This window comes from Bos indicus, chromosome 14 (genome assembly GCF_029378745.1).
Source record: "Bos indicus isolate NIAB-ARS_2022 breed Sahiwal x Tharparkar chromosome 14, NIAB-ARS_B.indTharparkar_mat_pri_1.0, whole genome shotgun sequence".
In the NCBI taxonomy this organism is placed as follows: Eukaryota; Metazoa; Chordata; class Mammalia; order Artiodactyla; family Bovidae; genus Bos; species Bos indicus.
Genome location: NC_091773.1, coordinates 74,174,298 through 74,318,476, shown reverse-complemented (window position 1 = coordinate 74,318,476; position 144,179 = coordinate 74,174,298). Strand labels below are relative to the sequence as shown.

Below are 144,179 nucleotides of genomic sequence, written 5' to 3'. Positions count from 1 at the left end.
CAAATTATTTCGCTCAGATAGTGCTCAGGGTATTCAGGCCAGATTCTTACTCTCAGCGATGCAGCCCGCGCCGCGCCTCCCTGCCCAGCCCCCGCTTGCCAATGGCAGATGCAGGCGTCTGCGCTGCTTCTCCGCTGGAGGAGTTACCGTAGGGCTCGCAATCTGCGAGTTTTAATTGTTTATTTATTTTTTCTCCCTGTTATGTTGTCCTCTGTGCTTCCAAAGCTCGGCACGGATTCGGCAGTGAGAAGGTTTCCTGGTGTTTGGAAACTTCTCTCTTTTTAAGACTCCCTTCCCTGGACGGAACTCCGTCCCTCCCTCTTTTGTCTCTTTTATTGTCTTTAATATTTTTTCCTACCTCCTTTCGAGGAGTTGGGTTGCTTTTCTGGGTGCCTGATGTCCTCTGCCAGCATTCAGAAGTTGTTTTGTGGAATTTACTCGACGTTTAAATGCTCTTTTGATGAATTTGTGGGGCAGAAAGTGTTTTCCCCGTCCTACTCCTCCGCCATCTTGGCGCCTTCCCCCTAACTTATCTAATTCAGTCATCCCACTGAGGAGAACCAGAGTAATTGGAAGAAAAACTTTAATATATACATTGTGTGTTAGTTGCTCAGGCGTGTCCGACTCTTGGCGTCCCATGGACTGTAGCCTAGGGAAGATAAAATTTTTAAAAATATTTTTAAATTATTGAACCAAAGGAGAAGGAATTTCAAAGAAGCCCTGTAGTTTAGGTTGGATATACATATCCCCCCTCCCAGGGAAAACATAGATGGCCAACAGGTACATGAAAAGATGCTCAACTTTACTAATCATCAGGAAAATGCAAATCAAAATCACAGTGGGATAGCGCCTCATACCTGTCAGAATGGCTGTCGTAGAGAGAGCAAACCAGTAATTGTCAGAAGCAAGGAGGTAGGAGAATGAGTGAAATATGCGAGAGAGATTATGCTGTGCGTGCTCAGTCCTCAGTCGTGTCCGATCCTTGGCAACTCCATGGACTGTAGCCCACCAGGCTCCTTTGTCCACGGGGTTCTCTAGAATACTGGAGAATAGTATTCTGGAATACTGGAATGGGTAGCCTATCCCGTCTGCAGGGGATCTTCCCCACCCAAGAATTGAACCGGAGTCTTCTGTATCGCAGGCGGAATTTTTACCAGCTGAGCTACAAGGGAAGTCCGTGAAAGAGATTAAGAGGTACAAATTTACAGTTTCAAAATAAATGAGTTACAAGTATGACATATACCATGTGGGGAATATAGTTAAAGATAATGTAATATCTTTATTTTGGGGGGCTCCAAAATCAGTGCAGATGGTGCCTGCAGCCATGAAATTTAAAGACGCTTGCTTCTTTGAAGAAAAGCTATGTCCAACCTGCTGCTGCTGCTGCTAAGTCACTTCAGTTGTGTCCGACTCTGTGTGACCCCATAGACGGCAGCCAACCAGGCTTCCCAGGCCCTGGGATTCTCCAGGCAAGAACACTGGAGCGGGTTGCCATTTCCTTCTCCAATGCATGAAAGTGAAAAGTGAAAGTAAAGTCGTTCAGTCATATCCCACCCTCAGCGACCCCATGGACCACAGCCTTCCAGGCTCATCCATCCATGGGATTTTCCAGGCAGGAGTACTGGAGTGGGGTGCCATTGCCTTCTCCATGACCGACCTAGACAGTATATTAAAAAGCAGAGACATTACTTTGCCAACAAAAGTCCATCTAGTCAAAGCTTTGGTTTTTCCAGTAGTCATGAATGGATATGAGAGTTGGACTATAAGGAAAGCTGAGCACTGAAGAATTGATGCTTTTGAACTGTGGTGTTGGACTCTTGAGAGTCCCTTGAACTTCAAGGAGATCCAAAGGAAATCAGTCCTGAATATTCACTGAAAGGACTGATGCTGAAGCTGAAGCTCCAATACTTTGGCTACCTGATGGAAAGGACGGACTCATTTGAAAAGACCCTGATGCTGGGAAAGATTGAGGGCAGGAGGAGAAGGGGACGACAGAGGATGAGATGGTTAGACAGCACTACTGACTCGATGGACATGTTTGTTATGTCAAAGTTGTTAAGAAAGTAAATCTGAAGAGTTATCATCACAAGGAAAAAGTATTTTTCAGTATAGTGAAAATACATTTTGGATGCTTTTTTTTCTTTTTTAATTGAAGTATAATTTATTTGCAATAGTTTCTGGTACACAGCCAAGTTATACATATATATATATATATGTATGTATGTATGTATGTATGTGCTAAGTCACTTCAGCTGTGTCTGACTCTTCACCACCCTATGGACTGTATGCAGCCTGTCAGGCTCCTCTGTTCATGGGATTCTCCAGGCAAGAATACAGGAATGGATTGCCATTTATTTCCTCCTCCAGGGGATCTTCCCAACCCAGGGATCAGATCCATATCACTTTTGCCTCCTGCTGGGGAAGGCAGGTTCTGTACCTCTAGCACCACCTGGGGAGTAAGTTCTCCTCCAGGGGACCCTGTTTCTCTTTTGCATATATACATTCACTGAGTATAACATTCTCTAGGTCCATCTATATGGCTACAAATGCCCATATTTCATTCTTTTTATGGCTAAGCAGTATTTCATTGTGAATATATATCACTCATCTTAATCCAGTTGTTTTTCATGGACACTTGGGTTTTTTCCACATCTTGACTATTGTAAGCAATGCTGCTACAGACATTGGGATGCATGCATCTCTTTCAATTATAGTTTTTATCATCTCCTGGTATATACATACCCAGGTGTGGAATTGCTGAATCATATGGTAGCTCTATTTTTAGTTTTTCAAAGGGTATCCATACTGTCTTCTGTAGTGGCTGCAAGAATTTACATTCCCAGCAACAATGTAAGAGTGTTTCCTTTTCTCCACGCCCTCTCCAACATTTATTATTTGTAAGGGGCTTCCCTAGTAGCTCAGTTGGTAAAGAATCTGCCTGCAATGCAGGAGACCTGGGTTCGACCCCTGGGTTGGGATGATCCCCTGGAGTAGGGAAAGGCTACTCACTCCAGTATTCTGGCCTGGAGAATTAGAGTCTGGCATGACTGAATGACTTTCACTTTCACTTTTCAAGGCATTTTTAAAAATTTTATCTATTTTTGGCTGTGCTGTGTCTTTGTTGCTGCACACAGGGTTTCTCCAGTTGTGGCGAGCTATTCTCTAGTTGCAATGCACAGGCTTCTCATTACAGTGGCTGCTCTTGTTGCAGAGCACGGATGGCCTCAGTGCACACAGGCTTCACTAGTGGTGGCGTATGGGCTCAGCTGCGGCTTGCAGGCTCCAGAGTGTAGGCTCAGCAGCTGAGGAGCACGAGCTTAGTTGCCTGCCAACATGTGGGATCTTCCCAGGCCAGGGATTGAACCAGTGTCCCCTGCACTGGAAGGCAGATTTGTTACCACAGGACCACCAGGGAAGTCCAATTTCCAGACATCTTTGATGATAGATATTCTGACCTGTGCGAGGTGTTACCTCATTTGATTCTTATTTGCTTTTCTCTAATAATTAGTGATATTGAGCATCTTTTCATATGCCTGTTGGCCATTTGTCTGTATCCTTTGGAGAAATTTCTAGTTAAATCTTCAGCCTACTTTTTGGTTTTTGGTTTTATGTTTGTTTGTTTGTTTTCTTTTCTATATTGAGTTGTGTGAGCTGTTTGTATGTTTTGGATATTAACTTCTTTCCAGTCACATCATTTGAAAATATTTTCCCCCATTCTGTAGGTTATCTTTTCAATTTCCTTCACTGTGCAAAAGCTTTTATGTTTGAATGTCTCATCTGTTTATTTTTTATTTTATTTTTTACGCTGAAAGAGGGATAAAAGAAAATATTGCTATGATTTATGTCAGAGAACAGCTCGCCTATGTTCTCTTCTAGTTTTATGTTGTCAGGCCTTATATTTTGGAGAAGGCAATGGCAACCCACTCCAGTGTCCTTCCCTGGAGAATCCCAAGGATGGGGGAGCCTGGTGGGCTGCCATCTATGGGGTTGCACAGAGTCGGACACGACTGAAGCGACTTAGCAGCAGAAGCAGCCTTATATTTAGGTCGCTAAACCATTTTGAGTTTATTGTATACTGTGTGAGCAAGTGTTATAATTTGATTGAATTATATGTAACTGTCCAACTTCCCCAACACCATTCAGTGAAGAGACTCTTTTTTCTGCATCATATGTTCTTGCCTCTTTTGACTTCTTTGTTGCAGATAAATCGACTGTAGATATGCGGGTTTCCTTCTGTTCTCTATTCTGTTCCATTGATCTGTATGTCTGTTTCTGTGGCATTAACACACTGTTTTGGTTATTGAAGCTTTGTACTATAGTCTGAAGTCTTGAAGGATTATGCCTCCACCTTTGGTCTTTTTCATTGGGATTGCTTTGGAAATTTTTTTCTTTCATTTTTTATCTATATGAGATGACGAATGTTCACTAAACTTGAGATAAACATTTCATGATATATATAAGGCAAATCATTACATTTGTTTGTTAGACATCTCTATGTCTTCTTTGGAGAAATGTCTGTTAAGGTCTTTTTCCCACTTTTTGATTGGGTTGTTTGTTTTCCTGGTATTGAGTTGTATGAGCTGCTTGTATATCTTGGAAATTAATCCTTTGTCAGTTGTTTAATTTGCTATTATTTTTTCCCATTCTAAGGGTTGTCTTTTCACCTTGCTTATAGTTTCCTTGGCTGTTCAAAAGCTTTTAAGTTTAATCAGGTCCCACTTTTTTACTTTTGTTTTTATTTCCATTACTCCAGGAGGTGTATCATAGAAGGATCTTGCTTTGATTTGTGTCCTCAAGTATTCTGCCTATGTTTTCCTCTAAGAGTTTTATGGTTTCTAGTTTTACATTTAGGTCTTTAATCCATTTTGAGTTTATTTTGTGCATGGTGTTAGGAAGTGTTCTAATTTCATTCTTTTACATGTAGCTGTCCAGTTTTCCCAGCACCATTTATTGAAGAGGCTGTCTTTGCCCTATTGTATATTCTTGCCTCCTTTGTCAAAAATAAGGTACTCATAGGAACATGGGTTTATTTCTTGGCTTTCTACCTTGTTCCATTGGTCTATATTTCTGTTTCTGTGCCAGAACCATACTGTCTTGATGACTGTAGCTTTGTAGTATAATCTGAAGTCAGGAAGTTTGATTCCTCCAGCTCCATTCTTCTTTCTCAAGATGCTTTGGCTATTCAGGGTCTTTTGTGTTTCCATATGAATTGTGAAATATTTTGTTCTAGTTCTGTGAAAAATGCCATTGGTAATTTGGTAGGGATCACATTGAATCTGTAGATTGCATTCAGTAGTATAGTCATTTTAACAATATTGATTCTTCCAACCCAGGAACATGGAATATCTCTCCATCTGTTTATGTCATCTTTGATTTCTTTCATTAGTGTCTTTATAATTTTTCTCTGTACAGTTCTTTCATCTCCTTAGATAAATTTATTCCTAGATATTTAATTATTTTTGTTGCAGTGATGAATGGGATTGATTCCTTAATTTCTCTTTCTGATTTTTCAATGTTAGTATGTAGAAATGCAAGTGATTTCTGTGTATTTATTTTGTATAAATAACCAACTTTGCTGATTTCACTGATTAGTTCTATTATTAGAGCTAATAATTATCTTTTTCAAATTTTGCCAATGGCCATTTTTGAAGAATCCCTTTTTAGAGGCAGAGATAAATATTTTCCTTTTCCTATTCTTTAATTCTTCCTTGTCTATTTTTTCCTTTTCTTTTACCCTCAACCTACAGTTCCTATTATTATATTTTTTTAAAGTTACTTCTTTCCAGAGGGTGAAAGGAGAGACACCACTGGCATTATTTAATAGTCTTTGCACATTTTGAGGGAATTAGTGCATTATGAAAAGCAAACTTTATTCTAAACTAACAACTGTGACATCAGTTAAGTTAATGTGATAATAACCAATGTGCCACACTTGTTTTCATTCAAATTAGAAGCTTGTTGCATAAGTGATTAGCTGAACACTAATTGGATTTGGTTAGGAGTCAAGCCTCATTTTATTCATTAGTATTTATGGACTATAGACAGTGGGCCTGCCTCAGCACTAAGCAATTAGCATAGTAAAATAAATACCACCTGGGCCCTCTTTTCAAGGGAATCAAAATCTATTGGCAAAGTTTGATCTGCAAGTAGATAATTACCATGCAATGCAGAAAGACAAAGTCTAGTAGAAACCTCTACTTGCTAAAATTCCTCCAACATAAGATATAACTGCTGTCACAGTCCTTCCCCCAAGGAAACCATTTCTCCTTCCCTAATTCTCTCTCAGAAAATGGCACGACATCCACCTAGTTGTAGATAATAGACACCTGAGGGCTACTTTTGGCAGTTCTTCCTATCCTCCTGACCACTAGGACCAGGCACACCACCAAGGTCTGTCTATCCTAGTACCAACATGAAATTAGTTTAATTCCCTGCATCTCTACTTCTACCACCTTAGTCTAAGCATCCATAATGTCTTCCTTAAACTCCATCAGTAACTCTCAAATTGTCTTCATACTTCCAATTGTTCAATAAATTCCTATCACTACATACAGAGAAATAACTTTTAAAACAATTCTCATCTATATTTCTTTGGTCCTAAAACCCCTCAGTGTCTTCTGTTGCTCTGGAGATGCAAAGAGGACCTAGGTTTAGAGGCACATCTCAAGTACAATAAATAGTATATGACATATGGAATGACAACAAGAGAGTTTGAGAAGTTTCCTACATTAGCCTGAGATACTGGATTAATAGGCTTCCCAAGTGGCTCAGTGGTAAAGAATCTGCCTGCCAATTCAGGAAACCCAAGAGATATGGGTTCGATCCCTAGGTTGAGAAGATCTTCTGGAGAAGGAAATGGCAACCCACTCCAGTATTCTTGCCTGGAATATTCCATGGACAGAGGAGCCTGGTGGGCTACAGTCCATTGGGTTACAAAGAGTCTGACATGACTGAAGCAACTGAACATGTATGCACTGGATTAATCATATAACCTTAAAAGACTGAGTTTACAGGGTTAATGAAAAGAGAACATGGATTTAATATCAGACCTGCTGATTTACAGAGTCTATGGAAAATTCAAGTGGTGATTAATAGCCATAGTAAAGGTAGCAGTTACAGACAGATTGAGTTGTTGAAGCCATAGACATGAATATGCATATGCCTGGGTGCTCAATCCTGCCCAGCTCTTTGCAACCTGATAGACTGCAGCCCGCCAGCCTCCTCTGTCCATGGACTTTTCCAGACAAGAATACTGAAGTGGGTTGCCATTTCCTACTTCAGGGATTCTTCCCGACCCAGGGATTGAAACCTTGTCTCCTGTTTCTCCTGCATTGGCACACGGATTTTTTTATGACTGCACCGCCTGGGAAGCCCCATAGGCATGAATACATGAATCAAATTCTAAGGTAGTATTTGTAGAGCAAGAAATAAGGACTAAGAATGTAACCTGGAGGAATACTAACATTTAAGGGGGTAGGATGACTGAAGATGAAAGGTAGACAAGAACAAAGGCAAAAGGGAAAAGCCAGGAAACACTGGAATAAGGAAATAATGTATGTTGACTTTTATTATTAAGTAAAGTCAGTTCTTATTAGTAGCTTTTGAAAAAAATGTACCATAGCAGGAAAAATGCCTAGTAATCTGGTGTGATCATTTCTTTCACATTTCAACTTTGCATTTTTAGACCTCAAGTGAACAGAGTTGAGTTAACTTTGCTTATTTTATTATGCATTACAATTGATTCATATAAGGCTCTGTGTTATTTTGTTTATTTTACCCTCTGTTAGCCCCCATACCCACTATTCTAATAGTTAACCTCTCTATTATGTTTAATGTGTATCCTCTTTTGGTATGCATTCTTGTAAAGTGTGCTCTGACTGGTGAGCAATATTTTTAATTAGATGAATTGTGTGATATATTTAATTTTTACTCTTTCTTTTTACAGGAATATATTAAGATACATTCATTTCTATGTGTTCTTCTAGTTCATTGCTCCTAACTGCTTCATGATAATTCAAATGTGTGCCACATTTCACCTATCAATACTACCCATGACAGACACCCATGTTGCTTCCAATTCCTAAAACAATGGTATTGCAATAGCATTCCACTTATATATGTCTCCTTATGATGAAAGAATTTCTTTGGGTTATATATTCAGGAGAAGATTTTGTTGGTTAAAATGCATGCATATACTTAATTTGGGTAACTATTTCCACAGTGCTCTCTGAATGGCTGCCCTGTTTCACACTCCCTTCAGCACAGCTAAAGGGTTCTTGTATTCTCCCATACTGATCAAGAGCTGGCATATCTATCTTGGTTATTATTCACTATCAGGCTATTAGTGAAAAGTGATACCTTACCTCAATTTGTACTCATGATTATTAATAATTTATGAGACCTCTTCAGATATTAGACTTCTTAGTTTCCTTTTCTGTAAATTGCTTGTTCATAGCTTGTATAATGTTTTACTGTTTGTTTTTTCCTTTGATGAAGAAAAAATTTGATTTGATGAAGGTCTCGGACATTCTCGTTGTTAGTGCTTTTTCATTCCTGCAGTGTGGAATACCTGGGTTTGATCCTTGGGTTGGGAAGATCCCCTGGAGAAGGGAATGACTACCCACTCCAGTATTCTTGCCTGGAGAATTCCATGGGCAGAGGACCCTGGCCTACAGTCCATGGGGTCGCAAAGAGCCGGACAGGACTGTGCAACTAACACTTTCACTTCCATGTTGTCTTCCATTACACCATCTGTCTGATGTATCTGTCCATGGAACCCATATTAGTTTCCCAGAAATTCCACAACAAAGCATGCAAACTAGATGACTTGAAACAACAGAAATGTATTATCTCACAGTTTTTAAGCTTTGAAGTCTTAAATCAAAGTGTTGGCTCCCTCTGAAGGCTCTAAGAAAAGACCCTTCCTTGCCTCTTATAGCTTCTGGGAGCTCCTCATGTTCCCTGGCTTGTAGCAACATAACCAATCTCTGCCTTGACTGTCACACAGCCATCTTTCCTGTTTGTCCCTGTGCATTTGTGTTCACCTGGTCTTACTCCATTCATGCTGCAATAACAAAATTCCACAAACTAGGTGACACAAAAAAACTGGCATTTATTTCACACAGTTCTGAAAGTTGGAGGTCTAACATCAGGATGCCAGCATGGTCAGGTAGGGGAGAGCGCTCTTCCAGGTTTCAAACTTCCAATTGTTTCCTCGCATGGTATAAGGGGCCAGCTAGCTCATTGGAGCCTCTTTTATCATGAAATTAATTCCATTCATGAGAGATCCACCCTCATGGCCTAAGTACCTTCTAAAGGCCTCACTTTTTAATATTATCACACTGGTCTTTAGGATTTCAACATGTGAACTTTTCAGGAACTCAAAGATTAAGACCACATCACATGGCAGCAGTTATTGTATTTGTTGTTCAGTTGCTAAGTTGTGTCCAACTCCTTGTGACCACAGGGACTGAAGCACACCAGCCTTCCCTGTCCTTCACTACCTGCTACAGTTTTCTCAGACTCATGTCCATGGTGTTGATGATGCCATCCGTCCATCTCATCCTCCATCTCCACCTTCTCCTTCTGCCCTCAGTCATTCCCAGGATCAGGGTCTTTTCCAATGAGTCGACTCTTCACATCAGGTGGCCAATTTTTGGAGCTTCAGCTTCAGTATCAGTCCTTTCAGTGAATATTCAGGATTCATTTTCTTTAGGATTGACTGGTTTGATCTCCTTATTATCCAAAGGAGTGTCAAGAGTCCTCTAGCACTGCAGTTCAAAAGCATCAATTCTTCAATGCAGCAACCGTTTTTATGGCCCAACTCTCACAGACATACATGACTACTGTTAATTTTTGACCATACGGACCTTTGTTGGCAAAGTGACATCTTTGCTTTTTAACATGTTGTCTAGACTTGTCATAGTTTTTCTTCCAAGGAGAAAGATTCTTTTTAATGTTGTGACGGCAGTCATCATCCACAGTGATTTTGGAGCCCAAGAAAATAAAATATGTTATTGGATTTAGGGTCCATCATAACCTATATGCAGGTCAGGAAGCAACAGTTAGAATTGGACATGGAACAGCAGACTGATTCCAAGTAGGAAAAGGAGTACGTCAAGGCTGTATATTGTCACCCTGCTTATTGAACTTCTATGCAGAGTACATCATGAGAAACGCTGGGCTGGAAGAAGCACAAGCTGGAATCAAGATTACCAGGAGAAATATCAATAACCTCAGATATGCAGATGACACCACCCTTATGGCAGAAAGTGAAGAGGAACTAAAAAGCCTCTTGATGAAAATGAAAGTGGAGAGTGAAAAAGTTGGCTTAAAGCTCAACATTCAGAAGACGAAGATCATGGCATCTGGTCCCATCACTTCATGGGAAATAGACAGGAAAACAGTGGAAACTGTGTCAGACTTTATTTTAGGGGGCTCCAAAATCACTGAAGATGGTGACTGCAGCCATGAAATTAAAAGACACTTACTCCTTGGAAGGAAAGTTATGACCAACCTAGATAGCATATTGAAAAGCAGAGACATTACTTTGCCAACAAAGGTCCGTCTAGTCAAGGCTACGATTTTTCCAGTGGTCATGTATGGGTGTGAGAGTTGGACTGTGAAGAAAGCTGAGTGCCAAAGAATTGATGCTTTTGAACTGTGGTGTTGAAGAAGACTCTTGAGAGTCCCTTGGACTGCAAGGAGATCCAACCAGTCCATTCTGAAAGAGATCAGCCCTGGTATTTCTTTGGAAGGAATAATGCTGAAGCTGAAACTCCAGTACTTTGGACACCTCATGCAAAGAGTTGATTCATTGGAAAAGACTCTGATGCTGGGAGGGATTGGGGGCAGGAGGAGACGGGGACGACAGAGGATGAGATGGCTGAATGGCATCACTGACTTCATGGATGTGAGTCTGAGTGAACTCTGGGAGTTGGTGATGGACAGGGAGGCCTGGCATGCTGCGATTCATGGGGTCGTGAAGAGTCGGACATGACTGAGTGACTGAACTGAACTGAACTGAACTGATAACTCAATATGCAAGGCTTCCCTGTGGCTCAGATGGTAAAGAATCTGCCTGCAATACAGGAGATGCTGGTTCAACCCTGGGTCAGGAAGATCTCCTGGAGAAGGGAATGGCAACCCACTCTAGTATTCTGGCCTAGAGAATCCCATTGACAGAGTGGCCTGGCAGGCTACAGTTCATGGAGTCAGAAAGAGTCGGACACAATTGAACTACTCACATTTTCACTTTCTTAACTCAGTGTGGGCTTCCCTGGTGGCCCAGTGGTAAAGATCTGCCTGCCAATGTAGGAGATGCAGGTTCTACCCATTGGGTCGAAAAGATCTCTTGGAGAAAGAAATGGCAACCCACTCCAGTATTCTTGCCTGGGAAATCCCATAGACAGAGGAGCCTGGCAGGCTACAGTCCATGCGGTCACAAAAGAGTCGGACATGACTTGGTGACTCAACAAGAATGTAACTTAGTATGACATCATCGTAATTTCCCCAATTACAATTGCCAAGACTGTGTTTCCAAATAAGTTCACACTCTGATGTTCTGGGAGAACAGGAATTCTGGAATTTGGGGGAGACACTGCTCGATTCCATACAATGTCCTTCCTTTTTTATTTTTACTTACTGTTTCTTACCACACTGAGTCTTCCTTGCTGCGTGGGCTTTCTCTAGTTTCCATGAACAGGAGCCACTCTTTGCTGCAGTTCACCACTTTCTCCCTGCAGGGGTTTCCCTTGCTGGAGAGCACAGGCTCCAGCGCGCACGGGCTTCATGATTAGGGCCCGAGGGCTCAGTAGCCGAGATGCCCTGGTTCCAGCGCACAGGCTCAGGAGCCGTGCCCAATGGCTTGGTTGCTCTGCAGCATGTGGCTTCTTCCTGGACCAGGGATCAAACCCATATCCCCTGCATTGGCAAGTGGATTCTTTACCAATGAGTCACCATGGAAGACTCTGATATCTTTCTTTAAATAAATGAAAATGTTATTTATATAGGTGATGATACTCTATTATACACTTGAAACTGGCTAAGAAAGTTGATCTTAAACGTTCTCACCACAGAAAAGAAAATGGTGATTATGTGAAGTGATGGAGGTGTTAAGTAATGTTACTGCAGAAATTATTTTACAATGTACAAGTGCACGACATCAGCACATTGTATACCTTAAACTTGCATAATATCATATGTCAATTTTATCTCAGTAAATCTAGGGGAAAAGTAAACATATTCGTATTATAAGTAAATAACCGAATTTTTATACAATTACGTTGTTCTACTTAAGGGAGCTCTTCAGTCTACATATTTATGTTTGGAAATTATTGTTATAAAGCAACCTTGAGAGAAGACAGCTGAGGTTCTGGCTAGACCCTGACTTAGTTTATTCCCATTACTCTATCAATAGTAATTGACACAGGCCTGAATACAAGACTGAACTGAAGACAGAGAGACATTTACTGAGGATATCTGGAAAAGAAACATCTTTACTATTGTAAAGAATTCCCCAAAAAGGGTTCTCTCTTCTAGCTGGAAGTGACCAAGGAGACTTGCAGCCTTATGTAGCTACTGAAAACCATTTTGTTACCATAATGGGACCTGGCCTAAGGAGAAAACTAATCACAAAGTTGGGAAACTATGAGAAATTGAAGATAAAGTGAAGCTGAATCCTCAGCTCAACTTTCCATTATATCGATGTAACATTTTCTAGGAGAGGTCCAGAGTTCTGACGCTCTGCAGTATATGACATGAAACAAGTCACTTTAACTTCTATAAGCATCCCTTTCCTCATCTGCAAAATGCAGCATCAATAGTACCTGACTCATAGAATTTTGTGAGAATTAAAGAAAGACAATGTGTGGCACTTAGTCCAGGATTGAAAAGTGAAAGTGAAGTCGCTCAGTCGTATCCGACTCTTTGCGACCCCATAGACTGTAGCCTACCAGGCTTCTCTGTCCGTGGGATTTTCCAAGCAATAGTACTGGAGTGGATTGCCATTTCCTTCTCCAGGGGATCTTCCCAATCCAGGGCTCGAACCCAGCTCTCCCACATTGTAGACAGACGCGTTAGCATCTGAGCCTAATTTGAGATAACTGTGAGATGCTGTCATCATCATCGTTATCACCATCATTATTAATTGCATCTCTGACATTGTTATTATTAGACTAAGAAGCAAACCCAGGATGAACTCTCAAATCTTCTATTTCTGGATCTTGTGCTTCTGCCACCTAAACCAAGTTACCCATTGGTCCTCTAGCCACTGCATTAAAGTTTCCAGTATATTTGTTAACTGTACAGTTATTTATTTTATAAACAGAGAATCCTGTTGTATGCAATGCAGTAAGCTAAGTATTAAGGACACAGCTGTGAACAAGATGAAGATGATTCCTAATAGTCAGGAGTTTATGGGGAGCTGGAGACACTGGCCTGGGGTACCATCTACTGATGATGAGTCAGCTATCCTTAAACAAGTCGGCTTTGACTGATCAGGTGAAACAGGATTCCGTGTTTGGAAATCATTGTTGCAAAGCAATTTGTTTGGAAGCAAAGATCCAAAGAAAGCAAAGAAGAACAGTCATAGGAATTCTAGCCATCTGAAGCCATGGTGCCTTAAGAAGATAATAACAGATACCTTGCAGAGAACGGAAGTCTAGGACAGGGCCAAGAAAAAGCCCTTCTCATCTGAATTCACTCCAATTCTCTTTCAGTGATGGGTCTCTTTATGATAATATTAAGCTTCTGTAACATGAGAACTTCACAACCTTCACTTATTAATACTTTTCAACATAAAACCAACTGTCACACTGATTAATAAAAACAGAAATCTAAAACAATAGGTAAAATTTTTACTTACCAACCTTGGTAAATGAGGGATATTCCATCAGAATTCTAAAACAGGTTGATTATTTTCATGACTTAAAAACAAATCCATTGTTTACTTCGCATGTATGTATTCTTCCATGCAGGCAGTTTAAGTATTTTATCACAGAGGATAAACATATCAGAATTATAATTCTGGGGGGAAAAACTGCTCAAAAATGTGTGGAGGGCAAAGTAAGCTAGAAAAAGAAAAAAAATGTTTTTCTTTTTAAGAAAATAACATAGAATAAAATAAGCAAGCCAGCGAAGGAAGAAAAAAATGGGAAATAAAACACCATTACAAACACTTGAGGAGTAAGAGACAGAAAATCTATGTGGCCAATAAACCCCCTTTTCAGAGAATCTATACCCTGTCCAATTTTGGAAGTGATGGCAAGGGTAGAGAAGGATCAATTATACCAGTCGCTGCAAAGATAAAAAGTGAAAAGAAACATATAAAAGAGATAGGAAGCAGGCAGGCACCTGACTCTTCTGTGAAAATAATTACAAATCAAATCTTCTGGTTTCCATGTTTCTAGGGAGCTTTTCCGTTTTCTGGGCTTGAGATAAAGTGAAAGGAGGAAGGGCCTTTCCCTCTCTGCCTAGGACCCTAATTCCCTGTCAGTGTGACCAGAAACCACCCCAACACCCCTCAGAGTTACCACTCAGTCGTCTTCATCTTCTGTCCAATCTGGTATTTTTTCTTTTCCTGACCTTTTCTTTCCTGCTATACATTTTTGGGACCCATACTGCTCATATCAAAAAGAAAAGATAGGAGGAATAAGTACTGGGATGAAAAACAAAGAGCGGTGTATCAGAGGGAGGTGGCGAGGCAGGGGTGGGGTTCGCGTCTTTCACACAATGTCCCAACGCAATGTGTCTCCATCACAGCACTTAAAATACTTGTTTACTTCTCCATGTTCCCTCCAAAGACAGAGAGCATCCTCTGTAGTTGTACTCATTATCCTAAATCCTGAATAGGGGCATATCCGATATTCTAAAAGAAGAATTTTAAGAAAATATACTTGAAAAATTCTACTCAGTAGCCAAGTATCTGAAAGGATCTACACCAATTGACATTGTGACAGAGCTCAGAGCCAGTGGGAAGAGTTTCAGCCAAAGGAAACCATTCCCTCTCATCTAACTATCTAGGCCTTTGGAATCTGAAAGCCTGGTAATCACTACGTCCGGAAGTATTTGTCAAGGGTCGGGTGAGTTACATTAAAGTCCTGGGTGACATAAAATACATGTCACATAGGATCCAGGCTTCCAATACATTACAGTAAAGTAGAATGAACCAGGCGGTATCATATATTCACCTTACATAATGGTTCAATTTAAGGGTTAAGTTACTCAAAACAAATAATGCATATGAATGCATATGCTAAATTAAATATATTTGTACATAGAAAATAAGTGCATAATGAAGTTAGAGAGGAAGGTAGAAGTTATTAGGTATAACTTGGGTTTTGACAGATAATTCCAGTGTGGGGAGGTATTTAAGATAAAACTTCTGGATTTCATTTTTAATACCAGAAGGTTAAATAAAGAGCCATGGATACTTTTAATGAGGTAAATTCCATTTATATCTCTTATAGAATATTAACTTTCTTAAATTATTTTTAGAAATTATGAATTTGAATATATGTAAACAATTTAAATCAATAGGATATAAGGCTGTATTTATAGTCACAGCTTTTTTAAAATTTATTTTTAATTGAAAGATAATTGCTTTACCTTTTAATTGGAGGATAATTTATTTTTAATTGGAGGATAATTTTTAATCAGAGGATAACTTTTTGGAGCTCCAAAATCACTGCAGATGGTGACTGTAGCCATGAAATTAAAAGACGCTTGCTCCTTGGAAGAAAAGCTATGACCAACCTAGACAGCATATTAAAAAGTAGAGACATTACTTTGCCAACAGAGGTCCATCTAGTCAAAGCTATGGTTTTTCTAGGAGTTATGTATGGATGTGAGAGTTGGACTATAAAGAAAGCTGTGCACTGAAGAACTGATGCTTTGCTCCGGGAATTGGTGATGGATAGGGAAGCCTGGCATGCTGCAGTCCATGGGGTCGCAAAGAGTCAGACACGGCTGAGCGACTGAATTGAACTGAACTGAATTATGGTATTGGAGAAGACTCTTAAGAGTCCCTTGAACTGCAAAGAGATCAAGCCAGTCAATCATAAAGGAAGTCAGTCTTGAATATTCATTGGAAGGACTGATGCTGAAGCTGAAGCTCCAATATTTTGGCCACGTGATGCGAAGAACTGACTCACTGGAAAATACCCAGATGCTGGGAATGATTGAAGGCAGAAGGAAAAGGGGGCAACAGAGGATGAGATGGTTGAATGGCATCACTGACTCGATGGACATAAGTTTGTGCAAGTTCTAGGAGTTGGTGATGGACAGGGAAGCCTGGCGTGCTGCATTCCATGGGGTCACAAAGAGTCGGACTGGACGACTGAAGTGAACTCAACAGGCAGTGAAAACTACTATAATAAGTCAAAATAAAAAATCGAATCACATGGTTTATATACCCACATAGTATAGTATATAAAATATATACTATAGGTGAAAATGTGACTGCCTTAGTGGGGAAAAATTTATGTTAAAAAAATTTAGAACCTTTTTCCAAAGTATTCAAGGTCAATTATAATTTAAGTCAGTATGACAAGAATTTTTGTATTTCTATATTATTTTATTAAAATTACTATACACCAATTCTCAAAGGATAAGTTACAGAATAAATAATTAAAGCACAAATTATTGTATGGTTAATATTTCTTTAGGTTGTAGCTCAGTCATACAGGTCTCATCTTTGTTTCTACATCAGCCAATACTTCTCCATGCTTTTAACTTATTATCTTTTTAAATCTTCCATAACATTTTCTCCTCAGTTATTCTATTCATGTCTTAACTCTGTATTGCACTGCCTTCACCTAGAAGTCATTGCTAGGGAGTACATATAACCTATTCCCCCTTTCTTCTCGAAGATTGATTTTATACAGGATGTATGTGTGCTAAGTTAAAAATGCCCACCTCCCAGTCTCCTATGTGGCCAGAGGTGAATGTCTGACTCAGTTCTGGCGGATGAGACATATGCTGAAGTCAACTGAGTGGGTGTTACAAAAACTGTTGTTTTGATCAAAGTGCTGGGCACCTTTTTGCCTTTCATCCTCCCCCTTATCTTCTTACTGGGACACGGATACAGTCCTAGAGGTAGAATGGCCATCTACTGAACACAAAAAGAAAGTGACGTGCCAAGGATAGCAGAGCGAGGAGCACATGGAGCCTGGAAAGCTGCTGGCTTTATTAAACAGCTACCACGGTTCTAGACTGCCTACCTCTGGACTTTTTGCCACAACAGAAACATAAGACTTCTTGTCGACTGAAAAATAGAGTTACCACCTGAAAGTAGAGTTATTTTATTTGGTGGGAATGTTTAGGACTCCTGGGCCCAGGAGACAGTTTCTCAGTAGCTCTGGGAAAACTGCTCCAGAGAGGCAGGAGGAGAAGTCAGACTATATACAAGTTTGCAACAAAGGGAACGGTCAGTCTGAACATCGAAGATGAGGTATCAAGTTAAGGAATTTAGCATTCTATGTACAGGAAGACACAAGCCTCTGGTCTCACTGAATTCATTCCTTTCATATGCACCTCGGCTATCCGGGGCCAATCCTGTTTCCTTACTCACCTTGCTTCTTGCACTCCTCCAGCTCCTCAGCAATCACTGTTGGGAGTGGCAGCTGGATCTCAGTTTGGGGAGCCCGCATTCACATTTGGAGGCCAGAAATCGCTGATGGCTGTGACATTTCTTGCTTATTAATATGGCAGGAGATGTTTTCATTTCACATTCTAATTGTTTAAATCACTGTAAATGTTTCTTTTATGTGGAATAAAATGTAATCCTAATCAATACAAACAGAAAATAAGTGACCTCTCTCCCTACAATAGCATGTGTATAAACATTTATCCTAAATTCTTTATTTTTTTAAATCATAGATTGATAAATAAATTTTAAAAGAAAGGAAGAAATAAATATTCAGGGAAAATTTTAAAATATACACAAACTTTTTGGAGATTCTGTTTTGCTTTGTTGATTTTATTGGTTGTTTTTCTTTCTTTTTTTTGTCCTTCGTCAAACAGCTTTTTAATATTATATGCAATATCTTGTTGTGGTGTGGGTTTTTTTGTTTTGTTTTTTTGCTTTTATGGTTTTTTTTTTTTGGTCACGCTCCCTTATTTACAGGATCTTAGTTCCTGACCTGGGGATCTCACTCCAGCTCCTTGCAGTAGAAGGAAGCACACAGTCCTAACCAAAGGATTGCCGGGGAACTCCATGTGTTCTTTACTTGTTTGTTTTAATGATGGTTAATTCTTTCAAATTTTCCCTCAGAATAGGCTCTTTGTCCCTTTCCCTTTAAATCTGGAGCAGCCTTGTGACTTGCTTATGACCAAAAGAATTCAGCAAAAGAGACTGTGTGATTTCCAAAGCTAGGTCAGCAAGGGCAACACAACCTCAACCTCGTTTGCCTGAACATTTGCACTTGTCACCCTGAGCCAAGCTGTAAGAAATCCAACTACACTCAGGCCACCGTTCTGCAAGCCTGCCCTATGGAGAAAGTCCCTGCAGAAAGTTCTTGTCTTCAAATTCTTCTAGACCCTGAGCCAAACACAGGAAGGAGTAAGCAACACTTTGGCCCCCAGCAACTGAGTCCCTCCTGGCATTTGAGTCTTTTCAGCAGAAGCCAGACATTGTGGAGCAAAGACCAAGTGTTCTCAGATAGATCTGTCCAAACTCCTCACCTACACAGTTTGTTTAGCAAAATAAAACAGTTACTTTACACTTTTGAATTTTGGGGGATTTGTGTTGCAGAATAAGTAGCTACAACCCTGGAGAAAGCCATTCCTCACACATTTAGGAATATGTGAAAAGTTTTCCAAAATGAACACAGTGGCCCATTATAATGACCAAATAGGGTCCAAGAGGATGGCAGCAATAATAAAAGCAATACTGTACATTTATATTGCGTCTTTGAGTCTATGGCACTCGGGACCCATTACAAATTTGACTGCCTAACAACAACAACAACAACAAAAATACACAAAGACCCAGTTGTGTGTCTAGGTGTGCTGAAATTCACAATAAAGATAGTGAGTTCAAACAGTCAGAAAGAAGAGTCTAAAATCAGCAGATAATGTTGAGCTTTCAAACACACTTGAACTTTTAGTCTGACGAATCAGTATTCCTTTCCAGGGTGTCTAACACACTCCTCTTCCCTCCTCCCATTATAAAAAGAGCAGCATCATTCTCATCATGATTGTATTTATCTCAAGTCTTCAACCCAAATACTGAAGGTACAGACCATGAAAGATTTCTATATCATGTTATGCATTTCTTTTATTTTCCATATTTAGTGATGCTTGATTTCATCTTTTCCCTTTGAGACTATAAATTTAACAAAATCAGAGCCAGGATCATAAAATTTTATCTATCAGTAAGATTATTACCCTTACCTAGACTGTAATGGCCCATAGTGAAAACACAATTTCATTGTTTGAACCATTTTCATTCTTCTTATTAAAATGTTAAGACATACTTTCTAAATATTTTATTCACTGAAGAATTTCCCTATGCTTTTTGTTTCCCTATGCACACTATTATAGCAGCAGCATTTCTGCAAAATGTTTGCCAAAAAAAAATGCCTTTGGGTATTTTGGTATTTAATTATTTTCTTTTCCTGCATGGTTTGTCTTGTAGTTATAGATGAAACATTGAAAAAAAAGTGTCATGAAAGCCAGACTCACTGACAGTCATCCAACAATTTTCCTTTCAGTTCTTTGAAACAAAGTTGAAAATTATGAACTTTTTCTCAAATCCTGATATTGTCTTTCTCAAAAAAATCCACTACATCCTTCCAAAGGTTTTATTTACTGTCATATACAGACAGCTGGTATTCTCTCTAAGTTGTTCAGATTACTGTCAAAATTCACTCCATTCAGCCTAAAATTGTGAAGTTAACCTCCAAAAACTTTGTACTGAAAAACTGAATTGGAGTTTCCTGCTTTGTGCTAAGAATAAAAAGGTACAAAGTTCTACAATATGAGTACAGATTTTAAAGTGACTTGATGGCAGAAAAAAATTTACAAGAATATCTGTCAAACTTATTTATGTTATTTACAATTATTACAAAGCTGTTTTTTTTCCCTTCAGTTTCTACCAGAGTATTTTATGGGTTTGTGAATGCACACAAATATTGCCAAACTCAGAATGTTAGAACATTGTTTGAGGTTTCAGATTTCATATCAATGCTATAGTTTTAATAAAATGTGACTATTTATTAATGTTTTAATAATTGGTTAGTCACTACGTGTTTTATTTTTCTTACACACTTTGAATCTGTTCAATGTCTTTAAAAGAGTTTTCCTTCTCATTAGAAATTCTAAAATATTTCCTCAAAGAAGCTAATTTTTTACAAACATAATTTATATGAAATTGATTCTCTTTTTGTGAAATGATATTTTTATCTCATGCTTTATGTCTAAATTGATTTCCAAAATATCAAATGTCCTTTGCTTTGTAATGTTGTTGGCTTCCCATTAAGTTCGTATGTTGGCATGACCCTTGAATTTAAAAAAAAATAACAAAGTATACTGTTATATTTCAAGACCTTATATTTCAGAAAGCAAAATGCTAAGTAATTAAGGAGTGGACTAACCTTTGGACAATTATTCAATTTTTTAACAGTTTTGTTATAATGGTTAGGGTAGTCAGTACTCTTGAGATCTGAGTGCTGTGTAATGGAAATGTATTTATTATGTTTCTGTTGAGGGTCTTCTGGTGCTTTATAAGAAAAAGCAAATTGCTTTCATTGACACAGTGCATAGAACAACACAATAACGTTGCCTTATAACAAATGCGCTAACTTCCAGAAATGTTAGAAAATTTCCAGATGCTGCAAAAAAAAAAAAAAAATCCAACCAAAACCAAACATTTTAAGTTCATGCACAATAAGAAAATTAAAATGGTGATTTCTGCCTGGATTTATAAGATTTTTCAAATATTCTTCTCAAGTCCTTAATCCGCCCACACCCACTACTCCTGACCCCACATTTTTCTTTTTGCAACCTGTTCCTATGTACTTTATGTCTAGGCACACTTAGTCCTACACTGGACTCCAGCCCACTGTACTTACTGTCTGTCTGTTGCAATAAAATTTGAACTTATCCAGGGCGGAGACAATTTTTTTTTTATTCCTATATTCACATCAACTAACAGAACATCTGAGATAAAGATATGAGAATAGAATGGAACAGAGTGAAGTGGAATAAAATTACTTCCCCGAAAGGCATGATAAAATAAGTCTGTATGAAAGTATCATCAGGATCATAGGTGTCCCCAAAACATATGCACGGAAGTTTCTTAATGATTCACCTTCACCAAAAATCACAAAATTTAGTAAGTTGAATGGTAATTGAAAACACTATTAATGCTACCACTCTTTTATATTGTTCAGACATTAAATTTCACAAATATGATTATCAACATGAAAAGGACAACACTGATTACTTTCCAGAGTTGCACAACTTGCTTCCACACTGCCCTTCAGGGATTTTTAAAAAGATATAGTTATGGGTCAACTTGATAATCATAGAGAAAGTAACATACACATGGAGATAATCAGCTTAATAATTGTTTATTTTGGTAAAATAAATTAGACCTCTGCAATTGTAGCAAAGGCCTACAGGGAGATAATGCCACTACACATTGCAATTTGAAAGGCTAACTTCAAATATAAATGCTGGCCACGACATAAAGTCAATGGGTTCTTCCCAAAGGGTCAGTAGAATTTAGAAAACATAGGTTTCAGATGAACTCAGACTTACCCATCCTTCCCAAACTGCAAAAAAATGGATACAAGTACTCTGCTGACAAATTCAGAATGTGGCTGAAATTTTATCTGTTATTGTTATTCAGTTCATTCCATTAAAATGAAGTCTATGCAATGCCATAACAGTTTGGACAAAAAAAAATAAATGGGATCTAATTAAACTTAAAAGCTTTTTCACAGTAAAGGAAACTATGAGCAAGGTGCAAAGACAACCCTCAGAATGGCAAACAAAACAACTGACACAGAATTAATCTCTAAAACATACACGCAGCTCATGCAGCTCAGTACCAGGAAAACAAACTACCCAACCAAAAAGTAGGCAGGAGACCTGAAGGGACATTTCTTCAAAGAAGACATACAGACGGCTAATAAACACATGAAAAGATGCTCAACATTTCTCGTGATTAGAGAAATGCAAATCAAAACCACAATGAAGTATCATCTCCCGCTGGTCAGAATGACCATCAGCAAAAAGTCTACAAACAGTAAATGCTGGAGAAGCTGTGGAGAGAAGGGAACCCTCTTACACTGTCGGTGGGAATGCAAACTTATATAACCACTACGGAGAACAGTGTGGAGACAGTTTTTTTTTTTTCCTTAAAAAAAACTAGGAATAAAAATACCATATAATCCAGCAATCCCACTACTGGGCATATACCCTGAGGAAACCAGAATTGAAAAGGACACATGTACCCCAATATTCATTGCAGCACTATTTACAATAGCTATGAGAGGGAAGCAACCTAGATGTCTATCGGCAGATGAATGGATATGGAAGTTGTGGTACGTATACACAACGGAATATTACTCAGACATAAAAAGAAATGCATTTGAGTAAGTTCTAATAAAGTGAATGAACCTAGAGACTATTATACAGAGTAAAGCAAGTCAGAAAGAGAAAGACAAATACTGTATACTAGATGGGCTCGACAAAGGACAGAAATGGTATGGACCTAACAGAAGCAGAAGATATTAAGAAGAGGTGGGAAGAATACACAGAAGAACTGTACAAAACAGATCTTCACGACCCAGATAATCACGATGGTGTGATCACTCACCTAGAGCCAGACATCCTGGAATGTGAAGTCAAGTGGGCCTTAGAAAGCATCACTACGAACAAAGCTAGTGGAGGTGATGGGATTCCAGTTGAGCTATTTCAAATCCTGAAAGATGATGCTGTGAAAGTGATGCACTCAATATGTCAGCAAATTTGGAAAACTCAGCAGTGGCCACAGGACTGGAAAAGGTCAGTTTTCATTCCAAGCCCAAAGAAAGGAAATGCCAAGGAATGCTCAAACTACTGCACAATTGCACTCATCTCACACGCTAGTAAAGTAATGCTCAATATTCTCCAAGGCAGGCTTCAGCAATACGTGAACTGTGAACTTCCAGATGTTCAAGCTGGTTTTAGAAAGGCAGAGGAACCAGAGGTCAAATTGCCAATATCAGCTGGATAATCGAAAAAGCAAGAGAGTTCCAGAAAAACATATATTTCTGCTTTATTGACTATGCCAAAGCCTTTGACTGTATGGATCACAATAAACTGGAAAATTCTGAAAGAGATGGGAATAGCAGACCACCTGACCTGCCCCTTGAGAAACCTGTATGCAGGTCAGGAAGCAACAGTTAGAACTGGACATGGAACAACAGACTGGTTCCAAATAGGAAAAGGAGTACGTCAAGGCTGTATATTGTCACCCTGCTTATTTAACTTCTATGCAGAGTACATCATGAGAAACGCTGGGCTGGAAGAAGCACAAGATGGAATCAAGATTGCAGGGAGAAATATCAATAACCTCAGATATGCAGATGACACCACCCTTATGGCAGAAAGTGAAGAGGAACTAAAAAGCCTCTTGATGAAAGTGAAAGAGGAGAGTGGAAAAGTTGGCTTAAAGCTCAACATTCAGAAAACGAAGATCATGGCATCCGGTCCCACCACTTCATGGGAAATAGATGGGGAAACAGTGGAAACAGTGTCAGACTTTATTTTTGGGGGCTCCAAAATCACTGCAGATGGTGACTGCAGCCATGAAATTAAAAGATGCTTACTCCTTGGAAGGAAAGTTATGACCAATCTAGATAGCATATTGAAAAGCAGAGACATTACTTTGCCAACAAAGGTCCGTCTAGTCAAGGCTATGGTTTTTCCAGTAGTCATATATGGATGTGAGAGTTGGACTGTGAAGAAGGCTGAGCGCCAAAGAATTGATGCTTTTGAACTGTGGTGTTGGAGAAGACTCTTGAGAGTCCCTTGGACTGCAAGGAGATCCAACCAGTCCATTCTAAAGGAGATCAGTCCTGGGTGTTCTTTGGAAAGAATGATGCTAAAGCTGAAACTCCAGTACTGTGGCCACCTCATGTGAAGAGTTGACTCATTGGAAAAGACTCTGATGCTGGGAGGGATTGGGGGCAGGAGGAGAAGGGGACGACAGGATGAGATGGCTGGGTGGCATCACCGAGTCGATGGACGTGAGTTTGAGTGAACTCCAGGAGTTGGTGATGGACAAGGAGGCCTGGCATGCTGCAATTCATGGGCTCGCAGAGTCGGACACAACTGAGCGACTGAACTGAACTGAATGTGTATATATGGAATCTAGAAAGATGGCACCAACAACACTGTGTCCAGGTCAGCCAAGGAGACCCAGATGTAAAGAACACACTTTTGGACTCAGTGGGAGAAGGAGAAAGTGGGATGATTTGAGAGAAAAGCCCTGAAACATATACATCATCATATTAAAATAGATAGCCATTGGGAATTTGATGTATGACGTAGGGCAATCAAAGCCAGTGCTCTGACTACCTGGACAGATGGGGCAGGGAGGAAGGTGGGGGGGAACCTAGGATGGAGGGGCATATGTGTGCCTAGGACTGATTCATATTGACATATGGCAAAACCGTCACAATATTATAAAGCAATTATCCTTCAATTAAATATATTATCTTTTTTTTTGTATCTTTTTTTTAAATTTTTTTAAATTTTATTTTATTTTTAAACTTTACATAATTGTATTAGTTTTGCCAAATATTAAAATGAATCCGCCACGGGTATACATGTTTCCCCCATCCTGAACCCTCCTCCCTCCTCCCTCCCCATACCATCCCTCTGGATCGTCCCAGTGCACCAGCCCCAAGCATCCAGTATCGTGCATCGAACCTGGACTGGCAATTCGTTTCTTACATGATATTTTACATGTTTCAATGTCATTCTCCCAAATCTTCCCACCCTCTCCCTCTCCCACAGAGTCCATAAGACTGTTCTATACATCAGTGTCTCTTTTGCTGTCTCGTACACCGGGTTATTGTTACCATCTTTCTAAATTCCATATATATGCGTTAGTATATTGTATTGATGTTTTTCCTTCTGGCTCACTTCACTCTGTATAATAGGCTCCAGCTTCATCCACCTCATTAGAACTGATTCAAATGTATTCTTTTTAATGGCTGAGTAATACTCCATTGTGTGTATGTACCATAGCTTTCTTTTCCATTCATCTGCTGATGGACATCTAGGTTGCTTCCATGTCCTGGCTATTATAAACAGTGCTGCGATGAACATTGGGGTACACGTGTCTCTTTCCCTTCTGGTTTCCTCAGTGTGTATGCCTAGCAGTGGGATTGCTGGATCATAAGGCAGTTCTATTTCCAGTTTTTTAAGGAATCTCGACACTGTTCTCCATAGTGGCTGTACTAGTTTGCATTCCCACCAACAGTGTAAGAGGGTTCCCTTTTCTCCACACCCTCTCCAGCATTTATTATTTGTAGACTTTTGGATCGCAGCCATTCTGACTGGTGTGAAATGGTACCTCATAGACCTATATATAGAAAACTATAAAACACTGGTGAAAGAAATCAAAGAGGACACTAATAGATGGAGAAATATACCATGTTCATGGATTGGAAGAATCAATATAGTGAAAATGAGTATACTACCCAAAGCAATTTATAGATTCAATGCAATCCCTATCAAGCTACCAACAGTATTCTTCACAGAGCTAGAACAAATAATTTCACAATTTGTATGGAAATACAAAAAACCTCGAATAGCCAAAGCGATCTTGAGAAAGAAGAATGGAACTGGAGGAATCAACCTACCTGACTTCAGGCTCTACTACAAAGCCACAGTTATCAAGACAGTATGGTACTGGCACAAAGACAGAAATATAGATCAATGGAACAAAATAGAAAGCCCAGAGATAAATCCACGCACCTATGGACACCTTATCTTTGACAAAGGAGGCAAGAATATACAATGGATTAAAGACAATCTCTTTAACAAGTGGTGCTGGGAAATCTGGTCAACCACTTGTAAAAGAATGAAACTAGAACACTTTCTAACACCATACACAAAAATAAACTCAAAATGGATTAAAGATCTAAATGTAAGACCAGAAACTATAAAACTCCTAGAGGAGAACATAGGCAAAACACTCTCTGACATACATCACAGCAGGATCCACTATGACCCACCTCCCAGAATATTGGAAATAAAAGCAAAAATAAACAAATGGGACCTAATTAAACTTAAAAGCTTCTGCACATCAAAGGAAACTATTAGCAAGGTGAAAAGACAGCCTTCAGAATGGGAGAAAATAATAGCAAATGAAGCAACTGACAAACAACTAATCTCAAAAATATACAAGCAACTCCTACAGCTCAACTCCAGAAAAATAAATGACCCAATCAAAAAACGGGCCAAAGAACTAAATAGACATTTCTCCAAAGAAGACATACAGATGGCTAACAAACACATGAAAAGATGCTCAACATCACTCATTATCAGAGAAATGCAAATCAAAACCACTATATTAATTTTCTTAATGTATTAGTGTTTAAAGTGAAAGTGAAGTCGCTCAGTCATATCCAACTCTTGCGATCCCATCAACTGTACCCTACCAGCCTCCTCTGTCCATGGGATTTTCCAAGCAAGAACACTGGAGTGGGTTGGCATTTCCTTCTCCAGGAGATCTTCCTGACCCGGGGATTGAACCTGTGTATCCTGTGAACCTGTGTATCAGACGCTCTACCATCTGAGCCAACAGGGAAGTCTTATTAGTGTTTAAGCTTTCCCCTTACTCACCTAGCTAAAAAGATTTCTAAGAACAGCTCATTCTATCTCTTTTGCTCCCCACCCCTTTTCTCCTGAAATCAACTCTTTCTGGCTTTGAATGTAAAGCTAAATAGGATCAGGAGAGACAGAAGGAAACTGGGTTTATAGAGTTAGAGATGGGGAGAATTTCTCAGAGAATGTGGGATGAGAAGAGGCTTGGGAGTTTGTTGCATAAGGAAGTTACAGAGGGAAGAATCTGTCTTATTCTTAATCTTCCCTACCCTGGCCCCTTCACAGTTTGGGGAATCCAGTAAAGAACTCAGAGTGTGAAGGGCTGTGAAGCTCACTTTTTAAGGATTACATGACATAAATAAAGCTCAGAGGGTTTACATATTCAGGACTCACCAAGATTCACCAGGGTACAGCAGATCCTGCAAGACTCCTGAAGAGGCAGGGTTACATTACGAAAAGAAACGCATGATATGGGGTCAAATAAACAAGCCTGACGCCTGTTTCTCCCACTTTCTCACTGTGTACTCACAGGCAGGATTATACGGAAAGCACTCAGTACCTGGTATGTAATCAGCTGGTTGTTGTAAATGCATGTTCATTCAAACTGTGAATTATCAATTGTCGATAACAATACCCTTATGTCATTTTCTCACTGAACCTTTTGCCAGTTACTGAAAACAATGCATTCTTCAGGAATATAATTAATAATATACCATATAGCATTTGCCATTTATAAAGCATTTTTAAAAAATTTTTAATATAATCCTTACCACACCTCAGTTAGGCATACCTCAGTATTAATACCCCAACAAATAGATAAACTGAGCCTCAAAGAAGTACAAAGCCAGTCAAAGAAGTACAAAGCCGGCCAGATAGGGATGAAGTTTGAATCCAGATCACCTGGACCTCATTCCTGTGTTATTTCAGCGGCATCTCCATTGTTACAATAAGGTTATACCATGCAAAATATAACAAAGAGCACAAGTTCCTTGAAAAGCAGATAATCTACAGCAGGGGAATCTATACCCCAGATATTCATATCAGAATATGAAGAGCCCCACTTCAAGAGATTTTTGACACCATCATTGGCATATTCCCTAAGTTGAAAGGAAGTGGCATCTGCCCGGAGGAAATATGCAGCTCCAAAGAACAGGAGCTTTTGCTTTAAGGAGGTAAATATCAGCGACCTCCTTACTGCTTCTACGCCTAACCCAAGTCCCCCAGTCTCTTCTCTGCCTGGCTAAACTTTCTCCTCCAGGAAACCGTGCTCATTCTTGGCCCCACCCCAGGCAGAGTCTGAGGTCTCATCTCTATCTTCTCGCATATTTGCACACCTCCATCGTAGCCCTCACATATATTAGAATGCAATCTCAGTGAGGTTTTTTTGTCTAGTTCACTATTGTGTCCCACCATCTATTAACAGAACAGTGCCAGGCATATAAAATGGCTCACTGAATATGCATAGAATAAATGAATTCACTGCTTTTGAATTGTTCAGTGTCTAGATCACCAGCATAAACACCCTTTAAGAGTAGTGGTTCCTCTATATATTCTCAAGCCCTGGTATAGATTTTAGCATATCCAAATATTTCTATGGATTTGTTAAATAATACCTGTTTAGCATCAGGCACTTAGTACTTCTGTATATTCACCCCTATATTTCTCATCATGCTCCAGAAGGTAGGTAATATTATCCTGTCCATTTCACAAGTGAGGAAGCTCAGGCACAAAATACATTAAGCAGCTGCATGAAGTCACACAGTTGAAAAGTGGCAAGATCAGAACTGCAATCCAGGCAGTCCAGCTCCAGAGTCCACATTCTTAACCAATGCACTCTATTAAGTACATACATACACAAACATACCTGCAAAATGAAGATACAACAATGAAACATTCAGTGATGGAAAATTGTAGATGAGGTAGCTATTAATTTGACTGAGGGATGATGGCAGTCTTCATGTTATAAGTAACATTTGAGCCCATCATTGAAAGCTGAAGTTCAACAGGCAGTAAATAAAGTATTTAGTACTGATGTTTATTGCAAACAGCATTATCTACTTATAATCTAAACATTTAACAGTGTTTTTATTTACCAACAATACAAACTTCACTCTTTTCACTTCTTTGGTCATATCTACTATGAAGCATATCTCACATTTTTTTCTATTCTCCTTGAAAAGACAATCTCTGGGGAAATGCAAACCTTTATCTTTGTGAAGTAGATTGCCTTTGCTGATACTCATGAAATGAACTAGAACTGAGCTGGAAAATATGAAGTAATTTTTCTTCTCTACTTCATAAGATATACTTTGGCTTTCAATTCAGAAGAGCTTGACACTGTAAACTGATTACTCTGGGGACCACCAATCCATCTCACAAGATTCACGTCTGGTGTTGCCAAACTTCCACTTGAGACCATGCCCAGACCTCAAAGGAGTCATAAGAAGGGAATGATGGGAAAGGGCTGATGGAAATGTGGCCTGATGTGTCCAGGGAATGTGATAGGAAAATGGGAGTCATAGGGATGATGTGGAGGTGAGCTAATGCCACCATGGCAACACCAGGTATCAAGTTCCCCAAAATGTTCTTACTAGAGATCAGACTTGCTGGAGCTGATTCTGCCCCGGCACCCCTCAGCATACTCAGTCAAACAAGACTTCGACTGCAAGTGCACAGCTGCTGAGCTTGCAAAGGAGCCAAGAAACAAATGTGGAAAACATCTGCAAGCATGTCACTCAAAAAAAAAAACAAACCTTGAAGTAAGTTAACTCTAAATGTGTCAAAGTTAGAACTAAGAGGACAAATAAATGTCCTGTGATTTTACCCAGTTTCTGAATTGCATGAGGAAGAAATAATATACCTAGCTTCCTCTCTGAAAAGCTATTCATAGTTCCTTTCCACTCCAGGGATGGCTGTGTTGAATATTTCTGACTAAGAAATTTGAAACCAAATCTCCAAGAAACAAAGTTACTGCATTTCAGTTTGCTATCCTAAAAGAAACATTTTATCCCCCATTGTACTATGCAGCACCAGTCTATATTCTCTTAGAGTAAGATGACACATTTATGCCCTCAGTTCAGTTCAGTTCAGTCTCTCAGTCGTGCCTGACTATTTGCAACCCCATGAATCGCAGCACGCCAGACCTCTCTGTCCATCACCAACTCCCAGAGTTCGCTCAAACTTATGTCCATCGAGTCGGTGATGGCATCCAGCCATCTCATCCTCTGTCGTCCCCTTCTCCTCCTGCCCCCAATCCCTCCTAGCATCAGAGTCTTTTCCAATGAGTCAACTCTTCACATGAGGTGGCCAAAGTACCGGAGTTTCAGCTTTAGCATCATTCCTTCCAAAGAAATCCCAGGGCTGATCTCCTTTAGAATGGACTGGTTGGATCTCCTTGCAGTCCAAGGGACTCTCAAGAGTCTTCTCCAACACCACAGTTCAAAAGCATCAATTCTTTGGCACTCAGCTTTCTTCACAGTCCAACTCTCACATCCATACATGACCACAGGAAAAACCATAGCCTTGACTAGATGGACCTTTGTTGGCAAAGTAATGTCTCTGCTTTTGAATATGCTATCTAGGTTGGTCATAACTTTCCTGCCAAGGAGTAAGCGTCTTTTAATTTCGTGGCTGCAGTCACCATCTGCAGTGATTTTGGAACCCAAAAAAATAAAGTCTGACACTACCTGCAAAAATAGTAATAAAACACACAGAGATCATCTCTAGATTACTTTAAATATTTAATACAATGTAAATGAGGTGTAAGTAGTTGCATGTGGAAAATTCAAGTTCTGCTTTTGGAACTTTCCAGAATTTTTTTTTTAATATCTGCAATTGATCGTTGGTTGACATCATCAATGTAGAACCTGCGATCCAAAGGGCCAGTTATATAGTATATATGCTACGGAAACCAAGAAAGAAAAGAATAAACCAAGAACAAACTGACATTGACAAATTGCTGAGTGCAGAAGTGATTATTTTAGTATGCTAATTATCCTAACACGGAGAATAATGCAAAGATTTCACTAGTATTTACCTAGTAAAAACCTGAAGAGTTCAAGACCATTGTTTTTTAAGCAGACATGAACTCATACATCTTTGTAAATATTATGATAATAGTTTGCAATACTTTATAATCTTCAAATGTCTCTTATTTCATCCTCACTAGTCCATAAGACAGGGAAAACATGTATTACAGGTGAGAAAGTGACTTACTTAAAACTATTCGGTTATTCTTTTATTCAGTGCTGCTTGGCACAGGTGATGAACAGGCTATGTCCTTGCTCTCCGGGAGCTTACCTCCTAAATAATTTCACACAAGAGAAACGGAATAAAGACAAACGGCCATGTGAGAAAGCAGCCGCAGGTCGGTGCCACTTCACAGAGGACAAGAGTGAGGGGCACAGAAGGTCTCACTGAAGAGAGAGCAGCTGAGCTGAGGTCTGAGGGATGCAAGGGAGCCGTGGGTACGAGGATACGGGAAAGAGGATTCCAGGAAGGAAAAATAACAAGCTCACATCATCATTAAATAATGCGGTAGAAAAGTGAACTCAGTCTTCTACTGTTTCCATGATATCACGCCCTCTCTTTTAACTTGGTAGATGACAGACTATGATTGAGTAATAAAGTAATAAAACAATGACTAATAAAGCACTCGAGGTCTCATTAAGACTATCATAATAAAATACTTATTTGTAATTTATTTTAAATCACTATTGATTTTGTTAATGTGTTCCAGGAAAAATGTAACTATCTTTCATTTTAATCAACATAAGATCATTATAATAGAGAACAACATCATTGTTTTCAAGAAGGTTCATATTTGATATTTAAATGTAATTTTTTTCATTCAATGCATTTTAAACAATTCATCTTAATTTGTAGTTCAGTAGCCCAAGAATAAATATACAGACCTCAGGTTAAAAAAAAAAATAGTGTTCTTGTTGTGAACTTAAAACTGCTCGAAAAGTAAAACGATTTAAAAAATTAAGTACCACATATAGCATAACCAATAAAAGATTTAATTCTTCAAAAAAAAAAAACAATGTGAGATTCAAAGGAGTATAGGACTCTATAGTCTAAAAGCTTCACACAACTGCTAAATTAAAGGATTTGGCAAACACATAGAGAGTAAATCCCGAAAATAAACATTTTTTATTGTTTTTTTATAATTTCACGAACATTTAAGCTAAAGAAGTTATATGTATAATTTAAGCAAAAATAATCTTCATTCTCCAGTTTGAATTCTTTGGGTTCAGATCAGAACTTGTCCTCAAAGAAAAAAGGAAACTAAACTCAACATGTAATTATATTCAACATCAAAAGTGTCAAAAGCATATAATAAAAAATACCAAAATCAGAGGTTCTAAGAAGACAGCACTGTGTAATAGATAGAGATCTAGACTGGGAGTAAGTAGATTTGGCCTCTCTTTTGACTTTGAGTAGAGACATGAGACCTTAGAAAATTAACCTTCTTAAATCTCAGTTTTCTCATCTGTAAAATGGATCTATAGATATTTTTCTGGCTCTCTATTACATTAGTTGTTTTGTGAACCAACTGAAATAATACGTCAAATGATTTTCAAAATACAATATTACCCAATATAAACAAAGAAAAAATGATGACTTTCTCCCACCCACACAATCATCCTTCTCCTAAAAACATTACCTGAAACCTGGGCTTCAGTCCTGGATCCATCACCACTTGAAGAGGAAAATATATTTGGCATATTTTTGTTCAAGCTTATCTATAAAAATCAGGAGTTGCACATGAAATTATAAAACTTATACATTCCTACTTTGTAATGCATGTATAACAATCTTCACTAATTAAAGCAGAATGAGTAGAGAAATTCATTTGCAATTTTAAATGTTGGATTTTTTAAAAAGATTTTTCAACTTTCTGTACTCACCATTTTAAGTTATTTTTTATTAATTTATATAGGGTGTGTTGCTTTACAATATTAAGTTTCTGATGTACTGCAAAATGAATCAGCTATACGTTTACATATATCCCCAGTTTTTAGGATTCCCTTCCAGTTGAGGTCACCACAGGGCACTGAGTAGATTGCCCTGTGCTATGCAGTAGATTCTCATTTGTTATCTATTTTATAATACCAATGGTATAAATACATCACTCCCCATCTCCCAGTTTACTATACAAACCCTTTCCCCCTGGGATCCATCCATTTGTTCTCTACATCTATGCTGTTTTTGCTTTGCAAATGAGATTATCTTTACCACTTTTCTGGATTCCACATACATGCGTTAGTGTACAACATTTGTTTTTGTCTTTCTGATTTCACTCCATATGATAGACTCTAGCTCCATCCACATCTCTGCAAACAGCACAGTTTAGTTCCCTTTATAGGCTGAGTAATATTCCATTGTGTATATGTACCACATCTTCTTTATCTATTCCTCTGTTGATGGACATTTAGGTTGCTTCCACGTCCTGGCTATTGCAAACAGTGCTGCAAGGAACATTGGAGTGCATGTATCTTTATGAATGATGGCCATTCTCTGGGTTTATCCCCAAGAGTGAATTGCTGGGTCATATGGTAATTCTATTTTTAGTTTTTTAGAAACCTCCCTGCGGTTCTCTATAGTGGCTGTCTTAATTCACAGTCCCACTCACAACGTAAGAGGGCTCACTTTTCTATACACTCTCTCCAGGTTTTACTGTTTGTAGATGTTTTGATGACAGCTATGTGGTCATGTATGGATGTGAGAGTGGACTGTGAAGAAGGCTGAGTGCTGAAGAATTGATGCTTTTGAACTGTGGTGTTGGAGAAGACTCTTGAGAGTCCCTTGGACTGCAAGGAGATCCAACCAGTCCATTCTGAAGGCGATCAGCCCGGGGATTTCTTTGGAGAGAATGATGCTGAAGCTGAAACTCCAGTACTTTGGCCACCTCATGCGAAGAGTTGATTCATTGGAAAAGACTCTGATGCTGGGAGGGATTGGGGGCAGGAGGAGAAGGGGACGACAGAGGATGAGATGGCTGGATGGCATCACTGACTCGATGGACGTGAGTCTGAGTGAACTCTGGGAGTTGGTGATGGACAGGGAGGCCTGGCGTGCTGCGATTCACGGGGTCGTGAAGAGTCAGACACGACTGAGTGACTAAACTGAACTGAACTGATTCAGACCAATGTGAGGTGATACTTCATTTTAGTTTTGATTTGCATTCAGTGACACTAGTAGTAAAGAACCTGCCTGCCAATGAGGAGATGTAAGGGACACAGGTTTGATCATGGGTCAGGAAGTTTCCCTGAAGGAGGGCATGGCAACTCACTCCAGTATTCTTGCCTGGAGAACCCCATGGACAGAGGAGCCTGGTGAGCTGCAGTCCATAGGGTTGCAAACACTGGACACAACTGAAGCAACTTAGCACACATAATAATTAGTGGTGTTAAGCTTATATGGGCTTCCCTCATAGCTCAGTTGGTAAAGAATCTGACTGCAAAACAGGAGACCCCAGTTCGATTCCTGGCTTGGTAAGATCTGCTGGAGAAAGGATAGGCTACCCACTCCTCTTTCCTTGGACTTCCCTTGTAACTCAAGCTTCCCTGGTAACGCAGTTGTTATAGAATCTGTATGCATTGCAGGAGACCCCAGTTCAATTCCTGGGTTAGGAAGATCCCTTGGAGAAGGGATAGGCTACCTTCTCCAGTATTCTTGGGCTTTCCCTGTAGCTCAGCTGGTAAAGAATCCACCTGCAATATAGGAGACCGGGGTTCAATCCCTGAGTTGGGAATATCCCCTGGAGAAGGGAAAAGGTACACACTCCAATATTCTGGCCTGGAGAATTCCATGGACTGTATAGTCCATGGGGTTGCAAAGAGTCAGACACAACTGAGCAAATTTCACTTTCAAGCTCAGACAGTAAAGAATCTGCCTGCAATGCCAGAAATCTGGGTTTGATCCCTGGGTCAGAAAGATCCCCTATAGAAGGGAACAGCAACCTACTCCAGTATTCTTGCCTGGTGAATGTCATGGACAGAGGAGACTTGCAGGTTATAGTCTATGGGGTCACAAAGAGTTGGACGCAAATGAGAGAAGAGTTGACTCATTGGAAAAGACTCTGATGCTGGGAGGGATTGGGGGCAAGAGGAGAAGGGGACGACAGAGGATGAGATGGTTGGATGGCATCACTGACTCGACGGACGTGAGTCTGAGTGAACTCCAGGAGTTGGTGATGGACAGGGAGGCCTGGCGTGCTGTGATCATGGGGTCACAAAGAGTTGGACATGACTGAGCGACTGATATGATCTGATCTGATCTGAGAGATTAATACCCAGGCATCGTTCCATGTGTTTGTTAGTCAACTGCATGTCTTCTTTGGAGATATATCTATTTAGGTCTTTTGTCCATATTTTGATTTTTTTTTTTTGAGCTGCATGAGCTGTTTATATATCTTGAAGATTAATCACTTGCCAATTGCTTCATTTGCAATTATTTTCTTCCATTCTGATGGTTGTCTTTTGGTCTTGTTTATGGTTTCCCTTGCTGTGCAAAAGTTTTCGAATTTAATTGGTCCCATTTGTTTGTTTACTTTTCTATTTTTATTACTCTAGGAGATGGGTCAAAAGCAATCTTTCAGAGATTTATGCCAAAGAGTATTCTGTCTATGTTTTCCTCTAAGAGTTTTACACCGTACGGCTTTGTATTCAGGTCTGTTGGGGAAATTAACAATAGTTTCGATTAGGCATCAGAGGCATGATAAGCTTTTGACTGAAAAAAGACGCTGAAGGAAGTTCTGTACCAAGCTGCTGACTAGAAAAACAGTGCAATAGCACCACACAGAGAAATAAACCAAAATGGATTATAAAGACTTAAATGTAAGGCCAGAAACTATAAAGCTCTTAGAGGAGACCATAGGCAGTGAACTCTCTCACATAAATCACAGCAAGATCCTCTATAACCTCCCTCCTAAAGGAACAAAAACAAAAAAATAAATAAACAAATGAGACCTAATTAAACCTAAAAGCCTTTGCACAGCAACGTATTAGTCGCTCAGTCATGTCCGACTTTTTGCAACCCCATGGACTGTGGCCAGCCAGGCTCCTCTATCCACGGGATTCTCTAGCCAAAAATACTGGAGTGGGTTGCCATTTCCTCCTCCAGGCCAAGGAAACTAGAAACAAAGTGAAAAGACAACCTTAGATTGTGAGAAAATATTAGCAAATGAAATAGCTGACAAAGAATTAATTTCCAAAATATACAAGCAGCTCATGCAGTTCAATACCAGAAAAATAACCCAATCAAAGACCTACACAGACATTGCTCCAAAGAAGACATACAGATGGTTAATAAGCACATGAAAAGATGCTCAACATCACTCATTATCAGAGAAATGCAAATCAAACCTACAAAGAGGCATCACCTCACACAAGTCAGAATGGCCATCATCAAAAAATCTACAAGCAATGAAAGCTGGAGAGGGTGTGAAGAAAAGGGAACCCTCTTGCACTGTTCATGGGAATGTAAATTGATACAGCCACTAGGGAGATCAGTATGAAGATTGCTTTAAAAATTAGGAATAAAACTACCATATGACCCAGCAATCCTATTCCTGGGCATATACCCTAAGGAAACCATAACTGAAAATGACACATATACCCCACTGTTAATTGCGGCACTGTTTTCAATAGCTAGGTCATGGAAGTAACTTAAACATCCAACAGATGAATGGATAAATAAATTGTGGTACTTACATACAATGGAATATTACTCTGCAATAAAAATAATGGATTTGAATCAGTTCTAAGCAAGCAGATGAACCTAGAATCTATTATACACAATGAAGTAGTCAGAAAGAGAAAAACAAACATTTTATATTAAAGCATATATATGGAATCTAGAAAGTTAGTACTGAAGAACCTTTTTGCAGGGCTACAATGGAGACACAGACATAAAAAACAGATTTGTGGACACAGTGGGGAATGGAGAGGGTGGAATGAATCAAGAGAGTAGCGTTGAAACACGCACATTCCCTTCAGTTCAGTCAGTCAGTCGTGTCTGACTCTGCGACCTCATGGACTGCAGCTTGCCAGGCTTCCCTGTCCATCACCAACTCCCAAAGCTTGCTCAAATTCATGTCCATTGAGTCAGTGATGCCATCCAACCATCTCATCCTCTGTCGTCCCCTTCTCCTCCTGCCTTCAATCTTTCCCAGAATCAGTGTCTTTTCCAATGAGTCAGTTCTTTGCATCAGGTGGCCAAAGTATTGGAGTTTCAGCTTCAGCATCAGTCCTTCCAATGAATATTCAGGACTGATTTCCTTTAGGATGGACTGGTTGGATCTCCTTGACGTCCAAGGGACTCTCAAGAGTCTTCTCCAAAACCACAGTTCAAAATCATCAATTCTTCAGCACTCAGCTTTCTTTATGCTCCAACTCTCACATCCATACATGACTACTGGAAAAACCATAGCTTTGACTAGATGGACCTTTGTTGGCAAAGTTATGTCTCTTCTTTTTAATATGCTATCGAGGTTGGTCATAGCTTTTCTTCCAAGGAGCAAGGGTCTTTTAATTTCACGGTGATCTGCAGTGATTTTGGAGCCCCAAAAAAATAGTCTGTCTCTGTTCTCATTGTTTCCCCATCTATTTGCCATGAAGTGATGGGACCAGATGCCATGATCTTAGTTTTCTGAATGTTGAGTTTTAAGCCAACTTTTTCATTCTCCTCTTTCACTTTCATCAAGAGGCTCTTTGGTTCCTCTTTGCTTTCTGCCATAAGGGTGGTGTCATCTGTGTATCTGAGGTTATTGATATTTCTCCTGGCAATCTTGATTCCAGCTTGTGATTCATCCAGCCCAGCATTTCACATGATGTACTCTGCACTTATTAAATAAACAGGGTGACAATATACAGCCTTGACATACTCCTTTCCCGATTACCAAACGTAAAATAGATAGCTGGTGGGAATTTGCTCTCTGATACAAGGATCTCACACCCGGCACTCTGTGGCAACCTAGTGGGGTGAGATAGAGTAGAGGAAGGGAGGGTAGTTCAAGAGGGAGGGGACATCTGTATGCCTATGGCTGATTGATGTTGATATATGGCAGAAACCAACATAGTATTTTGAAGCAATTATCCTCCAATTCATTAAAATGAAAAATTTTGTGAAATTATTTGTTCTAGCTCTGTGAAGAATACCATTGGTAGCTTGATAGGGATTGCATTGAATCTATAAATTGCTCTGGGTAGTATACTCATTTTCACTATATTGATTCTTCCAATCCATGAACATGGTATATTTCTCCATCTATTAGTGTCTTGATTTCTTTCACTAGTGTTTTATAGTTTTATACATATAGGTCTTTAGTTTCTTTAGGTAGAAATATTCCTAAGTATTTTATTCTTTCCGTTGCAATGGTGAATGGAATTGTTTCCTTAATTTCTCTTTCTGTTTTCTCATTATTAGTGTATAGGAATGCAAGAGATTTCTGTGTGTTGATTTTATATCCTGCAACTTTACTATAATCATTGATTAGCTCTAGTAATTTTTTGGTGGAGTCTTTAGGGTTTTCTATGTAGAGGATCATGTCATCTGCAAATAGTGAGAGTTTTACTTCTTCTTTTCCAATTTGGATTCCTTTTATTTCTTTTTCTGCTCTGATTGCTGTGGCCAAAACTTCCAAAACTATGTTGAATAGTAATGGTGAAAGTGAGCACCCTTGTCTTGTTCCTGACTTTAGAGGAAATGCTTTCAATTTTTCACCATTGAGGATAATGTTTGCTGTGGGTTTGTCATATACAGCTTTTATTATGTTGAAGTATGTTCCTTCTATTCCTGCTTTCTGGAGAGTTCTTATCATAAATGGATGTTGAATTTTGTCAAAGGCTTTCTCTGCATCTATTGAGATAATCACATGGTTTTTATTTTTCAATTTGTTAATGTGGTGTATTACATTGATTGATTTGCGGATATTGAAGAATCCTTGCATCCCTGGGATAAAGCCCACTTGGTCATGGTGTATGATCTTTTTAATGCGTTGTTGGATTCTGATTGCTAGAATTTTGTTAAGGATTTTTGCATCTATGTTCATCAGTGTTATTGGCCTGTAGTTTTCTTTTATTGTGGGATCTTTGTCAGGTTTTGGTATTAGGGTGATGGTGGCCTCATAGAATGAGTTTGGAAGTTTACCTTCCTCTGCAATTTTCTGGAAGAGTTTGAGCAGGATAGGTGTTAGCTCTTCTCTAAATTTTTGGTAGAATTCAGCTGTGAAGCCGTCTGGACCTGGGCTTTTGTTTGCTGGAAGATTTTTGATTACAGTTTCAATTTCCGTGCTTGTGATGGGTCTGTTAAGATTTTCTATTTCTTCCTGGTCGAGTTTTGGAAAGTTGTACTTTTCTAAGAATTTGTCCATTTCTTCCACGTTGTCCATTTTATTGGCATATAATTGTTGATAATAGTCTCTTATGATCCTTTGTATTTCTGTGTTGTCTGTTGTGATCTCTCCATTTTCATTTCTAATTTTATTGGTTTGGTTTTTCTCCCTTTGTTTCTTGATGAGTCTAGCTAATGGTTTGTCAATTTTATTTATCCTTTCAAAGAACCAGCTTTCAGCTTTGTTGATTTTTGCTATGGTCTCTTTTGTTTCTTTTGCATTTATTTCTGCCCTAGACCACTTTCTAACACCATACACAAAAATAAACTCAAAATGGATTAAAGATCTAAACGTAAGACCAGAAACTATAAAACTCCTAGAGGAGAACATAGGCAAAACACTCTCCGACATACATCACAGCAGGATCCTCTATGACCCACCTCCCAGAATATTGGAAATAAAAGCAAAAATAAACAAATGGGACCTAATTAAACTTAAAAGCTTCTGCACAACAAAGGAAACTATTAGCAAGGTGAAAAGGCAGCCTTCAGAATGGGAGAAAATAATAGCAAATGAAGCAACTGACAAACAACTAATCTCAAAAATATACAAGCAACTCCTACAGCTCAACTCCAGAAAAATAAATGACCCAATCAAAAAATGGGCCAAAGAACTAAATAGACATTTCTCCAAAGAAGACATACAGATGGCTAACAAACACATGAAAAGATGCTCAACATCACTCATTATCAGAGAAATGCAAATCAAATGGTACACTACGAGGTACCATTTCACGCCAGTCAGAATGGCTGCGATCCAAAAGTCTACAAGCAATAAATGCTGGAGAGGGTGTGGAGAAAAGGGAACCCTCTTACACTGTTGGTGGGAATGCAAACTAGTACAGCCACTATGGAGAACAATGTGGAGATTCCTTAAAAAATTGGAAATAGAACTGCCTTATGATCCAGCAATCCCACTGCTAGGCATACACACTGAGGAAACCAGAAGGGAAAGAGACACGTGTACCCCAATGTTCATCGCAGCACTGTTTATAATAGCCAGAACATGGAAGCAACCTAGATGTCCATCAGCAGATGAATGGATAAGAAAGCAGTGGTACATATACACAATGGAGTATTACTCAGCCATTAAAAAGAATTCATTTGAATCAGTTCTAATGAGGTGGATGAAACTGGAACCTATTATACATAGTGAAGTAAGCCAGAAAGAAAAACACCAATACAGTATACTAACGCATATATATGGAATTTAGAAAGATGGTAACAATAACCCTGTGTACGAGACAGCAAAAGAGACACTGATGTATAGATCAGTCTTGTGGACTCTGTGGGGGAGGGAGGGGGTGGGGAGATTTGGGAGAATGGCATTAAACATGTGTATTATCATGTATGAGACGAGTCGCCAGTCCAGGTTCGATGCACGATGCTGGATGCTTGGGGCTGGTGCACTGGGATGGCCCAGAGGGAGGGTATGGGGAGGGAGGAGGGAGGAGGGTTCAGGATGGGGAGTACGGGTATACCTGTGGCGGATTCATTTCGATGTTGGACAAAACTAATACAATATTGTAAAGTTTGAAAATAAAATAAAATTTTAAAAAAATAGAAAAATTTTTAAAGAAAAAGAAAACACAAATAGCAAACTAAAAAAGAAAACAAAAGCAAAGAGGATATAACAAACACTTTAAAATATTCGAAAAATAAAATAAGAAAAGAGTACAAACCCAAAAAAGTTATAGTAAAACTAGAAAAAAGTATTTTAAAAATTTAAAAAAATAATAATAACACCACCACTATTTGGGTTGGCCCCTGGACCACCTGTGGCCACTGTGGGGTCAGCTCAGACTCTGATTTGATCCAAGTCACTGTGTAATTGTCCCCAAAGTCCACAGTTGCTGAAGCTTGACCCATCTCAGGAGTGGGAATGACCATCTGCTCAGATATTCCGCAGACACAGGATTGACCAAGCTGATCACAGGGATTTAATCCCCAGCTTTTGCAGCTACATGGAGAGATTTCCATTCCTCTTCCTTCGCTGAGTCAGCCCTGGTGCTCAGCTTTGGCTTTGATGCTACCCTCGGGTATCTGTTCCCTGCCAGAGTGAGAGGGAGGGAAAGCAGTGACTGGCTGGGGCACACCTAACCAGGCCAGAGAAGGATAGGGCCGCCACAACCGGGGTGCAGACCAGCAGGCAGTTGCAGCAGCCTGGGGCAGGGTCGCTCTGGTGGGAACCACTCCTGGCGCCGAAGGAGGCGCGAGCTGGTGTGTGGGCAGCCCCACCTCCACAGTGGCGCCTCCTGTCCTAGGCAGACAGTGTTTCCTCAGGAGCATTCCCGGCCATACAGCCCCCGAATCCCGTCCTCTCTGCCCTATCCCCGCAGCAACAGCGGTCCTCTCCGAGAATCTGCCCTCCCAGCTCCAAGCTTGAGCGCACAGCCCCGGACGGCACTGATGGACTCCCATCTCAGACAAGGGAGCCCAGGGCTGATTCCCAGAGAGGCTTTGAGACTTGCACCAGCAAGAACTCCAGGGCCCACAAGCGCAGAAGAGGTCCTGGCTGGAGGATCAGACAAGTCTCCCCAGTCGGATGCCATCCTAGAGCCTAGGGAGGCTGAAGAAGCCAGAGGATGCGGAAGGTGCCCGCCCATCGCGTTCCATTCAGCAATGGTGCCTGGCTTCCACGGTACCCCGGGCTTTTTCTGCAAACTTCCACACTTGCGGAGCTCCTTGCTCCTGTCCCTTCAGGCTCCCTTTTCACAGCCAACAGCTGGTCCTTCCCAAGGCCCATGCTCCAAAGCCCTCTTTCCAGCACGCAGCCCCCCCCCCCCCACGACAGGAGGCACGCAACTCAGCCTGGGGTGCACAGGGCTGCCGCACAGGCCAGGCGGGCTTCATCCTGCTTCCCACAGACCATCTGTAACAACCTCCTTTGATCCCCTAAAGATCTCTTTCTGTCCCAGCTGACTTCCCCACCATGAGGGTCTTTTTTTGTTTTTTTTTTTTCCCTGAACGCAGGGACCTCCCTCCACATTCAGCTTCCTGCCAAAGTTGCTGGTCCCTTCTGTGACTCCTCTCGTCTTTTTATCTTTCTTTCCTCCTACCCAGTTTCAAGGGGATTTTTCTTATCCTTCTAGGTGTCCAATGTCTTCCACAAATGTTCAGCAGGGGCTCTGTGAGAACTGTTCTATTTGTAATGTATTTTTTATGCACTTTTGAGGAGAGACCGATTCCGCATCCTCCTGGTCCACCATTTTGACTTCTCTCAACATTTCTTTGAAAAAGAATGTTGCTTATTTACTATATGCAATCATGACTAAGAGTGAACCTGCTTGTTTTATTATTTTGTTCCCCTCCAAATTCTGTGCACTGTGTAAGTCACTCTCATGCCCCATTACCTGGAAAGAAGTGCCTTAGAATACACAATGAAGCATCTCCCAGAGGTGCCTGACTTCAGCAAGCGGCAAGTCACTGCTTTCTCTGTTTCAAATGGAAATCAGTGTTACACTTAGATGACTGGACAACAGTGTCAGCTGTCATCAGTCTCTCACGGAAAACATTCAAAACTAAATTAGAATTTGCTGTTGCCTAGCTATTTTCCCTTTTATTTTAGAAAAATTTTTAAGGAAACAAGGCTGAAGTTTGGGACTTGTTTGTCACAGATTTTTTTTTTAAACGCTGGGTTTTATTAGGGTCAGCTATGTTTTGTAGAAGTGACTGCTTAGTAGACTGTCATAGTTTTAATCGCAGAAGACTTTAACTCTTGAATCCTGAGTATTTTGTAATCCTGAGTATCACTTGAACAAACTATGAGGTCCTTAAAGGCAAAAAACATTGTATTCAACTTTGTATCCCCAGCACCTTACTCAGTGCTTGTCACATAAGCAGGCATCTCATACTCAGAGATTTTATTAAATCTTTGGTATTAATTACCAAGGTGACCTACGTCTAAACAGTCAAAACTTCTGGAATGTTCTACCTTATCCTATTTGAACTAACATATTTCAATAACTGGATATCCTACTTTGAATCAACTCTCGCTTTTAGTAAACAATTACCATATACATAATTCCAATAATTTTAAAAAGCTGGCCTGAATGAGACTAAAATTTCCAGTTAATGTGTATGCTGGGGGTAAATATATAAATTCTTCGTATTATACCATTTGTCTTTGAGAAATTTTGAGAAAATGTGACCCTAAATTTAATAAATGTGAATTTCCTAAGAAAGATATCTATACAGGTCTTGAGTAACAATCCTCTTTTCTGAAGGGAAGAGAAAACTTCTATTCGTGTTTATTTGGTGATTTATTACTTGTTTCAGTTACTGGGTTGTTGGTGTTTTTTGTTTTTTTGTTTTTTTTTGTCTTTACATACTTCTAAGGATTTTATGGTCCTTTGATTTTTAAAATGTATATTACTTTAATTTTGAAACAGTTTCATAAGTAGAAAACATTGCAAAAAGTGACCCCCTGTTGGTCTGGGTACCTTAGAATAAAAGGAGTCTGAGACCTCGCCCAGTGGATAAGATTCTCTGCTGTTAACTCAGCATCACCACCACCCTCTCCAAGTAACCCCAAACTCCTCCACCATCCCATGGTTCCAAGATGGTGATGTAATAATAAGTCTCTACTCTCTCAAGCCAGTTTTGGACCTTCCCAGAAAGCCTCATTTTGTAAGTAATGAATCTTTTCATACTTTCTTGATACATACAAGGATTACCATCAGCCTTGACAGCTAAAGCAAATTTTGAGTGAAGGAGCCATCACATCTTTACAAGATAAATGCAAAAATTGTGCCAGAGAAAGGCCATAATTCCCCGGAGAAAGATGTGGCCATATACATGAGCAAACTTGGGATTCATAACAGCTTCTGGAGCAACACTTTGTAAACCACTCAGTTTAACGCTGCACATGGGGACTGTTGATAGAAGCTCTCCGGAGAATCCCGAGATTTGCAGCAGCTTCCAGGTGGCCCGAGACCATCCACTTCAGCAGTGACTCTCCTGCCACGTTTCCCTAGCTCTTCCAATGATTGTATAAACCTCAAATTAGCTGCAGACTCCTCTATCCTTGGAATACAAAGGGGAATTTCTATTTTCTAGACTGAACCCTGACTGACATACGCAGTTAATAACAGGAAAAATAAAAACTCAGATTTAACAGATTGGCCCTCAATGGGCTTCCCTGGTGGCTCAGATGGTAAAGAATCTGCCTGCTGTGCAGGAGACCTGCATTTGATCCCTAGGTCAGGAAGATCCCCTGGAGAAGGGAATGGCTACCCACTCCAGTATTCTTGCCTAGAGAATTCCATGGACAGAGGAGCATGGTGGACTATAAGGGGGTCACAAAGAGTCGGACATGACTGAGTGTCTAACACTTTCACTTCATTTGGCATTCAATAAATAATCATCTTATGGTTGTAGCCTTGTTCCTTTATTCCTGAGAGTACGAGTTAGCAAAATGAGGTAATGTGAGAGAACCTTAGTACAAAATATGTCACAGTCTGTCAGGGAGTAGTTTTGAACAGGAATCTGAACAAAGAGGACAGACAATATTCCACAGGTAAGATCAAACCTAGAGCCAGAGATAAAGCAGAAAGGAAATGAACATGGAATTGAGCAACTGGAAGATGCATTTTTTTTTTTCAATTATAGTGCATTTGTAGCAAATTTGTTGAATAATTTGCTGCTGATTAGCAATTTTTATTGGCCTACACTCAATTTTGCAGATCTTTCTCATGTATCTTCAAGGAAACACATGGCTCCCAATTTGCCTCACTATCACGCCCTGCATGATAACAGCTGGGCATATAATCTCCTAATATCTAGGAGAAAAGCCAACTATGGGTGCCCAAAGAAGCAAGCAAGAGCAGCTCCCAAGCCGACTGGTGAAAGAGACTGAAGAGTCTCTAGAACTGATTGTCAGAAAGTGAAACCTAGATAAGAATGAAAAAATCTGGATATTTGCGGGATGTAACTCCCTTGTTTTTGCTCATATAAATTCTTTGGGAACTGTGTTGCTGCCCAAATAGGTTGTAATGTCCATTAGACTCACAGGGGGAGGCTGCTTCTAAGACTCTCGCTCACTCGCTCGCTCAGTTGTGTCCGACTCTTTGCGACCCCATGGACTGTAGCCCACCAGGCTCCTCCATCCATGGGATTCTCCAGACAAGAATACTGGAGTGGGTTGACTCTCTAGGTAAAGATAATCACCTCGCTCAGTCGTGTCTGACTCTTTTCAGCCCCTTGGACTGTAGCCCACCAGCCTCCTCTGTCCATGGAATTCTCCAGGCAAGAATACTGGAGTGGGTTGCCATTTCCTTCTCCAGCAGATCTTCCCAACCTAGGGATCAAACCCAGGTCTCCTGATTGCAGGCAGATTCTTTACAGTCTGAGCCACCAGGGAAGCCCAAGGCTCTTTAAAGCTGCTAAATATTTCTTGACATTGTTTTTTTACCTTTGATACCATTTTGGCTAAAAGTACTACAGAAATCAGCATTTGACGTAGATAACATAAACACTAAGTCATATTCCCCTGTTATGGTATCCATGAAGCTATTTTCTGTTGCTGTTCATAGTTGCACTGCTAAATTTTCCAGTATCACAAACCAGTGGCTTAGATTTTCATTTCACATCCTCATGTAAACATCACCAGGGTTTGTCTGCTTATTACCTTTTCCTGATCCCTCTTCTGACCTTTAACTACATTTATTCCATCTTCCAATCCAAGATCAGTGGCTCCTTAACTCTGAGTTAAGACTATGTTGAATTCACTCTGGTTTTCTTCTCCTTTTCCTCCAAGATAAAGAGAAAACACTAGAAATTGCAAGGTATTTGTTTTTTTCTTATCAATTTCAAATGTACCAAAAGAACAAATAAGGGAGAATTGTGCAGAAGGGGAATATTTTGCTTGCTGCAAGCTAAAATCAACTTGTAAGGTGCTGCATAAAAATATAACATATTCATAAATTACCTCTTAAGTGAAAGTTTTCTGCTGAGCCATGAGATACACCTTTAGATTCCTCCTTTGTTCTTGAGGATGCAGTTGCCATCAGTATTGTATTCTGATTCCTAATGAGCATCATGACTTTCATTCTGGGATTTCTGAACCAGTAAAGACATGAATGATATCATTTAAGTTTCATCTTGGTGAAAGTGAGTAACCAAGATGGCAGAAAGCTAAGACAGACACTAGTAATCAATATTATTAATAGTAACAAAATGTTTCAGAAACAATAGCGTAAAACAAATAAGTAAAAATACAGCCTCATCCAAATACAAAATACTCACTTGTATGGTCTTTGATACAGATAACATAAAAGAAAGTGAAGTTGCTCAGTCGTGTCCGACTCTTTGCACCCCGTAGACTGTAGCCTACCAGGTTCTTCTGTCCCTGGAATTTTCCAGGCAAGAGTACTGGAGTGGGTTGCCATTTCCTTCTCCAGGGCATCTTCCTGACCCAGGGATTGAACCTGGATCTCCCGCATTGCAGGCAGATGCTTTTATCATCTGAGCCACCAAGGAAGCCTTACAGATAATGTAAACACAAAGTCATATTCATTCAGATTCATCATTTTACACAAATTCATTCACATGTGACACAGGATAGACCAACATATATTCATAAGTGCAACTCCTCACAACTGCACTAACTGAAGATTAGAACTCCTCTGGAGAGAGCACAAACACATGTGTGTATTTAGGCCCATGCTAGCCCAGCACACATTCACACAGACCTACTACAAATATGCCACTGCTACTATCAGAGTGTTTCAGCCATGTGTGAAGTCCACTCTGTGTCATCTGTACTTATCTACGATATAACTGCATAATGTAACCAATTTTTTTCCTCAAACATTTTGTCTCTTTTCACCAATTAACAGTTAAGTTCCCATAGAATATTATTTTGACAATTTTATTAACAAAAGACCCACAAGAAAAATTAAAATATAAGCTTAAGCATATTTCAAATTGCTGAGTGAAAAATATTGAATCCGCTTTTACTACCAAGAAATTTCCAAGTTACCATTTAGGTCTCTTCTAGTACTATTCTGAAAATTGATACTCTGTGATACTTTTAGAATGGAGTGGTCATTTGAATAGTAGTGTATCCCCTTTTCATTGGATTATGATCTGCATAAAACTTCTTTGAAAGCTAGAAAATATTTCTACACTAATTAATGTATATAAACAATTCAGGCTAAGTTTAAGCACTTGAAATTGCTATTCAATTTTAGGAACAGAGGATCAGCTTGGTGAAGAACTAAACACCTGTGACATTAAATAATATATTATTGAAAGAGTTAAGGGGAAAAGGTCAATACAGAATAAAATATGTGCTGAAAATTTAGGAAAAGTTCACTAACTTCCAGAAATAAATTCTGCAGGTATAATAACTAAGATTATTGACATTGTTAGCTCTGACATAGAGTATTTATCCAAAGATTTTTAATAGGATTCACTCAATGTTTGCTTTGTATTGAGAAATAGAATTTCATATATATTAACTATATTAATTATACTACTTTACTGTTTTTAGCACTAATGAATATTCATAAGGCTTGATGTCCTTTCAAACTAATTGGGATTTCAACTTTCAGTTTACCTATTACTGTCACTACATCTCTTGAAGAAGGACAAATTAAACTCAAAATCCATGGCACAAATATTAATTTCATATGCTATTCAACACCTCCATGAGATCCCATCTGTTTACAGATTATATTCATAAGACTCTCTCTTGCATATTTTCAGGTTAAGTCCTTGTTATAAACATGTCAAAGTTCATGGTTGGTAAAGTACTACATTTCAGTACAGTCAGTGGACAATAAAAATGCTGTGAGACACAAATTGCTTTGCACATTGATAAAAAGCAAGAATTGTGTCTAAAGCAAAGGTCCTACTCAATCAACAGTGTTCTACAGACATCAAGAATGGTGAAAAGACTAAAATGTCAGGGTATCATTGCAAAGTAAGTTAGCTTTCTATTTTGCAATCAACCAAGTTAGAAAATCTAGATTGTAATAATTGTTACACTTTTAATTAATAATAATATTGCAGTTTCCAGAATATTCCAGTTTCTTGTCCTCCATTCTCTCCTCTTTCTAACTGAGAAGCTGGGAAACTAATATATATATTTCCCAGACTCCCTTGCAAATACAGGTTATAAATGCAAGTCAAGTTCCAACATGTAAATTTGCTCATTAATATATGGAAAATAGAATTGAGGCAGAGGCCAATTTCCAGGGCTCTTGGCTATTGTTACTAGCTATTATGGTCTTGGAAACACAATGCTCCCCTGAAGAAACTTTATATTATGCATTCTTCAGCTTCCTAATTATCCAAAGTAATAGAATCCCTGCACAACAATCTTGGTTGCCCATTTTCCAGATACCTCAGACAGTTAAGAGATAGAGAGCAGTTCTGGCTCTAATATATCTCTAATATTGGGTTCTTTTCCATGGGGATGATCTTGATCCCTGACTAATGTACAATGTCATGAACCTCCATCCATAGTTCATCAGGCACTCTATCTATCAGATCTAGTCCCTTAAATCTATTTCTCACTTCCACTGTATAATCATAAGGGATTTGATTTAGGTTATACCTGAATGGCCTAGTGGTTTTCCCTACTTTCTTCAATTTAAGTCTGAATTTGGCAATAAGGAGTTCACGATCTGAGCCACAGTCAGCCCCTGGTCTTATTTTTGCTGACTGTATAGAGCTTCTCCATCTCTGGCTGCAAAGAATATAATCAATCTGATTTCGGTGTTGACCATCTGGTCATGTCCATGTATAGAGTCTTCTCTTGTGTTGTTAGAAGAGGCTGTTTGCTATGACCAGTGCATTCTCTTGGCAAAATTCTATTAGCCTTTGCCCTGCTTCATTCCATATTCCAAGGCCAAATTTGCCTGTTACCCCAGGTGTTTCTTGACTTCCTACTTTTGCATTCCGTCCCCCATAATGAAAAGGACATGTTTTGGGGGAGTTAGTTCAAAAGGTCTTGTAGGTCTTCATAGAACCATGGAACCATAGAACCATAGAACCATAGAACCATAGAACCAACCATACTGGTTGAGGCATAGACTTGGATTAACATGATATTGAATGGTTTGCCTTGAAAACGAACAGAGATCATTCTGTCGTTTTTGAAATTGCATCCAAGTACTGCATTTCGGACTCTTTTGTTGACCATGATGGCTACTCCATTTCTTCCGAGGGATTCCTGCCTACAGTAGTAGATATAATGGTCATCTGTGTTATATTCACCCATTCCAGTCCATTTTAGTTTGCAGATTCCTAGAATGTCGACGTTCACTCTTGCCATCTCCTGTTAGACCACTTCCAATTTGCCTTGATTCATGGACCTAACATTCCAGGTTCCTGTGCAATTTTGCTCTTTACAGCATCAGACCTTGCTTCTATCACCAGTCACATCCACAATTGGGTGTTGTTTTTGCTTTGGCTCCGTCTCTTCATTATGATCAAGACCATCCCCATGGAAAAGAAACGCAAAAAAGCAAAATGGCTTTCTGGGGAGGCCTTATAAATTGCTGTAAAAAGAATAGAAGCGAAAAGCGAAGGAGAAAAGGAAAGATATAAGCATCTGAATGCTGAGTTCCAAAGAATAGCAAGGAGAGATAAGAAAGCCTTCCTCAGTGATCAATGAAAAGAAATAGAGGGAAACAACAAAATGGGAAAGACTAGAGATCTCTTCAAGAAAATCAGAGATACCAAGGGAACATTTCATGCAAAGATGGGCTCGATAAAGGACAGAAATTGTATGGACCTAACAGAAGCAGAAGATATTAAGAAGAGGTGGCAAGAATACACAGAAGAACTGTACAAAAAAGATCTTCACGACCCAGATAATCACAATGGTGTGATCACTCACCTAGAGCCAGACATCCTGGAATGCGAAGTCAAGTGGGCCTTAGAAAACATCACTATGAACAAAGCTAGTGGAGGTGATGGAATTGCAGTTGAGCTCTTTCAAATCCTGAAAGATGATGCTGTGAAAATGCTGCACTCAATATCCCAGCAAATTTGGAAAACTCAGCAGTGGCCACAGGACTGGAAAAGGTCAGTTTTCATTCCAATCCCAAAGAAAGGCAATGCCAAAGAATGCTCAAACTACCACACAATTGCACTCATCTCACACGCTAGCAAAGTAATGCTCAAAATTCTCCAAGCCAGGCTTCAGCAGTATGTGAACTATGAACTTCTAGATGTTAAAGCTGGTTTTCGAAAAGGCAGAGGAACCAGAGATCAAACTGCCAACATCTGCTGGATCATCGAAAAAGCAAGAGTTCCAGAAAAACATCTATTTCTGCTTTATTGACTATGCCAAAGCCTTTGACTGTGTGGATCACAATAAACTCTGGAAAATTCTGAAAGACATGGGAATACCAGACCACCTGATCTGCCTCTTGAGAAATTTGTATGCAGGTCAGGAAGCAACAGTTAGAACTGGACATGGAAAAACAGACTGGTTCCAAATAGGAAAAGGAGTACGTCAAGGCTGTATATTGTCACCCTGCTTATTTAACTTCTATGCAGAGTACATCATGAGAAAAGCTGAGTTGGAAAAAGCACAAGCTGGAATCAAGATTGCCGGGAGAAATATCAATAACCTCAGATATGCAGATGACACCACCCTTATGGCAGAAAGTGAAGAGGAACTAAAGAGCCTCTTGATGAAAGTGAAAGAGGAGTGGAAAAGTTGGCTTAAAACTCAACATTCAGAAAATGAAGATCATGGCATCCGGTCCCATTACTTCATGGGAAATAGATGTGGAAACAGCGGAAACAGTGTCAGACTTTATGTTTTTGGACTCCAAAATCACTGCGGATGGTGACTGCAGCCATGAAATTAAAAGACACTTACTCCTTGGAAGGAAAGTTATGACCAACCTAGATAGCATATTGAAAAGCAGAGACATTACTTTGCCAACAAAGGTCCGTCTAGTCAAGGCTATGGTTTTTCCAGTAGTCATGTATGGATGTGAGAGTTGGACTGTGAAGAAAGCTGAGAGCTGAAGAATTGATGCTTTTGAACTGTGGTGTTGGAGAAGACTCTTGAGAGTCCCTTGGACTGCAAGGAGATCCATCCACTCCATTCTAAATGAGATCAATCCTGGGTGCTCATTGATAGGACTGATGTTAAAGCTGAAACTCCAATACTTTGGCCACCTCATGCGAAGAGTTGACTCATTGGAAAAGACCCTGAACCTGGGAGGGATTGAGGGCAGGAGGAGAAGGGGATGACAGGGGATGAGATGGTTGGATGGCATCACCGACTCGATGGACATGAGTTTGAGTGAACTCCAGGAGTTGGTGATGGACAGGGAGGCCTGGCGTGCTGCGGTTCATGGCGTCGCAAAGAGTCGGACACGACTGAGCGACTGAACTGAACTGAACTGAATATTGGGTGTAAAGCACTAGCTCTTCTAGTAGATCACTTCTGAACTCATCTAAAAGGCTGTTGGGGAAATTTTAAAAACAGTCTCTTTTAGGCTTCAGAGACAAAGCAGAGTGGGCCTCTGCCCTTGCTTCTAACCTGCCTGGACACTGCCCTGACTGGAAGTGACTGGAAGTGACTGTCTGCTGGGAGCACAAGACTTAAAGCCCTGTAGAGAAGATGGTGGTGGGGGAGGGGAGGAATCCTGAGATTGTTGAACCCCTGGAGGGGGCCTGGGCAATCAAGCCTCAGGCTTAGCAACAGTCCAAGTTTTCCAAGTCAAAACAAACAGCATAAACAGGAAACCAGGCTTGCAATTTGGTCACAGCTTGATGATGATATCAGCTTGCATCCTTCCTGGGATTATAAGCAGGAACCCCGAACTGCCATCTTTGAAGTCTCACCCATGGAACAGAGGACACACTGCCTGGGACCCTTTCCCAACTGGGACTCCAGATGTGCTGTAACATGGGAATTCCCAGCGCCGTTTGTCAAAACCCAATTTGGCGATGTATTCTCTGCTCTTTCTATCTCTCTTTTCTTTTAATGTTAGTATATGGAAAATAAGCCAGATAATTCTGTAATAAATATTTGTATTGTTAGGTAGATAGAATAGGGAAAAGGAGTCCAAAATGACGGTGGCTAAAAGACAAGGAAGGTCAAAGGAAGGTCTGAGGACCAGAATGAAGACTTCAGGCAGAACAAACAGCACTCCTGGCTAAGCCCAATTTGCATAGGGCAGGCCCAGGTGGAGGAAAAACATATAAAAGGAGGAGCCAAAGCACTTTCTCACGGACTCTCTGAGCGCACGTGCGTGCGCTCTTTTCTTTCTCTCTCTCTCTCTCTCTCTCTCTCTCTGTCTCACTCTCCTGCTATCTTCTAAATAAAATAGAGCTGTAACACTGATTTGCCTAAGAGCTGTAGCACGGTTTGTCCAAGAGAGCTGTGACGCGCCGAGGGCTTTAATGTCCGTTGCTCCAAATCTTTGTTGTGATGAGACAAAGAACCAAGGAACATACACTCGCGTGACAGTATTATTTATTTGTATATAACAAGTGGCTTATTTTGTTAACAAATCCTTTGAACCTGAGATGAAAATGAAAATTTTTGGCAAAACAGACTCTTATCTTAGAACTTGCTCCTTAGGCTTTTCCAATGGATTTGTAAGCTCTAAATTCCCTTACCTGCTAAAAATACCTCGAGTGGTTTCTGTTTTGTGCATTGAACCCTGACTGACATCTTACATTTTTGTAGCTGTATATGATTTATAAAATAGGCTATGTGATGTCAACAAAGACTGGCTTTACATTTAGGTTCGAACCTTGGCTTCACCATGTACTAGCTTTGAGATCATTTAACTTTTACCATCCTCAGTTTTATTATATCTAAAGTAAGGATAACAATAACTGCTTCACTGCTGGCTCAGACAGTAAAGAATCCACCTGCAAAGCAGAAGACCCATGTCTGATCACTGGGTCAGGAAGATCCTTGGAGAAGGGAATGGTTACCCACTCTAGTATTCTTGCCTGGAGAATTCCATGGACAGAGGAGCCTGGCAGCCTATAATACTGCATGGGGTCTCAAAGAGTCGGACATGACTGACTGACACTTTAACTTTTTACAAGTTTAAATATATTAAATTAGATCTCATAAAGTACTTTCCCAGCATCAAGCATAGAATCAGTGGTTAAAAAGTCAGTTTCCTAATCTTATATGTTGTGGTTGATGCTCAGTGGCTCCATTGTGTCTGACTCTTCACAACTCCATGGATGGCAGCATATGAGGGTTCCATGTCCTTCACAATCTCCCAGAGTTTGCTCAAACTCATGTCCATCAAGTCGATGACACCATCCAACCATCTCATCCTCTGTCATCCCCTTCTCTTCCTGCCCTCAATCTTTCCCAGCATAATATTATTTTCTAGTAACTTGGCTTTTAGCATCAGGTGGTCAAAGTTCTAGGGCTTCAACTTCAGCTCAATCCTCCCAATGAATATTCAGGACTTTAGGATTGACTGGTTTGAATTCTTTGCTGTCCAAGAGACTCTCAAGAGGCTTCTCCAGCACCACAGTTTGAAAAAATTAATTCTTCAGTGTTCAGACTTCTTGATGGTCCAACTCTCACATCCATACATGACTACTGGGAAAACCATAGCTTTGACTATATGGACCTTTGTTCACAAAGTGATGTTTCTGCTTTTTAATATGCTGTCTAAGTTTGTCATAGCTTTTTTCCCAAGGAGAAAGTGTCTTTTAATTTCATGGCTGCAGTCACCATTCACAGTGATTTTGGAGACCAAGAAAATAAAGTCTGTCACTGTTTCCATTTTTTCCCCATCTATTTGCCATGAAGGGATAGGACTGGATGGCATGTTCTTAGTTTTTTGAATGTTCAGTTTTAAGTCAGCTTTTCCACTCTTCTCCTTCACCTTCATCAAGAGGCTCTTTAGTTCTTCACTTTTTGCCATTTGAGTGGTGTCATCTGCATATCTGAGGTTATTGATATTTCTCCTGGCAGTCTTGATTCCAGCTTGTGCTTCATCCTACCCAGCATTTTGCATGGTGTACACTTCATAGAAGTTAAATAAACAGGGTGACAATATACAGCCTTGATGTACTCCTTTCCCAATTTCGAAACAGTTCATTTCTCAATGTCCAGTTCTAACTGTTGCTTCTTGACCTGTATACAGGTTTCTCAGGAGGCAGGTAAGGTGATCTGGTATTCCCATCTGTTGAAGAATTTTCCACAGTTTATTCTGATTAACACAGTCAAAAACGTTAGTAAAGTCAATGGAGCAGAAGTAGATGTTTTCTGGAATTCCCTTGATTTTTCTATGATCCAACAGATGTTGACAGCTTGATCTCTGGTTGCTCTGCCTTTTCTAAATCCAGTTTGTAAATCTGGAAGTTCTCAGTTCAGGTACTGTTGAAGCCTAACCTGAAGGCTTTTGAGCATTACCTTGCTAGCATGTTAAATGAGTGCAATTATGGGGTACTTTGAACTTTCCTCAGCATTGCCTTTCTTTGGGATTGGAATGAAAACTGACTTTTCCCAGTCTTAAGTTTTCCATTGCTTAGTTTTCCAAATTTGCTGGCATATTGAGTGCGGCACTTTAACAGCATCATCTTTTAGGATTTGAAATAGCTCAGCTAGAATTCTGTCACCTCCACTAGCTTTGTTTTTAGTAATGCCTCCTAAGGGCCACTCGACCTCACACTCCAGAATCTAGGTGAGTGAACACACAATCAGGGTTGTCTGGGTCATCAAGACCTTTTTTATATAGTTCTTCTGAATATTTTTGCCACTTTTTTTTTTTTTTTTTTTTACATCTTCTGCTTTTGTTAGGTCCATACCATTTCTGTGCTTTATTGTGGCATCTTTGCATGAAATATTCCCTTGGTATTTCTAATTTTCTTGAAGAGATCTCTAGCCATTCCCAATCTACTGTTTTCCTCTCTCTTTGCATTGTTTACTTAGAAGGCTTTCTTTTCTCTCCTTGCTATTCTTTGGAACTCTGCATTCATATGGATATTTCTTTCATTTTCTCATTTGCCTTTCACTTCTCTTCTTACTTCTATTTGTAGAAGTAAGCTATTTGTAAGGACTCTTCAAATAACCATTTGCCTTTTTTCATTTCTTTTCCCTTGGGATGGTTTTGATCACCACCTCCTGTAAAATGTTACAAACCTCCACCCATAATTCTTCAGGCACTGTGTCAGATCTAATCCCTTAAATCCATTTGTTACTTCCACTGTATAATCATAAAGGATTTGATTTAGGTCATATCTGAATTGTCTGGTGGTTTTCCCTACTTTCTTCAATTTAAGTCTGAATTTTGCAATAAAGAGTTCATGATCTGAGCCACAGTCAGGCCCTGGTCTTGTTTTTCTGACTGTTTAGAGCTTCTCCATCTTCAGCTGCAAAGAATATAATCAATCTAATTTCAGCATTAACCATCTTGTGATGTCCTTATGTAGAGTAGTCTTTTGTGCTGTTGGAAGAGGTGTTTGCTATGACCAGTGTGTTCTCTTGGCAAAACTCTGTTAAGTTTTTGCCCTGCTTCATTTTGTACGTCAGGGCTAAACTTTCCTGTATCTCCAGGTATCTCTTGACTTCCTACTTTTGCATTTCAGTCCTCTATGATGAAAAGGACATCTTTTTTCATTGTTAGTTCTAGAAGGTCCTGTGGGTCTTCATAGACTTGTTCAACTTTAGCGTCTTCAGCATTAGTGGTTGGGGCATAGTCTTGGATTACTATGATATTGAATGGTTTGCCTTGGAAACAAATCAAAATCATTCTGTAATTTTTTTTTAATTTTTTTTAAATTTTATTTTATTTTTAAACTTTACAACATTGTACTGGTTCTGCCATATATCGAAACGAATCCACCACAGGCATACATGTGTTCCCCATCCCGAACCCTCCTCCCTCCTCCCTCCCCACACCATCCCTCTGGGTCATCCCAGTGCACCAGCCCCAAGCATCCAGCATCGTGCATCGAACCTGGACTGGTGACTCGCCTCACACATGATATTATACGTATTTCAATGTCATTCTCCCAAATCATCCCACCCTCTCCCTCTCCCACTGAGTCCAAAAGACTGTTCTATACATCAGTGTCTCTTTTGCTGTCTCGTATACAGGGTTATTGTTACCATCTTTCTAAATTCCATATATATGCGTTAGTATACTGTATTGGTGTTTTTCTTTCTGGCTTACTTCACTCTGTATAATAGGCTCCAGTTTCATCCACCTCATTAGAACTGATTCAAATGTATTCTTTTTAATGGCTGAGTAATACTCCATTGTGTATATGTACCACAGCTTTCTTATCCATTCATCTGCTGATATTCTGTAATTTTTGAGATTGCACCCAAATTCTGCATTTCAGACTGTTATGTTGACTATGAGGACTACTCCATTTCTTCTAATGGATTCTTGCCCACAGTAGTAGATATAATTGTCATCTGAATTAAATTCGTCCATTTTAGTTCACCAATTCCTAAAATGTCGATGTTCACTCTTGCCATCTCCTGTTTGACCACTTCCAATTCACCTTGATTCATGAACCTAACATTTCAGTTCATATGCAATATTGTTCTCTACAGCATCGGACTTTACTTTCACCACTAGACACAAACACAGCTGGGCATTGTATCTAATTTAGCTCAGCCTCTCCATTCCTGCTGGAGCTACTTATCCAGTCTTCTTTCATACTGACACACCTATTGTCCCAGGGGTCCATCTTTAAGTGGCATATCTTTTGGCTTTTTTATACTGTTCATGGGATTCTCAAGGTGAGCATGCTGAAGTGATTTGCCATTCCCTTCTCCGTTCCATTTACCACGTTTTTTCAGAACTCTGCACCATGACTCGTCTGTCTTGGCTGGCACTACACAGCTTGACTCATAGTTCATTAAGTTACACAATGGTGTGATCCATGTGATCATTTGGTTAGTGTCTGCCCTCCTACATATACTTTATATCCTTTATGTCTCATTCAATGCATATTCAATAGAAAAATTTATCCCCTTCCTTATTCACAAACGTAATCTCATTTATCTTTATGTCTCTATTGAAAAACAAATATTAGTTTTTTTATCAGTCTATGAATCTGTGTACCTCTCAGACATATGTTGAGTCATCAACATGAATATGATTAACCTATATCTAAATTTATGACAACAGAATTAACAGTTCATAAATGTTGCTCCATGTACTTTTTGTATATATTTACTTTTTATTATTTATTTACAAATTTACAAAAATCACATATATTTTTTATATATTTACCTTTTATTATTACCAGGGATTCCCTGGTGGCTCAACTGGTAAAGCATCTGCCTGCAATGGAGGAGACCCTGGTTTGACTCCTGGGTCAGGAAGATGTCCTGGAGAAGAGACAGGCTGCCCACTCCAGTATTCTTGGGCTTCCCTTGTGGCTCAGCTGCTAAAGAATCCACCTGCAGTGTGGGAGACCTGGATTCGATCCCTGGATTGGGAAGATTCCCTGGAGAAAAGAATGGCTATCCACTCCAGTATTCTGACCTGGAGAATTCCATGGACTATACAGTGAATGGGGTCACAAAAAGTCAGACACAACTGAGTGACTTTCATTTTCATTTCACCTTTTATTATGGACAATGCTAAATATATCTAAAAGTAGAAAAAATAGTATATATACCTCCTTGCACCCATCATCCAGCTTCAATAGTTTTCAACTTATAACCAATTTGTTTCATCTATATCCCTCACCTGCTTCTCTACCTGCAAACTGTTGTTTTTTAATTAAAGTATAGCTGCTTCACAGTGTTGTTCTAGCCTCTGCCATACAGTGAAGTGAATCAGCTATGCAAGCATACCTCCTTCCATCTTGGACCTCCCGCCCATCGCCTACCCCTCTAGGAGTGAAGTTGGGTCATCTGTAAAGACTTGAATGAACCTAGAGTTGTCATACAGAGTGAAGCAAGTCAGAAAGAGAAAAAAACATTATATAGTAAGACATACATGTGGAATCTATAAAAATAGCATGGATGAAGCTGTTTGCAGGGCAGGAATAGAGAAGCAGACCCAAGAACGGACATGCGGACAGAAGGAGGAGGAGCCAGGTGGGATGAATTGGGAGACTGGGACTGACTTATGTCCATCGTCACGTGGAAGCCAGAGCTCGTGGGAACCTGCTGTGCGGTCCAGGGAGCCCAGCTCTATCCCTGTATTCAATACTTCTTTATGTGCTATGTAGAGAATATCCGGGGAAAACACTAGTCAAACATCCAAGATGTATAAACCAGACACACCCAGGTCTCCTGCACGCATGGCAGGCAGATTCTTTACTGCTTGAGCTACCAGGGAAGCCCACAGACCAGATACAAACCAGCACACAAAGTGAAGCTGACCAAACGTCGGGATATCATTTTCTGTGAAGAGCTAAAAACTAATGCTTGTTGCCTTTTTCTCCAACATTTTTTATATTTTAAACCTCAAAACAACATTTGAGGTTGGTACTTTTAAATAATTAAGCGTACCAGTGGTGTCCAGACACTTCTAATTATATGATCCTGGACGCATTTCTGAACCTCAAGTCACAGGACCTATACATGAGGACTCTAAAATTTCTTGTATCATAGAGCTATTATGGGAATTAAATAAGCCATTTGGCCTTATTATTCTTTCTGACATACACTGGAATCTCTGGTTTCTAGCCCTAAGGGATGATATTTTCATACAACAGTCAGCTTTCCTAAAGTCCTTTATCTCTTGAACTTCAGCACAGTCAAATTCTTCCTGGCTGTGCTGTAAACCTGCAAAAATATGACTGCTTTCCTTAGCTTTCTCTTGTCTATCTACCTTACCTAGAATTTTGAATTCAATGATCTTGTGACTGCTTCCATCTATCCAAGATAGCCACCTGCCTTAAGATCCGCCACTGTTCACCAGACAAAAAAAAAAAACAAAGAAAAAGGGCATCTGTCTTCCTTGTTTTCACTTGCTTCTGTGTTAGGGGATGCCCTAGGGAATGCACTGGGGAAAGAGCTGCACTAAGGAATGCCCGCAGGGGACACAGCCTGCTTAACTCTCTGTAGACTAATATGTTGTCCTTTGTCAGCCAGCTGGGTCAAGTTCCCCATTAGCAATTCTAAGGGTTCAGCCCATCAAGACAAATGATTCATTCATTCAGATGAGCATTTGTCTTGATAAACTGACCTTTTTCACTCTCTCCTCCTGATAAACAAGCCCATTATCATTCACCCATACCTTTCACAAAATTTTACAGGTACTCCCTCTAAAAAAGGATTGAGCTAGGTTCTAGTTATAAAAGAATGAACAAGATTTATCCCTGGTCTCAAGGAAGTCGTAATCTATTATGGTACATCTTCATTAAACAAAGCTCAATCTGTATGTCTCTTTTTCATTAGAAGCAACATACTCTTTACGTCTGCTTTGTTGGCCTCCTAAGTATCTAAACATAAATGATACATGTGGACAGACCACACACTTTTGTACTGCTTTGTTTTGACCAACACTTTTCTAGAACAATAGCCCAATAGCTGCTGTTCCAGTAAAAATCTGGATTCTAAAACTAAAATGTTTTCCTGTTTTTACTCATATTTCCTACATTTATTTATACAACATGTACCAGAACTATCAGTTACTACATTTTGTTACCTCCAATTAGGGCTTCGAAAATTTATTATGAAACTTCAGCATCTCAGAGATTGTACAGACACTACTTACTGTTGAACATGTTAGCTTCATTTTTACTGGGGCAAATGTTACTTAAAAGAAAAGTATGCTACGGTCAACATGGAATGATCTGGGAGTTACCAGCATGATTCAGTCAGTTCAGTTCAGTTGCTCAGTCACGTCTGATTCTTTGTGACCCCACAGACTGCAGCACACCAGGCCTCCCTGTCCGCCACCAACACCCAGAGCTTGCTCAAACTCATGTCCACTGAGTTGGTGATGCCATCCAACCATCTCATCCTCTGTCATCCCCTTCTCCTCCTGCCTTCAGTCTCTCCCAGCATCAGAGTCTTTTCAAATGAGTCAGCTCTTCGCATCAGGTGGCCAAAGTATTGAAGTGTCAGCTTCAGCATCAGTCCTTCCAATGAATATTCAGGACTGATCTCCTTTAGGGTAGACTGGTTGGCTCTCCTTACAGTCCAAGGAGCCTCAAGGGTCTTCTCCAATACCACGTTCAAAAGCATCAATTCTTCAGCGCTCAGCTTTCTTTATGGTCCAACTCTCACATCCATGCACGACTACTGGAAAAACCATAGCTTTGACTAGACAGACCTTTGTCAGTAAAGCAATGTCCCTGCTTTTTAATATACTGTCTAGGTTTGTCATAGCCTTTCTTCCAAGAAGCAAGTATCTTTTAATTTCATGGCTGCAGACACCACCTGCAGTGATTTTGGAGCCCCCAAAAATAAAGTCTGTCACTTTATTTGTCCCATCACTTCATGGCAAATAGATGGGAAACGATGGAAACAGTGACAGCATGATTCAAAGTGCACAAAATTATGTTTCCCATCCAGATGTTACAGTATCTGACTTTTTACTACTAAAGATTCATTCTTTTGGATTGTGCTTCTTGCCTGCTTTCAGTACTGGCAACAACAGGCTAATTCACACTGAAGAATCAAAGGGTTATGTTCCAACAAGGATTTCATTGCCATGAACACTTTAATGAAGATTTTTCTTCATTATTTTTAGTAATACTATCAACCATTTATTGATAGGCTAATGCATACTAAGATACTAGACATTTCACAGTTCTGTTACTTAATCTATAAAACAACCCTGCAAGACACATGCTATTATCATCCATATTTTACAGATGAGAGGCACTTTAGAAGAGTAGTGAAGGAGCACTGGCCTTGAGGAGGGATATACATGATAAAAATTTCAAATTCATCTCTTAATAGGATGTGTCCTTGGAAGATGTACAGTGTTTCACCTATAAAAACATTGGTAATGGTACTTTTCTCCCGAGCCTGCTATAAAAAGTAAATATGCTTGACATGGACTCTAAAATACAGAGGCTGTATAAGGGTAGATAAAGAAACAATAATCAGAGGTCAAACAATCTACCCAAGTCAGCAGCTAACAAGATCCCCATATCCTGGAGGACTTCTGCTACATCGTAGTGGTTTTTGCAAAGGGTACCCATATCTCTGCATCTCTGAGTGCTTCATCTAAATCAGTTTGGATAAATAAATATAAAAAAGGAAGGCAATCGTCATTACAACAACAGCAGCAGCAACGAACACACTGCAAATTTAACTGCTGTCCGTTAGAACAGTCTGTCCTTTTCTACCCTGGGTTATTAAGGTCAACTGGAGATTCAACCATGGCAGCCTCCTTCCACTTCCCTGCTTCACGTGGTCTGCCCGTCAGTCTGTGACACTAGCTCTCCTGTAATAGAAGCTCTGTGAGTCAGTGCCAATGATCAGGCTGAGTCATTAGGCAGTGACGCAGTCCTGAGACTCTAAAGATAGCAATTAAAAATGACCTTTGTTGATGAATTAGGTGTCTCCACGCCCCTGGCTCCCTACCTTCAAATTAGTATCAGCAAAGAAGTTACTGCCAGGGACATGAGAAGAAAATGTAATTCTTGAGAAAGATATGATTATACAAATGAAGAGAAGGAGGAGAGGGAGAGGGTCTCACTCCAGCTATATTTGGTACTGGACATAAACCTTCCATTTTGTTTTCTCATTTGTTCAAATTTGCATGACAAAGAACTGTTTATTTAAAACTCAAACTTTTAAGTGCTCATAAAAAGACTCCCTTTCTCTCTAATTGACATTTTTTTCTCATTTAGCCATTTGTATTGTTCCCAGATGGTCTTTTGTGTCTAACTCTTTGCTACAACTATCAAAATAATCAACAAATTCTAAGAAAACAACTTGCTTTTTCTTACCATGTCATATTACTTTCTTTAGAAACATAAGAGGTAGTCCATCACGTCATTATCAAATTATAGTTATTGCAACAAGATTTTTTTCCATATAACACTAAGCCTGTTATAATACTCTCTAATGTTAATCCTCAGGTCTAAACAAGTTTCCCAAGTAAGAAAAGAAAGTAGAAATCATTAACCAGCTTCCTCTTTACTGAATGTTCTGTTTTTTTGAAGAAGCAAGCCTTCTCCTTTGGTAAAATATGCCAGTTGGTTCTGACAAGCACTTGTGAAACGCCTGTCTTCTTGAAAATAGCAAATATCTGAAAATTCACAAAATTTTTCACAAATTATAAAAAATTAGTTGGAATAGGTGCGCTCTCAGAGGCCAAACTTCCCAAGTTCCAGCCCTGCTTTGCCAGTGGTCTCTCCAGCATTATCAAGTGGAAGTCCTGCAAAAGCCTTCCACTCAGCTTGTTCAAACCTGCATGCTCCACCCTGTCCTCCAACCTTCCTGTGACAGGAAAGGGCGTCCTCAACTTGCTTTGCCGATGTCTTCAGATGCCCCCTCCTCTTTACTACTTCAGCACAGTTCATCACTTAGTGCTGTGTCTTTGAGTCGATAGCTCTTACCTATCTCCTCTCTTCCATAATCACTGTTTGACCCTTGCTATCTCTCAAATGACCTAGTGCAGAAACCTCATCAGTGGTCTTCTTCACCTCTCTAATACTTTTCACACAGTCACCAGCATTATCTTCCTAAAATACACAATAATTTCCAGCTCCCTACAGAATATAGTTGGGACACAGCCGAGCATTCATCTCCTCTCTGATCCCATCTCATTCCATCCTTCCCACATGGCAGATAATACAGCCACAGTGGAAAACTCCCTGTGGCCCCAACAGGCTTCACATTTTCTAGACAGTCTGCCTCTGTGGAAGGTAACCCCTTTTCCTGGAATACTCAGCCAGCCTACCTCAATGGCCAGCATACCCCCTCCTTCTTGATGCTTTCCCTGACTTGTCAAAGTCAAATCCCTCTTTCTCTCCTAATTGCCCCAGTGAACACTATAGTTCTTCACAGTAGCCAATATGATATTTTTTTATTTATTCAAATAATATCCCTTCCCTACTTAAATGTTTAGAAGCTTCCACTAAACACAAAGTAATTAATTAAACACTTCTACAAATACCCTCTTGCAACAACACGAGAGAAGATTCTATACATGGACATCACCAGATGGTCAACACTGAAATCAGATTGATTATATTCTTTGCAGCCAAAGATGGAGAAGCTCTATACAGTCAGCAAAAACAAGACCAGGAGCTGACTGTGGCTCAGACCATGAACTCCTTATTGCCAAATTCAGGCTTAAATTGAAGAAAGTAGGGAAAACCACTAGACCATTCAGGTATGACCTAAATCAAATCCCTTATGATTATACAGTGGAACTGAGAAATAGATTTAAGGGCCTAGATCTGATAGATAGAGTACCTGATGAACTAAGGAATGAGGTTCGTGACATTGTACAGGAGACAGGGATCAAGACCATCCCCATGAACAAGAAATGCAAAAAAGGCAAAATGGCTGTCTGAGGAGGCCTTACAAATAGCTGTGAAAAGAAGAGAAGGGAAAAGCAAAGGAGAAAAGGAAAGATATAAGCATCTGAATGCAGAGTTCCAAAGAATAGCAAGAAGAGATAAGAAAGCCTTCTTCAGTGATCAATGCAAAGAAATAGAGGAAAACAACAGAATGGGAAAGACTAGAGATCTCTTCAAGAAAATCAGAGATACCAAAGGAACATTTCATGCAAAGATGGGCTCGACAAAGGACAGAAATGGTATGGGCCTAACAGAAGCAGAAGATATTAAGAAGAGGTGGCAAGAATACACAGAAGAACTGTACAAAAAAGATCTTCATGACCCAGATAATCACGATGGTGTGATCACTGACCTAGAGCCAGACATCCTGGAATGTGAAGTCAAGTGGGCCTTAGAAAGCATCACTATGAACAAAGCTAGTGGAGGTGATAGAATTCCAGTTGAGCTATTCCAAATCCTGAAAGATGATGCTGTGAAAATGCTGCACTCAATATCCCAGCAAATTTGAAAAACTCAGCAGTGGCCACAGGACTGGAAAAGGTCAGTTTTCATTCCAATCCCAAAGAAAGGCAATGCCAAAGAATGCTCAAACTACTGCACAATTGCACTCATCTCACACGCTAGTAAAGTAATGCTCAAAATTCTCCAAGCCAGGCTTCAGCAATATGTGAACTGTGAACTTCCTGATGTTCAAGCTGGTTTTAGAAAAGGCAGAGGAACCAGAGATCAAATTGCCAACATCTGCTGGATCATAGAAAAAGCAAGAGAGTTCCAGAAAAGCATCTATTTCTGCTTTATTGACTATGCCAAAGCCTTTGACTGTGTGGATCACAATAAACTCTGGAAAATTCTGAAAGACATGGGAATACCAGACCACCTGATCTGCCTCTTGAGAAATTTGTATGCAGGTCAGGAAGCAACAGTTAGAACTGGACATGGAACAACAGACTGGTTTCAAATAGGAAAAGGAGTACGTCAAGGCTGTATATTGTCACCCTGCTTATTTAACATCTATGCAGAGTACATCATGAGAAACGCTGGACTGGAAGAAACACAAGCTGGAATCAAGATTGCCGGGAGAAATATCAATAACCTCAGATATGCAGATGACAACCACCCTTATGGCAGAGGGTGAAGAGGAGCTAAAGAGCCTCTTGATGAAAGTGAAAGTGGAGAGTGAAAAAGTTGGCTTAAAGCTCAACATTCAGAAAACAAAGATCATGGCACCTAGTCCCATCACTTCATGGGAAATAGATGGGGAAACAGTGGAAACAGTGTCAGACTTTATTTTGGGGGGCTCCAAAATCACTACAGATGGTGACTGTAGCCATGAAATTAAATGACGCTTACTCCTTGGAAGGAAAGTTATGACCAACCTAGATAGCATATTCAAAAGCAGAGACATTACTTTGCCAACAAAGGTCTGTCTAGTCAAGGCTATGGTTTTTCCTGTGGTCATGTATGGATGTGAGAGTTGGACTGTGAAGAAGGCTGAGCACTGAAGAATTGATGCTTTTGAACTGTGGTGTTGGAGAAGACTCTTGAGAGTCCCTTGGACTGCAAGGAGATCCAAACAGTCCATTCTGAAGGAGATCAGCCCTGGGATTTCTTTGGAAGGAATGATGCTAAAGCTGAAACTCCAATACTTTGGCCACCTCGTGTGAAGAGTTGACTCATTGGAAAAGACTCTGATGCTGGGAGGGATTGGGGGCAGGAGGAAAAGGGGACAACAGAGGATGAGATGGCTGGATGGCATCACTGACTCGATGGACGTGAGTCTGAGTGAACTCCAGGAGTTGGTGATGGACAGGGAGGCCTGGTGTGCTGTGATTCATGGGGTCGCAAAGAGTCGGACACGACTGAGCGACTGATCTGATCTGATCTGAACCATAATGCCTTCAAACTGTGGTGCTGGAGAAGACCCATGAGAGTCGTTAGGACAGAAAGTAGATCAAACCAGTCAATTTAAGGGAAATCAACCTGAAAACTCATTGGAAGGACTGATGCTGAAGCTGAAGCTCCAGTATTTTGGTGATGCTAACAGCTGACTCATTGGAAAAGTCCCTGATGCCGAGACATGAACTTGGGCAAACTTCCAGAGATGATAAGGGACAGGAGGCCTGGTGTGTTGCAGTCCATGGGGTTGCAAAGGGTCAGACAGGACTGGGTAACAACAGCTGCAGTGTACAAGTCTGCGCTTTGGCTCTTGTCTGTGTCTCCAGATCTCGTGTGTCCCTGCTTGGTTTTCCCATCTTTGTGCTTCTGCCTCACAGTCTCCTTTTTATTATTTAAAACTCCAAGTGCATCCCCACCTCATTGCCCTTCACTTTCATTCACTCTACTTGGAACACTTTTTCCAAACCTCTTAACATGACTGACTTCTACAGGCTTTCAGAAGGCCTTCAAGAAAGTATCTACACCAACTAAGTGTCACAAAACTCTACATTTTCTTTCTAGCATGTGTTTCTATCTATAGCTAAATTTTTGTGTTTCTGGTCTCCTTCAAGCCCCTTGAGGACAGGTAACTTATCCTTTTGTTTACGTCTGAAAACTCCACACCTAATACAGAAGCTGACACATTCAATAAATGTTTATTAAAAGAAGTAAAGGATAAAACAAAGATTTCATTATATATTGTGTTGAATTTCATTAAATTGCATGCCTAATTTTCACCCTAGACTTTAAACTTCTTGAGAACCAGGAACAATATATTAATTATATATTCCCCCACAGTATCTAGCATATCAGATTGCCAAATAGGTATTCAATAACATTCTCTGATTGGAATTGAATTGAGTAACTCTGTCCTTCCTAAGCTAGACTTATTTTCCCAAAGGTATAAGTCATTGAATTCAGGAAAACTCGGCCCCAGCCTCAGCTCTGCCACTTAAGAACTATGTATAGACCACTGTCGAGTTGCTAAACTTCTCTGAGTCACTGATGGCTCATATGAAAAATACAAATGATGAATGCCTCAGCCTGATACACGTGGTGGTTATGAGGATTAAATTGTGTGTGTGTTTTTCTCTCAGATTAAACTGCAAACTCTTCCTCATCTTTGTAGAGCAGCCTCATACTTTTGCACACAGATCAGCCAATAATAGCCACCATTTATTGAGCACCTGCCATGGGACAGGCTCTAATAGGCATTTTCATAGGACACATTAATTTAATCCTTAAAACCACCATGCAGAACTAAGTATCAGTATCCTCATTTTGTAGAGAAGAAAAACTGACACCTACAGAAATGAAAAACTTTGCATAAGATCACAGAGTTAGTCACTGTCTACGCTGGGATTTGATTACAAGTCTGTGTGAACAACAAATTATAAGTGCTAATATTTACCTTTTTTTTTTTAATTACCCAAGAGTCATTCTTTTCCAGAGAGTTCTCCAATTGCCTTATAAATACTGATATCTGTTAGAAACCCAAAGAATCCCTGGAGGCTCTTTTCTTCACTTCCTCCCACTCAGGGTTCTAGGATAGCTCGGGTGGGAGCCCATGCTGCATTTGGCCATTTCCCCCAAGGCACTGAATCTTGATCAAGGTGAGAGAGAACAAGTTCATTCTTACCAGCAATGGTTCCTATACAACACTGTTCTCTAGTCCCTTGCCATTTACAGCTTCTGGGCTTGCTTCTCTTCTTTTCCAGGCCTGCTTCTCCATTCTGCCCCTCTACAAAACAGCTTTCCCTGATAGTTTTCCCTTTTGTCTTGAAATTTACCAGTTTCTGTTGTTAGCATAACAGAACTCCAACAGCTAGGCTATGCAGAAAGAAAAGAATAAGAATTATAATAAATTTTCAAAAACATAACGAACAAATGACAATTTTACTAATGAATGAAAGTCCCTATATATGTAAACATGTAAACTACTAAGTAACAGACTAAACTCTACATAGAAATACATCATAGAAGAGAAATGCTGGGTTTCCCTGGTGGCTTAGTAGTAAACAGTCTGCCTGCCAGTGCAGGACACGTGGAGTCAGTCCCTGGTCTGAGATGACCCCACTTGCTGCGGAGCAGCTAAGCTCAAGGCCCTGGGCCCCAGGACTACTGAGCATGTGCTCTGGAGCCTGGGAACTGCACCTGCAGAGGCCATGAGCCACCACTGCTGAGGTCAGCACTCCTTCGAGCCTGGGCCCCACAGAAGAGGCCACTGCCTGAGAAGGCCACACACTGCAGCTAGAGAGGAGCCCCTGCCTGCCGCAATTAGAGAAAGCCCATGCCGCAACAAAGACCCAGCACAGCCCAAAATAATAAATAAACACCCCCAGGAGGCCTTTGGCAGTGTACGGAGATATTTAAGGAAAAAATGAATGCCATAAGATCATCTATGACTAATTGCCAAATGAATAGCTTAGGATATAAATGCTATAGAGTAAAGGAGAAAAAGAACACAGGACGTTTGCATAACCCAAGGAACATACAATAAGTACTCATTGAATGAAGTCTGAATATCATTGTCTAAGGCAAGCCTGAGGTAACTCATAAATGCACTTCTCCTGTCAGAGACACAAAGGTGGGGCAATGGAAGGATTCAGCATACAGTCCTTCAAACTGCTCTTCTGCGCAATTCAACGCAGGCCTGTTACAGAAAGACAGGCTTCAGCCACAGTGGCCTTAACTGCTTTCAGTCAACAAACCTATATCAAGCAGTGTCACAGCCATCAGGTGAGGTGCTAGAAATTCAGGGAGGAGTCAAATTCAGACATCCAAAGTATACTGTTATGTTGGTGCAAAGTAATTGCGGTTTTTGCATTGTTGAAATTTGTCATTTGATATTGGAATAGATTCTAAATAAATGTGGTTATGCTATACACCATTTTAATATACATTTATTGCTCTTTTTTTGCTAATGACTTATTCAGTTCAGCTCAGTCGCTCAGTTGTGTCCAACTCTTTGCAACCCATGAACCGCAGCACGCCAGGCCTCCCTGTCCATCACCAACTCCCGGAGTCCACCCAAACCCATGTCCATTGAGTTGGTGATGCCATCCAACCATCTCATCCTCTGTCATCCCCTTCTCTTTCTGCCTTCAGTCTTTCCCAGCATCAGGGTCTTTTCCAATGAGTCAGCTCTTCACATCAGGTGGCCAAAGTATTGGAGTTTCATTTTAACATCAGTCCTTCCAATGAATATTCAGGACTGATTTCCTTTAGGATGGACTGGTTGGATCTCCTTGCAGTCCAAGGGACTCTCAAGAGTCTTCTCCAACACCACAGTTCAAAAGCATCAATTCTTCAACACTCAGCTTTCTTTATAGTGCAACTCTCACATCCATACATGACCACTGGAAAAACCTTAGCCTAGAATGACTTATTATTTGCTGTTTATTTTAGACTATGGAAATGAAGTTAGACAAAAATCAATTCAAGTGATTGTCTTAGTTGAGTTAAAAATGGGTTGTAAAGCACTGAAGACAACTCACAACATCAACAACTCATTTGGCCCAGGAATGGTTAATGATGGATAGTGCAGTGATGGTTCAAAAAGTTTTGCAAAGGAGATGGGAGCCTTGAAGATGAAGAGTGTAGTGTCTGACCGTCAGAAGTTGATGACAATTGAGAGCCAGCATCAAAGCTAATCCTCCTGCAATACAGGAGAAGTTGCCGAAGAACTCAATGTTGACCATTCTGTGGTTGTTCGGCATTTGAAGCAAATTGTAAAGGTGAAAAAGCTCAATAAGTTAGTGCCTCATGAGCTCACCAAAAATTTAAAAAAAAATCATCCTTTTGATGTGTTTTACTCTATGCAACAACAACAAAGCACTTCTCAATCGGATTGTGACATGAGACAAAAAGTAGATTGTATACAACAATGGCGATGACCAACGCAGTGGTTGGACCAAGAAGAAGCTCCAAAGAACTTCCCAAAGCCAAATTTGAACCCCCACCCTGAAAAAAAAGGTCATGGTCACTGTTTGGTGAACTGCTGCCCATCTGATCCACTATAGCTCTCTGAATCCCAGCGAAAGTATTACATCCGAGAAGTATACTCAGCAAATCAGTAAGATTCACGGAAAACTGGAACACCTGGAGCCAGCACGGGTCAACTGAAAGGGCCCAATTCTCCTCCACAACAGTGCCCGACAGCATGTTGCACAACCAACGCTTCAAAAATTGAACGAACTGGGCTATGAAGTTTGGCCTCTTCCACCATATCCGCCTGACCTCTCACCAACCGACTACCACTTCTTCAAGCATCTCAACAACGTTTTATAAGGAAAATGCTTCCACAACCAGCAGGAGGCAGAAATGCTTTCCAAGAGTGCCCTGAAACGTGGGTTTTTATGCTTCAGGAATAAGCAAACTTACTTCTCGTTGGCAAAAATGTGTTGATTGTAATGGTTGATTGTTTTGATTTTGATTAATCAAGATGTGTTTGAGCCTAGTTATAATGATCTAAAATTCACATTCCAAAACTGTTTGTGCCAACCTAATATCTAAGTGTAGAATAAAGACAAATAGAATACTATAAAAACAACGCATAATTGCACATAGAGAACTACCTAGAGATTGAGAAAGCTCTTAAATGGGCCACTTTACCCAACTGGAGCACAGGAAAGACTTTTAGAAGAGAACTGCTTGTCTAGATGTTCAAGCATGAACAGAATTGACAAAGGAAGAGGTTAAGAAGGGATATCCAAGAAAATGGATATTATATTTGCATAAATATATGCAAAAATTTATAAACAAATGGTGTTTCTGGAATACAAGTGGAGTGTGAAGGCGGTGGTGACAAGAGATTAGATCCAAATGGAAAGCGAGAGTTAGATTATGGAGGGTCTAGTATGAGATGACATTGTAAACACAAGGATATCAACCTCTCATTGACCAGACCTGAGTCTCATGCCTGCCTTTGGAAGCTGGAAAGGAACCAATGTCATTCAAACCACCTGAACTGAATCTGAAAGGGTATTGCACTTGAAATACCCTGGAGGATCATCAGGGAGCTATCATCAGAAAAGTAAATAGATGCAAGGTGGTAAATAGCTGATAATATCTATTATTATTTCTCCTAAGGAGAAGATTAAAATAGCTTCATCACAATCTGTTAAGCCTAAGAACTCAATAATATGTATACTTCTTACTCATGAATAATCATTTAAGTTTCACAATGTGTCGACATCTGTATAAATCTGCTAGACAGCAAATGCCAACAGGGCAAGGATATTATCTGTCTTGTAACTATCATGTTTAGTGCATAGCAGGTACTCAACTACATGTATTTAATAAATAAACGAATGAATGCATATGTTACTTTACTTCACGTTCACCATCAATTTTACAAGGTGGGTAGTTTTATTTTCATTTTATAGATAAATTTTTTAGGTAATTGATAAATCTTTTGGTGAGAAATATATAATCAGATGATTTTCCTTTTAGACACTGAATATCAAGATGGAACTTATAAAATTTCTCTATTAATGTTGTAATGTTTCCTAGAGGGGAAAAAAAAAAAAAAAAGTCATTCTAAATGCCTGGTTTCTTTTGCTAGAGCGACACCTACTGTTACTGCCAATACTTTGTTTTTAGAAAGAAATATTTGAAAAATAGAGATATATTTAAGCTCTAATTAAAAAGACTCAATATGATTTTTATTTTAATGGTTTAACTTATAAATTATAGTATTTAGGAAGGTTAAAAGAAAAGGTATATAATTTATACACTTATAAAAGTATAATTTTATACTTTTGAAATATGTATGAATGAAATAATATCAAATACTATTAAGTAACTGGCAATAAAACTATCATTACCATATGTCTCTACATATATAAACATTCATATATTCATATTACATATGAACATATAAGGCATTTAAAAAATAATTCTGATACTTTTAATTGTAAGCCTAGAAAACTTTAGACATTTTGTCACCTTAGTAAGCCTTATAACATTTGAAATGCAGTATTAAAATTGTAGAATGTTTATTCTAAGGTGCTAAAAAAATATAAAAATGTATATTTTTAATATTGTTAAAGATAGCTTATGTACTCATTTATACTCACTTTATTGAACAAAGTTTTCATTCAATTTTTTTCTCTTTTTTAAGGAGCAGAAAGAACCCTAAGAGGACACTAAGCCCATTTCACAGAATCTAAGAAACTTGCAATTTAATTAGCTTCAGAAATGTAAGTAACTCCTCTATTTCCATACCGCTCTGGAAAAGGAAAGTTGACACCTTCTTCACATTATATATGCCAGTATTTTTAAGATTTCTTTGGTTTTCATTTTTTGGAAACAAAGACAATAATTTACCTAAAGTTGTCTAGGTTAGGACTTCAGTTCAGTTCAGTCGCTCAGTTGTGTCCAGCTCTTTGCGACCCCGTGGACTGCAGCACGCCAGGCCTCCCTGTCCATCACCAACTCCCGGAGTCCACCCAAACCCATGTCCATTAAGTCGGTGATGCCATCCAACCATCTTATCCTCTGTCGTCCCCTTCTCCTTCTGCCTTCAATCTTTCCCAACATCAGGGTCTTTTCAGATGAGTCAGCTCTTCGCATGAGGTGGCCAAAGTATTGGAGTTTCAGCTTCAGCATCAGTCCTTCCAATGAATATTCAGGACTGATTTCCTTTAGGATGGGCTGGTTGCATCTCCTTGCAGTCCAAGGGACTGTCAAGAGTCTTCTCCAACACCACAGTTCAAAAGCATTAATTCTTCGGTGCTCAGCTTTCTTTATAGTTCAACTCTCACATCCATACATGACCACTGGAAAAACCATAGCCTTGACTAGACTGACCTTTGTTGGCAAAGGAGTAAGCTACCACTATTGGCTAAAGTTTATCAACTAGTTTGTATGTGACCAGGCCATGTTACTTGCTTTACAAAAATTATCTTGCTTAATGCTCAAAATTAAAATTCTAAAGTCCTACACCTCCAAATTATAAACAAGGAAATACAGATACAAAGATATCAAGTTATTTGCCAAGGTGGAAAAGCTATTAATAGTAAGAGGCAGTTGGAAATATTAATCCCAGAACATTTGTACTCCAAAGACCAGAGCTCAACCTAGGATCATGTACAAATATTTTAACACCTGAAAAATAGAATGCAATTTTACAAGGGAGAAGGGGAAAGTTGAAGAAGGGAAATTCATGTATAAGGGAAAAGTTCTCTGCATACCTATGTTCTTCTCCCTCTGCAATCCTTACCCCAATACTCCCAGCAGGATATAACCATGTGGGAAAAACTGAATATAAAATGAATTAATGTGATATAACTGACTAACCTCATTGTACACTTTTTGGTTGAGCAAAAACATGCTTTTTAGAAAATGTACATGCATAATAACCAAATAGTACAGAAAGAAAATATTGTATAGAAATCATGAAGCAAAAAAAAAAAGTCATGGTGATCATCAGAGCATGTCATCAACAGTAAATATCTTAATACAGTTAAAAACAGGCTGTAAAGATAAACAAATCCAATCACTATTAGAACTAAAATTGAGAAGAATCTCAGAGCTGGAGATCTTTTCTAGCATCTCGGGAATATAATGTGGAAAGTAGAGAGTCAAGGAAAGTTTCTGAAAAGACAGATTTCATAGCTATTGGTATTCTTGTTCATTTGAAGTAATTTCCTTTTTATACAGATATTTATAGATATTGATGAATGTATATGATGACAGCTACATAGATATGGATATCTATAGCCAAACTTAGCCCTCCTGCCTCGTCTTCTACATAATCACAAAGCTGTGATTTCCCTGGTGGCTCAGATGGTAAAGAGTCTGCTTGCAATTCAGGAGACCCAGGTTCAATCGCTGGATCGGGACGATCCCCTGGAGAAGGAAATGGCAATACACTTCAGTGTTCTTACCTGGAGAATTACATGGACTCCGGCGGGCTATAGTCAATGGGGTTGCAAAGAGTTGGACACAACCGAATGAGTTTCACTTGTAATAAGAAGAAAAAGATCAGTGTTCATATTTTGAGGAGAACACGAGACAGCCACAAAGAAGGACAGAAAGAAATGCAAGAATGGTGAAAAACGAAGCAAGCTGTTAGGTATAATCTTCAGATATAAAAACATAATTAACAATATCCAATGAAATGAGGAGTTTCATATATTAATAAATGGAATTTGGGGAGAAATGATAACCTCCAACTTGGATTGTTGCAGAGGACTCCAAAATAAATAGGGACCATGAACTTTTTTTTTTTTTTATGGGTTGTCTTATAGTTGCAAAGAAGAACAGGGAAACTTTAGGGGTTGAAGGGAAGGAGTCAAGTTTAGAAAAAATAGTGTGAGGTCAAGACTATTCATTGTGCATTCAGAGAAAGTGCTGGATTAATTTGTCTAGAGAGCAAGGATCCTAGACAGGCTGCAGGATTAGTGTCAGAAAAGGCAGATTAATAACTATGAACTGTGCTGAATGTGACACTAAAGAGTTAGTAGTTCATCTATTTGGCAATTTGACTTTGAAAGATTTTGATCACAGGGATGACATAAGTAGTCCTTCCACGAGGATAATGAAAGTAGTATTTTAGGAATAATATTGTCAGAAAAGTACATGACAGACAGGGGAGGCTAAAGGTAGAGATGCCCAGGTGAAAGCTGCTACATTAGTTCAGGTATGAGATTGTAAGAGTCTGAATTACATTGGTCAGGCTGAAAGCAGTAAGGAAAAAAAAAAAAAGGATGATGCCAAGATTAAATTTAAAGGATTTGGCAAATAGCAAGGATCCTTATATTAGGCTTGAGTGTGGATGCAGGTTACAAAGAGCAAGAAGAAAATAAAATAGAATAATAACTCTCATAGATTGTCAGCTGTCCTGCAGCCTGAAACTTTCAGAATGGCACCCATCAAGTATGTGTAAGTACTTCTAGAAGAAGAAAAGAGAATAAGAGCAAAATTGTGAAGAACAGAAGACCTGAAAAGAACACAGAATGTGCAAGGATTGATAGAAATGCAGAATGAAAGGATATTCTGTAAATACTAATGACTATACCAGCCAAGCCCATTTGTACAAAATCTAAGCTACCTGGACTAAGCAGCAGAAAAAGAAATAGGAGAGAGAGGAAATAAGAAAAAATAAGCAAATGGCAAGCAGCCAAGAAGACAAGCAAAACAAGTGGCAGGGGAGAATAGAGGCATTGGAAGTGACAAAAAGCTGTCACATTGACAAAATAGAAGAATTAAATCAACAATGGAGACAGAGGTGCTAGTACAGCTCTGAAGTCTAACAGGACTACAAAATTCAGTGTTCCTCATTTAATCATCATTACAGTGACTATTTCCAGGAGCAAAAATTAAGAATCCATGTAGTAATCAACCCAGGTTTACTCATAAATTCAATGGGTAGAATGCTAGGTGTTTGACACCTAAGGAGGTGGGAAGGAAAGAAATTAAGTGAAAAGAGATTCAAGTCATAAGTCATCTCCCAAGGTCTATCTTATAGGAATGTTCTTCCATGAGATTTGCTGATAGTATCCAATTTACCTTCATTCAGTCTCTGCACAAATGTCGCCTCCCCAGCCTCACTAGCTAAATGAACCACTCAGTCAACTCAGTCACTCTTTAACTCCCTAATATGCTTATATTTTCTTTATATAACTTACTGTCATCTGAAATTATATTGTGCCTTTCAAGTATTTTATTTTCTGCCTTGACTGAGGGCAAGCACATAATCTTGTTCATGACTGTATTATACAGCTTTGAAAAGGGCCTAAGTGTTTGTTGACGGAATGGATTAATGACATTTTCACATTGATGTTCTAATTCACACAGACCTAGGCTGAAATTCTAGGTCTGTGTGAATTAGCAATTTCCATCTCCAGATTTGTAGTGGAAATGTGTTTTCTTTCTCCCCAGCACATTTTGGAGAACCTTCCATCCCTAATCACAATCCAAGTGGCCCAGGAGACTGGACTCATCTTCCAGCTCCCAGGCAGCAACAATTACCCATCAGAGAACCCAATTACCTTGGCCTTGATGGTTTGTCCATGGATTGACATGGAATCTAAATTAAGTCAGTTCAGACTCATTCCCAGGGCTTTTTCTGGAACTACCCGGTACATATACTCTCTGGGATCTCTTGCGATTAAAATAAGCTTGGAGCCACCAGCAACACTTTGTGTTACTGCACGGAAGCAGCTACCAGAAAATAAATCCCACGCGGAGGGAAATCCACGAGATGCGGAAAAAGAGACAAATTTCTGATGACGTGGTTTGAATCCCTGGATTTAATGATGCTCACAGCTTTCCAAGAATGTGAGACAATCAAAACCTCTGTTTAAGATAATTTGAGCTGGATTTCTCTCACTTGCAATAGAGAGAGTCCTCACTGGTGAAAGTTGTGAGAATTTGGGAGAGTCTCAATTTCATTATTGGAAAAGCAGGGATAATAACACATATGGGTGCTGGAGAAAAATCAGTAACCGTTTAAATTATAAAAATTAAAATAAAATACTTCACACAGAGTAGATACTTAGGAAATGGTAAAAAGTGGCACCTGAATTGTTTATAAAAATATACTAGCAAGAGCAACAGCAGCAGAGTTCACAGTCTGTGGGACATAATTGCTAGCATTCAGAATAAGCAATAGAAAGACATTTTAATGTCAGATCTGTCCATAAGAGAGAGGTCTTATGTGAGGCAAATTTGGACACAAAATGTAAAACAACAGAAGAGAGAAAATAGATTCAAGACAGATATGGACAGGAGGGGAAAATAAAACAGTAAAGCAAAGTAGGTCAGCAAGTTCGGGACACGAGTTGATAAGAGATGATAGAGAAGTGAGGTTTTAAATACTAGAGACAAAAAATACATATACAGATGGGTAGGGACAGCTGAGATGGTATTGTCATCATATGCACTCATCCTATCACAGAGGCGCTGAGCTGATTCACTACAACAAAAGACACATCTTTGAAATGTCAGAAACTTTGCCTAATGTAGTATATCTAGAATCAATTTACCCCCATCAATCAAAGCTAGATACAGACATCCTCTTGAAATATGTACTGTTTTCTTTCTCAAGCAAAAAACAAAGCTTTAAACAATCTTCCTCACTCTGAAAGAGAAAATGAATATCTGTACATGACTTGAGAAGAGATAGTCCTGGAACCAGCTGGATCAAGCAGTGTGCAATCCTCTACACTATTTAACATCAAAAGGGCAGCTGGTCACAGTGTCTGTAATTCTTTAATCAACCAATCATTGAGCATTACTGTATCAAGCAATTATGCAAGCAGTTCCCAGTGAGAAGACTAATGTATTTCCCTATCAGGGTTCAAAGTTAAATAAATATAAATGTATATATGAGCAAAAAGAAGAAATGTCACTCAGTTGTGTCTGACTCTTTGTGACCCCATGAACTACACAGTCCATGGAATTCTCCAGGCCACAATACTGGAGTGAGTAGCCATTCCCTTCTCCAGGGTATCTTCCCCACCCAGGGGTTGAACTCAGGTCTCCCACATTTCAGGCCAATTCTTTACCAGATGAGCCACCAGGGAAGTCCATATATGAGCAAATATGATTCATTTATCAACAAGCATTGTCTGACGTGGAGAAGGAAATGGCAACCCACTCCAGTATTCTTGCCTAGAGAATCCTCTGGACAGAGGAGCCTGGTGGGCTGCTGTCCGTAGGGTCGCACAGAGTCGGACACGACTGAAGCAACTTAGCAGCAGCAGCAGCATTGTCTGATGAGTAATTTGAGAAGAAATATCAGAGAAGACTAACAACAGCAACTTAAGAGAGACTTCACAAAACTTTGTGCCAAAGAAATATAGAGAGTTTTCCAGTGAATCCAGATTAAAGTCAAAACCTCACTCATCCTCTAAAATCTAATCCAAATGTCACTTCCTCTAAGAGGCCTTTTTGGTACCATTACCTTCCCTTAAAAGAGCTGATTCCTTTTTCAACCATGTTTTATCCATAACCCTGTTAGGACATTCTTCACTATAAAGTACTCTTTCTTTACTTTTGTTTTCCCATTCACCTCCATTAACTCAGTCCCAAAAGTGTGACCTCCTTAAAAGCACATGCTTGTAGACCTAGAACTTAATACAAAACCAGGCAGGTGGTTAACCAGGCACCAGGCAGGTGAACAATAAGAGAATGACAACTGAATGAATGAGCACGGCAAACCTGAACTGCTTTACATTGTTACTCAAAGGAATCTGTTTTGGCTAAACCTTGTCATTATCCTGACAGCTGCCCATGAATTAAGATCCCATGAGTTTAAAACGATGAGTGAATTGATTGTTTTAGCATTTGCTAATCTCAAAATTTCTAATAACTTAGAAAATACCATCATCTAGGAACTTCAAAGATATTTACTCCTTATTACTTACACATACAAGCTAATTCATGGATGAATGAATGAAAAATATTCTTGTGTCTTTATCATCTCTTCATATCTTTAGTGGAAGTTAATTTCAGACCTGTATGCTTAGCTGAAGATAGCAAAGCTATTCTACTGCTATAATATTGAAGAAGTCACTCCTAAAATGCAAGTTCACTGTCTGTTAATATTCTCAGCATTTTCCTGTTCTCCATTGTTACCTCACTGAGTCAACCAAGGGGTCAGAGTGTTTTCCAAAATATGAAATGCTATTAAGATTCATCTGAAGGAATAACCTAAGAGCTCTAAGTTCATTACAATATTATAAAAGCAATTCCTGTGATATTGCATATACTGAGAATTCAGAGTCAAATGTTACAGACAACTTAAAGGGAAAATGTGACCCAAGGTTAACATGCAGAATTGTTAATGTGGAATAATGAGTGGTTAAGAGCACACACTTAAAGCTAGTGTGTCTGAGCTTGAATCCACCACTTATAGCTATGGAATTTAAACAAGTTACTTCATCCCTCTAAATATCTTTATCATCTATTAAATGAGAATACCAATAATAATGCCTACCTACAGATTAGATATTCCACGTGAAATAAAACTTTCAGTACATTTTTAGCTATTACTATTATTATTATTATTATTGCCCTATGATTATGAAGATATTTTAGGCCACAGGCTTAACTGAGTCTTTCTAAAGCTTCCTGACATATACAGTGAAATAACGATTATACCTCTTTCCCACAATAAGGCAAAGTGGTTGTCTGAGGAGGCTTTACAAGTATCTGAGAAAAGAAGAAAAGTGAAAGGGGAAAAAGGGAAAGATATGCCCAGCTGAATTCACCAATGTTCTAGAGAATAGCAAGGAGAGATAAGAAAGCATTGCATTATTCTTAAGTGAACAGTACAAAGAAATAGAGGAAAACAACAGAATGGGAAAGACCAGAGATCTCTTCAAGAAAATTGGAAATGTCAAGGGAACATTTTATGCAAGGATGGGCACAATAAAAGAGAAAAGGTAAGGACCTAACAGAAATAGAAGATATTTAGAAGAGGTGGCAAGGATACACAGAACTATACAAAAAGAGATCTCAATGACCTGGATAACCATGGTGGTATAGTCACATAGCAAGAGCCAGACATCTTGGAGTGTGAAGTTAAATGGGCCTTAGGAAGCATTACTATGATTTGTTCATAGTGGAGGTGATGAATTCCAACTGAGCTATTTCAAATCCTAAAAGATAATGCTGTTAAAGTGCTACACTCAATATCAGGAAATTAGGAAAAATCAGCAGTGGTCACAAGACTGGAAAAGGTCAGTTTTCATTCCAGTCCCAAAGAAGGGCAATGTCCAAGAATGTTCAAACTAACATACTGTTGAGCAATTTCACATGCTAGCAAGGTAATGCTTAAAATCCTTCAAGCTAGGATTCAGCAGCATGTGAACCAAGAACTTCCGATGTATAAGCTGGATTTAGGAAAGAAAGAGGAACTAGAGATCAAACGGCCAACATTCATTGGACCATGGAGAATGCAAGAGAATTATATATATATACACACACATACTTCTGCTTCATCGACTATGCTAAAGTCTTTGGCTGTGTGGATCACAACAAACTCTAGAAAATTATTAAAAGTTATGGGACTATCAGACTACTTGTCTCCTGAGAAACCTGTATGCAAGTCAAGAAGCAATAGTCCTGGACATGGAACAACATACTGGTTCAGAATTGGGAAAGGAGTATGTCAAGGCTGTATATTGTCACCCTGCTTATTTAACTTATATGCAGAGTACATCATGTGAAATGCCAGCTGGATGAAGCATAAGCTGGGATCAAGACTGCTGGGAGAAATAACAACCTCAGATATGCAGATGATACCACTCTAATGGCAGAAAGGGAAAAGGAACTAAAGAGCCTCTTGATGAGGGTGAAAGAGAAGAATGAAAAAGCTGGCTTAAAGCTTAGCATTAAAAAGATAAGATCATGGCATCTGATCCCATCACTTCATGACACATAGTAGAGGGGAAAGTGGAAACAGTGACAGATTTTATTTTCTTGAGCTCCAAAATCACTGTGAATGGTGACTGCAGCGATAATATTAAAAGATGCTTGCTTCTTGGAAGAAAAGCTATGACCAACCTAGACAGCATATTAAAAAGCAAAGATATCACTTTGTCAACAAAGGTATGGATAGTCAAAGCTATGTTTTTTCCAATAGTCATATGCGGATATGAGAGTTGGAACATTGAGAAGGCTGAGTGTCAAAGAATTGAGGTTTTCAAATTGTGGTGCTGGAGAAAACTCTTGAGAGTCTCTTGGACAGCAAAGAGATTAAACAAGGCAATCCTAAAGGAAATCTACCCTAAATATTCACTGCAGCTGAAGCTCCAATACTTTGGCCACCTGATGCAAAGAGCAAATTCATTGGAAAAGACCCTGATGCTGGGAAAGATTGAAGGCAGAAGGAGAAGGGGACGACAGAGGATGAAATGGATGAATAGCATCACTGACTCAATGGACATGAGTTTGAACAAAATCCAGGAGATAGCGAAGGACAGGGAAGCCTGCCATGCTCTAGTTCATGGGCATGCAAAGAGTCAGACACTGCTTAGTGACTGAACAGCAAACAGCAACTCCTTCACACTCAGCAAACTCCACACTAATAAAGTAGACATATAACTCCTGAGTCAATAAGAATAAATGATTTAGAATTGGATAATATTAACCTTTGAAAGGACACTGCCATCTATACAGAGAAGGAAAAAAAGAGGTTTTCCAGAAGGCTGGAGAACCATCTGGTAAATTGTTCTTCACCACAGAAATGCAGAACACAACACTGAGTGATGCTCAGTCCAAACATTGCCCTAAAACTTACTTCCTGATTTATTTATTTTAATTGGAGGACAATAGCTTTACAATACAGTGTAGATTTCTGCTGTAGAACAAAGCAAATCAATCCAAACTATATATATATATATATATATACCTCCCTTCTGAGTCTCCCTCCCACTCACAACCATCCCGCCCTTCTAGATCATCACAGAACAGCAGGCTGGACTCTCTCTGGTATAGAGCAGCTCCCCACTAGTTATCTATTTTACACATGGTGGTGTTTATATGGGGCTGCCCTGCTGGCTCAGCAGTAAAGATCCACCTACCATTGCAGGAGACACAGTTTTCATCCATGGGTCGAGAAGATCCTCTGGAGAAGGAATGGCAATCCACTTCAGTATTCTTACCTGGGAAATCCCATGGACAGAGAGATATGTCTGACTTTTTGTGACCCTATGGACAGCAGCATCCCAGGCCTCCCTGTCCTTCACCATCTCCTGGAGTTTGCCAAGTTCATGTCCACTGAATTGGAGATGCTACACAAACATATCATCTTCTGCCACCCTCTTCTCCTCCTGCCCTCAATCTTTCCCAGCATCAGGGTCTTTTCCAATGAGTCGGCTCTTCGCATCAGGTGGTCCAAGTATTGAAACTTCAGCTTTAGCATCATTCCTTTCAATGAGTATTCAGGGTTGATTTCCTTTAGGATTGATTGGTTTGATCTCCTAGCTGTCCATGAGACTCTCAAGAGTCTTCTCCAGCACAACAACTTGAAAGCATCAATTCTTCAGCATTCAGCCTTCTTTACGGTCCAACTCTCACATCCATACATGACTACTGGAAAAACCATAACTTAGACTATATGGGCCTTTGCTGGCAAAGTGATATCTTTGCTTTTTAATACACTGTCTGTTTTTTCATAGCCTTCCTTCCAAGAAGCAAGACTCTGCTAATTTCATGGCTGCAGTCACTATTCACAATGATTTTGGAACCCAAGAAGAAAAAATCTGCCACTGCTTCCATGTTTTCCCCTTCTATTTGCCATGAAGTAATGGGATCAGATGTCATCATCTTAGCTTTTTTAATGTTGAGGTTTAAACCAGCTTTTTCACTCTCCTCCTTAACACTCATCGCAAGGTTCTTTAGTTCCTCTTCACTTTCTGCCATTAGAGTAGTATCATCTGCATATCTGAGGTTGTTGATATTTCTCCCGGCAGTCTTGATTCCAGCTTATGATTCATCTGGTTGGGCATTTCGCATGGTGTACTCTGCATATAAGTTAAATAAGCAGGGTGACAATATGCATACAGCTTTGTCATACTCCTTTCCCACTTTTGAACCAGTCAGTTGTTCCATGTAAGGTTCTAACAGTCTACAGCTGAGGACAACTTAGCAACTAAACAATAACTGGTGACCCAATGGTAAAGAATCTGCCTGCCAGTGCAGGAGACACAAGAGACGTTAATTCCACCCCTGAATCAGGAAGATCCCCTGGGTAAGAAACGGCAACTCACTCCCGTACTCTCACCTGGACAGAGGAGCCAGGCAGGCTACAGTCCATGGGGTCACAAAGAGTCAGACGTGAGTGCGTATGTGTTAATGCTACTTTCTCAGTTCTTCCTGTGCTCTCCTTGCCCCACTGTGTCCACAAGTTAGTTCTCAGGGTCTGTGTCACCATTCCTCCTCTGCAAATAGGTGCATGAATACCATTTTCCTATATTCCATATATATCTGTTAGTATATGATATTTGTTTTGCTCTTTTTGACTTACTTCACTCTGTATAACAAATTCTAGGTTCATACACCTCATTACAAATGACTCAAGTTCGTTCCTTTTATGGCTGGGTAATATTCCATTGTATATATGTACCACAACTTCTTTACCAGTTTATCTATCGATGGGCATCTAGGTTTGCTTCCATGTCCTGGCTATTATAAACAGTGCTGCAATGAACATTGCGGTACATGTGTCTTTTTGAATTGTGATTTTCTCAGAGTATGTGACAAGTAGTGGGGATTGATGAGTCATATTGCAGTTTTATTTCTAGTTTTTAAAGGAATCTCCACACAGTTCTCCATAGTGGCTGTATAAATGTATATTCCCACTAACAGTGCAAGAGTGTTCCATTTTCTCCATATCCTCTCCATCCTCTGTATTTGTAGGTATTTGTCGATGGCCATTCTGATTGGTGCGAGGTGACACCTCACTGCGGTTCTGATTTTCATTTCTCTATTAATGAGTGATGTTGAAAATCTTTTCATGTGTTTATTGGCCATCCGAGTGTCTTCTTTGGATAAATTTCTGTTTTAGGTCTTCTGCCCACTTTTTGTTTGGGTTGTTTATTTTTCTGGTATTGAGCTACATGAGCTACTTGTATATTTTGGAGATTAATTCTTTGTCCATTGTTTCCTTTGCTATTATTTTCTCCCATTCTGAAGGTTGTCTTCTCACCTTCCTTATAGTTTCCTTCACTGTGCAAAAGCTATCAGCAGATGAATGGATAAAGAACATACTTTGATACATACACACAATGGAATATTACTCAGCTATAAAAAGGAATATATTTGAGTCAGTTCTAATGAGGTGGATGAACCCAGAGCTTATTATACATAGTGAAATAAGTCAGAAAGAGAAAGACAAATATCGTACATTAACACATGCATATGGAATCTATAAAGATAGTCCAGATGATCCTACATGCAGGGCAGCAAAAGAGACCCAGACATAAAGAACAGACTTTGAACCCAGTGGGAGAAGGAGAGGGTGGGACAATTTGAAAGAGGAGCATTGAAATGTAATCATTACCTTATGTAAAGTAGGTGACCAGTGAAAGTTTGATATATGACACAGGGCACCCAAAACCAGTGCTCTGCAATAATCTGGAGGGATGGGGTGGGGAGGGAGGTGGGAGGGGGGTTCAGGATGGAGGGGACACATGTGTGCCTATGACTGATTCATACTGATGTATGGCAAAAACCATCACAATATTGTGAAGTAATTATCCTTCAATTAAATAATTTTTTAAAAAAGAAAACAATTCCTTAATCATATGGTGACTTTATTAAAACCATAGTGTCTAGCTCTTGTAAACAATTTAGAAGTATCCATGAAGATTACATAAATAAACACAAGTTACAACAGGCAGAGGAGAGATAATAAATCAAATCTGACTAGCATAGCTAGATCCTAAAAGCCAGTTTGGTTACTCTTCACATTTTGCCAATTTCCATGTGTGAGATAACATGCTACATTGTGTGAATTTAAGTGTTACATTTAATTACTTGATCTGCCTGTCTTATGTTAGTCAGTGGAGAAATATTTATTGCACTCCCCAGATGAGTAAGTTCAGAAACCATGTTTGCAGGAAACCATCCAAGGGTGGAATAAATGCTAAGCCTCTAAAAATTCCTCTCTCTTCTCTTAAAACTCCTGGAAGGCAGGAAATAACTTGTGTTTTTCTGTATGTGCCCTGTCCAGTGTTCACCCTCAAATGACATTAAACTAGAATAAATAAAACCTTAGAATAGAGCTATCCTCCAAAATGAAAATTAATTAATATGTCGCAGTTCATAGGGCACTTCTTTTATGAGTGAGGAAAGCTAGTTTCAGTAAGGATACGCGTTGCAGGTACTGAAATACGGAACCTGACTCTTAAAACGCTTTATTGCACAGAGTGTAGTTAGGCAGATCCAGACTTCGTTTGCCACTCAACTGCTCTTTTGCAGCATGCAGACCCACCAATTGTCCTGAAAGATGTGATTTTCATTCTTGGATATTGCAGCCCTCTACAAAATGTACCAAAAAGTCTCTGAAAGCAACTAAAGTGATTCTTTCCTTTGAACTGACTTTCAGATCATCCTTTCCCATAAATTTTTGCCAGTCATTCACAGTCTACAAAATAATAGTGATTCAATTCCTCATTCACTAACTCTCTGGTAACTTCCATATTTCAGCATGAATATAACTGAATCTTTTTACGGTATTTTTGTTAAATATTTGTATGTAAAGTCATATGTACACTCTGCTATCTCTCCAGTGATAGCTTCTTAATGACTGAAGTATTTCAGGCATTTAATTCAGTGTTATGCACAGTGTGAGTACTCACCAAATATATACAATGCCTTTATTCTAATAAGCTACCTGTTGAGCCACAAGGGAAGCAATAAGTTCATCACCTCATCACAAAGCAAATATAAAGAAAGCTGCAAATTTATGATATTTGGCTTTGACTTTTATAAGTCCTAGTTATATTGTAACTCTAGGATACTGTATCATGGACCTCATTAACAAGGGTTCCCTGATGTAATAAACCCGAAATAAACTATCTGGTTTACTCCCAGTTCTATCACTTGTTACTTTTAATACTTGAGGCTAGTCAATCTACTCTGAGACTCAGTTTTCCCATCTTTGAAATGGAAATTGTTGGGGAGAACACTTACCACCATCCACTCATTCCAGATATTCTCTTCCAGGAGGAATTCTTTCCTTGGAATAATATACCCAGCCAATGGCTGCACCATCCATGCCCCCTCTCTCATCAGGCCTGTCCTCCTTTTAGGAGAAAAAGAGTATTTTACCTGACTGATAACATAGTAGCTCATCCTTTTTTCTTCCCTTTCTCTTTGGAATCTTCCTGCCTTCGTATTATTTATTCAGTTCAGTTCAGTTCAGTTTAGTCGCTCAGTCGTGTCGTACTCTTTGCGACCTCATGAGTCGCAGCACACCAAGCCTCTCTGTCCATCACCAACTCCCGTAGTTCACTCAGACTCACATCCATCAAGTCAGTGATGCCATCCAGCCATCTCATCCTCTGTCATCCCCTTCTCCTCCTGCCCCCAATCCCTCCCAGCATCAGAGTCTTTTCCAATGAGTCAACTCTTTGCATGAGGTGGCCAAAGTACTGGAGTTTCAGCTTTAGCATCGTTCCTTCCAAAGAAATCCCAGGGCTGATCTCCTTCAGAATGGACTGGTTGGATCTCCTTGCAGTCCAAGGGACTCTCAAGAGTCTTCTCCAACACCACAGTTCAAAAGCATCAATTCTTCAGTGCTCAGCCTTCTTCCCCCATCAAATATCTATAGGGAAAATATTACAACACAAGCTTGTCTTATGATATTATATTTGGTAGAACATAAAACATTTTTATGTGTGAGGAGTTAGTATTTGATTTTAATAATTCTATCATTTATTTCATAGTAAGTTTTTAAAGGAAGATTGATTTACTCATTCAATCAGATGCTAAATCTACTAAAGAATAAACTTAAGTGAATATTTGCAACTATGCTGGAAATAAAACATCTTCCATCCAACAGATTCAGTTATACATGGTTTATTTAGTAATAATTTAAACTTCTAAATAGCTGAAAGAAAATGCTGGATACAGTCTAAGAGTTTAGAGATCCAGTTTAGATTCAGAGAGTGATCCGAATATTGGCTGCAAAGGTTTTTAAAAGTCTGGCACTGTCATAACTTTACCTCTGTGAACTCTAACGATTTTTAAACATGATCTTGTAACTCTGAAAAAACAAAAACTTGAAATGAGCACACCAGATAACTCCGCATGCTTTTCAGCCAAGAACTGTAGTCTTCTGCTGGCCATAAGATCCTTCCACAGCCTAAAGTAACAATAGGTAGATTATCATGACTTTCATTCATTGTCCTAAGTAATGCTGAACAACACAGATACAGCCCACGTTTTCATAGAGATCACATTTGAAACAAGAGCATGGCTACACAGTTAAGCCATTTTCAGTAATGCATAAGCCAACCTTGACAATCATCTTATAAAGTTGATAATTCTCACTTAAACTAAAATTGTTGTTTTAGTTGCTAAGTCATCTCTGACTCTTGCAACTCCGTGGACTGTAGCCCACCAAGCCTTCTCTTCATGGGATTTCCCAGACAAGAATTCTGCAGTGGGTTGCTATTTCCTTCTCCAGGGGATATTCCTGACCTAAAGTCGAACCCATATCTCCTGCATTGGCAGGCGGATTCTTTACCATCAGGCCAACTGGGAAGCCCAAACTAAAATTGGCAAGATTCAAACACTGTATTTTCTAAATAAAGTAATTTTTGAAAGAAAAGTAATATTTATTGGGTATAATCTTATTGCACATTATCCTATTTAATTCTCCTAAAACACTTAAGAAAAAATATTGTTTTCACTCTTTAATATATGAAAGAAATGAGACTCACTGAGATTACAAAATACGAAAGAGGTCATACACATTGGTTAATGAAGAAGGAAACATTTCACTCCATTAGATATCAAAGCCTCATATATTTCTGCTAGAATTAGATAAGTTAGTGCCAATTATACCCCATGGACTTTCCAGGTGTCTCAGTGGTAAAGAATCCATCATCTCAATGCAGAAGCTGCAAGAGATGCTGGTTTGATCTCTGAGTTGGGAAGATTCCCTAGAGGAGGAAATGGCAACCCTCTCCAGTACTCTTGTTGCTGGATAATCCATGAACAGAGGATCCTGGCGGGCTACATTCCATGGAGGTGCAAAGAGCTGGACATGACTGAGCACACACACACACACACACACACACACACACACTCTAGGGTTCAAATTCCTAAAGAGAGACTTTCTACAGCATTTGCCTTAATCTGGTCATATCCCAATTCTAAGTTGCTATTCCAATAAGAAAGATTTCTAAGGATAAAAATGATGTATATAAAGACTTTAGTCATAACTTTTGTAGATAGCAATGTAGAGCTTATTTGTGTGTCCCAGTCTATGTACAAAGAGCCTGTGTGTCCCAGTTTATGTACAAAGAGCCATTCACACCATAGACAGTCAATAAGTGCCAAATTAAAATGTTAATACATAAAAAATAAAGCAAATTATAGCCAACAGGATTGGTTCCATAAGGTTTAAATCCTTCCTAACAGATACCATTATCAAAGAGACATATCAACACTTTAAGATTACTAGACTGAACTTCTTTAAAACATATCCTTGCTCACATATAACATAACTCTTCATATAAAAGTGTGCTGAAAGTGTTAGTCAATCAGTAATGTCTGACTCTTTGCAGCCCCCTGGACTGTAGCCTGCCAGGCTTCATATCCAAGGAATTCTCCAGGCAAATACACTAAATATACAAATTCTCCAGGCCATTTCCTATCCCAGGAGATCTTCCCAACCCAGGTATCAAACCCGGGAATCTGCATCGCAGGCACATTCTTTACCTTCTGAGTTACCAGGAAGCCCTAAAATTGTGTTGAGTGGGGCCAATTCAGTCATGCTCCATCTCTCAGTACTCTATATGTGAGAACAGTTGAACTGATTCAGAATACAGCAATATAATTTCTTATGTTCAGTTGCTGGCTGGCTCTGCTTCTTAATAGCTGTGGGACTTGACACAAGTAATAAACGTCTCTGTGCCTTGATTTCTACATCTGCAAAGTGAGAATGACAATGGTATCTACTCTATAGTGTTGCTGTATTAAATTAATTACTCTATGGAAATTGCTTACCTGACACATAGCGAGCATTATATGTGTTAGCTGTTATTGCTGTTGCTATATTGTTGCTGCCATTTTAGAAATTCAGTACCTCGTGTCCATAACCCCATAATCCACAAAGGGCTTGAAAGATGAGATTATGGCCAGCCAGAATCTCTTCCTCAGGAGTTCTGTGTTGTGAAACAGAATCAACACCATAGACGTGTCCCTACAGAAGTCAGAAGAGCTGAGATGCAGGTAGTGAGGGCTCCAGGCTGGGCAATAACTGCTCTATGAACCTGTCAATGTCCTCTAGTCAAAGACCATCAGCAGCACATCCGCAGTTCTATGAACTGGATTTACTGACTCACTGCAAGCAGGAGTTCTGTAACACTAGGAATCACAGGACATTTCAGTAAGATATTAGAAATAATTTGTTATAGGATTTGGGCTTATTTTAGGTGATTTTGAGGAGCATTCAAGAAAAACAGGTATCTTCCCTATGTTGGATACCATCTGGAAGAGGAGTGATTCTCTGATTGGATATCTTAATTTGTATCTAGACAATGAAAACAATGAGATCAAGTTAAAGCTAAAATTGTTAAAGAAGCAGTAGGTACTCACTATTAGCCAAGAAAGGGAGATGTTTGTTCATTTTTGTGGTTTGAACAATGCTTTTACCTCTGTTCAAACGTGATCATGAAGTGGTCTTATTTTGTCTTGCTCTACAGTGGCAAAGGAGCCTTGTCTGAGGTTGGTGTTCTATGAAAGTTATTTATATTGAACAGGAGAATGCCACAGATTCACTGAGAATGCCAAGCCAGCTCCCAGCTAATAGCGGCTGCTTTGCTCTTTCTCAGACTAGGTAAGAATGTTTTGCTTTAAGGGCAAAACTTGTAAAGTATTATTATATTATTTACATAGATTGACAGGTTTATAATTTATAGGTCTTTTATGTTCGTTGTATAACTTGAGTCTCTGAGAACAATTCTGGGAGAGAGGTAAGCCGTAGGGCCTCCACATTGTGTAACACTAGGGGGCCCATTTACACTTTTTTCACACTGGCACCTCCCCAGCGGGAATAGTGTCCCCTGGAGTTGTACAACAGGGTTTCCCTGGCAGGGCAGACATTTCTATTCCTTTTTACAACTGGGAAAATTAAGAAACTTCCTGCGTGTTCCTTAGTTCTCAATAAACTTTAGAGTTCTCTCTGGAAACCTGTTCAGCTGCTGCTGCTGGATCCCTGCTTCAGTCATAGTTTCTGGATCCCTCTCTGGATCCCTGCTTCAGTCATAGTTTCTGATTACACAAGCCTGTGCTCTTATGACCTAGACTATACTGGCTACTACAATAAGAAAGGTTCTGCCTTCTTCCATAATTTTGTTTGTGTCTGCCCAAAAAAAGGACACTAAAAAGGGTACTAAATTTACAATCTCTTTCATACAGTCACTGCCTAAAGCAAAAAAAAAAAAAAGTTTGTGTGTGTGTGTGTGTGTGTGTGCATTGTCTAAAAAATATACCTTAGTATATTTTGCATACAAGATAAGAGTGACAGATGGAGAAAATGATTTTGAGTTCTGAAGTCATTTTGGAAAACAAAATATCCTGCTAAATTCAGAGGCTAAAAATTTTAAATGCAGACAGAGCTACTAGTAACATGGCTTTCCACTCTTGGAAACCTGCCAAGTAAAATGTCCAAAGCAAATGGAATTTCCCATGAAGTATCCATTAATAGTTAGTTTTGGTCCATCATTGTCTTTTTATAGCTGGGAAATTCCCTCTTGCTACTAAATTCCTCTCCTGGGACATCACATAATGTGAAACTGAAAATGGAATACTCTAGCAGTTCCCGGAAAGAATGTGAGCTTTAATTCAAATAGATTTGTGCAGAAATCATGTCCCTGTAATTTAAAACTCTGTTGACTTTGGGGAGTTGCTTTACCTCTCTTCATTAAATTACCATCCATGCTTCTTTCGCCTAGTATCCAAGTGTGCTCTGGACTTCACTATCATATGCTGGACTTCCCTATCAGAACATGTATCACACTCTACTGTAATTGTATGCTCAGGTTCTATCTCCCTTAGAATACTAAAAGTATTTTAAGGATAGAGATCACATGTCTTTGGTTATCCTTGTAGCACCTACATTATGGCACATAATATTTGCTAAATTTGTCTGTTGCCTTAAGGAGTTGGATTAGAGATCTGAAGAATCAAGGAAAGCTTACCTCTCATTTACACGTGTGCTTGCTCAGTTGCTCAGTTGTGTCCAACTCTTTGTGACCATGCGGACTGTAGCCCACCAGGCTCCTCTGTTCATGGGATTCTCCAGGCAAGGATACTGGAGTGGGTTGCAATGCCCTTCTCCAGGGGATCTTCCTGGCCTAGGGATAGAACCCAGGTCTCCTGCATTGCTGGCAGATTCTTTCCTGCTGAGCCCCCAGGGAAGCCCAACTCATTTACATACCTTTCTTATAATTCTTGTGATTCTGTTATGGTAGTCCCAGGAAACTAATACATCGAAGTTCAACTTTTTAACACCTTCTATTTGGAGCTGATAATCGACTCACAGGAAATTGCAAAAATAATACAGAGAGGTCCCTCATATCCTTCACCCAGTTTCCCTCAATGGTTACCAGATGCATTTAGACCAAACAATAGAAAAAAAAATAGAATATGAAATGTTTTTAAATCTTTTATTTGTACTTTTAATAAGTGGTTTATTTTTCCACTTTTCTGTCTTGTTTCTAATTTAAGAGACTATGAGAGATTTCAAGCATATCACTTCGAGCAACTATGTCCCCAAAATAGCACATACAGCATAAATAATTTTTTATTCTCAGTAAATGGAAAAATGTGTCTTAATATGATTTTACAGAATTCTGAATAGATGAATTCAACATATACATATCATGCTTCTTTTTAACCTAATTTCCATAAATATTCTCATTTTTTGTTTCTCATTTAGTTGATATAGTTTAGCATCAGTATTCTTTAGGTTTTCTGCCTTTAGCCATTCTTTATGGCCATTAATTAAACACTATACCCTCCACAAAGACTCATTTGAAAAGACCCTGACGCTGAGAAATACTGAAGGCAAAAGGAGAGGGGGACGGCAGAGGATGAGATGGTTAGACAGCATCACCAACTCAATGGACATGAATTTGAGCAAACTCTGGGAGCCAGTGAAGGACAGAAAAGCCTGGTGTGCTGCAGTCCATGGTGTCGCAAAGAGTCAGACATGACGGAGCACATACACACACAAACACACACATACACCCAAGAGACATGATATATATATATGTATGTCCACATATATTATTTATTTCGTATTTAAATCTATTAACTTTTTATTGAAGTGTAACCATACATATATATATGAAAAGTGCACATTGTATAACCTCAAAGAATTTTCACAACTGAGCATACCCATGTAACTGGCACCAAGAGTCTAGGTCCTAGATCAAGAAATAATATTTCTATCACCCCAAAATCCTCATCATGTCCCTTCTAGTCACTATGGCCACCCTACAAGAGTAGCTATTATCCTGATTTCTGAAAGCATAGGCTATTTTGTTTATTTTTGTACTTAACAGAAATTGACTCATAAAATGTATACTTTTCTGTGTTCAGCTTTTTTCATCTGATATTATATTTGTGATTCATCAATATTGTAGCCTATTCAATACCATTGCTGTTTCATATTCCATTATGTTAAATGTGCCACAAATTATCTACCCATTCTACTGGTTATGGATATTTGGGTAATTTCCAGTTTGAAGCTATTATAAATAGCATTACTGTGAGGATTCTAGTATAAGCTGTGATTAATCACTCAGACGTGTCTGACTCTTTGCGACCCCATGAACTATAGCTCGGCAGGCTCCTCTGTCCTTGTAGGTTTTCCAAGCAAGAGTACTGAAGTGGATTGCCATGCCCTCCTCCAGGAATCTACCCAACCCAGGGATCAAACGCAGGTCTCCTGCATTACAGGCGCACAGATTCTTTACTGTCTGAGCCAGCAGGGAATATCAGTATACCTAGACAATAGAATGGGAAAGAGTAGAGATCTCAAGAAAATTAGAGATTACAAGGGAACATTTCATGCAAAGATGGGCTCAAAAAAGGACAGAAGTGGTGAAGGACAGAAGTGGTGTGGACTGAACAGAGCAGAATATATTAAGAAGAGGTGGCAAGAATACACAGAAGAACTATACAAAAAAGATTTTAGTGATCTGGATAACTATGATGTTGTGATCACTCACCTGGAGAAGACATCCTGGAGTGAGAAGTCAAGTGGGCCTTAGGAAGCATCATTATGAACAAAACTAGTGCAGGTGATGGAATTCCAACTGAGCTATTTCAAATCCTGAAAAATGATGTTGTTAAAGTGCTGCACTCAATATGTTAGCATATATGGAAAACTCAGCAGTGGCCACAGGCCTGGTAAAAATCAGTTTTCATTGAATGCCAAAGAAGGGCAATGCCAAAGAATGTTTAAACTACTGCACGTGCACGCGTGCCAAGTCATTTCAGTCGTGTCCGACTCTTTGCCACCCCATGAACTATAGCCCACCAGGCTCCTCTGTCCATGGGATTCTCCTGGCAAGGGTTGCCATTTCCTTCTCAAGCTACTGCACAATTGCAGTCATTTTACATGCTAGTAAAGTAATCAAAATTCTTCAAACTAGGCTTCAACAGTATGCAAACCAAGAACTTCCAAAGTTCCAAGAACTTCCAAGCTGGATTTAGAAAAGGCAGAGGAACTAAGTCAAATTGCCAATATCTGTTGGATCATAGAAAAATCTAGAGAATTCCAGAAAGACATATATTTCTGCTTCATTGACTGCGCTAAAGCTTTTGACGGAGCAGACCAAAGCAAACTGTGGAAAATTCTTAAAGAAGTGGGAATACCAGATGACCAGACCTGCCTCCTGAGAAACTTGTATTCAGGTCAAGAAGAAATAGAACCAGACATGGAACAAAAGACTAGTTCAAAATTGGGAAAGGAGTACATCAAGGTTGTATATTGTCACCATGCTTATTTAACTTACATGGAGAGTACATCATGCGAAATGCGAGGCTGGATGAAGCACAAGCTGGAATCAAGATTGCAGAGAGAAATATCAATAACCTCAGATACGCAGACGACACCACCCTTATGGCAGAAAGCAAAGAAGAATTAAAGAGACTCTTGATGAGATAAAAGAGGAGAGTTAAAAAGTTGGCTTAAAACTCAACATTCAAAAAACAAAGATCATTGCATCCAGTCCCATCACTTCACAGCAAACAGACGGGGGAAAAGTGGAAACAGTGACAGACTATTTTCTTAGGCTCCAAAATCACTACAGATGGTAATTGCAGCCATAAAATTAAAAGACACTTGTTCCTTGGAAGCAAAGCGATGACAAACCTAGACAGCATATTAAGAAACAGAGACATTACTTTGCCAACAAAGGTCCATATAGTCTATCATCAAAGCTATGGTTTTTCTAGTAGTCACATATGGCTGTAAGAGCTGGACAATAACAAAGACAGAGAGTCGAAGAATTGATGCCTTCAAACTTGGTGCTAGAGAAGACTCTTGAGAATCCCTTGGACAGCAAGGAGATCAAACAAGTCAATCCTAAAGGAAATCAACCCTGAATATTCAATGGAAGCACTGATGCTGAAGCTGAAACTCCAATACTTTGGCCACCTGATGCGAAGAGCCAACTCATTGGAAAAGTCCCTGATGCTGGGAAAGATTGAAGGCAGGGGAAGAAGGGGATGACAGAGGAAGAGACGGTTGGATGGCATCACTGACTCAACGGACATGAGTTTGAGCAAACTCCAAAGAGATGGTGAAGGACAGAAAGCCTGGCTTGTGGCAGTCCATGGGGTCGCAAAGAGTCGGGACACAACTGAGTGACTGAACAACATACCTAGACAAGGAATTACTGAGGATGCGCATATCTGTAATTTTAATAGATTCTGCCACAGGGTTTGAATAGTTGGTTATACCAAATGGCACTCTTATCAGCAATGTACAAGAGTTCCAATTGCTACAGAACCTCATCCACACTTGGTATATTCTGTCTTTTTCATTTCAGTTATTCTTGTATTTGTGTAGTGTTATTTCATTGTGGTTTTAACTTGTAGTTCTCTAATAACTAAAGATATAGAATACCTTTTCACATTCATTTGCTATTTACTGTTTAGATATCTCCTCTTGTGAAGTATCTATGTCCACTCCTTAATTTCCTATTGGATTATTGGAGCTTTTAAATTTAAAAATTTTTGAACCACGTGACTATAATACTATTTTTTAATTTAAAAGAAATGCAATTAAAATATAAATTTTATAGACTTCTATGCTGCATGTTCTCTCCTTCTTAGAGATTTATAATATACTAGTATTTCAGAAGCTCTAAAAAGTCTTAAACTTTTCAACCACAGAACAGTTTGGAGAAATGCTGCTTCCATTCTTATATAATCTTTAGTTTCATGGAATTAATAATTTTTTTTCGCTTTCCTATAGTTTTAAATCTCCTGCTCAAATTTTATCACATATTTCTTTAGATCTATCAAACATCTAGCTATATAACTACACACAAATACTCAAAATTAATCATCTAAATAAATAATTTTTATCAGTCTTTCTTCTTGGAATCTGCCATCTCCTTGCTCCAGTGAAAGCAATTGCTCTCTGATCCGGCCACATATCTTTCACCTGGCATTTCCCTTCACATCCTTCTGGTCCTGTTTTCTGGGCCCCATGTCTTTCTTGTTTTGCTGTCATGTTCTATTGCAGTACATCCTCTAGTAGTTTTCTTTTTTAAAAAAGTATATAGATGGAAAATAAATGTTTTTGCATCCTTTATGTATGTGAAATGTTTTTATTCTGCTCTTATACTTTATGAATAGTTTGACTACAGAATTCTAGATTGGAAGCTATTGTAATACAAAATTTGAAATTTCACTGCAGTGTTTTAGCATAAAAGCATGATCACTGAGAAATCAGATGCCATTCTAATACCCACCCGTTTGTTCTTGTTTCTTCCCTCTGAATTCTTAGAATCTTCTATTTGCTTTTAGTGTCTTGATCTTTTTAATGATGTACTTTAATATAGGTCTTTCTTATTCACTGTGCTGTGTATGTGTGTGTGCGTGCGCACGCGCTCAGCTGTGTTGGACTCTTTGTGACCCCATGGACTGTAGCCTGCCAGGCTCCTCAGTCCATGGGGTTTCCCAGGCAAGAATACTCCAGTGGGCTGCCATTTCCTCCTCCTCTTCCCACCCCAGGCATCAAACCGGCGTCTCTCGAGTCTCCTGCATTGGCAGGTGGATTCTTTACCACTGCGGCCACCTTAGCTGGTAGACCCTTTCAATATGAAGACCTTTGACCTTTGATCCTGGCAAAAATTCTTGAGTTATTATTTTGATAATTTCCTCCCTACTTTTTGTTCTCTTTCTCTAGAGCTCTTAGTTTGTAAACTGAATGAATGAATGAATACGAAAAGTTTTCTAAGCACTTTTTGTAGCAAAAAGCTTATTTAGAAATAAACCACAGATTATCAGACCATAGCTTTAAAGCTAAGCAATTTAAGTTACCAGATTTCAAAACAATCTTTATTACAGCTTCCATTAATTGAAAAATGTAGCATTGCTACTCACATTTCCGGCAATAAAGAAATAAAGGAAGAGTTGAATTTCCCTAGGCAGAAATCCCTGATTCAACTCAAGCATTTCCTATTAATTACGTTTTAGAACTCATTAAATGCCTAGCACGAACTTGCTATTGTGTACAATGTCTGCACCACACGTTGCGAAACAGCCATTTCAGGTGTAGACAGGTGTTTAAGGTAAAAAAAAGACGAAAAGATGCTTCCATCGTTTTTCAGTTGGCATTAAATACTGCGTTCTTCCCAGATCTATGAGAAAGAAACGTTTGCAGTCTTACCTGAAATCAGAGAGAAGGAATCTCTCAAGGCTATTTTTCAATCTCTGGCTGTAATTATGGGCGTCAGGAGAAAACATAGGTGAGGGGAAGAAAACTATGTTGCTAGTAGACGGGACCAGAGGAGAGTCTTCCAGGCGGGAGGGCCTGCGGACCAAGTGTGAGGCGGCTGAGGGGAAATTTCCTCATAGGAAACCCTTCCAAACCCTGGCTGGTCGAGGGCGCGGAGAGAAGACGCACTGAGCGCCCCGGGCTCCTTTCCCACTCTCTGGCCGTCGCCCGCGCCGCGCCGGCCTGGGACACGCGGTCGGAACTCCCGGCGGCGGCGACCTCGGGCGGACGCGCGGGAAAGCCCCCGGCTCGGCGTCCGCCCGCTGACGTCGCTGGAGCGTCTGTGGAGGCGGAGCTCCGAGCGGCCGGCTGCCGCGCCCTGGAGGGCCGGGTCGGCGAGAGGAAGCCCGTCTCCGGAGCGCCCCGTCTCCTCGGCCTTAACCTGTCTCCAGAGAGAGTTCGCCCGGGCCCTGGATAAGGAGCGTGGCCGCGGGCCGCCTGGGGGATGAACGGCCTCGCGACCTAGTGTGCGGCCCCGCGCCGGGCGGAGCTGCGGCCGCGGCGGGCACTTCCGGGAGCGGCCGGCGGCCGGAGGGCCGGCGCGGCCCGCCGCCATGAGCGCGGAGCCCGTCTACAGCGCCTTGCCCGCCATCCCGTACCACAAGCTCGCCGACCTGCGATACCTGAGCCGCGGCGCGTCCGGCACCGTGTCGTCCGCCCGCCACGCCGACTGGCGCGTTCAGGTGGCCGTGAAGCACCTGCACATCCACAGCCCGCTGCTCGACAGGTAGGGCCGCGGTCCTGCCCCTCTCACTGGCTCTCACCCCGGGCACCTGGGCTCCGGAGCCCCGACGGCGGTGACCGCTTCCCCTCGAAGCGGCCCTTCGAGGCTTAGGCTCACCTGGGGGAAAGGCCGGCTTCTCTGGAGATGCCACAGTCTCGCTTCTTGTCACTGCTTTGTTATTTTTTTCCTAGGCTTCCTTTCTCCAGACACCAGAGCCAACAATCACAGCCCAACTCTAAACGTCCTCTCTACTGAAATTCAGTTGTGTTGACTTCGTTTTTTTCTTTTGAAGTCTAACTCTAGGGTCGCATCGCCCAATGGGTAGCGTTTAGCCACACATAGCTGTTGAGTGCTGAAAATATGGCTGTCTGAACTGAAATGTGTTCTTAGTGGGAAATACACGTTCGATTTCTAGCACTTACTATCAAAACTTGTAATATCTCATGTATAATTTTATATGATACGCTTAGATGGTATCTTTTGATATGTTGTGATAAATATATTGGTAAAGTTCACTTTGCATATTTCTTTCTACCTTTTTTTTTTAAGTGGCTACATGAAAATTTCAAATTGTATATGTGGGTCACGTGTTTTTATTGACCAGCACTGCTGTAGAATCTGGGACGTTTTGCTTTGGGCTTTTTGTTGTGGTTTTGGTTTACTACGTGTAGTCAGAGAAGTTTAGACATCAAACTCAACTCAATTTAGTTTCTCCTCACTCTCACGGGAAAGGAAGTCTGTCTCTGGAGGAAACTTGTGTAATTTTTACTAACAATAAACTGGAATCAGAAGACTGTTAAATGACAAAACTTTTGAATGCCTCTCCCATTGAACAATTTTAGTGCACTATCTAGATTTCATGGGAGGGCTAGCATTAGTTTCTGTTTCCAGAAAAACCTTTCAACTATGTGTATTGGTCAGTGTGTTTAGTCAGTGCGTTTTCCTTCCGGTAGAAATCTAACTAGGCTCTGCATTCAATTCTTAGCAAGTTAACACCCATGATTGCAAACATTCTCCTCTCCCACCTCCCCCAATGAAAGTGAAAGTTGCTCAGTCCTGTCTGACTCTTTTCTACCCCCATGGACTATGCAGTCCATGGGATTCTCCAGGGCAGAATACTGGAGTGGGTAGCCGTTCCTTTCTCCCCGGTATCTTCCCAACCCAGGAATCGAACCCAGGTCTTCCCCCTATATCATGTAAGTGAAAATACATCATGCTAGATGCCTGATTTATGGCAGAAAGTGAAGAGGAACTAAAAAGCCTCTTGATGAAAGTGAAAGTGGAGAGTGAAAAAGTTGGTTTAAAGCTCAACATTCAGAAAACAAGATCATGGCATCTGGTCCCATCACTTCATGGGAAATAGATGGGCAAACAGTGGAAACAGTGTCAGACTTTCTTTTTTGGGGCTCCAAAATCACTGCAGATGGTGACTGCAGCCATGAAATTAAAAGACGCTTACTCCTTGGAAGAAAAGTTATGACCAACCTAGATAGCATATTGAAAAGCAGAGACGTTACTTTACCAACAAAGGTCCGTCTAGTCAAGGCTATGGTTTTTCCTGTGGTCGTGTATGGATGTGAGAGTTGGACTGTGAAGAAGGCTGAGCGCCAAAGAATTGATGCTTTTGAACTGTGGTGTTGGAGAAGACTCTTGAGAGTCCCTTGGACTGCAAGGAGATCCAACCAGTCCATTCTGAAGGAGATCAGCCCTGGGATTTCTTTGGAAGGAATGATGCTAAAGCTGAAACTCCAGTACTTCGGCCACCTCATGCGAAGAGTTGACTCATTGGAAAAGACTCTTGATGCTGGGAGGGATTGGGGGCAAGAGGAGAAGGGGACGACAGAGGATGAGATGGCTGGATGGCATCACTGGCTGGATGGCATCACTGACTCGATGGACGTGAGTCTGAGTGAACTCCGGGAGTTGGTGATGGGGAGGGAGGCCTAGTGTGCTGCGATTCACAGGGTCGCAAAGAGTCGGACACGACTGAGCGACTGAACTGAACTGAACTGAGATGCCTGATTAGTTGTCAGTATCCAACAGCAGTTAAATTCCTCAGTTTCAGCCCTGCTAATGCTACTGACTTTCATCTGCCTGTGGTTTCTTTTCGTTCTCTTGCTATCAGGCTTGGATGGGCAAGGTCCCACAGTAAGTTTGAGATACCTCTAGGGATTGCTTCCATTTTTTGTGTACCATAATTCAGATTGAGTGATACACAGGGTATGTTTACCCTAGGTCTTGAATTCTGTGTAGCAAGTATGGGGCAATTACATATATATGTATGTGTATGTAGTCAACTTTGAAGGGTGGTAATTGACTAGAGAGGGTGGATGTATTTGAGAATCAACTTAAAATATATGGAAATCGAGCAGTTACGGACTCATTAGGTATTTTAAAGCAGATTGATCCTCCCATTTTGGATGCTGCTTCTCAAGATTTTAATTTATCTAAGTTTTGTGCCATTTGGAGCCAAGAAATGAAGCGGGAGTTCACTTTCCATGTTCATTAACAATTTTCATAATCCAAAATTCCTACCAAATTGGGTAGGAAATTAATTCTGCCTTCAAAGAAGCCTTAAGGACCAACACAACACTCTGGCATTACTGCACCGTGTATTTCCTCCTGCTCGTTACCTAGAATGTTAACATTATCTGTGTTTATGACATCTCAGCATAGCACTGGATATGCAGTTGACTCAAAGGATGGCTGTGTCCTCACTTATGAAGTAGGAATAACAAATACATGTACTTCTTGGGCTCTCGTGTGGATAATGTTTGCATTGTTCTTTGAGAGGAAAGAAAAATAAGTTTATGTGCTATTACATTTTCTTATTTTAGTGATTGATGAGTCATTCTCTATAACCTGACTTCTGCCCAATGAATGGACCTTCCCCAGCAATCTCCCAGCTCCTATGAGTACATGAGTTTGACTGGTTGTTCAAACACCTTGTGTAAACAATTTAACTGTTTTGTGACTGAAAATTTATTTTTTGCCAATATGTCTATAGAAGCTGTGTTTTACGTTTCTGGGTTTTTGTTTTGTTTTGTTTTTTAATATATTGGGTTGGCCAACAAGTTCATTCATATTTTCTGCAAGATGGCATGGAAAAACCCAAATGAACTTTTTGGCCAACTCAATAAAAACCTATTTTTAAATTGTTGTAGCTTATTCTGTTTTCCCACTCTCTCCTTCTTTTCAAAATATAACTTCAGGAATTTTCTTTCTCTGATTAAGCAGTAATAGGAAAAAACAAAGGTGTTAGAACCCACAATTGCAATTCAAATCTGACTCCAAACCTGCCACTTATTATTAACATGACCATTAGAAAATTATTCATTTATCTAAGCCCAGTGTGGCAACCCACTCCAGTACTCTTGTCTGGAGAATCCTAGGGACGGGGGAGCCTGGTGGGGTCGCACAGAGCCGGACATGACTGAAGCGACTTAGCAGCAGCAGCAGCAGTGCTCTCATAGGGATAATAAAACCAACTTTGGTAAAGTGACATAGTAGGATCACAAGAGAAGGGAGAATGCCTCATACTCCTAATGGGAGGAGGAATTAGTATGTTAAGTATCACCAAGATTTCCCCTAGCATGCCCTCTCTATAATTCTCAGGGTATCTAGGAACCTTCAGGTCAATCCTGGGTTTTCCCTGCAAAGGTGCTACTCTGTAACTGTCTTGTTGATCTACCTTTCTTAAGGCAAACACACACCTCTTTCAATTTAGGGAACAAATTTAATTAAAGCTGGTCTCACAGACCGGTATAATTGGTTGTCTCACAGTTGGGGTACTAAGTGTCTAAAGAACAGGAAGGATAGAGGCTCTTGATGTATTTTTGTAACTCTTGAATTTAGAAACATGTAAATATATTACCTGTTCAAAACATGGATGGCTAAGATATTTTTTCTTTATTTTGTTTATTGTTTGTTTTTAAAAGGAAGCCTCATAGTCTGGTCTGGAATGTGTTTTTCAGCAGCCATTCGTCAAGATCTTGGGTGGTTTAAACAAAAGCATCCAGAAAAATTTTACATTATATGCAAGATGACAGTTATATGAATTTCTTTTAAATAAGCTTTTTAATGGAAGCATAACATGTGTATCAGTTCAGTTCAGTTCAGTCGCTCAGTCGTGTCCGACTCATTGCATGTGTATAGAAAAACACAAATATAATTGTTCAGCATGACATCACAAAGTAAAGATAACTACAGTCACCACCCACATAAATAACTATATCACTTCTTAGTCATTACTCGTCATCCTTCCCAAGGGTGAATACTATCCTGAATTCTAAAACCAAAGATTAGGCTTGATAGTGGTTAACCTTTACATAAATTGAATACATAATGTATCTTTAATTTCTGGCTTCTCTTATCTAACATTGTAAGATTTATCCATGTTGTTACCTGGAGCAGGTAACCTTCATTTTCATTGCTATAAAGTATTCAGTATTCTACTTTATAACACATTTATTTATCCATTCTGTTGTTGATAGAGATGTTTCCATTCTTTGGCTATTAGGATGAGAGCTTCTATGAACATTGTTGTGTATGTCTTTTGATGTACACACGTACGCTTTTGCATTGTATTCTCTTACTATGCCTAGTAAGAGAATTTGAGGAATTTTTTGGTCCCTGAAGCCTCAGTCTTAGTGGTTTTGGAGGTTTTAGTACTTAAGGGAGGTATGTTTCCTAGGAAACATGGTTTCAGTGAATTAGAAGTGGACATGGCTTGCTGGCAAGATTTTTTTCCTGTCATTAACCAATGTGGGTGGGGGAAACATTATTGACAGAGGAGAAAGATTCCTTTTAAGAGGGGGAACTTGGATTGCTGTTGTACAGTGGAGTAAGTCCCTGGAGATGGAAATGGCAACCCTCTCCAGTATTCTTGCCAAGAAAATCCCATGGATAGAGGAGCTGGTTGGATGAGCCACAGTCCATGGGGTCACAAAAGAGTCTGACACAACTGAGTGACTAAATGACAGTCATCAGTTCAGTTCAGTTCAGTCGCTCAGTTTTGTCCAACTCTTTGCGATCCCATGAATCGCAGCACCCCAGGCCTCCCTGCCCATCACCAACTCCCTGAGTTCACTCAGACTCACGTCCATCGAGTCAGTGATGCCATCCAGCCATCTCATCCTCTGTCGTCCCCTTCTCCTCTTGCCCCCAATCCCTCCCAGCATTAGCATCTTTTCCAGTGAGTCAGCTCTTCGCATGAGGTGGCCAAAGTACTGGAGTTTCAGCTTTGGTATCATTCCTTCCAAAGAAATCCCAGGGCTGATCTCCTTCAGAATGGACTGGTTGGATCTCCGTGCAGTCCAAGGGACTCTCAAGAGTCTTCTCCAACACCACAGTTCAAAAGCATCAATTCTTTGGCACTCAGCCTTCTTCACAGTCCAACTCTCACATCCATCATGACCACTGGAAAAACCATAGCCTTGACTAGACAGACCTTTGTTGGCAAAGTAATGTCTCTGCTTTTCAATATGCTATCTAGGTTGGTCATAACTTTCCTTCCAAGGAGTAAGCGTCTTTTAATTTCATGGCTGCAGTCACCATCTGCAGTGATTTTGGAGCCCAAAAAAGAAAGTCTGACACTGTTTCCACTGTTTGCCCATCTATTTCCCATGAAATGATGGGACCAGATGCCATGATCTTCGTTTTCTGAATGTTTAGTTTTAAGCCAACTTTTTCACTCTCCACTTTCACTTTCATCAAGAGGCTTTTTAGTTCCTCTTCACTTTCTGCCATAAGGGTGGTGTCATTTGCATATCTGAGGTTATTGATATTTCTCCCGGCAATCTTGATTCCAGCTTGTGCTTCTTCCAGTCCAGTGTTTCTCATAATGTACTCTGCATAGAAGTTAAATAAGCAGGATGACAATATACAGCCTTGATGTACTCCTTTTCCTATTTGGAGCCAGTCTGTTGTTCCATGTCCAGTTCTGACTGTTGCTTCCTGACCTGCATACAAATTTCTCAAGAGGCAGGTCAGGTGGTCTGGTATTCCCATCTCTTTCAGAATTTTCCACAGTTTATTGTGATCCACACAGTCAAAGGCTTTGGCATAGTCAATAAAGCAGAAATAGATGTTTTTCTGGTACTCTCTTGCTTTTTCGATGATCCACCAGATGTTGGCAATTTGATCTCTGGTTCCTCTGCCTTTTCTAAAACCAGTTTGAACAACTGGAAGTTCATGGTTCACATATTGCTGAAGCCTGGCTTGGAGAATTTTGAGCATTACTTTACTAGCATGTGAGATGAGTGCAATTGTGTGGTAGTTTGAGCATTCTTTGGTATTGCCTTTCTTTGGGATTAGAATAAAAACTGATCTTTTCCAGTCCTGTGGCTACTGTTGAGTTTTCCAAATTTGCTGGCATATTGAGTGCAGTACTTTCACAGCATCATCTTTCAGGATTTGAAGTAGCTCAACTGGAATTCCATCACCTCCACTAGCCAAATAGCTTCTACTAGAGAGTGAAAGTGAAAGTCGCTCAGTCGTGTCCGATTCTTTGCAACCCCATGGTCTCTACAGTATATGGAATTCTCCAGGCCAGAATACTAGAGTGGGTAGCCTTTAGTGCAGTATGTTATACTTCCTTAATAAGGTATATTATACTCCCTTAATCAATAAAGTCAGTCAGTCATCACAGCCTGGGCATTCTATTCAGCTAATGTTTTTCTTCCCATTTCCACTGCAACCTTTATAGCTTCAGACCGTCATTGCTTCACATTTTTTGTAGTTTTGCTTTTTTTTTTTTTTTTTAATTTTATTTTTAAACTTTACAATATTGTATTGGTTTTGCCAAATATCGAAATGAATCCTCAACAGGTATACATGTGTTCCCCATCCTGAACCCTCCTCCCTCCCCATACCATCCCTCTGGGTCGTCCCAGTGCACCAGCCCCAAGCATCCAGTATCGTGCATCGAACCTGGACTGGCAACTCGTTTCATACATGATAGTATACATGTTTCAATGCCATTCTCCCAAATCTTCCCACCCTCTCCCTCTCCCACAAAGTCCATAAGACTGATCTATACATCAGTGTCTCTTTTGCTGTCTCGTATATAGGGTTATTGTTACCATCTTTCTAAATTCCATATATATGTGTTAGTATACTGTATTGGTGTTTTTCTTTCTGGCTTACTTCACTCTATATAATAGGCTCCAGTTTCATCCACCTCATTAGAACTGATTCAAATGAATTCTTTTTAATGGCTGAGTAATACTCCATTGTGTATATGTACCATAGCTTTCTTATCCATTCATCTGCTGATGGACATCTAGGTTGCTTCCATGTCCTGGCTATTATAAACAGTGCTGCAGTGAACATTGGGGTACACGTGTCTCCTTCCCTTCTGATTTCCTTAGTGTGTATGCCCAGCAGTGGGATTGCTGGATCATAAGGCAGTTCTATTTCCAGTTTTTTAAGGAATCTCCACACTGTTCTCCATAGTGGCTGTACTAGTTTGCATTCCCACCAACAGTGTAAGAGGGTTCCCTTTTCTCCATACCCTCTCCAGCATTTATTGCTTGTAGACTTTTGGATCGCAGCCATTCTGACTGGCGTGAAATGGTACCTCATAGCGGTTTTGATTTGCATTTCTCTGATAATGAGTGATGTTGAGCATCTTTTCATGTGTTTGTTAGCCATCTGTATGTCTTCTTTGGAGAAATGTCTATTTAGTTCTTTGGCCCATTTTTTGATTGGGTCATTTGTTTTTCTGGAGTTGAGCTTTAGGAGTTGCTTGTATATTTTTGAGATTAGTTGTTTGTCAGTTTCTTCATTTGCTATTATTTTCTCCCATTCTGAAGGCTGTCTTTTCACCTTGCTAATAGTTTCCTTTGTTGTGCAGAAGCTTTTAAGTTTAATTAGGTCCCATTTGTTTATTTTTGCTTTTATTTCCAATATTCTGGGAGGTTTTATTGGAGTAATAGTTGCTTTACAATGTTGTATTTCTTCTGTACTACAGACTGAATCATCTATATATGTATATGTGTGTGTGTATGTGTATATATGTATATATATATATATATATATATATATGTATGTATGTATGTCTCCCTTCTTTTTTGGATTTCCTTCCCATTTAGGTTACCACAGAGCACTGAGTAGAGTTCCCTAAAGTATACAGTAGGTTCTCGTTAGTTATCTACTTTACCCATAGTATCAATAGTGTATATATGTCAGTCCTTATCTTCTAGTTCATTCCACCACCCCCTTTCCCGCCTTGGTGTCCAATGTTTGTTGTCTGTGTCTCCATTTCTGTTTTGCAAATAAAATCATCTATACTATTATTCTAGAATCCACATATATGCGTTAAAATATGCTATTTGTTTTTTTCTTTCTGACTTTTAACTTCACTCTGTAGGATAGTCTCTAGGTCCATCCACATCTCTGCAAATGATCCAATTTAGTTCTTTTTTATGGCTGAGTAACAATGTTCCATTGTACATATGTACCACATCTTCCTTATCCATTCATCTGTAGATGGATATCTGGGTTGCTTCCATGTTCTGGCTCTTGTAAATAGTGCTGCTGTGAACATTGGGGTGCATTTATCTTTTGGAATTATAGCCTTTCTCTGGGTATATGCCCAGTAGTAGGATTCCTGGGTCATACAGTAGTTCTATTTTTAATTTTTGAAGGAATCTCCATAGTGTTCTTCATAGGGCTTTATCAGTTTATATTCCCATCAACAGTTCAAGAGTTCCCATTCTCCACACCCTCTCCAGCATTTATTGTTCGTAGATTTTTTTTTTTAATGATGGTCATTCTGATGGGTGTGAATGATATCTCATTACAGTTTTGATTTTCACATCTCTAATAATTAATGATGCTGAGCATCTTTTCAGGTGTTTGTTGGCCCTGTGTATGCCTTCTTTGGAGAAGTGTCTATTTAGGTCTTCCACCCATTTTTTGATTGGGTTTTTGTGTTTTGGTTTTTTTTTTACTTGAACTGTTTGTATGTTTTGGAGGTTAATTCCTTGACAGTTACTTCATTTGCCAGTATTTTTTCCCATTCTGAGGGAGAAAATATTGGCAGATATTTCCTTGTTTGTCTTGTTTATGGTGTCCTTTGCTGTGCAAAAACTTTTAAGTTCAATTGTGGCTCAGCAGTAAAGAATTCACCTCCAATACAGGAGATGTGGGTTTGATCCCTGGGTCGAGAAGATCCCCTGGAGGAGGAAATGGCAACCCACTCCACTATTCTAGCCAGGAAAATCCCATGGACAGAGGAGCCTGGTGGGTTGCAGTCCATAGGGTGGCAAAGAAACAGACACGACTGAGCGAATGAGCTCATGTGCACATAATAAGCACAGATCCCATTTGTTAATTTTGGTTTTTATTGACATTACTCTAGGAGGTGGGTCAGCAAAGATCCTACTATGATTTATGTCAAAGAATGTTATGCCTATATTTTCCTCCAAGAATTTTTCAGTGTCTGGCCTTCATTCAGGTCTTTAATTCATTTTGAGTTTATTTTTGTGTATGGCATTAGAGTTCTAATTTCATTCTTTCACAAGTAGCCGTCCAGTTTTCCCAGCACTACGTATTGAAGAGGATGTCTTCATTGTATATTCTTGCCTCTTTAGTCATAAATTAGTTGACTGTATATGCACTGATTTGTTTTGGGGCTTTCTATCCTATTCCATTGGTCTGTATTTCCATTTTTGTACCAGTACCATACTGTCTCGATGACAGTAGCTTTGTAGTATAATCTGAGGTCAGAGAGCCTGATTTCTCCAGCTCCCATTTTTCTTTCTCAAGGTTGTTTTGGGATATTTAGGATCTTTTGTATTTTCTACGAATTGTAAAATTTTCTGTTCTAGTTCAATGAAAAATGCCATTGATAATTTGATAAGGATTACATTGAATCTGTAGATTGCTCTGGGTAGTATAGTCATTTTCACAATATTGATGCTTCCAATCTAAGAATCTCTCCATATGTTTGTATCTTTGATGTCTCCTGAATGTCTTTCAGTTTTCTGTGTACAGATCTTTTGCTTCCTTAGGTAGGTTTATATCTAGGTATTTTATACTTTGTGTTGCAATAGTAAATGGGATTGTTTCCTTAATTTCTCTTTCTGATCTTTCTTTGTTAGTGTATCAGAATGCAAGAAATTTCTGTTTTAATTTTGTATCCTGCAACTTTAGTAAATTCACTGATGAGCTCTAGTAGTTTTCTGGTGGCATCTTTAGGATTTTCTATGTAAAGTATCATTGTCATCTGCAAACAGTGACAGTTTTACATCTTCTTTTCCAATTTGGATTCCTTTTATTTCTTTTCCTTTTCTGATTGCTGTGGCTAGGACTTCTGAAACTATGCTGAATAATAATGTTGAGAGTGGACACCCTTGTCTTGTTCCTGATCTGAGGGGAAATTCTTTTAGGTTTTTCACCGTTGAGAATATTTGCTGTAGGTTGTCATATATGGCCTTTATAATGTTGAGGTAGGTTCCCTCTATGCTCACTTTCTGGAGAGTTTATATCATAAATGGGTGTTGAATTTTGTCCAAAGTTTTTTCTGCATCTATTGAGATGATCATGTGATTTTTATTCAGTTTGTTAATATGGTTTGTCATATTCACTGATTTGCATATATTGAAGAATCCTCGCATCCCAGGGATAGATCCCACTTGATCATGGTGTATGAAGCTTTCAGTGTGTTGTTGTATTTGATTTGCTAATATTTGGTTGAGGATTTTTGCGTCTGTGTTCATCAGTAATATGGGCAAGAATACTGGAGTGTGTTGCCATTTCTTCCTCCAGGGGATCTTCCTGACCCAGGGTTTGAACTGAGTCTCTTTTGTCTCCTGCATTGGCAGGCAGGTTGTTTACTGCTAGCGCCACCTGGGAAGCCCACTAGTCATTGGAAATGTACCAGTCAAGATCACGATGAGTATGTATGTTTCTTAAAAAGGTTTCTGGACAGCTTGAGATCACAGACTGTATTTTTTTATCTAATTTTTTATTTACTTGACATGTACACACTGCTTTATTTATCTTCGGGTGGGCTAGGTCTTTGTTGCTGCACATGGACTTTCTCTATTTGCAGAGAGTGGGGGCTACTCTAGTTGTGGCACGTGGGCTTCTCATTGCGGTGGCCTCTCTCGTGGAGCACAGACTCTAGGTGCCCTGGCGTAAGTAGTCGTGGCCCAGGGGCTCGTTAGTTGTGTCTGCAGGGCCCTGGAGCATGCAGGCTTCAGTAGTTGGGGTGAGTGGACTCAGTCATTGTGGCCCATGGGCTTAGTTGCTCCATGGCGTGTGAAATTGTCCCAGACCAGGGAGTGAATGCATGTCCCCGGCCTTGGCAGGCAGATTCTTATCCACTGCACCACCAGGGAACTCACCAAACTATGTTTTGGGGTTTTTTTTTTTTAACTTAATTGTCTCCATAAGGCTGAGCACTGTGGTTTATTCATAATGAAAGTTCAACACTTATTTCTTTTATGAATGAATAAGGAAATAAATCTGGAATCCAGAGTTAGCCCAGGAATGTTATAAGCATTTATCTCTTCTCAGTGTTCTTTTCCTGAGTTCCAGCCTATAATTTCTGAGTAGTATTGACCCTTATGCGACTATTATCATCTAGTCATTAAAATCTACAACATTTAAGTGTTTTAATATTCAGGATATTTAGAAAATTTTTACATGATATGCAACCGTAAAATTTAATGTAACAGTCTAATAAAATTTTATCATTTTAATACAACAGAAACTTATGTAATTGGTTCAAGCACCTATCGTTTTAATACAAATAGACTTTATAAACAAACATTGTGTTCTTTGCCTTTCCTAGGAAAAGTACAGTTTTGATCTATGTGTAGCACTTCTTTCTGTCAGTGGTTTATATGTTATTTTGGTCTCTAAACAGACCTATGGAATATGTAAGGTAGAGATTATCCCTCCTTTAAATATGAAGAAACTAAGAAAAGTTGCCTAATTTACATGAGATCAAAAGCTAATGAATGAATGGAAAAATCCAGAATTAATTAATATTATGGGCATGATAATTGTGTATTTTTCATTATTTTGAAATAATTATGCTTTTTTTTTTCTTTAGTGAAAGAAATGATGTCTTAAGAGAAGCTGAAATTTTACACAAAGCTCGATTTAGTTACATTCTTCCAATTTTGGGAATTTGCAATGAGCCTGAATTTTTAGGAATAGTTACCGAATACATGCCAAATGGATCATTAAATGAGCTCCTACATAGGGTAAGTACTATACATTTTCAGTGGCTAGAATTCTGTTAGTTAACCTATACAGTGCTTTGGTTTTACATGTGAGCCAAAATAAGAATAATGACAAACAGTTGCAGTGGTAAAATTTCACCATTTCTGGCTTCTTTTGTGTTGTTAAAAATACTGTGCAGCCAGACCCTGCATTCTAGTCACCTCGATTATGCTGCTTAGGTTCCTGAGGCTTACACTGAATTCCAGTATCCACAGGTATATATATGTGGGAGAGGAGCGGGAGAGAAAAAAGACAGACTCTGTACACTGTACAGTTTATTGTTGGCTTAAGCCAGCTTTTATTTTATGTTAAAGATAATTTAGTATTCTAATTAAATGTTAGTAGTATCAATTCACAAAGTTCTGAATTAATAGACCAAATTATCTATCTCTGAGTATCAAATACCTGAGTTTTTCCAATAATAGGCAATGGCATGAGCCGTATTACCTTTTGCTCAAGGTACCAATTACTCTGTCTTTAACTATGAAAACCATTAGTAAACAACTTTGAGGGGGCGAGGTCCTCATTCTCAAAATGTGTGTATTCATCTACTGTTGTTTGCTTGACCTTATTAAGATTATCTCTAGCCCACAGGTTCCCTCAAGAGATATTTTTAAATACCTGGGTCTGTTTTGTTAAGGTTGCTTTAGTTAAAACTGAGTAGTAACATAATCTGTAAAATCCAGTCACTGAACACTCCTAAATTCTGGTGCATCACAATGTTCTATAAGCAAATGAGGGAGCGTGGGTGCCCCTATCACCACTCATGGAGTGACTTCCTCTTTATTTTAGGATGCAACACATTGTCTGTGACGGCACAATCGAAAACAAGGGCAGAGTAAAGAGACTAGTGTCAGTGAGTAAGATTTGTGTAACCAACATAGCAATTAAGATACAAAACACAATTTCCTTTTTTTGACTGAATGTAAGCATAGACACTAATGTTTTCCTCTCATACCCCAGCACCCCAGTAGATACTGTGGTACCCAAATTTGGAGCCCATTAGAAATTCTAGAGCCTCCTAAGGGGCATTGCTAATTTCTGGAAGGAATCATAAAATACAGGTTGAGCACTCATCTACCTTCTTCCCCAATGATTATCTACTTTTTCTGAGTATGTTCCTCTTCCTGGGAAGCTGTAATAATGTTTAAGTTAGGAAAACATTTAAGAAAATTCAGATGACTATTACTTGTAAGTACCAGGAAATAAAGGCATTACATTTGTAATGTTTCTATATTATACATGGAATGCAAGAGTAGGAAGTCAAGAGATACCCAGAATAACAGGCAAGGTTGGCCTTGGAATACAAAATGAAGCAAGGCAAAGGCTAAGAGAGTTTTGTCAAAAGAACATGCTGGTCATAGCAAACAGCCTTTTCCAACAACCCAAGAGATGACTCTACACATGGACATTACCAGATGGTCGATATCAAAAAAAGATTATGTTCTTTGCAGCCAACGATGGAGAAGCTCTATACAGTTAGCCAAACAAGACCTGGAACTGACTGTGGCACGGATCACGAGCTCCTTATTGCAAGATTCAGACTTAAATTGAAGCAAGTAGGGAAAACCACTAGGCTATTCAGATATAACCTAAATCAGATCCCTTATGTTTATACAGTGGAGGTGATGAACAGATTCAAGGGATTAGGTCTGGTAGACAGAGTGCCTGAAGAACTATAAATAGAGGTTCATTACATTGTACAGGAGGCAATAACAAAACCATCTCAAAAAGGATGCAGGAAGGCAAAGTGGTTGTCCAAGGAGGCTTTACAAAAAGCTGAGGAAAGAAGAGAAATGAAAGGCAAGGAAGAAAGAGAAAGATACCCAACTGAATGTAGAGTTCCAGAGAAGAGCAAGGAGAGATAAGAAGGCCTTCTTAAATGAACAATAGAATGGGAAAGACTAGAAATCTCTTCAAGAAAATTGGAAATATCAAGGGAAACATTTCATGCAAGGATGGGCACAATAAAGGACAGAAATGGCAAGGAGCTAACAGAAGCAGAAGAGATTAAGAAGAGGTAGCCAGAGTATACAGAAGAACTACACAAAAAAAGGTCTTAATGACCTGGATAACCATGGTCACTCACCTAGAGCCAGACATCTTGGAGTGTGAAGTCAAGTGGGCCTTAAGAAGCATTACTGTGAACAAACCTAGTGGAGGTGATGGAATACCAGCTGAGCTATTTAGAATCCTAAAAGATGATGCTGTTAAAGTGCTGCACTCAATATGTCAGCAAATTTGGAAAATGCATAGTGTCCACAAGACTGGAAGACATCAGTTTTCATTCCAGTGTCAAAGACGGGCAATGCCAAAGAATGTTCAAACTACCATACGGTTGTGCTCATTTCACATGCTAGCAAGGATATGCTGAAAATCCTTCAAGCTAGGTTTTAGCAGTACATGAACCAAGAGCTTATAAATGCGCAAGCTGTATTTAGTAAAGGAAGAAGAACCAGAGATCAAATTACCAACATTCATTGGATCATGCAGAAAGCAAGGGAATTCCAGAAAAACATATTCTGTTTCATTGACTATGCTAAAGCCTTTCAGTGTGTGGATCACAACAAACTGGAAAATTCATAAAGAGATGGGAGTCATCAGACCACCTTACCTGTTTCCTGAGAAACCCGCATGTGGGTCAAGAGGCAACATTTGGAACCAATCATGGAATAACTGACTGGTTCCAAATTGGGAAAGGAGTACAACAAAGCTGTATATTGTCACCCTGCTTATTTAACTTCTATGCAAAGTACATCATGTGAAGTGCTAAGCTGGATAAATCACAAGCTGGAATCAAGATTGCTGGGAGAAAAATCAACAACGTCAGACGTACAGATGATATCACCCTAATGGCAGAAAGTGAAGAGGAACTAAAGAGCCTCTTGATGAGGGTTGAAAAGGTGAGTGAAAAAGCTGGCTTGGAACTCACTATTGTAAAAACTAAGATCATGGCATCCGGTCCAATCACTTCATAGCAAATACAAGGGGAAAAAGTAGAAGCAGTGATGAATTTTATTTTCTTGGATTCCAAAACTCACTGTGGACTGTAACTGCAACCATGAAATTGAAAGACACTTACTCCTTGGAAGGAAGGCTATGACAAACTTAGCGTATTAAAAAGCAGAGACATCACTTTGCTACAAAGGTCCATGTAATCAAAGCTATAGTTTTTCCAGTAGTCACATAGGGATGTGAGAGTTGAACTATAAGAAGGGTGGATGCCGAAGAATTGATGCTTTTGAACTGTGGTGCTGGAGAAGACTCTTGAGAGCCCTTTGGACAGCAAGAAGATCAATTCAGTAAATCCTAAAAAGAAATCAACCCTGAATACTCATTGCAAGAACCAATGCTGAAGCTGAAGCTCAAATACTTTGACCATCTTATGGGAAGAGCCGACTCGTAGGCAAAGACCCTGATACTGGGAAAGATTGAAGGCAAAAAAAGGGGGTGGCAGAAAATGAGATGATTAGATAGTATCAACAACTCAATGGCCATGAATTTGAGCACAAACTCCAGGAGACAGTAGAAAACAGAGGCACCTGGCATGCTGCAGTCCATGGGATCACAAGTAGTGGGATGTGACTTAGCAACTGAACAACCTAGAATGAGAAGATATGTCGAGTATAAATGTATGTGTCTGGGTATTATATAGATAAAAATAAACTACTCAACTGAAGAGAGACCCCATACCATGTAGTGCATTGCCAGTAAATACTAAAAGGAAATATTAGTACTGTAAAGTCATTATTTTCTCTATAAGGAAAATAAGATCCAAGGATGTTAAAGAATGTCAGATAGATACTATGTAATAAAATAAGTATATTTTGCCCTATACTTAGTTATACTAGATATTTAGTTTATACTATTCTCATGGAATATTTCATTTTCAAAGTGGAAATAAATTTGGCCACTAATTTTGGTTTTATTTATTTTCATATAAAGAAAATCGAATATCCTGATGTTCCTTGGCCATTGAGATTTCGTATTCTGCATGAAATTGCTCTAGGTGTAAATTACCTGCACAATATGAATCCTCCTCTACTTCATCATGACCTGAAGACTCAAAACATCTTATTGGATAATGAATTTCATGTTAAGGTAATTACTGTTTTTCAAAAAAGCTTATCTGCATCCTTGTGTTTAATAGTTTTAAAGACTTCTTAGTTAATTTTTCTACCTTGCCAATTTAATGTCTCTGCCTTTTCCATGGCCCCTAATTCAGTGCCACTTCTTCCTGCTGCAGTGGGTTAGTTATTCCTAGACTACAGATATTCATAAAAGTATGGTTCAGATACAAAGTCATTATATTCTTAATTTAAATTGTTAAGTATACCTTTATTTACTTTTTATTTTGAAATTATTAGAGATTCTTAGGTGGTTGCAGAGTAAAGAAGTCTCATGTACCCTTCACGCAGTTTCTACCAGTGGTTACGTCACATATAACTATAGTACCATTTCAAAGCCAGGAATTTGACATTGGTACAGTACACATATGTAGTTTGTAGTTCTGTTTCACTTTATCTTGTGTAAATTTCTGTGGCTATGATAGCAGTCAAGATACAGCACTATTCTATCACAACAAAGATACCACTTATACTATCCCTGTATAGTCATGTTCACCTTCCCTCCATCGTCCCTAACCGCTGTCAACCAGTAATCTGTTTTTCTTTTCTATAATTTTGTTGTTTTGACAATGGACTCATACAATGTATGATATTTTGAGATTGGCTTTGTTCATTTAGCATAAGGCCTTTGAGATCCATTTGAGTCTTTGCTTGTGTCAAGAATTGTTTTCTTTTTCGTTGGTGAATAATATTCCATGGTGTGGGTGTACTAGAGTTGTTTAACCATAGTTACTTTTAGCCTTTGGCAGTTAAAATAAAACTCCATTGAATAGTCCTGTACAACTTTTTGAACAAACGTAAGTTTTTATTCCTCTGAGATAAATGCCCAGGAGTTTAACTGTGTGGTCATATGGTAAAGTATGTTTAGGTCTTTAAGAAGCTGCCTGTTTTCTACAGTAGCTGCACCATTGTACATTTCACCAGCAGCGTATGAAAGACCCAGCTTTTCTGCACCCTCACCAGCATTTGGTTTTATCACCGTTTTTTATTCTGGTATTCTAATGGATGTATAGTGATATATACCATGATCTTAATTTTCACTTTCCAATGATGTTGAATAGTGTTATTTATTTATTTGCCATCTCTATATCCTTTTCAGTGATGTGTGTCTTCAGATCTTAAGACCATTTTCTACTTGGACTCTTTGCTTTTTTACTATTGAGTTTTAAAAGTTCTGTGTATTTTTAGATGTAAGTCCTTCATCAGATACATACTGATAGTTGGGAGACCTTTTCTGCCAGTCCAAGGTTTGTTCTTTTCATACTTTTCAGCAAGGTCTTTCACAGAGCAAAAGTTTTAATTTTTTTCTTTTATGATCATGCTTTTGCTGTCATGACCTTTTTCTTCTGTAGTCCAAGGATTTTTAATTTTGTCTTCTAGCTTAGTGTCATCCTTAAATTTAATTAGCTACTTTTTGTGTCTTCAAGTCATGATTACCTATTAACCATTACAGTGCTCAAATCAGAGCTACACAACATGGTGCTAAAAACCTCCCTTCAGGTCAAGTTCAGGCCTTTTATTAATTAGGACTTTTGGAGAATAAGCATTCATTTTGTTTGGCATACTCCTAAAAGAACTGTTAGCCCATGTTTCTCCTTTTTTTTTCATACAAATGTTACAAAAGTCCTTCTTTGACTGCTTTCCCAAGTGTCCTTGTTACCAGGTCCAACTTTATACTCCTTACCATGCAACAGAGCCAATAAATCAACAAATGAGGTGTTGGGGCAAGGAACAGCAACCTTACTTGGAAAGCCAGTAGACCAAGAAGATGGTGGATTAGTGTCCCAAAGAACCAGCACATCCAAGATAGAATTCAGGCTTTTGCTTTTATACTAAAAGGCGAGAGGGTGTGGATGGTGGTGGCAAGGTTCTTGGACCTTTTGGGTTTGCAGCTGTCCTTAGGGGTCAGGTCATGATGTTCGTACAGACCTTCAACAAAACAAATACTATTTATTCTCTGTTCTGCACTGTGGAGGTATTTGCTAGTGTTCTAACTAAACCTGAAATATATGTAAAATGAACTGAGACTTGTACTATATAAATTTTTCAACCTCCTTGGACCTTATTTCCTTCATCTCAGTCCAGAAACCATTCTTGATAGAGAAGACCCAAGCAAAGTAATAGGTGATGACGATCCCTACTTTCTCTTTTTCATTGATGAGTAGGGTATTTATTTGACATGAATAGAATTTAAAATAGTTTGGCTTTGTGTGTTTTTTTAATTTTTGTTATTTTTAGAACATTCAAAACTGTGACCTTTCTAATACAGTTCTTATAAATTAGTGACACTCTTTTATATGTGTCCTGTGTGTCTCTACTTGTTATTTTGTAAATGTCCCTTAAAAGTAAGAGTTTCAGTGACTCATAAATAATTAAGTTATCCTTTCTACCTGTCTTCTTGAAAGGGCCATTTAAATGAAATACAAAACAAAATCTCTTGAAGTACTTAATGAGAGTAAATGGAACCTCACACCTTGTTAGTTTTTTTTTTTTAAGTAAATTTTCTCACTGTAATGTTAATCAGAAACATATTAATAGTATCTAAAATAAAAATCTTTACCACTAGTTAAGATCAATCTACTTCTACTTTAAAAAGAATACGTCCAACCTGATGGTCTGCTGGGCAGCATCTGTTAGTGCACCTTAAATACAAATGAGCCCGTGACAGGCTTGTCTGAAGTAAACATTTATATGCACCGTGTCTGGTTTCTCTCCTGTTGTCAGTCCAGTGTGGAAACCAGAATGCTTGGAAGTTCTTCCTCATAGCTTCTTACTGATGATAACTTCATAGTTTTAAAGAGACAGACATTATTATGTAAATGAAAATAGCTATTCTGGTAGGGTGGTAGGATTAGGGATGATTTTTATGAGCAAAGTGTTTTAATCTCTGATTTTAAAATTTTTCTTAATTGAAGTATAGTTGATTTACAGTATTATGTTAGTTTTAGTTATACAGCAAAGTGATTCAATTTTATGTTTTTCAGATTATTTTCCTTTATAGGTTATTATAAGATACTGAATATAGTTTTCTGTGCTATACAATAAATTCTTGGTGCATTATCATCTGTTTTTAACTAAACAGATCCTTTACCTTTAAAATGTGTGTTAAGATCTTGTGTAGAAATAAAAAGTTCCTATTCTCTGTCTTCATTGTTGAATGCCAAATATTTCCGGATCCTCAAGAAACCATAGAACTTGCATCCCTCTCATATTCTTCACTTTTTCTCTTCTCTGGAAGATCCAGATTTAATGAATCATGTCTTTTGTATATGGTGTTTGTGACAGAGAAGGGGAAGAAATGTAGTTCCATGTGAACACCAAACTAAATTGACTGATAAAGGGAGTTCTGATTAATTTTTCTAGATAAGGTTTCAAAACACAAATGTGAAGTAAACGGAGCACATAAGCAAACTAAGAATACATTTTCTGCAGCACTGTACTCATACCAGTGCTTAGCCCAGTAGCTTGCAGTTTATGGTTTAGGTGTAAGAACCTGTTGCTGTTCAGTCGCTAATTTGTGTTGGACTCTCTGCGACCCCATGGACTGTAGCACGCCAGGCCTCTCTGTCCTCCACTAACTGCCAGAGTTTGCTCAAATTCATGGCCACTGAGTAGGCCATGCTATCTATTTCCTTCTCCTTTGGCCTTCAGTCTTTCCCAACATCAAAGTCTTTTCCAGTGAGTCAGCTCTTCGCATCTTCAGCCTCAGCATCAGTCCTTCCAGTGAATATTGAGGGTTGAGTTCTTTTAGGATTGATTGATTTGACTTCCTTGCAATCCAAGGGACTCTCAAGTGTCTTCTCCAGCACCACAATTCGAAAACATCAATTCTTTGGCACTCAGCCTTCTTTGCCTTCTCATAGTAATGCTTATTATCCTAGCCAATGTGTAACTGGAGCACTGTTTTTGCTTTTAGAGGATGAGTGAGAGGAATAAGAGTTTGTAGTGGCAAGTAAGAGTAACTGGGATACAGTTGCGCAGAGTTTAGATTAAAGTTTAAAGACCCTTAGATTAAAGACCCTCAAACTGCATTCTGTGTTGTTGGTATTGTATGAATAAGAGCAAGCTTTAGAGGTTTATTCTTGTGTATAAAACATTAATAATACTAACACACATGGTTCACCCATTATGTGTCAAATACGGTCCTGAGTGGAGCTTCCCTGGTGGCTCAGTGGTAAAGAATCTGCCTCTAATGCAGAAGACTTGGGTTTACTCCCTGGGTTGGGAAGATCCCCTGGAGAAGAAAATGGTAACCCACTCCAGTATTCTTGCTGGGAAGTCCCCTGGACAGAGGAGCCTGGCGGGCTGCAGTCCATGGGGTTGTAAAAGAGTTGGACGACTTCGTGACTAAATAACATCTTGCATTGCCTTCAGAAATCAGTCCAGTTTAGCTCTTCATGTCGTGGCACCATTTTTTCTCCTGGTCTTTTCTAATTTTTTTCTTAAGTTTACCCTTTCATTATGGTAATATATGAAAGATTTGTATAGTCTTCCGTCCCTTTTTGGAGTGGGGCTATAATTTTTTAATCTCAAATTCATCTAAACACTAAAGAAATTATTTCTTCTGTTAAAGCTTGTAAGTATCTTAAGAGTTAAACGATTGAAACACAAATGGTATGGTGGATGGAGCTCATTCCACTCTGTCAACTCCTAAATGGCACAGTGTAAGGTCTAAGTAATTTAAATTAAATGTCTTCAAAGCTTTCCTTATACTTTTTTGTTCATTAAATATTGTTTCTGTTCTTACATTTTTGTCTCCCTTTTTAAAAATATTACAACATTTTAGATAGTCACAAAATATTGTGTAGTATCTGCACAAAATTTTCAAGTGAAGTAAACTACAAAGGACATGTCAGAAGTACAGAATGTCTGTCACTGACAATTCTTTAGGTACCACTTGGCATGGACATAACTATGTTATATTGCTAACTACACTATTGTCAACAGATATTCTTTTAGTGGTAAGCAAAACTCATATAATAATGAGTTATACTTTAATGGAATTTTACTTATTTCAAAATATGAAAGTACTGTTTTAAGCACATATAAAGAAGAACATGTACACAGTGATGGTCATATCAGACGTGAGTAGTTCATCAGTCTTGTGAGGTATAGGTAAATTCTGAAAGCATATGATATAAAGCTACTTGTCACAAAAAGTAAAGTGGATATACTCATTCTGTTCTTTTATTCTAAATGCAAAAAATACTCCTGTTTAATTTTTGAAATCTTAGTTTCTTTTAAAACTTGTGATATTATTCTGAACTCTCAGTCAGTTTGTGTTGCTTCTAAGGATGTTGCGGGGGGGGGTTCAGCACTATGGAATCCAATTTGTTAAGAGACTGGTGGAATATATAGAAATAAAATACTAATATATATGTGTATATATAGTATTTATTCTGGTCTCATATCTAAACACAGTAAATATAAAGAAAGGCAAACAATTCCTGGATTTAAATTACTCTTTTCCCTTCCAGATTGCAGATTTCGGTTTATCAAAATGGCGCATGATGTCCCTCTCACAATCACGAAGTAGTAAGTCTGCACCTGAAGGAGGGACAATTGTCTATATGCCACCTGAAAACTATGAACCCGGACAGAAAGCAAGGGCTTCTGTCAAGCATGATATATATAGGTACAGTATGTTACTTTTGCTCAGAGTTAACTTTGCCTAAAGTGAAGTGACTCTTGAGAGTCCCTTGGTCTGCAAGGAGATCCAACCAGTCCATTCTGAAGGAGATCAGCCCTGGGTGTTCTTTGGAAGGAATGATGCTAAAGCTGAAACTCCAGTTCTTTGGCCACCTCATGCAAAGAGTTGACTCATTGGAAAAGACTCTGATGTTGGGAGGGATTGGGGGCAGGAGGAGAAGGGGATGACAGAGGATGAGATGGCTGGATGGCATCACTGACTTGATGGACATGAGTCTCAGTGAACTCCGGGAGTTGGTGATGGACAGGGAGGCCTGGCGTGCTGCGATTTATGGGGTCGCAAAGAGTTGGACACGACTGAGCAACTGAACTGAACTGAAAGTGAAGTGAACTCGCTCAGTCGTGTCCGACTCTTTGTGACCCTGTGGACCATAGCCCACCAGGCTCCTCTGTCCATGGGATTTTCCAGGCAAGAGTACTGGAGTGGGGTGCCATTTCCTTCTCCACAAGATTAATCAATCAGAGTTTTGAAGCTACAGTTTATTTTTTTTTTTTTTTTGAAGCTACAGTTTAAAAGTATGATTCTTATGCTTCTCTCATAGGTGTAGTGAAAATAAATTAGAGACAGTGGTTAATATTTTTTCAAACTAAAAATACCTTGCTTTAAGGAATTCCCTGGCACCTTAGTGATTAAGATTCCAGGCTTTTGCTGCCATGAACCAGGTTTAATCCCTGGTCGGGAAACGGATCTCGCAAGTTGTGCAGAGCAGCCAAAAAATAAAAATAAAAACATATAAAAATAAAGGTGCCTCGCTTTAAGCTACTTTTACATTCTATTAATTTGTAATATTCAAGGGCTTTTATCATATGTGACCTTGAGAGAGGGAGGGAAAAGTGTGAATAACATTTAACTTTACCAAAAGAGACAGTACTCACACCAGAAAAAAGTCAGTAGAATAGGGCTACATGAGACAGTCTTTTTTATTACTCTTTATTTTGTGTGAATGATAGAATCATGTAATTAAAGGACATAGTATTAATGAATCATCCACAAGTTATCCTTGCCTATTACTTTGTTTTTATTGTACCAATTTCCTAATTTTTCAAATTGAATTATTTTCCTTTCAAAGTAAAACTGTATACAAATATTCAGCATCTTGGTTCTATATAGCGATTCTTTAAGCAGCATTTCACTACATTATTATTTTCAAAAATGGTATCTCAACTGTCAGCTTTTTAAATCGGTACTATGTAGTTTATTATGCATAGTTACTATATGTATATTTTATCTTAAACAGCTATGCAATTATTATATGGGAAGTCTTATCCAGAAAACAGCCTTTTGAAGGTAAGTGTACTTTGACTTCCTTGTTATGACATCATGTTGGTAAATCACATTCAGAGCTATCTAAATAAAGATCACCTATTTTAAATCTGTCTACCATTCATTTTGTGGAAAGCACACTTGAATCCCGTGTATATTGGAAAATACTGAATTAAGGATCAGAAAAATATAGATTTGTTCTGATAATAATTAATTCCATTATTAAGCCACTGAATCTCTTAAGTCCTCATTTTTTTCATCTGCAAAATAAGAATTTTGAATTCTTATTTCTAAGGTTCATTCCAACTATAAAATTCTTTATATGAAAATTTAATTAGTGCTCCTTTAAAGACCAGCAGACATTGAAGAATAATTTTCACGTTTTCTGATAATGTTGTCTATTTCTTTGAGGTTCGTTTAGGTCAGTTTGCTGTGTAACAACTTCAAAATCTCAGTAGCTAACAAACTAAACACTTATTTCTTATTCACACTAGATGATTAGTTGCTGTGACTCTTCTCGGCTCTGCTAGTTCTACTCAGCTCTGCTGAGCTCTGCTTTGCTCTGCTGTCTTCATATTCCATTGGCCAAATCAAATCACGTGGCCAAGCCCAGAATTAAAGAGGTGAAGCTATAAACTCCTCCTGTAAGTCTGGGAATAGCTGGGATATAAATATTCCTTTGACAGAAAGGGAGGTAATGAATTATACCTAAGGTTTTTAAGATTCTCTGATTTTCATCTGGTTGAGTTTAGAATGTAATTAATATGTTAGATCATAATATATTTCTAATGAATGAAATATATTTTCATTTGTTTTGACAGACGTCACCAATCCTTTGCAGATTATGTATAGTGTGTCACAAGGACATCGACCTGACACTAATGAAGAAAGTTTGCCATTTGATATACCTCATCGAGCACTTATGATCTCTCTAATAGAAAGTGGGTGGGCGCAAAATCCAGATGAAAGACCGTCTTTCTTAAGTAAGTGTACAGTTTTAATCTGGACCTTTTGAATTGCAAAAATAGCGAATATGCTGTAAATAAAGTATTCCTTGAACAGTCACACAAGTTAGATGATAAAGTCAAAAGTTCGTTATTTTTTTTTTTGATTCAGTTGTTATATGAGATGATGAGATTGAAGTGGTAAGGAGAGACTGTTGGCTATCATAAAAAGATTAGAAGATTATTCCAAATACAAGTTTTCAGAGAAAGAACATGATAAATTTAAGTTTAGGAGCTATTTGTTGCTGTGTAAAAAAATTGATTGGAGAAGGGCAAGAGTAGAATCTCTAGACCAATCCTGGAAATCAAAAAATCAGATAGAATTAAAATATATTTCAGAGGTAGAATGGATCATCACCTAAATGTAAACATAGAAGAAAATCTTCATGACCTCGGATTGAGCCAAGAGCTCTTATATATAACATCAAAAACAAGATCTATTAAAAATTTTTTGATAACTGATTTTCAAAAAAATTGAAAAATTTGCACTTCAAAAGATGCTACAGAAAATTAAAAGACAAGCTGTAGACTGGGAATCTTCTTTCCAGCTAGAAAAAAAAATGAAATATATTTTGCATTCAAAACTTATGTCTAGTGCTTATCTGCATTGTACTTAAAAAAAATCAAAATATGCTGTAATAATGGATTAGCATTTTCTCTCTTATTTCCAAGCACCATTTAATAGGAGATATATATATATCTCCTTTGTCCCCGGTGCCATTTTCAAACTGTAATTTTTTCTCCATTTCCTAAAGATTCTAGCTCTTCTGAAGATCATGCCATTAGTCAAAACTTACTTTAGTTCTCTCCAGCAAGAATACTGGAGTGGGTAACGATTCCCTTCTCCAGGGGATCTTCCCCACCCAGGGATCAAACCCTGGTCTCCTGCATTGCAGGATGATTCTTTGGGTCAGGAAGATCCCCTGGAGAAGGGAATGGCTACCCACTCCCGTATTCTGGCCTTCAGAATTCCATGGACACAGGAGCCTGGTGGGCTACATGGGGTGGAGTCCATGGGGTCGCAAAGACACTCTGGACACAGTTGAGCAACTAATAGTTTTTTCTCTTCTCTAATACTAAGACTAAGACTAATACTCACTTAACTTCTCTACAGACTTCCTAGCTTTTCCCTATTGTTCATCGAAAACACTGGCTTTTGGCTTAATGACTTCTACGTCCTGCATTGGTCAGTGCTGCTGAATATTTGAGAGGAATGTTCTGCAGATCTCTGGAGTTCTCTCTATGTGTTCTCCTCTTTCCTACAGTGTCCCATGAACTCTGTCTGCTGTGCTGTGGTCTACCCTAACTCCAAGCCCGGTGTCTTCAGCTTGAGGTTCCACCAGGCCTCACCTTTATTTGCCTATCCCTGTAGTATAGCTGGAAACTCTCAAGGCAGGATGCTTGGGCAGTCAGGCTGTGGTAGGGCTCACCTCAGTCACTCAGAGATCACTGTCCCTTTTTGTTGCCTGATACCTAGTGTCTTAATAACCACTGTTTCATGCATTTTGTCTGACTGTTAGGTATTTAAGACAGGAGAATGCATTGGTCGTTGTTGCTTCATCTTGTCCAGAAATGGAATTCATTGGTTTTTCTTTAATAGCTAAAACTGAACTCTAAACACTACTAGCATTCTGTTATGTTTTCAAATACATTCTCATAGATCACCTATTCTTAAGTGGTGGTACAGGGACCCCTGAAGGTGGGTTGGTCCCTGAGACTTATAAAGGATTCACAAAATCAAAACTTTTTCAAACTAATAAATATTAAGGTATTATTTTCCCTTTTCACTCTCATCCTCTGGAAAAATAGTTTCCGGAGACTAAATGAGGTGTAATGATATCATTGGGATAATGTACTGTATTTTCATATACTCTGATGTTTTAAAATGTTCTCAGTTTTAATTTCTAATATAGTAAATGTCAATAGATATGATCAACATACACAAAAGCTCTTTGGGATAATTTTGAAGTTCTGAGACCCAAAAGTTTGAACATTACTGTCCTAGATGGTCATCTTGAACTAGTGCAGGAGATGCATAAGTCCCATACTTTATGTTCCCAAAGTGGAGATGAAATCCCATTTCAATCTCCAAGAAGAGAAGCATGGGAGGAACATTTCCAGCTTCTGTCTGCCCCTCAACAGTCCTGCTCATCCTTTAATTTTGGAGAAAAACTAACCATACTTAGCTAATCCATTCTCAATTTTCTCCTACTTTTGGAAGCAAGCTTGTCTAAAAGATGCATACATTTTTCTGCTTCTCCATATGGAAGCAGGTGAGGCCTGTAGCTGAGTGAGTAAAACTCAGTTGAAGGGGCAAAATATTACTAGTAAGCCTATATGCTACAGATCTGAAAAGGGACATAATTCCATTTAGTTTTATCTGTAATAAAGGTGATATTTTGATCAACATCTGTCATAATTTTGTAGTTTTTCTTAATAGATTCTGAACTCAGAGAAGACAGAGGTAATCCATATTGTACCTTATCTTCCCTTCTTAAGTTTCCTACACCCCATGTTCCATGTTTCTTTTGAGCACTGAGGAAATAGAAACCATGAGAGAGAACTCCCTCATAGTTCTACCACCAGATCCATCAACTTAGTTGTACTTGACCTGTCTTACTGCTTCTCTCTTTTACAGTGGAAAGAAAAGTGTTCTTATACAACTCTCAGCAGTGTTTCTTTGTCTCTGGATGCCATTTTCTTCCTCTGCAGCATTCTGTTCCTTAACATTCTCTCTCCGCTCTTGCATTGCCAGTCTCTACCTGTGTACTGGATCCTTCCTTTGTCATACAGATCTATTATACTATTAGATCCTATCTTTATATAAGACAAAAATTCTTGACCCCACATCATCCTTCAGATCAGATCAGTCGCTTAGTCATGTCCGAGTCTTTGTGACCCCATTAATCGCAGCACGCCAGGCTTCCCTGTCCATCACCATCTCCTGGAGTTCACTCAAACTCAAGTCCATCGAGTCAGTGATGCCATCCAGCCATCTCATCTGTCGTCTCCTTTTCCTCCTGCTCCCAATCTCTCCCAGCATCAGAGTCTTTTCCAGTGAGTCAACTCTTCGCATGAGGTGGCCAAAGTACTGGAGTTTCAGCTTTAACATCAATCCTTCCAAAGAACACCCAGGGCTGATCTCCTTTAGAATGGACTGGTTGGATCTCCTTACAGTCCAAGGGACTCTCAAGAGTCTTCTCCAACACCACAGTTCAAAAGCATCAATTCTTGGGCACTCAGCTTTCTTCACAGTCCAATTCTCACATCCATACATAACCACTGGAAAAACCATAGCCTTGACTAGACAGAACTTTGTTGGCAAAGTAATGTCTCTGCTTTTCAATATGCTATCTAGGTTGGTCATAACTTTTCTTCCAAGGAGTAAGCATCTTTTAAATGGCTGCAGTCACCATCTGCAGTGATTTTGGAGCCCCAAAAATAAAGTCTGATACTATTTCCCCATCTATTTCCCATGAAGTGATGGGACCAGATGCCATGAGGTTTGTTTTCTGAATGTTGAGCTTTAAGCCAACTTTTCCACTCTCCTCTTTCACTCTCATCAAGAGGCTTTTTAGTTCCTCTTCACCTTCTGCCGTAAGGGTGGTGTCATCTGCATATCTGAGGTTATTGATATTTCTCCCGGCAATCTTGATTCCAGCTGGGCTTCTTCCAGCCCAGCGTTTCTCATGATGTAGTCTGCATAGAAGTTAAATAAGCAGGGTGACAATATACAGCCTTGACATACTCCTTTTTGGAACCAGTCTGTTGTTCCATGTCCAGTTCTAACTGTTGCTTCCTGACCTGCATATAGGTTTCTCAAGAGGCAGGTCAGGTGGTCTGGTATCATTTTTCCACTTGCATTTGGATCTAAACACTTGGTAAGAATTGCCCATACTTGTTGTCTCTACTTCTTCCCTTCTAATTTATTTATTAACAGACGTACAACAGTCTTCTGTTTCATATTGCCACTAAAGCTGTGTTTGTTCAAGTTACCGAGGAAAGCAGTGTTGAAATACTGATTATCTCACTTAGCCTCTCAGTAGAAGAGTTTTGGCTGACTCTTTCCCTCCTTGAAACTTTCCCCCTGATAGCTTCAAAGGCACAAGAGACTATGCGTCCCTCCCTGTTATCATCTCTTCCTCTCTTTTTTTCTTCCTCTGCTCAGTTTCTAACTGTTGAAAATGGCTTAGAGCTAAATATGGCTTCTTTACTGTTTTCCACCTGCACTTTCTCCCTAGACGATCCAGGCCAAACCATGGCTTTTGTACCATCTCTACCTTCTTGATGCCCAGTTTTATTTCTGGAGCCCTGACCTCTCCCTTGAGCAGCTTGTCTATGTATTACTGTAGTAATAGCAGAATTATGACTTGTTTCTCCTTGTTGGCTATTATTAATCATACTTCTATGACTGTTCATATGCACGTGTGTATGTGAACATATGTTTTCATTTCTCTGACCTATGAGTGCAGTTGGTTGTGTGGTAAATTTATCCTTCATTTTAAAGAAATCGCCAAGCTGTTTTCCAAAGCGGCTGCACTGTGATACGTTCCTACCAGCAATGTGTGAGGTTTTCCTTTTCTCTGCATCATTGTCAGTACTTGTTATTTTGTCTTTTTAATTATAGCTGTTTTAGTGAGTATGGAATGATACCTCACTGTAGTTTTAATTTGCATCTCCTAATGTCTAATGGTGTTTAAGCATATTTTCATGTGCTTTTTAGCTATTTGTGTGTCTCCTTTGCTGAAATTCAATCCTTTTCTCATTTTTAAATTGGGTTATTTGTCTTAAGTTGTTAGAGTTCTTTTTATATTCTAGATATAAGTTCTTTACCAGATCCATGATAGGTAAAAATGTTCTCCTAGTCTGGGGCTTGTCTTTTCATTTTTCTTAATTGCACTGTTTTTCTTAATGCATCATTTTTCTTAATGTAAGTGTTTCAACTTTTTTGAAGTCCAGTTATCAAAGATATTTTATGGATCCTATTTCTGATACCATATCCTGGGAATTATTTGCCTAACTCAAGGCAATGAAGATTTCTTATATTTACATTTAGGTGCATAGTCTGTGTATGCATGCTAAGTCACTTCAGTTATGTCCCACTCTTTGCAACCCCATGGTATGTAGCCCACCAGGCTCCTCTGTCCATGGTGCATAGTCCATTTCAAGTTAATTCTATGTATGTTGTGAGGTAAGAGTCTAAAATCTGTTTTCGTGTGGGTATCCAACATTTGTTGAAAAGACTGTCCTTTCCTCGTTGAATTATCTTAGCAACTTTGTCAAAAAATAATTGACCATACTTGCAAAGGCTTATTTTTAGACTCTAAATTATATTCCATTGATCTGTCTTTATTTAGATATATCTATCTTTATGCCTATAATAAGCATTCTTATTTTGGCAGTAAACATTCTAATGATTTTGAATGTCATCAGTTTGGGAAAAAATTGACTTAAGGCCTTATCACTTAATATTAGCATTTATGTTTTTCATTTTAATGGTTATAAGCAACCTGAACTCTTTTTTTCTTATTTAGAATGTTTAATAGAACTTGAACCAGTTTTGAGAACATTTGAAGAGATAACTTTTCTTGAAGCTGTTATTCAGCTAAAGAAAACAAAGGTAAATTGTCATATGAAATGTTAGAAATTTAAAACTTTAAATTGTGGAGACTTGTAGTTTAATTCTTTTTTCTTTTTTCCTTTAGTTTTATACCTTCCACAGATATAGGCTACAGTACTGAGGCAGTAGAATTTATTAGAGAGTATGAATGCAGTCTTAAATCTGTCACCAAAGAACTTCTCCATTTTATTCAAACAGCCACCTCCAGATTTCCAAGACATTTTCAGACCTCCCATATATCAAATGTAAATTTGAAATGTGCAATGAGTGCCTGAATTGTGTATAATTTTACCCTAAATTACCACAGTTGTTGTTGTTTAATCTATGTTTATTTCCCAAAAGTTTTGATACATACAGAGTAAAAGATGCCTGGATGATTGTGCTTATCTTTTTTCAGGTTTCTTGGGTTTTTCAGAGGTTTATTGCCAAATTAAGCTATAGAATTTTTATTAATAATTGAGACCAAAATGTGAATGTTTTATTGCTTATTTGTGTATTTATTTTGTTTTCCCACTCAGACACTCCATGTTGCATGGACCAAAGCAGCAGTTGATATGAATTACCTAGAATGGTTGTCTCATTTACTCATTCTGGCTCTTGTAAATCAGAAGAACAACTGAAGGGACCTATTACTGCAGGGTTTTCTTGCTGTTATTAAAAATTGTTTAAAAAGCAACTACAGTCATTTAGGGACAAAGTCAGCTTAGTTTAACACTTGCTGGGTTTCACGAAATAGCATTTGGGATATGATAATAAAAACTGTCATTTATTAGCTGAATTCTTGGGCTGTGACAGGCATAATCTACCATTGATTTATCACTAAATGACATTGCTTGCCTCTTGCAGTTTGTGGATCTGTTAACTTTATTTTGGTTTAAAAGGGAAGTGCATAAAGGATAACCATAAAATTTTGGTTTAAAGGGAAGTATATAAAGGAAACAATTGCCCTCACTCAAACTTAAAAAAATGTTGGCAATATCAGTGCCTGAATGTTTTGAGGAACTGTGTTTTAATATTTTGATAAATTTTCATTTACTTCCCTGGTTCTGAGTAGGTAGTCTTTTCCAGAACATTCCAGTCTCTCCACTTCTCAGTAGAAACAAACTTCTGATAATATTTCTTTTTGCTTTGTCTTTTCAGTTCCCTTTTCTCTCCTTACAACTTGCTGCTCTTCTGCCAAGCAAAGATGGATAGAAGGATCTGTTTTCTTGTACCTTTCCTACAACCTTGATTATAAGAAACTGAACTGGAAGAGAAGCAGTTCAGTTCCTTTTTTTATCCCCAGCCAACTTAAATACTAGGATCTATATTTAAAACTGTTAATTTTGGGGAGAAATTTTTGCTTCTTAAAGTAATTTAAAGTATGTATTTTCAAATACATGAATATCATATAATAATAACATTACTGTCTTTAGTCAGTGTTTTTAAGTTGCAGTATTATTTTCACTCAGAGTTGTTTTAGTTACATTTTTATTTTTTTGGAATCTTTGTATCAATTCTGTAAAACTCTTAGGGAAAGAATATCATCTCCATTTCATAGACGAAATAACTGAGGTATAAGGAAGTAAGTCACATAACACTACACAGCTAGCTAATGGCAGGGCCAAGAATGGAATACAAATTTAATAAGATAATAAGATTTTTCACAAAGAAATTCCTGAAAATAAAGATCACCATTTGGGGTAGTTGTTTTGTTTGAATTCCACACATTTTTTTCATTTTTTCTTTGAAACTGGCTCCTATAATACGTGTTTTCATGGATAGCATCTGTTATATCTTCAATAGTAAAAACTGAATCAAAGTTTTTTCTTCATATTTCATTGTATTTCTTTCTAGGGTCTGACTCATAAATTATTTGAATTAACTGATGAGTTATGAAAAATGGTGTTTGTAATTAATGATAATGCATAATCAGAAATATTTTAATAAATTTAAAAGCACAGAAAAGATTTATATAACAGAAATGGATCTAAAGATGAATTTAAAAGGTTCATATAAAAATCTGTTTAACAAATTTTCATTGGACTGCTGTGTGCAAAATACTGTCAGATAGATTATGTACACAGATGAATAGTAATTTTTTTTCTCTTAAAAGTTCTTAGACATGTTACAGAGCAGACAGTTGTTAAGTGTGAATAATGAAGTGTTGGGTATGGATCCCACCAATTTCTAAAGTTCTGTAGAGCAGCTGATATTATGTTGGTTTGAGGAAGAAAACCAGACTGATGAGTTTGTTTTTAAATCACTCAATAGTGATGGCAGTTAATCCAAACCTGGCTTAAAGAGACAGGAGTGAATCACTAAATGATTTTAGTACAAAGGCATAGCATTTAAATAAATCATCTATTTAGTAATGGATATCATATATTGAATGCTTAGAAAGTAATCTTAGGGCCTCTGCATATATTACTTCTAATCCTTGTTGCAGTAATCCACAAAAATAGATACTCTTATCTCCAGTTTACAGATAAGGAAACTAAGATTAAGTCTCATGCCCCAAATCAGACAGGGTTCCTGCATTCTGATCAGATCTGCTTGGCCCCCATCATTCTGTTAGGTCACTCTGCCTCCTTTACTTAGTCCAGCCCTCAACTTCTTATCATTAAAATAGAAATAATAATATTACTTAGAATCATGGTGCCTAAAATATAGTAAATGCTTAATAATTATGGATAGATAGAGGTACACACAAATTAAAATATATAAAGTACTTAGTTTGAACTAGGTACTTTATTATCTCAATCTTTGGAATGACCCTGCATGTAAATATCATTCCATTTTAAAAGATGAATTTGTTCAAGGTAACCAGTTAATATGAGACAGAATTCAAAGCATATATCTCTAAAGTTATTTCCCCTATTCTACGCTATCTCTACCTTTAAGTTAGGTATTATATTCTCAACTGATTGAGCTTTTCTTTCCATTGATTTTGCATAACTATATAAAATTATGTTAAGTAGATTGTATTTTACTCATATAACTTTCTGCTGCTGCTGCTGCTAAGTCGCTTCAGTCGTGTCCGACTCTGTGGGACCCCATAGACGGCAGCCCACCAGGCTCCCCCGTCCCTGGGATTCTCCAGGCGAGAACACTGGAGTGGGTTGCCATTTCCTTCCCCAGCGCATGAAAGTGGAAAGTGAAAAGTGAAAGTGAAGTTGCTCAGTCGTGTCCGACCCCTAGCAACCCCATGGACTGCAGCCCACCAGGCTCCTCCGTCCATGGGACTTTCCAGACGAGTACTGGGGTGGGGTGCCATTGCCTTCTCCGCATATAACTTTGTAATCACCTCTAATTCTTTTTTTTTTTAATATAAATTTATTTATTTTAATTGGAGGCTAATTACTTTACAATATTGTATTGGTTTTGCCATACATCAACATGAATCCACCATGGGTGTACATGTGTTCCCCATCCTGAACCCCCCTCCCACCTCCCTCACCATACCATCCCTCTGGGTCATCCCAGTGCACCAGCCCTGAGCATCCTGTATCATGCTTCGAACCTGGACTGGCGATTCGTTTCACATATGATATTATCCATGTTTCAGTGCCATTCTCCCAAATCATCCCACTCTCACCCTCCCCCACAGAGTCCAAAAGACTGTTCTATACATCACCTCTAATTCAAACACATGTATGTATGTATGTATTTCAGTTACAGAATGCATCAAGAACTGTTCACTTAAGTGACAAGAAGAAAAGGGAGTTATCTCCGAACATACCTGTAAATTCTGGTCCACGGGAGGTAAAAAAAAAAAAAAATTATGCTAATTAAACTCAAAATGTGAGAAGAATATGAAAAATCATTTAGTCTGTCTTGCTCTTTTATAGATGGGAAGCTCAAGTCCAGGGAGGTTTTAAGATTTTAAGATGGCCATCTCCAGTTTGGTTCATCTCATCAAATCACAGTCCTCGCTTCTTTCTGGGGCATTGAATTCTGTCCCTGTCATCATTTTATGTGAAGACTGGTGTCCCAGGGCAGTACATAGGCAAATCACTGATACACTTTGGCCACTATAAGCTGCACTACCTGCCTTGTTCTTAACTTCTTACAATGACTGGATAAAGGAAAATGCTATTTATGTGGCTATTCAAATAGATTTCTTTGGTAGCATTTATTCAGAATTATTTCATATTAATCATTTCTTTTAGCAACATATAAAATATGTTCTCTTTACAGATTCAGAAATGTAATAATACCTTCAAAATGAACCATAAAACACAGTGTGTAGTCTTTACATATGCTGTCTCTTGGATCTTTGAGCCCATACATGCACGTTTTTAGATAGGTGTACAGAAAGAACCTGAGAACCAGATTATTTAAATGCCTTGTCAAAGGTTAGGCAGTAATTCCATGACACAGCTGGGATTGGAGCTAAGTTCAGTATTACTTCTTCCATGAATTTCTGCTCCTCCATGTTGAAGGAACCTGAGGCTTGAGAATAGGCATTTGATCTGAATCAATATTAGGTAGTCAGAGCTACAGATGTTAAGTTTTTCATCAGCTGGACAGTCTGTGAGATTATGTACAAAATATTGAAAAAATAATGATTTCTAGTGTATTTAACTATTGCCCCACTCACCCAATTGACCTGATAAATCAAGTTCACCTTGCTTTTTGTTATTTCATATATGTGTTTAATTTTGTAAAGTATAATTTGTGTTAGTCTTGATTCTTTGTTTATAATAAGCCAAAAGCAAGACCTGTTTAGAAATTAAAGCTGTATAACTTTTTAAATAATTTTGCATTAACATAAACAATTTATCTTCTATTTATTTTAGGAGTCATGTGGATCCTCTCAGCTCCATAAAACTAGTGGTTCTCCTGGAACCTCAAGGTCCCTGTCAGCTCCTCAAGACAAGGACTTTTTATCTGGTGTGTATATTTTTCAGCCAGTTATTACTTACAAGTTTTCAATTTTCTTTCAAGATTATATTCTTGCAGGTAGTCATGGTTCGTATGGAACGTGTCTTTCGTTTGCATTCATAACTTATTTTTTAAAAGTGACAGTCTAAAGATGTGAAAATAGTAATGGGATGTTAAACAAATACATTTAAGTATAAAAAGCATTCTGTTAGACACTAAGGAAAGATATTTTTAAAAATATCTTGTAAGAAAGAAGAAAAATATTTCTAAGTCACCATGCTGCTGCTAAGTCGCTTCAGTCGTGTCCGACTCTATGCAACCCCATAGATGGCAGCCCACCAGGCTCCTCCGTCCCTGGGATTCTCCAGGCAACAACACTGGAGTGGGTTGCCATTTCCTTCTCCAATGCATGAAAGTGAAAGTGAAGTCGCTCAGTTGTGTCCAACTCCTAGGGACCCCATGGACTACAGCCCACCAGGCTCCTCCGTCCATGGGATTTTCCAGGCAAGAGTACTGGAGTGGGTTGCCATTGCCTTCTCCACTAAGTCACCACAGTATTAGATAAAAAGTAATATACTGTACGAGATATAGGGATGTAGAGCTATGGTAGTATAGTGGAAAAGTAAATTTTTACAAAGTACTTTCACAACAACCTTGTGAGGGAGATATTCCTCATTTTACAGATTCTTAAGATCAAGACTGCTGGATCACATAGTTAGTAACTGGCAAATCCAAGATTTGAACCCAGGTCTTTTTGATAAATATTTTCATGTCACTCTACTACACCATGTTGTCATCATGAAGAAATTATTTCTGGCTGAAAGTTGGACCTATAGTTATAAAGGATGGGCATTCCAGGCAAAAGGAACTACATAGAGGCAAAGAAGCAAGAAAACCCAGAGAACAGTGAGTAGTTGGGTCTAGCTGGCGAAGACGGTGAATGGAAAGGTCATCAAAGATGAGGAGGGTGGAGTCATCAGGATGAATTCTAATACTAGGCTAAGCCATTTGGACTCATTTGCTTGGGTAGGAAGCAACTATTGCAAATTTTTGAGCAAGGGTGTGTGTGACATGATAAACTTTTTTGCTTTAGAAAGATTCATCCTGGCTGGAATATATAGGATATTTTGGAAGGGAAAGGAGATTCAAGGTGGGGAGCCCAGTTAGGAGACTACTGCTGCTGCTAAGTCGCTTCAGTCGTGTCCAACTCTGTGCAACCCCATAGGCTCTGTGCAGCCCACTAGGCTCCCCCGTCCCTGGGATTCTCCAGGCAAGAACACTGGACTGGGTTGCTATTTCCTTCTTCAGTGCATGAAAGTGAAAAGTGAAAGGGAAGTCGCTCAGTTGTGTCTGACTCTTAGCGCCCCAGTGGACTGCAGCCTACCAGGCTCCTCCGTCCATGGGATTTTCCAGGCAAGAGTACTGGAGTGGGATGCCATTGCCTTCTCCGGGTTAGGAGACTATTGGTCTATTAATGTACTCCATGAGAAATTATGAAACCTGCTCCAGAGGATACGAAGCGGAGAATGGTGTGAGAAATGTTACAGAGGACACACTGATAGGACTACAACTTTTCACTTGTAGGAGGGAATAGAGAAAAAAAGATGAAGATAAAGCTTTGAACAAGTTTAGTTGGAAGAACATTGGTGATATTAACAGAAATAGGAGTTGAAATGGGTTTTAGAGCTAAGATGAATAATTTTTTTTAACTTTTTACAATTTGAGGTGCTTAGCATATATGAGGGTTATATCCTGTTGAAAATGTAAGACTTAAGGTTCAGTGAAGACAGAAAATTCAATTTCATGGATTTGGGAAGGGAGGTGACCATTGAGACGTTGATGTTTAATAAGAATGCCAAAGGAAACTGTGGAAAGACATATAAATTCACAGGACACATTTGAAGTGCAGAAGGGGGAAGATGACACAGAAGAAAAAATATGATATAAAGAAGTAAAATTCTATGATTTATAATTTATATAGGACAGACAAGCACAGACAGAAATATGGTTTAATAACCCAGTGTACGAGATAGCAAAAGAGACACTGATGTATAGAACAGTCTTATGGACTCTGTGGGAGAGGGAGAGGGTGGGAAGATTTGGGAGAATGGCATTGAAACATGTAAAATATCATGTATGAAACGAGATGCCAGTCCAAGTTCGATGCACGATACTGGATGCTTGGGGCTAGTGCACTGGGACGACCCAGAGGGATGGTATGGGGAGGGAGGAGGGTTCAGGATGGGGAACACATGTATACCTGTGGTGGATTCATTTTGATATTTGGCAAAAGTAATACAATTATGTAAAGTTTAAAAATAAAATTAAATTTAAAAAAATTCATCATAAACCTTTTTGATCTAAACACTATTTTCTTGTGAGTTAGGTTTATGAATGAGCTTATACAATGAAAATTAAAAGTCATTAAATACCACCCTCTGTGTGATCCAGATGTTCATATTTTAGCTAATAGGAATATTCTACCCCTAATGGAGATGTTGTGTTTTATAGCAAAAACTCAAGATTTCTCTGCGCTCCATCAATGTTCAGTGAATCACAGTCGGAACAGTGACTTCTGTGTGGATTGTCAGGTAGCGTTCTGTGACCACAGGACTGCCCCATGCTCTTTAGCAATAGTGAATCCTCTCTCAGCTGAGGGAAACTCAGGTAAATATGTGCTGTGAAATGCTTTGTAAATGATGCCATTTACCTCACAACTGTATATTCAGTAGATATGCTATTTAATGTTTTATGTTCTTCAGTATGGTATATACATACTGTGAGTAGGAAAGCACTGCCAATCCCTGAAGAGTGTTAACATGTAAACACAGGCCTAAGTGGTATTCCATGAACATCTGTCTAGGGAAGGAGTGCTCAGAGAAGGTGTGACTTAATATGTCACTAAAGTAAATACATTTTTATTTATCAAATATTCAAGTATCCTTTATGTTTAAAAAAAAAAATATGAAAAAAAGTGACATTTGCCTCCACGATTTACAGAGAGTAAAAATGCAGTGCATTTTCTTGGAGGGGAAGGGAAGAGATAACCCAAATATCTGAATTTTTCCTGAAAATTAATAGCATCCTTCAAAATAGTGCTGTTCCATATTAGCTTAATTACAGAAAAATTAGATTTTATGTCTTATTATTTTGTTTTTCATCTGATTTTACTCATAACTGTGTATCTGTCCCCACTTCTTTACCTGTCATTGCTTTTCTGCAGGGCGATTTCAGCCTGGTATAGCCCAACAGTGGATCCAGAGTAAAAGGGAAGACATTGTGAGCCAGATGACTGAAGCCTGCCTTAACCAATCTCTAGACGCCCTCCTGTCCAGAGATTTGATAATGAAGGAGGACTATGAACTCATTAGTACCAAACCTACAAGGACCTCAAAAGTCAGACAGTTATTGGATACCACTGACATTCAAGGAGAAGAATTTGCCAGAGTTATAGTACAAAAGTTGAAAGATAATAAGCAAATGGGTCTTCAGCCTTACCCAGAAATACTTGTGCTTTCTCAATCACCATCTTTAAATTTCTTTCACAATAAAAGCCATAAAAAATAACTCTTTCCAAGAAAAGAAGTCAGTGTATAAGAGTATTTTATATTTCTTTTGCCTGATAATGTTGTTTTTATGAGATTCATATGAGTATTTAAAACTTCAATGCAGTTTCTTCTTCAGATAAATATTAGTCTCCTTCCATGATATTATAGTATTTTTTAAATTAAAACCATAGAAAGTTTGTATTTTGCTGCATAGTTCAATTTTTGTCTTCTTTGGTTAATTAAAACTTTTTTCAATTAATAATTATATGTTTATTATACAAAGCAATGTTTTCAGGTTCCACATGTTTCTCGTGGAAACCATTTTCACATATGCTTTCTTTGTGGATTATTTATTACTTGTTTGAGATGCTTGGCTTTTTGAGGTGTACCCCTTAGACTTAAATCAGGGGTAGTATAGCATTCCTACCCTACAGTCTCAGGTTCCAGTCCTCTTCAGAGTTGTTCATTAAGCTCTGTTATCCACATTACACATTTAAATGTTATTTATTGACCTCCTTAAAATGTTTCAAAGATAAAGGAGTACAGCATATAAAGAAAAAAAATCCTTCAACATGTGTTTGTACTCCTGTTTCTAGCCTGAACTGTCAACCAAGGTAACAACCAAAATTAACAGATTAATATGTATCATTCTATCGCTTTCTTCCTACTTATATTTAAAATATATGCTCTTTTGGGGAAGGATTGTTTCTTAATATTATCGTTGTTATAACACATCATACTTCAACCTGATTTTTGCACTTAGTACATCATGTGAAGCCTTCCAGATCACATTCAAGCTTAATTCATAAGTTTTGATTGCTGTATAATATTATTAGAGCTATTTTTTTTCATTTTCTTGTTCAAACCAATGGTATATATAGTGTGAGTTTTTTGTTTTTTGTTTTTGGTTAATGGGTTATGTCACTAAGGTGAAAACTAATAAGAAATAATAGCCCTTTTCTGAAGAGGTGTATTAGCAATGTCAGCAAAAAGTGTGATATAAGATAAATTTGAAAGGACAAACTTTGAAGTTGGGCTATACAGTATGACCCACAGTTTGAAAAAAAAGAGTAAAATCAATAGATGTCACTGAGGCAATTAAATGTTTTATTAAAATAGATATTTTAGTCTCCATTTTGGAGTTGGGCCTCTGGTGCCTCTTCACTGTCTCTGAGAAATATGGCCATTACTAGGGAAAGGTGGAAACCTAGTATATGAGTTATCTTTTATTATATTTTATTTTTAAAGTGTTTGGATAAAGACTTAATTTGGGAAATGAGGGAGAAAATTATTTGGAGGTTTTCCCCTTTATACAGTTGTTGTTTTTTTTTTTTTAATTGGATCTTGACGGTTTCAGATTAACTTTTATATCAGTTTAATGATGTGGTACCTGGATTGATAAAGTGAACTTTGCCCTGGTTTTTTGTTTTTTGTTTTTCATTTTCTGCCCAGATCTAAAAACTCGAGGTTTCCAGTCTGTATGCATATGACTGCGTGCACATCAACCACTTTCTTCCCTAGCTTACATATGCACAGCACAGATGCAGCCGTCCGTTTCAGCTCTGCAGCCTTCTTCTGCATAATAACAACGTATTGACAAAGATGGTGATGACGAGGATCAAGACGAATCTACAATGAGCTCTTAGCCCCTGATAGAATCGTTGCAGTCTCAGCAGCCAGTTTCCATTACACTAATACCTGATAATGCAGTGATGTTTAGGGGAAGGTGCCACAGAGTATTCTGAGTCTGACCTGTCAGTATAGCACAGGGCCTGGCAGAGACACTGAAGATCTCCTTAATGAATGTCACTGGAATGAAAGCTGAGAAGAGAGAAGGAAGAGGTTTCCTTGAAATCACACTTCCCAAGATGTAATTCGAATACAGCTGGTAGTGGATGAGATTGTTTTAGGTAGTATGTAGACAGGCAGCACTAAATTAACATTTTGTCACATAGGAAGTTCTTTTTAATCAAGTCTTCTAATTAAGTAAAGGAGAACATTAAAGTTGTGCTATCATCCTTTATCCTCTTTATCATCCTTTATTAAAAAGAAACGACTTCAGGAACAGTGTTTAGCAGGAATTTTGTAACTTTTTGAATTGTATTTCATTTGAAGATGACCTACATATGTGTCACCATTTTTCTATTTATAATGTATACTATGTAAAGTGTTTTATAATATTCAAAAAGCAATTTGAAGTACTAAATTATAGGTAGTATATGTGAATGTGAACAATAGAATAAAATGACACTGATTCAGTCACTCTAAGGAGGGACCTAAAATTTTATAATAATATATTTTTTAACTAGGTAGTAATAGGTAATGCTTATGCATTCTTTGCACTATATGTTAAGGCAGTGCTACCCAGAAGATTGGTCCACAGAGCAGCTGCATGAAAATCAGCCAGAACTTGTGAGATGTACAAACTCATGGTCCCTAACTCACTCAGATCTTTCCAATCACTCAGACTCAATCTCTGATGTTTGAGACCTTTTGTTTTAAGAAACAGAAGGGGATCAAGATGGCAGAGTAGAGAGGTATGCAACTCACCTCCTACCACAAATATTAATACATAAAAAATACATCTACATGTGAAGCAATCCTTGCAGAAGACCTACTGAAAGTCTGCAGGAAATCTCATACAACCTAGGCTACAACTGAGACCCCCAGATAACCAGGTAAGATAAAGGGGAGAGGAATCTGGACAGGATCTACTGCCCTGGGAGAGAACTGGGGAAAATGTTTCCTCATTCTGGGAACTTCCCTTCACTGGTGGGGAGGTCTGCCAGGACAGAGGAGCTTCAGAGCAAGTGCAGAAGCTGCCCTATACACCGAAGGATGAAAAGAGCCCAGCACTGTCGGTCTTTGATGCGTCTCCACACTTCCCCGCCCCAGAGGCACACCTGTTGGCGTGCCCAGCTACTCGGCTCTGAGACCTGGGCTTCGGCAGACAGACCAGGGGAGGGAACTCAGTCTGGCTGCACAGCCAGCCTGAGGGCCCGGGGTGTGCACGGGGCCATGTGGGTCTGCTACAGGAGCCACGCTGTCGACAGAAGGCAGGGCCGGGGTGTGGGTCCACCGGAACAGCGCCATTATCAGCTTGCTCACGGTGGGGTAGGGTGCCAGGTGCAGCAAGTTTTGCAGACTTTATGGGTGTGAACACCTGGAGGCGGGGCTGGTCCAAATTACTAGCATTCCCAAGCTGGGCACAGGAACCAGCTTCTGCAGGTTTTCATGCCAGTGGCTTTGTGAGGACACACGCAGGCCTAAGGGACCTCCAAGCCAATGACGGCACCCCACCCCCCGCCATGGAAGCGGGCACAGACGACAGGCCAGCAATGGTGGTCTTTGTTGGCATGCACACCCAATGGCAGGTGGCATCACAGAACCGCATTTACTAGCAAAACAGCTTTTGGGGAGAAAATGCAGTCGCTTCTTTCCCAGAGAGAGCCCTCCCGTCCCGTCCATCTCACAGCTCAGCTTAAAACTGCTTGAAACTTCTACAACAACTGGGCAAAAGATCCTGCCCCCAGCAGGTGGTGACAACCACGAAGAAGAGCTCCTGCCCAACATTCATTGCAAGCACCGGTCACCATGACCCTGGCCATACCCCCGAACAAGGGAACAAGGGCCAGTGCACCCTGAGGAATATGTGGCAAGCATCCACACTGAAAACAGCGCTTGCACCAAAAGTCGGCACATACAGTCTACACAGGGTCAACAACAACAACAAAAAAGCCTTTCCTCACAGGGGATTGAAACACAAAGTTAGGAAGTCAAGAGATGCCCAGAGTAACAGGCAAGTTTGGCCTCGGAGAACAAACTGAAGCTGGGCAAAGGCTAAAGGAATTTGTCAAGAGAATACGCTGGTCATAGCAAACACTCTTTCCCAACAATACAAGAGATAACTGTACAAGTGGACGTCACCAGATGGTCAATACCGAAATCAGACTGATTATGTTCTTTGTAGCCAAAGATGGAGAAGCTCTATACAGCCACTGAAAACAAGACCGGGAGCTGACTGTGGCTCATACCACTCAAGAAGGCAAAGTAGTTGTCTGAGGAGGCCTTACAAATAGTGGAGAAAAGAAGAGAAGCGAAAGGCAAGGGACAAAGGGAAAGATATGATCAACTGAATACAGAGTTCCAGAGAGTAACCAGGAAAGATAAGAAAGTCTTCGTAAGTGAACAGTCCAAAGAAATAGAGGAAAACTATAGAATGAGAAAGAACAGTGATCTCGTCAAGAAAATTGGAGATACCAAGGGAGTATTTCATGGAAATATGGGCACAATAAAGGACAGAAATGGCAAGGATCTAAGAGAAGCAGAAGAAATTAAGAAGTGGAAAGAATACACAGAAGAACTGTACAAAAAAGCTCTTAATGACCAGATAACCACGATGGTGTGATCACTCACCTAGAGCCAGACATCCTGGAATGTGAAGTCAAGTGGACCTTATGAACAAAGCTAGTGGAGGTGATGGAATTCCAGCAGAAAAGGAAATTTTCTGATTTCCTTTAGGATTGACTGGTTTGATTTCCTTGCAGTCCAAGGGACTCTCAAGAGTCTTCTCCAACACCACAGTTCAAAAGCATCAGTTCTTCAGTGCTCAGCCTTCTTTATGGTCCAACTCTCACATCCATACATGACTTCTGGAAAAACCATAGCTTTGACTAGACAGACTTTTGTCAGTAAAGTAATGTCTCTGCTTTTTAATACACTGGCTAGATTTGTTAAAGCTTTTCTTCCAAGGAGCAAGCGTCTATTTGCCATGACGTGATGGGACTGGATACCATGCCTGTGACTTTTACATCTAAACAAACTCAAGCTTAATGACCACAACAGGGAAAAATAATAAATAACTTCTATATGCCTATTCATAGGGCTTAGTTGTTGTTCAGTCACTAAATTATGTCCATCTCTTTGTGACCCCATGGACTGCAGCACTCCAGGCTCCTCTGTCCTTCATTGTCTCCTGGAATTTGCTCCAATTCATGGCCATTGAGTCAGTGATGCTATTTAACTATCTCATCCTCTGTCCCCCCAGCTTCTTCTTTTGGCTTCAGCCTTTCCCAGCATCAGGATCTTTTCCAATGAGTAGGATCTTTGCATCAGGTGGCCAAAGAATTGCAGCTTCACCTTCAGCATAAGTCCTTTCAACAAATATTCAGGATCGAGTTCCTTTAGGATTGACTGGTTGGATCTTCTTACAGTCCAAGAAACTCTCAAGAGTCTTCTCCAACACCACAGTTCAAAGGCATCAATTCTTTGGCTCTCAGCCTTCTTTATGGTTCGATCCATACATGAGTACTGAAAACACCGCGTGCATGCTTGCTAAGTCACTTCAGTTGTATCCAACTCCTTGCAACCTCATGGACTGTGGCCCCCTAGGCTCTTCTGTCCATGGGATTCTCCAGGCAAAGATCCTGGAGTGGGTTGCCATTTCCTCCTCCAGCAGATCTTCCTGACCCAGGGATCAAACCTGTGTCTCTTATGTCTCTGCCATAGCTTTGACTATACGGAACTTAGTTGACAAAATGATGTCTCTGCTTTTTAATACATTGTCTAGGTTTGTCATAGCTTTCCTTCCAAGGAGCAAGTGTCTTTTAATTTCATGGCTGCAGTCACCATCCCCAGTGATTCTGGAGCTTAAGAAAATAAAATCTGTCACTGCTTCCAATTTTTCCCCTTCTATTTGCCATGAAGTGACAGAAATGGATGCCATGATTCTAGTTTTCATAGGATTAATCATTTATTATTTTGCTATCTACTGTTAGTCTTATTTTGAATGTCAATATTAAATATAGGGAAGTAAGAGATAAACCTTACATTCAGAGTGAAAATATGACACTTACATGTATTTCAAATGATAAACCATAGTTTATTACTTAAAATAAGAAAATAGTTTAATGTTTTTTAAGGGCAGGTAGTTGTCTTGAATATGGCTCAGGAATGTGTTCTCTTCATTGTTCTTCCTTTAAAGATAATCTTAAATATTTATAAAAGGTGATAACCTGATTCTTTCTGCTTCCAAACAGAAGGGAGAAAATTATGCCATATAAGATGGGAGATGGAAGAAGTTTTGTACAATAAGGCTTCTATGATAATTGATTTTTTTTCCCCAAAGGTAAATAATGAAATTTTTTCCTTGGAATTTTTAATAAGAGGTCTGCCATATCTTAAAGTATGCTGGGGAAAACCTCTATTGAGGGACTTCCCTGGTAGTCCAGTGGCTAGGACTCTGAGCTCCCAGTGCACAGGGCCCAGGTTCGATCCCTGGTCAGGGAGCTAGACCCCACATGCTACAACTAAGACCCAGAGCAGCCAAATAAATAAATAAAATTAAAAAAAAAAAAAAAAGAAAACCTCTATTGAAATGCCTCTGGGAGTCATACTTAGCAATATTTAGAGTAAATATTTCCCCAAATTGTGTTTCATTATTCTGATTTCCAATGTTTTGTTTCCCTGTATATGCTGTAGCTCCAATAACAAAATAACGTTCAGTTACTGTGCTAGTGTTACCTGAAGAATTTGGATGGTGAACAAGAGGAAAAGAGAGGAAAAATCTAAGTACAACTCATTGGATGTTTACAATCGTCATTTTCTAAAATGACTTGAACTTGTCTGTAACCTAGTTTCTTTATCAGTTTCTTTATATGTGTGTATATATATTTATATACTGTGAATACCCTTTCTCTGCTGGAGAGGGCTTATTTTACTGGTGGAATTTTAAAAATACTTGACTACATAGTTATACTTCTTTTTCTTTATTTTTCCACAAAAATTCACCCAATATCTATAATTTGGGCAGGAGGGTATCCTATATCAAGGGCATATATTTATGATCTTAGTTCATTAACAAAAAGTTAAGTTGCATTACGATCATAAAAGTGAATAGTGAATGAAACTACAGCCCTAAACTCTTAAGTAGTTATTGCTCTTATTAGCTCACAGTAAACCAACATCAGTTTCTTCTGCTAATGTTTTCTCAATACTAACAATAATTACGTTGTGCCATTGGTCTTTCACTTCACTGATCTAGTCATGATTTATAGTAACTGTGACCCTTTTCCACTTAGGTTACCTATTTCAATAGAGCCTGTTTCTGTACAGACAGTAGGAAATGAAGAATTTGCATGTATATATGTAGGCAGAAAGAGAAAGATGAGGAAATAAAAGCCTTTCAGGAAAGTGGAAATTTTTATGAAAATCCCTAGGGCATTTAAAAAAAAATATTGTAAACGACCATTGTGAATCATCCAACTTCAATGTTAGCTGTTTTTCAAGAAATATTTTAAGATAAGGGTCCTGAACATTTAGAGAGAATCAAATGACACATGCTTTATCATTTTTCCTCACTCCTCTGAGTAAACCAAGAGTATTTCAAGGCTACTGCTCTTCAGTTAGGCTTCACGCCCACGGCATTATGAGTCAGAGGAAGGAGCACTATAACTGGAGTTTGGATTCTAGCCCTGACTTGGTCCAGCAGCGTGACCTTGGACATGTCCCTAATTCATATACTTTATTTAACTCTCTGAAGTTGCCTAAAATTTCTACCACTAGGCATTACAGAATATTGCATTTAACATGAATTCATAAGTCCAAAATTATCATCTAGAAGGAAAAGGAAAAAAAATTGCCTGCTCTGGGCTCTCGTGTATCGTTTGGGTTGCCTTATTGGATGAGAAATTGAAATATCAGTAACATCAGATATGCAGATGACACCATCCTAATGGCAGAAAGCAAAGAGGAACTAAAGAGCCTCTTGATGAAGGTGAAAGAGGACAGTGAAAAAGCTGGCTTAAAACTCAACATTCAAAAAACAAAAATCACGGCCTCTGATCCCATCACTTCATGGCAAATAAATGGGGAAAGAGAGGAAACAGTGAGAGACTTTATTTTCTTGGGCTCCAAAATCAGTGTAAATGATGACTGCAGCCATGAAATTAAAAGACACTTGCTCCTTAGAAGAAAAGCCATGATTAACCTAGACAGTGTATTAAAAAGCCGAGACATTATTTTGTCAACAAAGGTTTGTCTCGTCAAAGCAATGGTTTTTCCAGTAGTCAGGTATGGATGTGAGAGTCAGACTACAAAGAAAGCTGAGCGTGGAAGAATTGATGCTTTTGAACCGTGGTGTTGGAGAAGACTCTTGAGAGTCCCTTGGACAGCACGGAGATCAAACCAGTCAATCCTAAACGAAATCAGTCTCGAATGTTCACTGGAAGGACTGATACTGAAGCTGAAACTCCAATATTTTGGCCACCTGGTGTGAAGAGCTGACTCATTGGAAAAAGATCCTGAATGGGAAAGATTGAAGGCAAGAGGAGAAGGGGACGACAGAGGATGAGGTGGTTGGATGGCATCACTGACTCGATGGACGTGAGTTTGAGTAAGCACCAGGAGTTGGTGATGGACAGGGAGGCCTGGTGTGCTGCAGTCCATGGGGTCTCAAAGAGTTAGACACGACTGAGCAACTAAACAACAACAAATTGGGTGAGAAAGCATACAAAGCTCCACTGTGAGGTGTGAAAACAAAGACACAGTTGATTGAGGTTGAGTGTATCAATGAAAGGAGAAATGACACAGTTTATCCTGGTGTTCCGTGCTTGCCTCTTTACCCCAAGGCCAGAGTTGACAGAAAACTGGGAGCAACATGACTTGAGGACAGGTGACTGAGGGATGGAAAAGAACAATTGTTCAAAAGTGCCACCAAGAAACTAGGAGAAAGACGCTGCCCTGATACTACCAGTAATGTTCTGGAGTGAGTATTGCA

General features: G+C 39.1%; 2 protein-coding genes and 1 non-coding gene across 9 annotated transcripts; 2 read left to right on the top strand and 1 right to left on the bottom strand.

The window, feature by feature from the left end:
* Positions 1-83,837: 83,837 nt before the first annotated feature.
* LOC139186974 (uncharacterized) lies at positions 83,838-96,857 on the bottom strand. 6 transcript variants are annotated; one of them, XM_070802942.1, is made up of 5 exons: positions 96,194-96,857; positions 92,517-92,620; positions 90,480-90,635; positions 86,274-86,413; positions 83,838-85,873 (listed from the first exon to the last, which is right to left on the bottom strand). In XM_070802942.1, the coding sequence occupies exon 1, from the start codon at positions 96,855-96,857 to the stop codon at positions 96,288-96,290; it is 570 nt and encodes a 189-aa protein (XP_070659043.1). In that variant the 3' UTR covers positions 83,838-85,873; positions 86,274-86,413; positions 90,480-90,635; positions 92,517-92,620; positions 96,194-96,287. The 6 variants fall into 6 exon arrangements, with proteins under 6 accessions (XP_070659043.1, XP_070659044.1, XP_070659042.1 ...); XM_070802943.1 differs by having other exon boundaries at positions 86,346-86,413; XM_070802941.1 differs by lacking the exon at positions 86,274-86,413.
* RIPK2 (receptor interacting serine/threonine kinase 2) lies at positions 96,856-136,823 on the top strand. 2 transcript variants are annotated; one of them, XM_019973970.2, is made up of 11 exons: positions 96,856-97,028; positions 109,093-109,246; positions 113,211-113,366; positions 118,870-119,027; positions 120,340-120,389; positions 121,187-121,348; positions 126,904-126,989; positions 130,644-130,733; positions 131,771-131,864; positions 134,367-134,522; positions 135,079-136,823. In XM_019973970.2, the coding sequence occupies exons 1-11, from the start codon at positions 96,856-96,858 to the stop codon at positions 135,420-135,422; spliced, it is 1,623 nt and encodes a 540-aa protein (XP_019829529.2). In that variant the 3' UTR covers positions 135,423-136,823. The 2 variants fall into 2 exon arrangements, with proteins under 2 accessions (XP_019829529.2, XP_070659041.1); XM_070802940.1 differs by lacking the exon at positions 130,644-130,733.
* A 4,795-nt stretch (positions 136,824-141,618) lies between these two features.
* Positions 141,619-141,691, top strand: TRNAW-CCA (transfer RNA tryptophan (anticodon CCA)). The gene has a single exon. It is a non-coding gene; the product is annotated as a tRNA-Trp (tRNA).
* Positions 141,692-144,179: the final 2,488 nt, after the last annotated feature.

Coding starts and splice junctions, on each gene's coding strand:
- RIPK2 (XM_019973970.2), top strand. CDS start 96,856: ATGAGCGCGGAGCCCGTCTACAGCGCCTTGCCCGCCATCCCGTACCAC. Junction 113,367..118,869: donor ATAATGAATTTCATGTTAAG/GTAATTACTGTT, acceptor TTTCCCTTCCAG/ATTGCAGATTTCGGTTTATC. Junction 121,349..126,903: donor TGAAAGACCGTCTTTCTTAA/GTAAGTGTACAG, acceptor TTTCTTATTTAG/AATGTTTAATAGAACTTGAA.
- LOC139186974 (XM_070802942.1), bottom strand. CDS start 96,857: ATGGCGGCGGGCCGCGCCGGCCCTCCGGCCGCCGGCCGCTCCCGGAAG.